The sequence below is a fragment of the Eschrichtius robustus genome, chromosome X (genome assembly GCF_028021215.1).
Source record: "Eschrichtius robustus isolate mEscRob2 chromosome X, mEscRob2.pri, whole genome shotgun sequence".
NCBI classification, from domain to species: Eukaryota; Metazoa; Chordata; class Mammalia; order Artiodactyla; family Eschrichtiidae; genus Eschrichtius; species Eschrichtius robustus.
The window spans coordinates 95686243-95830421 of record NC_090845.1 but is presented as its reverse complement, the minus strand read 5'-3'; the positions used below and the strand labels follow the sequence as shown (position 1 = coordinate 95830421).

At 47.5% G+C, this 144179-nt stretch overlaps 2 protein-coding genes across 2 annotated transcripts; both read right to left on the bottom strand.

Moving 5' to 3' along the window:
* Nucleotides 1–23700: 23700 nt before the first annotated feature.
* Nucleotides 23701–43899, bottom strand: PRPS1 (phosphoribosyl pyrophosphate synthetase 1). Its single transcript, XM_068533872.1, has 7 exons — nt 43636–43899; nt 32498–32681; nt 31243–31341; nt 29977–30101; nt 27073–27246; nt 24806–24965; nt 23701–23842 (listed from the first exon to the last, which is right to left on the bottom strand). Exons 1-7 carry the CDS (start codon nt 43755–43757, stop codon nt 23750–23752), a joined length of 957 nt encoding a protein of 318 aa, XP_068389973.1. The 5' UTR covers nt 43758–43899; the 3' UTR covers nt 23701–23749.
* A 22056-nt stretch (nt 43900–65955) lies between these two features.
* Nucleotides 65956–121978, bottom strand: FRMPD3 (FERM and PDZ domain containing 3). The gene is made up of 14 exons (XM_068534053.1): nt 121831–121978; nt 118722–118824; nt 115223–115268; nt 105624–105728; nt 102121–102228; nt 99198–99329; nt 97355–97474; nt 93791–93927; nt 93330–93456; nt 91209–91298; nt 89159–89338; nt 81325–81469; nt 70460–71281; nt 65956–68873 (listed from the first exon to the last, which is right to left on the bottom strand). Exons 1-14 carry the CDS (start codon nt 121952–121954, stop codon nt 65956–65958), a joined length of 5157 nt encoding a protein of 1718 aa, XP_068390154.1. The 5' UTR covers nt 121955–121978.
* Between the last annotated feature and the right edge of the window lie 22201 nt (nt 121979–144179).

Here is a 144179-nt window from a genome sequence, read left to right as displayed (position 1 = left end):
GGTGATTACTCCGAGAATGACGGTTTGAGAAACAGTGGTGTGAGAGACCTTCTAGATGCAGCCCTCGCTCGCTCCCCTCCCACAATCGCTGTCATGCAGACATGTGGGTCCAGAGTTGCTAGATTTCCTTTCTCAAGAGAAGCCAGAAATACGGATTTTTATGTGAAATCTTCCACTTTTTAAATGGTTGGCAACTAATTGAAATTTTTGGAAAACACTGTTTGAGCCAAACAAAACATGCCTGAGGGCTGGATTCAGCCTGTCAGCTGCCAGTTTGCAACTTCTGATGGTCACCAGGTTCTTACCTACCCACACCCAGCAAAGTCCTTGCTACTCCAGTTATCTTCCATTTCTCCTTGTTCCATGGATGTGGGAGAACAACTACTTCGTAGCTTCCTCATAAAATCCTCTGGTATCTTATTCTTCCTTTCTCCAAACCGACAGCTCTGCATTTATTGAGGACCTACTGTGTGTTTTGTGCTTTACATCTCTTGAATCCCTTAAATCTTCACAAAAAATCTTTATGGCAGATATTATGATTCCACTTTTAAAGACAAGGGAACGAGCTCAGAGAGGTTAAGTAACTTTCCTGATGTTGCACAGTAGCTAATAGTCCAACTCCTGGGCATGGGTGCCTGGGTTCTTTCCACCTCATCACGCTGCCTCTCCTTTGCTCATTTTTGCCCAGAGGTCCCATTTTTCATCTCTTTCTTCTTCTGAACCTTCTTCATTTCCCCCAGATTCTGGACATATCTCTCTGATGAAGACTAGACTGTTACTGAGCATGGTCTCAGGGAGCCTAGGACCTAGGTTTCCTGGGGAGAGAGTCTCAATTCCAAACACTGAAGCTTGTTTAGCCTAAGTACACTCATCCTTGTCAAATATGCATCCTGATCTTTGGTTTGGAAAACGGGGCCAACATAAGTGAGCCATGCTCTATTTTGAGGCTGATTCATCTTCAACTTGTGGTCAACTCCCTCCTTCACTCAGTGTTTTCTTGCTTATTTGTGTTGAGCCAAATTATGTTGTTAGGTTTTGTTGCTAATGATCCCCTTGCACTTGTCCCCACGGAATTTCATCTGGTTTCAAAGGACCTTCTTTCTCCAACCCGTCCGACCAGAAGTCCTTTCCTCATCTTTTGTGGGTTTGGCCTCCTCCCAATCGTCTTTCACTTTCAAGTCACTTCAGGCTTTGGGAGACTGTCGTCTCCACCCTCCCCAAATGTCCCATCTGTCTCCCTCCTTCCACTGCTCTGGGAACCCTAGTGAGGCCTCCTGGGGATGGTGCAGACAGGTGGAGAGAGGCAGAATCTGTTCCCCTAAATGGGTTGGGGTGTGAGGAGGGTCTGGCTGTGTCTGAGAATGTTCCCTCATGGTGGCCTCAGGCTGGAAGCTCTCCTAGGCCAGCTCCAGACCTAGTTTGGCCCAGGAGGGTGTCAGGGGTCTGAACCTCTATTCAGATCAGAGGCACCCTCAATCCCGGAAGACCCTTTGGCGGGAGGTCCCTTAACTCAGTCCTGGCCCCCTTAGGACATCCCATTGTCTGAAGGCTGTGGAATCCCAGGCCGGTTGCTAGGCACAGGGCTCTCAAACAATGTAGTGTGACAGCTCTCCAGCCCACCCCAGGGGCCTCCCCAAGCCACAAGGGTGTGGTTTGCAGTCTGGGTACATTCTGTACCCTCACTCCGGGGGCGTGTTTGTGGTTCTTGGTGCTGTGCAGCAGAGCCCCGCCCATGCCTTTCCTCTCCAGACACAAAAACAAGCTTAGACACCAAGAGGGGAGGAATTGAAACAGAGGCTGTTACTGTACAGCTGGCCCCTGGAGACTCCGAGATGGACCCGCCCCCTTCCCGTTCCCTGAAGGCATCCCAGGCGGCGGAAGGCCAGCAGTGTCACCAGCTCTCTACGGCTGGTTCTTCGCTTCCCTCCCCCACGCCTTTCCAGATGGCCTCCTGAGAGCCACCCAGCAACCGCCTAGGGGGATGCAAGGCAGTGGTCTTTGGGGACTGGCTGTCACTGTCTTCCCCGGACACCACGAACCATAGCTTTCCTCACTATGTGCAGGCACTGCTGTAAGCGCTTGACATAGCTCATTTAATCCTCACAACTGAAGAGAAGTCCCTGAGCTATCAGCAATCACATTGCACAGAGAAGGAAACTGAGGCACAGAGAGGTTGAACACTGTGCCCAAGGTCATACACTGCCAAGTGGCGGAATCAGGATTTGAACCCAAGTCTGAGAGTCTGATCTTTCCACTTGGACTGGACTGCCTCCTTTTCCCCCAGAACGATCCTGAGGACTGGCCAGGTAGCACCTCCTAGCAATCTTTTCACTGGAGGATAAACTGGCTTGGGCCTTGGAGGGGAGGACACGCTCCCTGGAGAAGCTGAGAGAAGCAGGCACGACCTTTGCCCAGTTATAGGGATTCCCCAGGACTCCCTGGGAGTCAGGCCACACCCAACGCTGCTTCTGCTGGCTTGGCAGGCAATGTCTTCTCTGCAGAGAGTAGGTGAGTGTGTGTGTGTGTGTGTGTGTGTGTGTGTGTATGTATACAGGCGCGGACTGGGGGTGGGGTGGGGGAAGGGGGTGGCTGAGGAAACGCGTCATCCCAGAGCTCTCTGGCACCCTCTTTAGGTAATGCACACTCACTGCCGCTCCTCTCTCTGACCAGCTTCTGCCATCTGAGGGAGGCTCTGTCCCTGGACCTCAAAACCCATCACCATTCCTTGTGGGCTGCAAGCTCAGTGGACCAGGCCGCTGCTGGGCCTGTTTAGTTTTTATTTTATTTTATTTCTTTATTTTGTGACCATTTTAAGTGTACAATTCAGTGGCATCAAGTACATTCACCTATTGTACAACCGTCACCACTATCCATCTCCAGACTTTTTCATCATCCCAAACTGAAATTCTGTACCCATTAAACAATAAATAACTTCCCACTCCTCCCTCTCCTCGGCCCCCAGCAACCACTATGATACCTTCTGTCGCAATGAATATGACTATTCTAGGTACCTCATATAGGTGGAATCATACAGCAGTTGTCCTTTTGTGACTGACTTCCTTCACTTAGCATAATTTCATCAGTGTTCATCCAGTTGTAGCATGTGTTGGCACTTCATTCTTTTTTAAGGCTGAGCAATATTCCGCTGGATGTATAGACCACATTTTGTTTACCCACTCATCCGTTGATAGACATTTGGGTTTCCACCTTTGGGCTATTGTGAATAATACTGTGAACATGGGTGTTCAAGAATCTGTTTGAGTCTCTGCTTTCACTTTGGGAAATCTGCCTAGGAGTGGATGTTGGGGTATTAGCCCATTCCCCGCAGCAGGCTAGTGGCCTGGCCCTCCTCGGAGGAAGCTTGCCGTCACAGATTTCTGCCCTGACTCTGCTTTGTCTCAGCGCACCTGTCAGCCCCTCTAGGAAAATCTCCTCACTTCGCTCCATCCTACTGCCACGCTGCTGCCAAAGATCCCCAGCACCAACTCTGACTGGTGAGCCTCTCTGGCTTTCATTTACTATTTCTGCCCTGTGTACTTATGGTCATATTCTCTCCCCTTGAAGACCATGTCAGTTTCGGTTGCCCTCTTTGTCAGCTCCCCAGGACCACGACCACAGCTGCCATGGCCTTTGTACAACCAGTGGGAGGCAGTGTGGTGCAATGGTAAAGGGCATGGGCTCTGGGGGCAGACTGCAGGGGTTTGAATCCTGACTCACTCCTAGTGGAATTTGGGGCAAGCTACTTGGCCTTGCCATGCCTCAGTTTCTCCATCTGTAAAATGGGGACAATAAGGATAGTGTCTATCTCAAGGGGTTATGAGGAATTAAATGATCTAATAGACACAAAGCCATCACTGCAGTGCCTGGTGCCTAGTAAACTTTAAATAAATGGGAGCTGTTATTTTGAGTCCCCTTTCTCCCCCTGAGTACCTCCCTGACTAAAAAAAAACACCCCAAAACAAAGCAAAACAAAAGCAAGCAACAGTAACAAAAAAACCATCAGGAGATGGCGGGAGCCACCTCAGTCTGTTTTCCACCATCCCCCACCCCCTTCCCTGTGGCTTCTCAGGCTGGTGCCCCTCCACCTGTGCGCAGTGCTTTTGTTAAGTTAGTGTAAATAATACACAGACTAGAGAGACTGTTCTCTTCACCCGCAGCCCAGCACATTGCGGCCATTGTGTGCTCCTCATTAACCTGGAGTTGCTGTTGGGCTCTCACACAGGCAGATATGGTTCAGGAAAGCGGCCAAGGCAGCTGGCTTGAAGAAACCTCTCTCTCCCCTCAGGAACCTGAGACAGTGGGGATAGTGTTTACGGTTTCCAGGCTGGGAGAGAAGAAACCAGGCTCCCGGGAGTTCATTCTTATCGTAAAGATAGCCCTATCTAGGTAGTCCTGTTGGCCACAGCGACATGTCTATTAATAGGGTCAAGACCATCACTTCTGTCTCCTCGGCCATTCTCCAAACCCTGATCAGGCACCTGTTACGAAGCAGACGCCGTGGTACACACAGATAAGCAGAGGAAGATGCCTGCCCTCGAGGCACCCAGGCCAAGAAGGTGCAACGCTCCGGGAGCTCTGAGACTGAAGCAGGCCACCCCCCGCAAGTCCTCCTGGAGGAGGGAGGCAAGACTTCGCAGAGGCAGTGCTGACTTTTGTGTTGACTCTTGAAAGAGAAGTTTGCCGGACTGAGGCAAAGCAGGCAAGATGGGGGACTCTCCCAGGGGACAGGACGTTTGGGCACTGAGGGCTGAAACTGCTGGGGGTGGCCCATGCAGAAGGAATGCTGGAGGGTGGCAAGACGGGCAGGGGAGCGGGACCCAGAGCGTAGAGGAGTACTTTCTTATTGCTGCTGTTGGTTTTGTTAGAGTTTGGACTTTTTATCCTGCAGATTTTCCCACTGTGTTCCGTGGAGTGCTAAGCTTCCACAGAGGGGCCTCCGTGGAGCCTCTGGGGGGTGAGAGGGAGGAAGCGACGAGGAGGACACTAGAAGAGCTCCACATTGACCTGTGTTAACAAGTTTCACTTGTTTCCGTAAAAAACTTTTTTTTTTTCAAAGTTCCACTGCTTAAAAAAAAAAACACCACCCGCACACAAGTTTGCAAACCATTGCTGTGGACAATGGGCAGATGTCAAAGGATTTGACATAGGGGACTTGATATATACGCTTTCTCACATATATACACATATGTATGATAAATCAAAGATTATGATAAATCAAATATATATGTAAGTCAAATATATCAACTTGCCTCCTCCAGATCCTTTCGTATCTGCCCATTGTCCACAGCAACAGTTTTTAAATATCAAAATTTATACAGATAGATAGGTAGAGATGGAGATAGAGGTATAGCTATATCTGCTATATGTATGGAGAATGGATTACAGGAGGACAAGAGCAGAGGCAGAGAAAACAATTACAAGTCCAAGAAAGAGAATATGGTGGCCCAGTCTGGGGTGAAAGCTATAGAGGTGTTGAGACGTGGTGGGGATAGGGCTAGGTTTAGGAAGCAGAATTGGCAGGACCTGGCAATGGATAGGGCATGGGAGGTCAGGTAGAAGATGTCAAGTGTGACTACTAGGTTTCTGCTTAGGGCCATTTCCTGAAGTGGGCAAATCTGATTTGGGCAATGACTTGAGCTCAGTTTTGACCACACTCGCTGGGGCTATGAGACCTCCGAAACGCCTTGTAAGTGCTTGGCTATATGAGTCTGGAGTTCAGAGAGGAGGTGTGGAGTGCGGCTGCAGATTCGGGGTTCATCAGTAATGAGACTGAATGAGCTCCCCGTCAGACTGAGAGCAGGGAGAGAGGAGAAGCCCTGAGGGCTGGGCTCTGGGCACCCCGATGTTTAGCAAGCACAAAGATGAGAAGCGCCTGGCAAAGCAGATCGAGAAGGAGCAACCAGTGAGGTAGGGAAACCAGGAAAGTGTGGAGGGGCCCCCAAAACGACGTGAAGAAAGAATATCAAGGAGTAAGTGATCAGTGGGACAATTGGTACCGAGAGGCCTAATAAGTTGAGGACAGACAATTGATCACTGGAGTTGGTAACTTGGAGAGAACCAGGAACCTTGAAAAGAACGGTTTTGGTGAAGTGGTAGGGGCTGGAAGCTAGATGGGAAAGGGTTGAAGAATGAATGGATTAAAAAAGAAGAGCGAATGGGAAGCAAGACATTGAACCCATGTGTGCGGACAATTCTTTCAAGAGTTGTGTTTTGTTTTAGAGAGGAGGGCGGAAATAAGTTCACCTTGAGGCACGTTGAATCGGAGGTGCCTTTAAGACACCCAGACAGAGTGCCCAGTTCAGCAGATGGAGATATAGGCCTGGAGACTGGGAGAAAAGTCTGGGCTGTATACAGTTTTGTAAGTCAGTCATTCAATGGGTAATCACTGAAGCTCTGGGGATCGGTGAAATTGGATGAAGAAAGTTAAGGTGGCGAATAAAGATACAGAGGATTTGGTAGGGGGGCAGCTTGGAAGTTGAGGAAATTCCTGGCCGGTGGCCTGATAGGAGACAGTTAGCTTGGCTCTATTGGAAGGGACATAAAGTTGGTCCATGGAAGGCTGATGGGAAGACCTCTTGAAGCCCAAGGCTGTGAGGGAATTGGGAGCTCTCTGTTAAGGCAGGTCTAGATGGGCCCTAACTCTTGACATTTTATGATCTGGAAACTGCTTGAATGAGGCCATTCACTGGAGCAAGATACAAAATTAACCACTCAAGTTTCAAAAGGAAATGTACATCATGACTCCACTTATGTAAAATAAAAAACCAGGAATCAACACTACAGAATGTTTATAGATATACACCATGTAGTAAAACTGTAAAACACAACTAGCAAAGACCCTACCTCACCAACCACCAACTTCAGAATAATGGTTGTCAATGGGGAGGGTAGAAGAGGAACAGGGTAGGGAGAATGTTAACTGTTCTGCCATGTTGTATTTCTTTTTTGTTTGCTTGTTTAAAGGATTTTAGGTAAGTATGGCAAAAAGTGAACATTTGTTAAATCTGGCTTGTGGCTACGGTACCACCTTCACTGGGTTGTTGTGAAGGATGGGTTAATGCACCAAAAGTACTTTGAGCAGGCCTAGTACATCACTGCACTCAAGTATGAACTATTCAAATCAGCTATTATTGTTTCTGTATTTTTCTGTGTGTTTGAAGGATTTCTAAATTTAATAAATATGTATTTCTACTCCATGGAAAAAGTAACGATTAACTTCTGAGCACTTTGAGCTCCGATGGGAATGATCACTGTGCTAATTAATACCATTCATTATGATCCAGACCATCTACCCGCCGCAGCGCTGCAGTGTGAAACAGACAATACTGCAGAGTGAAACGGACAATACTGCAGAGGCATGGAAAGAAAAGCACAACTAGCTAAGCAGGGGACCCATCAGACCTTCTAGCTGCATCTCCCTCGAACTTATTGCGCTTTTCAATTTGAATTCAGACTATTATGGTCTATGGGAGCATCTCTGCCAGTTTAGATGATTGGCAATTGCCGGAACCGCTTTTCTGTGGCCGAGGAGTAGAAGTGTCTCAGTAGCAAGGCCAGGACAGGCAGACCTGCCGCAGACGAGTGGGCTGAGCACACCCTCCAGCGGGAGCAGAATCAGCCAACCCGCTTAGATCTGCGGAGTGGCTAACAGAGGCTGGGAAACACCCTGGGGAAGGAGGCGTGTGTAGAGGCCCTAAAAAGAGCAGTACCAAGCATGAAACTATGAACTGTTAAAGGTGGAAGGGACCTTAGAGATCGTCTAATCTTTCCATCTTTATGAATTCAAAAACCAGGGTCCAGGGAGGAGACAGGACTTGTCCGACGTTGCCTAGCCACTCAGTGGCAGGTGTGGGAACAGAACTCAAGACTCCTAATTTTTCTGGACGGTCTTCGTGGTCTTTTCCAGAGACCACTCTGCCTTCCTGGCCTAGCAAAGCCTTTACCTGGGAAACAAGGATGCAGCGCCCTTCAAAATGAATTCTTCTCTGCTATGGAACCCTCCCTCACGCTTTGACCAAGTTGGTCCAGAGACGTAACCTGAGCCCGTGATGGCTCTGTTCTGGTAGCGCACACCACTGACATCATCCAACAGAGGCCCGGCTGCCAGGGGTACAAGCTGGAACCTGGAGTGGATGGAGAATTGCTCGGATGTGTGGCCAGGCGCCACAGTCTTCAGTCCTAGAATGATCAAGTCAAGCATGGAAAGGCTGCCCACAACGTATACGGAGGTGGGGACGATGGTGAGGGATGGGGGTGGGGGTGGGGAAACGACAAGCAAGAGAGGCTCCCCCCAAGGCCAGGTGCAATGAAAGCCAGCTTAAATAAAAGGTTGGAGGGGAGAGTAAGAGCCATGCAGGCCAGAGGGGAGCGCCAGAAGCCACTGAAAGGACATGATGGGGGTTAAGGCAGGTGTGGGGTGGGGACCGGAGTGAGTGAGTGAGCGAATAAAGCCAGGCGGTCGTTTAATTATTCCAACTTCGCCTTTTCTCAGAAAAGACTTCCAGCAGCTTACAAGGGCACACAAGATAAGTCAAGGCAGCATAAATTAAAGATGGAAAGAAAAACAAGAGTGGGCAGGACGTGGAGCCAAGAATAAGGGTAGGAATGCATACCATCAAAACCTCTGCTCCCACGAAGGGTGGGCCCGAAAGTTGGCTCTAAGCTTTCTAGCAGCCAACAGGAAAGGGGAAACCTTGTTACACAATTCACAATGTCCAGGAGATAAAAACAAAGTCGTTGCTCAGAAGGGCAACTGTTCCCAGTACTCAGATCAGACAGGAATTCCTCCCGGGGGTCCTCAGAGAGGATGTTGTGGGATACAATGAACGACATCCTTGACGACATCCTTACAACAGCGGTAGCAACAAGTTTCAAAGGGCTGTTTTTCATAAGGACCCTCAGGATCGGCCGCCTGCATCCCACTGCAGCCAGGCAATTAGATGCTAAAAATAGCGTGTGAAGGTGCAGAACAGTGCGGCTAGTATGTTCACACTGGTGGGAAAAAAGAGGGTTATATATAGGCATACATATGCATAGAGCTCCTCTGGAAGCATAAATTGGTAACAGCGGTTGCCTCTAGGGAGAGGAAGTGGAGGACTGTGGCTGGGATAGGAGAGACTTCCTTTTCATCGTATACCATTTTGTACTGCCTGGATTTTTGTTAACCACGTCTTATCTTTTCAATAAAAGCATTCGTTACTAAAATAATAATGACATTCAGAGTTCAGAGGGTCAGCTGGGTTTTATCTCTGAGCCACAGACAGGCCCAGGATGTTGGGAAGTTCTCCTTGATGTTTAAGGAAAGAAGTTAACAATATTTATTGAGCAACTCCTGGGTGCTAAGGGCTTTCATTTCCATTAGCTTGCCTAATCCACACAATAATCTTGTGAGAGAAATCTACCTCATAGACAATCAACTCGGTTTCCTTGGAGAAGAGACCTGAGTTAAACTGCTTATTTTTCTTCGGACTATTGATTTTTGTAGGAGACGTGAGCAAATTGGGAAGAAAACAAGCAGCTATGGGGAACTTAAAATAGCAGTTGCATGGGACATACTCACACTACAAAAATTATTCATTTCTGTCTGAAATTCAAATTTAGCTGGCCATCCAGTATTTTTTTAACTTTTTAAAAATGCAGATACAATTGACAGATAACATTATATTAGATTCAGGTGAGCAATATGATTCACTACATGTATATATTTCAAAATGGTCACCACAATAAATCTAGTTAACATCCATCCAGTATTCTTTTCATGTTTTTTAATCTACTGTGTAACTCTAAGACTTTTATTTGGTGTATTTAAACCATACACATCAAATGGGATTATTTGCTATATATTCTGGAGATCGAGACCACCATTTTATTGTTTGTTTCCTGTTTGTTCTGTTTTTTGTTTCTTTGTTTTCTTCTTCCTAACTTCCTGTGGGTGACTTGTACCATTTTTAGAATTCTATTTTAATTATCTATAGTGCTTTGGGGTGTCTCTCTTTGCATAACTTTTTTAGTGGTTGCTCTAAGCATTATATAATATGCACGTAACTTATCACAGCCTACTGGTATCGACATTTTTCCAGTTTGAGTGAAGTATAGAAACCTTATCTCCTTTTACACTCCATCATTTATAATATAGTGGGCTGTTTGCTTATTTTCTTACATTTTTTTCTAGCTTTATTAAAGTATAATTTATAAGCATATAGTTGTCTTAAATATCACTTCTACATACATTGAGAACCACGTCAGACAGGGTTACCAGTTTTGCTTCAACCATCAAACATAATTTAGAAAACTCAAGAGGAGAAAGCAAGCCTATTGTGTTTACCCATGTCTTTGCTTACCATGTTCTTTCCTTTTTTCTGATGTTCTATGATTCTATTCCTTCTTTAATCGATTCCTTTCTATTTAGAGAACGTCCTTTAGTCATTCCTTCTTTCAGAGTAGGTCTGCTGGTGACAAATTGTCCTTAATTTTCCTTCATCTAAGAACGTCTTGATTCTTCACCTTGATTCCTGAAGGATATTTGCTCTGGATTCTGGGTTGACATTTCTTTTCTTTCAGCACTGCCTCCTGGCCCCCATGGTTTCTGATGAGAAATCTGCTGTCATTTGAATTGTTTTCCCTCTATGGGTAAGGTGTTGTTTCTCCCTCCCTGTTTGTTTGTTTGTTTTTAATTAATTTTTATACGTATATGTATACCCCCTCTTTTTTGGATTTTCTTCCCATTTAGGTCACCACAGAGCATGGAGTAGAGCTCCTTGTGCTATACAGTAGGTTCTCATTAGTTATCTATTTTATGCATAGTTTCAATAGTGTATATATGTCAATCCCAATTCTCCCTCCCTGTCTCTAAGACTTTTTCTGTCTTTGGTTTTTAGAAGTGTGACTATGATGTGTTTGGGTGTGGATTATATTGGGGTTTATCCTGATTGGGGTTCACCCAGCTTCTTGAATCTGTGGGTTTGTGTTTTCTGCCAAATTTAGGAAGTTTACAGCCATTATTTCTTCTAGTACCTTTTTAGCCCCATCCTCTTTCTCCTTTCCTTCCAGAACTCCAATGTCATGAATGTTAGATTTTCGTTGTTATTCTAGTCGCACAAGTCCTCAAGGTTCTGTTCTTTTTATCCATTTCCATCTACTTTCTGTCTGATGTTCAGAATGGGTCATGTCTATTGTTCTAGCTTGGAGTGCGCTGACACTTTCTCTCTGGCCCCTGCACTCTGCTGTTGAGCCCATCCTTTGAGGTTTTGGTATTTTTCAGTTCTGAAATTTCCAATTGTCTCTTTATGTCTCTATTTCTTTGCTGAGACTTACTATTTTTTAATTTGTTTCGAGGGTGTTCATATTTGCTCATAGAAGCGCTTTTATGATGGCTGCTTTAAAATCTTTATCAGATAATTCTAACATCTCCATCATCCTGGTGTTGACGTCTGTTGACGATCACTTTTCAATCAGTTTGAGATCTTTCTGGCTCTTGGAAAGATGAGTCATTTTTTATTGCACTTCGCACATTTGGGGTATTATGAGATTCTGGATCTCATTTAAACCTTCTGTTTTAGTCAACCTGCTCAGACACCATGCTGCTGGGAGAAGGAGGACATGGTCTTATAAAAGCCACATGAGATGGAAGTCCAAGGTCCCCACTCAGGCTCCACTGACATCCAGAGGCCAGGTAGGAGTGGGAGGTCAGGCTCCTCACTAGGCCTGCTCTGGGAGGGGAGGGGGTATCTCCATTGGCACCATGGGGTGAAGGACCTCCTTATGGTCTGGTGGCAGTGAAAGCCCCGGCCCCATGCTAGGTCTTTTGTGAAACCACCCTGGTGTGTGTGTGGGGGGGGGGGGCGTGTTGGGACACCTCCTTATGGCCTGCAATTGTGGTGTCTCACTAGGTCTTCCCTTTTCTTTGTGGTGTTTGGTTGCTGTAGAGCAGTTTTTATCTGAAAGTTTTCTGTCTCAGGCTGTCTCTTTCCTGTTCCTTTGCCTAGAGAGAGCTGGGATTTGTAAGGGCTTTTTTTGTCTGTGCCCACTGGCACTTCTGGATTGCCTTCCTCCCCAGCACCAAGTCCAGCATATATGAGACAAAAATGAAACCCAATGAGTTGTTGGGACATAAAAGCTATTTTAAATAAACAAACAAACAAACAAAAGGAAACCCAAGGAACTCACCACTATGCTTTTCCTCAGGTCCTGGGCTCCCTAGCTGCTCTGCCTTCCTCTCTCCATCTTTCAGAGTCTTATTTAAAAAAGAAACAACGAAATGTCAAGGGTTGTTATTTGACATCCTGTATTTTTACTTTCTAAATCTGGCAACCCTACCCAGGATCCCTATTCCTAATTGAGGCCGTGAAGACAACTTGTGAATTTTGGATGAATTTTCAACCACATGGAGTGGAACATGAAGGTTCTCCTTAACCCCTATTAACTCAGAAAATCTTTTTTTTTTTTTTTTTTAAGGGCATTAAGCCAAACAGCCAATTTTCTTGCACATTTCTGTTAAAGTTTTACTGTGCTTCTAGAACCTTGGCAAACATCCCTTCCCATATATTTGTCAGTGACATTGAGTTTGTGCTAATGAGGCCCTCTGCTGTCTGCAGAGAGAAGGGCAACGCCATACATCCAGAGGCTGTAGCAAATCTCTGCACTGGAACCAGGCAGAGCAGGAGTTCATAAATTACATTCAGGTGTTACAGTAGCTGATCCCCAAACTCTGGGGACTTGTAATGCCCTACCTAGCTCTGTTCAACTTCAAGATACTCCTTCCTTCTCTCCTCACAGAAATGTGTAGTGACATAGTTTGAAAATGAAGGTTATGTCAGACTACATTTTGGTTATTTATTGACAAGCTCTCTCCTTAAGCCCCGGATTGGGGTGCTGGGAGACACCTTGGGACTTCACCGAGGCAGGCCTGGGCATGGCAGCCAGTGCCATTTGCCAGAGAAAGGAAAGGACTCACAGGGACCAAGCTATAGGACATGGAGTTGTACTGGCCCGGAACCGTCCAGGGCCTTTACTCTGCCATATTAAGAAGGAAGTACAGTAGTGTCAGAGCGGGGGGGCCAGGCAGACCTCAGCCTGTGCAGAGGGGGCTGGCTTTCCCACGAGCATTGCCTTCTTCTCCACCCAGGCCTTCACTGAGAAGAGCCCGGAGTCGGGGCATGAAGGGAGGCAGTGGGGCCTGACCTTGCTCCCAAGCAGGGGAAGGAAGTCTGTCACAAGGGAGACCGATGCATATTCCCAGGAGGCCCTGGGAAGGACATCACAGCACAGCTACTCTCCCCACGGAAGCTTTTCCCTCTCTTCCTCTGACCCATGAGAACAAAATTACAATAGGTACCAACTCCTTAGTGTTCCCCTGCAGGCAGGAAGGAGGAGAGCTAACACTTACCGAGTGTCAGGAACTGTATCGGGCACTTGACATAACTGATATCCCTTAAGATTCACACAAGTGCTAATACTAACCGTGGTAATACCTACATTGATTGAGGGTTGGCTTGTGTGTCAAGTGCTTTTCTAAGCACTTCACATGAGTTGTTTCATTTAATCCTCACAGCACCACGTAAGGGCCTACTGTTATTACCCTTTTCTGGACCACACAGCCGACAAGTGGGAGAGCTGGGATTTGGACTCAGGTTTGACTCCAATGCCCATGTTCTTAGTCACTACACTGAACTTTGGGTAAGTAATGGAACTCAAACTTGAACTCAGGTCTGTGAAGAACTTGCAAACCTAAGGTGCCTAGGCGAGGAGGTCAGATGGATAGAGTTGTGTGCAAAACCCCACCAGCCTGCACGTGAGGAGGCATACACACACACACACACACACACACACACACACACACAGGAGAGAGCTACAAGCCAGTCAGAGCGGATCTCCAGCTGTTGCTGCCCTTCTGCTAGGCTAGCCAGGTAAGAGCCACAGAGGCAGTAGCTACTCCAGTGTGGAAAGTGTGGTTGAGAAGGGCCATGAGGGGATTCATGAAGTGCCGGTAATGTTCTGTTGCTTTGATCTAGGTGCTAGGTGTGTCCAGCGTGTGAAAATTCATTGAGCTGTAAACTTATGAATTGCACACTTTCCGATATGTTATTCATCAATACAAAGTTGTGTTTTTTTCAAAAGCAAAAGGAGGTCTGGGAAAATGGTGTAGACGTACTTTTGCCGATTCCTTCTGCTAAGTACATCTGAAAACTCTGGAGAGTATGTACGAAACAACCACAGGAGACTCTGAAAGGTGGAGAAGGCAGGCAGGCTAGGGTTTTTTGGACTCAAGGAACAACATGGTGGTGAGTTCCCTGAGTTTTCTTCTTGCCTCATTTTTCCAGACTTTGGGCTGAAGAAGCTGACAACCTGGAAAGGCTAATGGTTGCAGATTAAGAAGCCCCAGTAAAAGTCGTCTCTCTCTAGGAAAGGGGCAGCCTAGGAAGAGAGAACATTTTAGATATGAATCTCTCTACTGTTGCTAAACACCACAGGAAAAACTGTGGCCCCATCGCTACCAGCAAAGGCTGAGGGGGGGAGCAGAGACTTCAGCTTCAGGCCCCCAAGCTCCCACCCGAGTCCCCTGCCAGACGGGGAGGGAGAGGAGGCAGAGGAGGGAGCTGGACTTTCATCCTCACTGGGTGGTAATGTGGTCCCTCCTCAGGCATCAGTGGAGACCACGTGGGGACCCAGGACTTCCACAGTCACAAGGCGGTAATGCGACTACCCTTCCCTTCCTGGCTGGGTGGTGTCAGAAGCTCTAGTAGGACTTCCCTGGTGACACAGTAGTTAAGAATCCGCCTGCCAACGCGGGGGACACGGGTTCGAGCCCTGGTCCGGGAAGATCCCACATGCCGCGGAGCAACTAAGCCCGTGCGCCACAACTACTGAGCCTGCGCTCTAGAGCCCGCGAGCCACAACTACTGAAGCCCGTGCGCCTAGAGCCCGGGCTCCGCAACAAGAGAAGCCACCGCAATGAGAAGCCCGCTGCACCGCAACAAAGACCCAATGCAGCCAAAAATAAATTAAAAAAAAAAAAAAGCTCTAGTAGAGAGCTAAGACTTTCTCTGTCACCCAGCAGTAATGGAGACACACCCTTCCCACCCTGTGATGTCAGTGGAGGCCATGTGGGGAGCAGTAACGAGGAACTCCTACCCCTGCCCAGCCAGGAGGTATCAGTGGAGGCTGGAACTCCCAATCCTGCCCACCAGTAACGGGGAGGCTCCCTACTTGGTTGTCAGTGGAGGCTGAGTGGCGACCTGTATTTCGACCCCCAGCTGGCAGTCCTGCGGTGGTGCCCTATCCCCCCCTTTCTGTGCTGGAGCCATGTCAGAGGGAGCCAGCTGAAACAGAAGGCTTAGAAAAGATCCAAAAAGATTTGATCAGACACTACAGCAAAGAGGATCTAAGGATGGCAAATAAGCACAAGAAAAGATGTTCAATATCATCAGCCATTAGGGAAACGCAAATGAAAACCAGGAGACATCACTACACACCTCTCAGAGGTGTGTAAACAAAAGCCAAAAACCAAACGGTGATACCACCAAAGGCTGGTGAGGATGCAGAGAAACTGGACCATTCGTACACTGCTGCTGGGAATGCGAAATGATGCAGCCACTGTGGAAACCAGTTTGGCAGTTTCTAAAAAAAACTAAACATGCAACCACCATACGACTCAGCAACTGTGTTTCTGGGCATTTATCCCAGAGAAATAAAAACTTGTGTTCACACAAAAACCTGTACATGAATGTTCATAGCAGTTTTATTCTTAACAGCCCCAAACTGGAAATACATATGTCCTTCGATGGGTGAATGGTTGAACTGTACATACATACCATGGAACAAACTATTGATAACTATCCCAAAAGGTGACATGCTGTATGATTCTATTTATATAACATTCTTGAAATGACAAAATTCTAGAAATGAAGAACAGATTAGTAGTTGCCAGGGATTAAGGAGGGGGCAGGGGTGGGAGGGAAGTGGCTGTGAGGGCTCCTGGTGGTGATGGCACTGTTTGTATCTTGCTTGTATCAATATATTGATTCTGGTTGTATATTACACTCTAGTTCTGCAAGATGTGACTATTGGGAGAAAGTGGGCAAAGGGCATATGGGATCTCTTTGAATTATTTTTCACAACTGCATGTGAATCTATAATCATCTCAAAATAGACATTTTAATTAAGAAGAAAAACATAAGGATTCCGTTCAGTGTGGACACAAGGCTCTGAAGCCCTTGCCCCCCGCTTTCAGTGAGTCCCTGATTGCCATTCCCTAGCTGGGTTGCTGATGTAGCCCTCTAAATCTGGCCTTGGACCCTGTTAAACTGTTACCATAGATTTTCTTTAGTTAACCTGCTGTTGCTGCTCTTGCTTCACTCACGCATACCTCCCAAACACACCAAAAAAATCATCACTGTCATGGGGCGGCAGATTACAGGTTAAGGCTTTTTACACACGTCTCCCTAATTGTCTATAATGCTGTTGTAAACTGTCTGTAATTTTTAAAATATCCACATTTCTTTCGTTTAGAGGCTTCTTTGTTGGCTTCTATTTATCGTTATCCTTTAGATAACCTATAATCCAGATTTTTATCTTTTTACCTTTCTTCATTGTTCCCTAGCTTTCCTCCCATTCCACAACTTCCCCCCACTTTTCCTTATCCTTTGGATTCAAACACCCAGCATACTTGAGGCTGGCCCGGTTTACAGCCCCACTGCCTCATGACTATCTGGAGAGGGCATTTGGGCAGAAATGTACTGATGACCACAACCTCTCCGCTGGCAGCAACGGCTGCCCGTTGGGCCCTCCCCCAGGCGCCTTAAACTTGGCAGTTCCTCAGCTGAACTTCAGCGTCACGCCCCATCCTCCACAGTACCAGCATCCACCAGGCACTCAAGCCAGAAAAATGGAAGTTGTCCTGGACCCCGTCCTTCTCCCTCAACCCATGCATCAAAACATCACCAAGTTCTGTTGCACTTTCCTGCCAAATATACTGCAGATTGGTCTTCTCTCTACCAGCACTTCTCTCGCCCTGGCCGCCCTCATCTCTCCCTTGGACAACTGCACGGCCCTGTAACTGATCTCCTTCCTCCACACTCACCCTCACCCGATCCATTCTTCACATGCTGCCAGTCTATTTTAACTGTGTGGATCTTATCCTGTCAGTACCCTGCTTAAAACTTTCAGTGGCTTCTCTCTGCTCCTAGGATAAAGTTCACACTCCTTAGCATGTCTTACAAGTAGGGTACCGTATGATAGGGTCCTCAGTTAACCACACCAGGACAGTGTGTAAGGGCGTGCTATTAATAAGTACCCTGGGACAGTAGGCGTCCGGTCATTCTACTTATAAGATCCTTCATGGTCTGGTCTCACCAGCCCTGTTCCTCATCGCGGCTCCCCATCTTACCCCTAAACACACACACACACACACACACACACACACACACACACACCCCAGCTGCATTCTTTTGGATGTCCAGGTAAGCACAGGCTATTCTGTTCGCCTGAAACACCCTTCTCCCCAGTCCCCCTTTGGCCAACTTGTAATCAACTGCTTTGAGTCAAAATAATTTTCACGAGGAAGCCTTCCCTGACTTCCACCACTGGCTCAGGGGCCCCTCCTGTGCTCCTAGCGCACTTTGCTCCTCCCTCATCGTAGTTCCTATCACACCAAGTTGTAACGTCCTGTTTCGCCCTCTAGACGAGTGCCTCGGGTAGAGAACCAAGTCAGTTTCCTCTGGGTTCCTAGCATCTAGCACAACACTCGGAATGCGCTTACACTGTGTGCACTTTCCTGTCTGCTGGATGAGTGGGAATTGGGCACCACGTTGTCACCCTGACTGCTGGGGACATAAAAGGGAAGAGGGGACCTGGAGTTCCGGCAGGCGCTTAGAGCCCTGAGCAGGTTTCCCTTCCCTCCAGCCCGCTTGGCTCCCCCTGGTGGCAGTCGGACAGTAGTGACAGGCCCCTTGGTTGGTGGCTGCAGGAAAACCATGGGAGGGGGAAGGGTCCTCATCCAGGCTGGGAAGGGTCCTCATCCAGGCTGCGGCAGACCTCCTCTCACTGTGCTCCTGCCCTGCCTCGCTGCAGCCCCTCCGGCACACTAAAAGTCCCCACCCACTGTGTCATCAGAGGCCCTACCCCCAGAACTCTGAGGATGAGGACCACAGTTGGGTGGAGTGGCTCCAGGCTGGCTTACATATAGAGAACCTCTGCTGTGTATTGCCCGGGTGAAATGGACAAGCCTGGCTGCCCTGTTTTGTTTCACAGTAAGTCCCCTACATACGAACCTTTAAGTTGCGAACTTTGAAAGATGCGAGTGTGCGTTCACATGTTCAGTCACGTAAGTTAGTTCACGTCTGGCGTCCACTGTCACGTGCATGCATCCTCTGCAAGTGGTTGTGCTTTTGTGTACTTTACTGTATAGTACTGTATAGAGTACAGTAGTACAGTATCTTTATTTCAAGCCCAGGATGTCCGGAAGAAGTGTAAAAGCAGCAGTGATGTAGCTGGTACAGTACTACCCAGACATCACTGGACCATTTTTTCAAGAGGGTAGATAGAATTGAATCCAGCAAGGAACCAGAACCTGTGTCATCAACGTCAGGGGTGAGTGAAATTGCAGCTTGCCCTCCGTCTCCTATTGCTGACGACCCTTCAGCTCTACCATCTCCCACCTCCTCTCCCTCCTCCAGTCAGTAACTCTTCTTGCCTGTTCACTCGAAGCCAGCCCCTGTATGCCAGCTGCTGTACTGTACTACTGTACTTTTCAAGGTACTGTCCTGTAAGATTAAAAATGTTTATTTTTTTGTTTGTTTTTTATGTATTATTTGTGTGAAAATTATTATAAACCTATTACAGTACAGTACTATATAGCCGATTGTGTTAGTTGGGTACCTAGGCTAACTTTGTTGGACTTACGGACAAATTGGACTTACAAACACGCTCTTGGAACAGAACTTGTTCGTATGTAGGGGACTTACCCTGAATCAAAACCCCAAGATGTGAGTGAGCTCATGGCAACTGTTATGGGTGAAGAAGCAACAAGACCCGGCTGCAGCGGCAAGTGGACACGCCAAGTGTGGAGGTAAACTTGGAGAATATAGAATTGAGCCATTTGAAAAAACAAAGCAGGATGGAGAGGAAGGGGAGAAAGGCCTCTTGTCACTCTGCAGGGCTTCAGACATTTTTGCTTCAAAAAGAGCCTTCCCCTCCCTGTTTTTAATTTTACAGTTGGCCACCGAGCTTTTGGAGAAACATACTGGGGAAAAGAGCTTGGAGAAAGGGAAAGATGGGGAAGAGTCCAACTCTGGTGGCGGGCTTTGGTCTCCCTCCAGACATGGGGTGGAGACAGTGAGCTGTCACCAAGGGGCGTACGACAGGTCAACAGCAAAGAGGATCACACCACGTGGACTCAGCTGGAAGAGGAGCCAGCCAGGTTTCTGAGGCTCTGGGGCGGGTAAGTTTACCAAGGGTTGGGATGGAAAAAGTTACCCTGCCGCTCTGTGTCTCCTTCCCTTTCACTCTGTAAGCTAAAAACCAAGGGAACATGCTCAAGAACAGAGGGCCTAAGGAACTTCATGGCAAGATCAATGTCCTCAGGAACTTCAAAGGCTAAGGGCATCCAGACAGGAGAGCAAGGGAGGAGGGATGAAAGGCGGTGGCCAGGCCCTCAGTGCTGAGACAGGAAAGCAGCCTCAGGAAGGGTGAGGCAGGGGGGACCTGTCCAGTCCCTGCAAACCCTTTACCTTTGCAATCTTAGAGGCCGTGTAGAGCAGCTACTCAACCATCATCACCACGGGTCTTCTGGGGCCAATTCAACTTCCTGAAAGCTTTAAGGAAAGAACCATCGCTTCTTCTTCGTATCACCCTCTGTATCCCTCACCCTCCATTTCAACGCTTCTCATTAATACACACTCATGGGAATTCCTGGCGGTCCAGTGGTTAGGACTCGGCAGTTTCAGTGCTGGGGCATGGGTTCAATCCCTGGTTGGGGAGCTAAGACCTCACAAGCCGGGTGGCGTGCTCCCCCAACCCAAAGAAACAGCTTACCCCCATCCAAATGCACCAAATGTGACCAGAGGTCGGTCTTCTGGTGATCAGACTTAAGGCAAACCCTCAGAAACTGACTTTACGCTGGAATTTCCTTGAGATTTGAAAACTAACAAACATCTGGCCTCACATTCAATCTTCTCCCTGAAATAATAGCTTTCCTAACACAGGTTTTTCTTAACAGCACAAAGGTTTTCTTCTGAGGCAGCTAACATCACCTGCCCCGGCAGAAACATCCCAGGAGAGCAACCCGAGAACCAAAGGCAAGGCCTGATGGATCCTAGCCCCGACGTGTGTTTAGTACAAGGGATCTGAATATGCCCGTTAACATCTTTGCTCCCTTGCCGCTGTCCGGCCAAGACTTTGGAAAAGGTGATTTAGAAGAAATATTTGAACCAAGCAAGATTCTACGGAACATCAAGCCTCATCTGTCATAATTTGGAGAACTTGCTTTATTCTTAAACAAGGAGTGTGAGACTCGCCAAAAAAGATCTACAAGAGAAAACAGGCTTCACAACCTGGCGAAAGAATACAGCAGCAGGGGGAGTCTTTAGCTGTAGCTCCATTGCTTTTCAACCATGACCGTCAAGACAGAACCTGTTTCAGGCAGGAGTGTCCAGGGGCCAATGACTGGTTCTGAGGGGAGGGACACCACCAAGTGTGCTTTTGGATAAGCACGTGCAAAAGGCTGAGCCTTTTAGAACAGCCTTACTGTTGCTGGCTGTTGGCAAGAGGCAGCAAATGACTAACAGGCACATGATCGGTCAAGCCTCAGCCTGGAAATGAGGTGTGAATTAACTTCAGTGTGTTCCCACCGTATGGCTGTGTGAATTCCAATCCCCCCCCTCTCCCATTTGCAGCTCCGAGAGGGGGGCAGCACAGATGACCCTGGTGACCTCAGTTACCTCGTGATCCGGGGTGGGGGGATGCTTTGGCCTCCGTAGAGGATTCCAAAGACACAGGGCCCTCCTATAATCTCTTCTGGTTCTGTAATGCACTGGTCGCAAAAGGCCTTGCCAGGGTAATGGAAGTGAATCCCTGGCAAAGGCAGGGCAAGGGAAAACCAGAAGCAGAGGAGACTGGGGCTCAGGGCTGCAGGAGCCAATCAACTGAAGAGCCAGCCATCTCAAGGCTGGAGGTGCAGACTAAGGCGAGGCTGGGGGCTGGCTCCACTTCCTGACTGAACGTAATGGCTCTTTTTGCAAACAGGGCGCTTACCCGGTCAGTGGTCTCCAGTCCGAGTGGTGGGCCCCGGGGCGGCAGTGCAGAGCTTTCTTCCCCCGTCCTCACCTTAAAAGTTGCTGGGGAGGTGCCACCAATAACCTGACTCCTTTTCGGAGGCCTCGTTCCCCCCCACCCCCACCCCAGCTGCTAGTAAGAGGGAGGTTGGTAGGAGGGCAGGTCAACAGGGGAGACAACGTTTCTCTTTTTAAAATTTCAAGTTTTCCATGATTCGAATAACCCTCAGGTTAAGGGCTACATGCTATTAATGGACAAGCTAAGTAAACTCTTGAGCAGAAAACGCTTTTATTCCAAACGTGGAAAGCCCCAACTTGAGATGAAAGAAACCTCTGATAAAGGCATTAGGTTTGAGGGTTGCCCAGCTCAGCCTTGGTCCAAGGAATTTCCTTTTCTCCAGTTCTGAGGGTAAGGGGAGGTTAGGGCATATGGGAAATCGAACCTGGTGATGCCTTTTGCTCAGAAGCAGTTACGCAGCTATTTCCTTTCAACCGTGCTCTCCCTGCAGCTCCAGCTTTTGTGCCTCCTCCCCGGCCCCTCCAGGTCTGTTCCTGCTACTGTTCCCCAGTCAAGAATCACTTGCCATCCAGCACACCTGGGTCTCTCCCACTGGAGAGAGAAAGAACGGCCTCGGTGGTACTTAGGGCACTTTACTGGGTGTCACAGGGAATTGAATCTTGACCTTCCCCCCCGGGCATAGGGATCAAAGATGGGGACTGAGGGCCTTTCTTGAGGGCCTCAAAACCTCATCCTAGGAACTGGATTGCCCAAGGGGGCCCAGAGTACAGGTCTGATGTCGAAATATTCTGACATGGCAAGCCCTGATCAACTGACCCAATACTTCAGGAAATAGCAGAATCAGCAAGTCATAGCATCAGTGCTCCGTGTCAGCTTCCCCCAGAGCAAAGACTTGAAGTGAAAGAGGGCTAGAGGGTCAAAAGAACACATTTCATAGCTCAATTCAGTCCCTTTCCAATCACTTTTTTCAAAAGATCATTGTAAATATCCCAATATTCAACATAAAGCAAAAACAAAAGCAGAACCAGGCTTCAAAGACAAGGGAGCACTCTTCACAAAGCTCCAGAAGCATTTAGCATCCCAAAAAGTCAGTGTCCTTATTTGACGACGCAGAAAGAAACTCACTTAACATTTTGGAATGCGTTATAATTAGAAGGGCTGAAATTAAATGCTAAATGTGTGTCAACTACTGATGGAAGGAAGTCTTATCACATTTGGCAAAATTGGCTCAAAATGAATAAATTGTAGAAACTACTCTCTTCCTCTGAGAAAATACCTAATTCCTATCACCAGGAATAAGAACCGGAGATCCAACAGGCATTATACAGCCTGTAATTCAGGTATAATGCACAGAATTATACTACAGCTACTTCTGAGTTAACCCCAGACAGCTTAAGGTCTTACAGTTGAATAAAACCACTGCCGTGTCTACTCAATGCAGTTAATAGCTCGGAAACAAAGAAGTAAGAGCTATCACTGGGCAGCCAAGACACCTAAACCAAAGCTTTGGCAGAGAGACCAGTACAGATACAGACCCACAATCAAACAGAAACTTTATTAGTTTCTTCTACAAGAGACAGTGACATCAATCTTTTTAACAGAAATCTCAGGTCATCTGAGAGGTCAAATAGATCCAAGGAAGAAAGATGACAGTTAAACAGTTAAATTAATCAAAAGGCACTACAACACCACCTAAAACCTACTACCGCGGTGGTAGTGGGCTAAGGAAGATTAAGCTACAGCGAAAGAATCTCATGTAAATTGTTATAGATTATATAGTAGGAAGCGAGTTTGCTTTCCAGAAGACTATGGCACAATGATCACTTGGGACCAAGTTGATATTTGGCCAGGAAAAGAAGGTCAGGCCAAATGGAAAGGAACAGGGACAAAGGAGAATCCAAGTGACAGAATCCAAGCAAAGGGTGATGGATCAGGCTTTTTCCTCCCAAGAAGCATTTGTTGCATGGTGGATTGCCTCCCCTCAGGCTCCTGCCCTAGAGCTGCTCCAGCCTTAGAGGGGCTCAGCAACCAGAGCTGGGTTCAGGCTGCCCCAGGCTCATGCTGGAATTTAATACAGACTTTAGAGAACTTGTCACAAGTTCGGGGGTTGGGGGGGGGTGGGCGCTGAAGCATTCACATGCAAAGTAGTCTGAGCTTCCCCAAACACATTCAGACACCCTTACACAACTTTTTCCAAAGTCTGACATCTTGTAGCAGCTGAGCTGTAGTTAAAGCTGCAAGGCTCACAAGATCAAAGAAGCCAGGACGAGACAATACAGGTAGGAAATCCCAGCAGTTAACCTCAATCTTTCTCTAATGTAGGAGAAACACTCATATACCTGATGTGGGATGTAGAAAGCTACACTGTAACAAGCTGGGTTTCTGCTGGATTTTTCATCAAATACCAAAGGAAAATAAGGGGCGGGACTCACTTTATTTTTTAAAAGCCTCGAAACTTATTCTGTTATAAAGGGACATGGCTGAACAGGTAGGAGACAGATTCCCCATTGTGAGTTCTCCTGATGGCTTCTGCAAGGATCATGGAGATGTCGATCACCTAGGAGGGCAAGGCAAGCATCAGGTTAGTATCATACAGACAGAGATGACTGACTGGCCAGTTTGCAGACACTGATGAGCAGCCCGATGAGGGTCCTTCCTCTTAAGACTGCTGCACTGTGCTGTTTCCCCAAGGGAGCCCACAGCCAGCTGCTCTTCATACCCACATTTTAAATATAACCAACCACTTGGGAAAGAGTCAAAATGCTTATGGAGGAAAAACTCTGACTCAGACTCACCAAGATGGTGGTTAAGCTGGCATTTAAAAATTCTTAGGAATGAAAAAAGAATATTTAAGCTGAAAAAGAAATCCTTAAGAATGGCATCAACCCTCCAATTCCACATATTTCTAGTGGATTATATTTCCATATTTCTAATGGAAAGCGAATGGATTACTGTACATATTTTTAATTAAGCAAGGCCTTGTTCTTTTAGTGCAACAGCACTCAAACTTTATTGTCTGACAATTACCTGGGGAAATTAAAGTCCCGGTCCCATGACCTCTGGTTTTGTAGGCCCTGGATAGAGCAAAGGAATCTGCATTTTAACGAGAACCCTAGGTGATTAACTTAGGTGCTTTCCAGAGCACGCTGTGAGAAACACTGAAGTTCTAAGGAGCATACCATCAGTTTAAAGGTTTCACATTATGTTTGCAGGGGCCAATAGTTAAGAGTGATACACACAAACTGTAAAGCATGGACCTGGAAACTTGAGTGTGTATCACAATCACTGGGAGAGCCTGTTAAAATGTAGAATCCTGGGCTCCATCCTCCAGAGATTCTAGGTCTAGCTGTTTGAATTTTTAGACACGTGATCTTTTTCCTTTTGGGTCACAGATCCTGATGACTAAGCCTTGAGAGCAAAGGAGGAAATCTTTAGAACCCACCCAGACACCTAATTCAACACATGTAACCACCTCCTAAATACTCAGTGGAGTCTTGTTTTGCAAGAATCTCAGCCTCACCTGTATTTTGGAGCAATGCTTCATCTTATCCTCCTGAGGTATGGTATTGGTGACAACTACTGCTTCAAAGCATGCATTATTAATGCGAGAAATGGCTGGGCCAGAAAAGATTCCATGAGTCAGGATAGCATAAACCCTGGTGGCTCCAGCTGAGAGAAGTCTAGAGGAAAAAGCAGAGTTGATTAGGAGTAATCTTACTTGTCACTATAAAATCCGAGTTAGGGAAGAAGAATGTCTTAGTCAACCTGGGCTGCCATAACAAAATACCACAGGCTGGATGGCTTAAACAGAATTTTATTTCTCACTTGTTTCTGGAGGTTGGGAAGTCTAAGATCAAGGTGTCAGCAAGGTAGGTTTCATTCTGAGACCTCTTCTCTTGGTTTGTTGGTGGCCACCATCTCGCTATATGCTTCCGTGACCTCTTTGTGTGCATAGACCAAGAGGGGGAATGGGGGGTGGGGTTGGGAGGGAGCTCCCCGGTGTCTCTTCTCATAAGGGCACCAATATCATCATGAGGTCCCCACCCTCATGACCTCACCTAAACCTAATAACCTCCCAAAGGTCCCATCTCCAAACACCATCACACTGGGGGTTAGGGCTGAATTTTAGGGTGATACAATTTAGTCGATAGCAAGGAGAGAGAAACAGACTAAGAACTTATCTGAATAGGTTTGGATTAGTGTAGAAGGACTGTGGCACAGACTGCTATGCTCAACAAAATCTGTCTCTTCTTCCTAGCACACAGCTGGACATTTCCTAGCCTCCCTTGCATAGTTAGGTGTGGCCATGTGACTTAATTCTGGCTATCTAAATGTGGACAGAGGCTTGTAAAATCTCCCATGGATGATCCTCCATGCTCCTTTCCCTTTCTGGCTGGCCAAAATGGAAATGTTAAAGATGCAGCGCCCCAAGACTGAAAGGGGAATACTCGCGTTGGAGCATACCATGAACAAGAAAGAAACTTTACCGTGTTCAGGGAGTTGATCTGTTAAGAGCAATTAGGGTTAACTTACTAACACGATAAGAGGAGTTTTATAAATGTATACTCCAGGATCCAAACCAGGAGAGCACGCAAGTCTTTTTTTTTAAGCATCTATTATATATATATATGCTAGGCACCGTGCAAGGTACGGATACCTGGAGATTTAAAGAACAAATTATGAAAAACAATGCTGTCCATACCGGCTTGGATTATAAGCAGTGGGGAGCCACTTAAGGTTTTAAAGGAGGCATGAGGGGAATCTAGTCTTAGTTTTAGGAAGATAAGCGAGTAGGGTGGCAATGTGAAAGATGGACTGGGGAGGTAAGAGACTGGTGACTGTCAGCAGAGAACAGAGGGACGGCAATTCAGAACGGTGCAGGCAAACGATGAGAAGGAATACGAATGAAGGTAGTAGCAGCGAAAATGAACAGTCAAAAGGTAAGGCCAGGGATTCTAGCTTAGGTAAAATATAAATATGAGAATCTATTTCTGTCTCCTCAGGCATATGGAGTTCTTACCTTAACTTGTTTTAAAAAACTATCAAGGGACATCCCTGGTGGTCCAGTGGTAAAGAATCCCCCTTACAATGCAGGGGACATGGGTTCAACCCCTGGTCAGGGAACTAAGATCCCACATGCCACGGGGCAACTAAGCCCGTGTGCCACAACTACTGAGCTCGCGCACCTCAACTAGAGCCCGCATGCCACAAACTACAGAGCCCACGCGCTCTGGACCCCACGCGCCACAACTAGAGAAGAGAAAACCCGCACGCCACAACTAGAGAGAAGCCCATGCACCACAATGAAGGGCCCGTGCGCTACAACAAAAGATCCCGTGTGCCTCAACGAAGATCTCGCGTGCCGCAACTAAGACCCGACGCAGCCAAAAATAAATAAAATAAATAATAAATAAATCTTTTTTAAAAAACTATCAAAAGTAGAGTACTTAGAGTGATGAGATAATTTTGGAAATACGGTGGTGACAGTTGCATAACGTTGTGAATGCAACTAATGCCACTGAATTGCACACTTAAAAATGGGTAAAACAGCAAATTTCATGTGACATAAACTTTAGCACAATAACAAGGAAAAATAAAACTAAGAAAATCTAGAGAAAAAAATAATACTTATCAATTTACATGCATTGCAATTTTAGCCTAGGGTGACAAAAGAAAGCTAGTTACCATCTCCTCAATTCAGTTCCAAAGAGAATCAGCAGGCTTAGGGCATTCAGAGAGCAGTTAGCTTTTTACTTCTAACCCCCAGCCCCACCACTAGGCACTCACTTGTCAGCTGCGTGGCAGATTGTACCACAGGTGTCAGCCATGTCATCCACGAGGATGGCCACCCGGTCCTTCACATCTCCCACTAGCACCATGCGGTCCACTTCATTAGCTTTCTTCCGTTCTTTGTGAATCAAGGCAAAGTCCACATTCAACCGGTCTGCGATGGAGGTCACTCTGCAACACAGGGTATTCACAGTTAAAACGTGTGCGTGTGCCTGTGTGTGTGTGTGTGTGTGTGTGTGTGTGTGTGTCTTAGGACAAAGAAAGGAACTAAAGGATGGGCTTGTTTTCTGGGGGAGAATACTCCTTGAAACCCAACAGTTCCCAGGGTTGAAAGAAAGCTACCGGAATTGATTGGCATCACAAACTGGGTTTCATAGACTAATGCCTCCATACCCTGAGAGCAGTTTATGAATGTATTAGTCAAACTTAGATTACAATTCATTCTGGGTTACCGTAGGGGAAGACGGACACCCTCACCAGTCCCAGGAGGCGGTATAATGAATGCTAGCGCATGTTCGTTTACTAGACTGGCAGCGAAAGGGGAGAGAGAGATGACTTGGTTAACTAATGCCGGGAGTGTAGATCACCCCAATTTGACATGCGGATGTGGTGAGAAGTGAACCTGAACTTGGTGGGAGAGGAGCGGTACCCAGCCCGTTCCAATGCCCACGCCCTCATCACACTCCCCTCAGTGATCCACCAACTGTCAATGTCAACTGTACCTGGACACCAAGCTTGGGAATTCCTTTAAGGACTGCTAGAAAAAAAGTTTTACCAATTAACTGGGCAAACCAGGCATCTTGCTGTACAGCTCAAAGCACCTCCAGATCAAAACAGAATTCCTTTTTTTAAAATTACAAGGCAATACAAACCAGACTAGAAGGTGGGATAGAAAACAAATCTTTCTGGTGACAAAGTACCATGTAATCACTCAAACAGCAATCCATTCAGTGTATATGACTGTGGTGCCCCAGTGACACGTATGGCCACGCTCCACCATGCCATCCTTCTTATGCGTGAAGAGGCCTGTGCTTTGCGTTTTGTTTTTTAATGTAATACTGATCCAACCAGAGCATTATGTCCTATTTCCCTTGTGACTATGGTCACATATCTCGAGTTTGTGCTGAATAAGGGAGAACCTGTGACCATATAATAAAGGACAAACAAGATTTGGACCACAACCTAGGCAACATTTACACCTGATCTAAACAACCCATACCCTGTGCTCTCCTTTCCTACTGCGTGGGCACATAACAACATGAGTTACCAATCTGGGACTTCCCTGGTGGTCCAGTGGTTAAGACTCTGCGCTCCCAAAGTGGGGAGCACAGGTTCGATCCCTGGTCGGGGAACTAGGATCCCACATGCCGCACGGCGCAGCCAAAAAAAAAAAAAAGTTATCAATCTGCTTGGAAAGATTACTTAGCCAAGGCAAATGCATGATCACTTAGTTCAAGCATCCCAAACCGTCCACACTCAATGGCCAACAAACTCAGTGACTGACAAAGTGTAAAGGGCTCAAAAAAGTCACTCCCTATATCCTTGACGGGAGAACTACGTGCAAGTCACAATCACACAGGAATCTCTACCTAGTCCAAAAGCCCTGCCGAGACAGACGCGATAGCCATTCACTTTGAAAATATTTCATCACAAAAAGAAAATTATAAACAAACAAACAAAATCATTTAGCAATAAACCATCTACTGAAGGCAGTTTTTCTGTACCCAACTTTGGAAAGAAAATCGTGCTTGATTACTTATTTCAAATGTGACTGTTTTCTAAGTCTCTGTGGAAGATGATTTTCACAAGTATGACAAGCACCGTGAGGGGGATGTGTTTTAGGTTCCATCTCTAGTATTACAGATGGTAACTAGCGACAAGGGACTCACAAAGCCATACATCTGGCTGGAGAACAGAACTCAAGCTCTCAGCTTATCAGTTCTGTTGAAGTTCCTGAAATAAAGAGGTTGTTGAGAAACAGCCATTGAAGATTTGAATGGCTGTTGCAAAGATCTGAATTCGTGTTTCCTAATCATCTGTGTTTTGTAGCTCTTCATTCTATTTCCACAACAAGAAGAACATGTGTCACGCTTTTGAATGCATTACTAACGAGTGAGCCGCTAAAGAAATGAAAAGCTCTTAGTCTGCACCACGTGAGCTGAAGCCCTGCAACTGGCAATCCCTGGCAATCAGTTTGTTTAGAATGGTCAGAGCTTGGCTTAAATAAAATCACCACACTTTCTTTTCCTTCCTGATTAATATTTTAATCTAAAGGATCAAAACGGTTTAACCAAGCGTTTGGAGGTATGTAAAAGCTTACTTGTTCACTATTATCATGGGCTTCGATAGCAGGTGCCATTCATTAGAAAACCAAATTCCTCCCCCTCCTGATGGGTCACAGCGCTGTTGCTAGCCCTGCAGCGCTGAGTCACTGTTGGGTTATGGTCAAGCCCACGATGCCAGACTATTTCGTGCACCTCTGCTGTCTTTCAGGTAGTGACTCAGGCCAGTAGAAGAGGAGTGAGTAAAACCATATCCAGCCCATGCCCTAGCTACCGGCACATCCAAGTACTTAAAAACTGTCACTTCTCAACATCTTGTAATAACCTATAATAGAAAAGAATCTGAAAAAGACTATATATATATATATATATATATATACATACGTATATATATATATACATATACATATATATATATGTATATACATATATGTATGTGTATATATATATAGTCTTTTTCAGATCACTTTGCTGTACCCCTGATGCTAACACAACATAGTAAATCAACTATACTTCAAGAAGAGAAAAACTCACTTCAGCAGAGAAACATCGTTTTCTGACACAACTGTCTGAAAGCTTTTCCCCAGTACGTTGGGAATAACATGACTTTCAACCATACCTCTTAGCTCCCCCAGCATCGGGTGAGACAATCGTGCAGTTCCTCCATTCCGAGATGTTCTCCCTTATCCACTTGAGGACAGCTGGCTCTGCATACAAATTGTCCACTGGGATATCAAAAAAGCCCTATAGAAAGAAAGAAGCTGGGTCAGTTTTGCTTGTTTCCCTTCTCTTCCATTTACAAATAATGAACACAAAGAGAATAGTAACTTGCCCACAGAATACTTTACTGCAACATTCAAACTGATCAGAAGGCATGCCCGGCATGGCAGACTGTAAAAGCAGCCTCCTCGAATCTGGGCTGTGCAAGAGAGCCCAGCCACGACGGGCAAAGCCAGGCCTCGGCTACACCACAACTGACCACAGGCACATGAGCGAGCTCTTGGGAAAAACGGCCAAGTCCAGCCAAGACCAGAACTACCCAGCCAGCGTGCAGACCCACGAGGCAATAAATGCTTACTACCTTATGCCACTAAATGTTGGGCTGGTTTGTTAAGGAGCAAAAACTAACTGGTAAACCAGTTAGAGATGCTATGGTATATAAACTTAATGGAAGCCATTTACAATAAATGGTCACAGTAACTAGAAGTCAGGAGATCTGCGTTCTAACACTAGTTGCTACAGATTAGTTGTATTTCACAACCAATCTGTTCCTCTTCTATGAAATGGGTATAATCACCTGTCCTATATCTCACTGAATTCCCAGAAGCCTCCAATGATAATGATTTCAAAGTCTCTTTAAAAAGTATAAACTATAAGGTGGTATTCTGCTCCCCTAACTCTGTTTAGGATAGAAAGTAGGTTCCAATATCTATGGCTCTAAGTTTAATGATGACAATAACAGCTCCCATTTATTTCGTATCTTTCATGAGCCAGGCGTTATACTATGAATTTAATATCTTATTTGATACTCACAATAACAAAGCAGTGTGTGTTCAGAGAAGTTAAATAACCTGCCCAAGGTTACAAAGCTAGTTAGTGTCAGAGCCAGTATGCAAACTGTCAGAGCCAGTGTTCAAACTAAGTCTGATGCCAAAGCCTACATGCTTCCCAGAATCCCAGACGGCCTCCCTGTGCAACCACCCCACGTGACTAAGATCATGATCTATGCTTAAGGGGAGGATGTTGAAAATGTCATCAATGTCTAGTTTATTTGAGCTGTACTTGGGCAGTTTTTGCTTCCCTACGGTTTTCAGCATTCAGTCCTCTCCTACCCCCTTTCTAATCCCTAATAATCCCTAAGCTAATACTCAGCTTCCACTGATACCTGAATTTGAGAAGCATGCAGGTCCATGGTGATAATATGATCCGCGCCTGCTACAGAGAGCATATTTGCGACAAGCTTGGCTGAGATTGGAGCCCGGCTCTAAATGGAGGGGAGGAAAGAAAAAAAAAAAAAGCCAATTTGAGAAACAATTCATCTGCTCAAGAAGCACTGATTTACTGTGCACCTACTGTGTTTAAGGTATTGTGCTACCAGGAAATTCATAAAAAGTGACATAGCCACTGACTTTGAGTAGATCACAATCTGGCACAAATATGAAGTGGATTATCATTTTTCCAAATCAAGATACATATTTCAGCAAAGAAAATACCTTCCCTACCTTTCTTTTTCTTCATGTACATATTTTCTGCCTATTCAAGTGTTTCCAATGCTCCATTATTTAAATTAGGCAGACTTTACAAATCTTTTTTGAAAGAATTTTATTAAAATCTCTTTTAACACATACATACTCAAACCTGTGTAACATCTAACGTATCAACATTTAAAGACACATCACAGGATGGAAATTATAGTTTTATTTTATAAATTACACCACTCCCTTACTCATCCGGAGGCCAACGTTCCAGTAACCTCAACCCCCTTTAATAACAGGTAAACACACCTGGCTGTACCATAAAATAGCAAGGCCCATGTCCTTTACTCTACTCTGTAGGAGCACTGTATTTTACTGAAATAAAAATATCTGGCCTTCTCCCAGGCATTGTATGTAAAATTTGGGCATCAATTACAACAGACCTGCAAAGTTTTACATATATGCTTTATCCTCTAATACTCCAAATAAGGTGAGATGTGTGTGTGTGTGTGTGTGTGTGTGTGTGTGTGTGTGTGCGCGCGTGTGTAATGAGACCAAGTATTCATGTAACTGACTTCAAGTTATATGAAGAGGTCACAACTAGAACCAAGAGGGTCCCAGAGGAGTTACCATAGTTTAAAAAAATATTCTACTCCATGGGAGCTGGTGCTTAGTCTTGCTGATACAATGAAAAAATAGCAGTGAGTTAGCCAAGAGTCACATACATATGACTGGAATAAAACAGACAGACTGCAAATGTGTTGCTTTATACAAACCAATCACGCCAATTGTTTTGAAAATCAGGTAATGCCTAAGATAAAAAAAATAATATCCTCTAAATATACATTTGATAATTAAGGAAGTTTTTTGACTTTGGGCAAGTGCTCCTGCTTCCCCTGATTTTAAAAAAAGAATTAAAGAAAAAAACAGAGATTCCGCTCCTACCTTATCCTTCTTATCCTGCCGGGCATAAGGGAAGCATGGGATGACTGCAGTAACCCGACTGGCTGAAGCAATCTTGCAGGCATTAATCATGATCAAAAGTTCCATTAGATTGTCGTTGATTTCACCGCAGCCACTCTGAACAATGTAGACATCCTCTCCACGCACACTTTCGCCAATTTCCACACTACAGGAAAAGGAAGGACAACAAAAACAATAGATTTTAAAGCACTATACTGTACATCTACAGACAGTAAGGTCTAAAAAACACAGCTTCCCCACTAGTATGCTATGAGTGGGTTACAGCTGCATGTGGACTTGATCCCCTCAGACTTCAGGAGATTCCCCAGAGGAGTCCCTCTAACAGAAACAGCTTACTGCCTCAGTTTACTCCAGTGTACTATACAGATATTACCTGCTTTTATAGGTGACATGACATGAAAAAGATTGGCTAAGGCACTTAGAAGTAACTGGACTATAATTTCAGTAGGCAGGCTGTATCTCATTTCATATATATATATATATATTTTTTTTTTTTTGCTGTGTTGGGTCTTCGTTTCTGTGCGAGGGCTTTCTCTAGTTGCGGCAAGTGGGGGCCACTCTTCATCACGGTGCGCGGGGCTCTCACTATCTTGGCCTCTCCCGCTGCGGAGCACAGGCTCCAGACGCGCAGGCTCAGTTGTCGTGGCTCACGGGCCCAATCGCTCCACGGCATGTGGGATCTTCCCAGACCAGGGCTCGAACCCGTGTCCCCTGCACTGGCAGGCAGACTCTCAACCACTGCGCCACCAGGGAAGCCCTCATTTCATATATTGAATGCAAATCTGATATAGCATCTATGACCGTCACAATCCATATATAACAAAAGAAGTAGAAAGCTCATACAAGGAATGAATCACTACCATTCTATAATGATGCCTTCTACAGAAGATAGTACTACATCTACCACTTTGGCAGTTCACTGAACAAATATTAAATGTTCATCGCCAATCACTTTGCTTGGTGCCAGGGACATGATGGAGAACAGATGTGGTCCCTGCCTTCATTCTATGCTAACTGTACTCTGGTCCAATTAGTAATTCTTATTTTAAAAAATTCCACAGGAAGTTACTCTAATTATGGAGTAAGGCTATATTTTACCATAAAATGAAAGTTTTAATATTCATACTTGGATCCTTACCAAGAATAACTTATTAAAAAATAATAACCTCAGTGACACCTCAAAGCAACACCATTTCCCCAATTAATCCTCTAGGTGAGGTGGGGGGTGTATGTGGGTGTACGGGCATGCATGCGTGTGTAGCGTGTGTAGGCAAGTAGACCAGAACAGTTGATAACCTGTACTGATGAAGAGAAAAACTTCTTCAACAGGAAGTAATTCCATTGCCAGAAGCTGATATAAGAGCTAATTATTATTTAAAATTTATTCCTTTCCAATCCAAGTAACAATTGTTACTTAGTTCCCCGACTAGGGATTGAACCCATGCCCTCGGCAGTGAAAGCACCGAGTCTCCAATCCCAGGATCCTACTTTTTAAAAAATGGGGTTAGCTTATATTTTAAAGCAAGAAAAATAAAAGCAAATGGAAAAAATCAAACCAGAAACCAATTAGAACAGGGAAGTTGAGATTCCTGGCAGCCAGAACAAAGAGGAAAACACATTTGTTCGGGATGTTTGGAGGTAAACCTTCAGGCACTGAAAAATGGGCGGGCGTCCCTGGTGGCGCAGTGGTTGAGAATCTGCCTGCCAATGCAGGGGACACGGGTTCGAGCCCTGGTCTGGGAAGATCCCACATGCCGCAGAGCAACTGGGCCCACAACTACTGAGCCTGTGCGTCTGGAGCCTGTGCTCCGCAACAAGAGAGGCCGCGACAGTGAGAGGCCTGCGCACCACGATGAAGAGTGGCCCCCGCTCGCCGCGACTAGAGAAAGCCCTCGCGCAGAAACGAAGACCCAACACAGACAAAAATAAATTAATTAATTAATTAGTTTAATAAATAAATAAATAAATTTTTTAAAAAAATGGGCAAAATAAACCCAAAGTAAGCAGAAGAAAATATAAACATAAGAGCAAAAACCAATGAAGTTAAAGACAGTAAAACAATACAGAAAAACCACTGAAACAAAAAGCTAGCTCTTGGGGCCTCCCCTCGTGGTCCAGCGGTTAAGAATATGCCTTCCAACGCAGGGGAAGCGGGTTCGATCCCTGGTCAGGGAACTAAGATCCCACATGCTGCGGGGCAACTAAGCCCGTGCACTCTAGAGCCTGCGTGCCACAACTAGAGAGCCCGCGCGCACCACAACTACTGAGCCCTTGCACTCTGAAGCCCACGCACCACAACTAGAGAGAAGCCCGTGTGCCGCAATGAAGAGCCCATGCACTGCAACGAAAGATCTCGCATGCTGCAATGAAGATCCCACATGCTGCAACTAAGGCCCAATGCAGCCAAATAAATAAATAAATTCTGAGAGGGACTTCCCTGGTGGCGCAGTGGTTAAGAATCCGCCTGCCAATGCAGGGGACACGGGTTCGAGCCCTGGTCCGGGAAGATCCCACATGCCGCAGAGCAACTAAGCCCGTGCACCACAACTACCGAGCCTGCGCTCTAGAGCCTGCAAGCCACAACTACTGAGCCCACGTGCCACAACTACTGAAGCCTGCACGCCTAGAGCCCGTGCTCCGCAACAAAAGAAGCCACCGCAATGAGAAGCCCGCGACGAGTAGCCCCCGCTCACTGCAATGAGAAGCCCGCAACGAGTAGCCCCCGCTCACCGCAACTAGAGAAAGCCCGCGTGCAGCAACGAAGACCCAATGCAGCCAAATAAATAAATAAATACATTAAAAAAAAAAATCAACCAATTGCACTGTATGGACCTTATTTGCATACCAATTCAAGCAAATTGTTTAAAAAACCCACATTTATGAGACAAATGTGAATACTGGCTAATTATTTGATATTAAGAGATTACCGTTGATTTGTTTCAGGCAAGAAAATGGTATTGTGGTTAATGAAATATATATGGGTGATATGATATAATACCAAGGTTTGCTTCAAAATAATCCAGTTGCGGGGGGGGGGGGGCGGGGGGAGGGGGAATAATAAATGAAACAAGATTAGCCGTGAATTGATAACTGCTGAACTGGGTGATGGGTGCATGGCAGGGAAATCATTTACTATTCTCTCTACTTCTGTATATGTTTGAAATGTTTTATAACAGGAAGAATGAATGAATGAATACCACTCAGGATTAGGCTGCCTCTTGCATCTGCTCACTTATGAACCTTCTGCAGGCCTGCTATTGTGAAAATTTAGAAGACTGAGGTTTATCGTACCTCACAAAGTAACTCACCTCACACTACAGGTAAGTGGGTCCAACGTGTTTCTTCAAAAGGTTTTGACAGATCTGCTCATACCCTTTTACAGATACCCAGCTGACAGATATTTAATTTTGGGTGGAAGTACAACTTGATGGGTCCACCAGGATGCAATGGCTACAAAGAATTTTACGGCGGGATCCTGAAATAGTGATGCTGAGCAACATGATGAACCGAACAGCAATTTTGTGGACCCCAAGACACAGCTGAACAGACATCTATTAATCACCAAGATCAGCCTTAGGAAACAAGTGAGTCTGTCAGCAATGTCAACTATGCTAATGCCAAAATTGCTTTCTGGAGACATTGTTTTAAATTCAAATGGACAGGCACGAGAGGGCCAGGGAGGGCTTCCTGGAAGAGCAACTTGCATGCTATCCAAAGTGTAGGCCCTAGAGCGTCACTGTCCAATAAGGGAGTCAGTGGCCTCAAGTGGTTGTTGAGCACTTGAAATGCAGCTAGCGTGACTGAGGGGGTGAACTGAGATGCGCAGTAAGTGTGAAATACCACACCTTACCGTGACGCTGGTATAAACAAAATAAAAAAGATATCGATTTTTTTATATTGATTACATGTTAAATTTTTTAAAAAACCACTCAAATGGACAGGACTAAATAACACCTTGTGGAGGTGAGCCTGCTCTGCAAGTTCCCCACTGTGGTGGGCCCGAACAAGAGGCTGCAGGAGTTTCCAGGGACTTCCAGATCTCCTTTACTAACGCTGCCTGCCCTTTGAGAGGTTCCAGGCTGAGTCTCTTCTGTGTTTTTTGTTTTTGTTTTGTTTTTTAATAAATTTATTTATTTTATTTATTTATTTTTGGCTGTGTTGAGTCTTCATCGCTGCGCACGAGCTTTCTTTTTAGTCGCAGTGAGCGAAGCTACGCTTCATTGCGGTGCTCAGGCCTCTCACTGCGGTGACTTCTCTTGTTGCGGAGCACAGGCTCTAAGAGCGCGGGCTTTAGTAGTTGTGGCACGTGGGCTCAGTAGTTGTGGCTTGCGGGCTCTAGAGCGCAGGCTCAGTAATTGTGGCACACGGGCCTAGTTGCTCCACGCATGTGGGATCTTCCCGGACCAGGGCTCGAACCCGTGTCCCCTGCATTGGCAGGCGGATTCTCAACCACTGCGCCACCAGGGAAGCCCCCTTCTGTGTTTTATGGCGCACAACTCTAGGGCCCTGACTGAGTACTCCAAATATCCAGCAACTTCAAAACTGAAGAAATTTTATTTTATTTTTCAAGAAAATTTTATTTTATTTTATTTTATTTTATTTTTCACTCCCTGCCCACCCCCCGCCACCTCACCTCCTTGACCAAGCTCTCCACTTCTCTGGGGGAGAACGAAAGTCAGGCATATTGATTGCCAATAAAAAGCCAATCGTGCCCTCTACACCTGGTGTGGGAAACCTATGGCTCTTGTCCCAGTCAAGAACACAGAATATCATCTGTGCTCCAGACATTCACTCACCAGTCAGACTGTTTGATTAGGAGCCAGGGAAGAGCAGTTTGATAATTGATCCAAGACAGTATAAGGGATGGGCTAATTATCTACTCTAAAGCTGTCTTATTATCAAGTAAGACCAGAAAACAACATATTTAAGACCATGGGGGCTTATCTCTTTTTACAAATGCCTCAACTACCAAAGTCAATATAAAAAATATTCACAAAATTGCTTACATTGTTCATTCTGTTACTCGGTATCATTATTTAAGGATCCCACCCATAAAATTCATAGAATTTTGTGCCTGGAAGTATCTAAAGAGTTTTATGAAAATGAAAACTACATAATCCATTGCATATGCCTTTATCCCTTTGGCTGCCGGGAAGCCAAGGGATACACTTAAAGTAACACTAAATCAACTTCAGTAATCACTTTATGCCAAATTCTTGGCACAATTACTATAGTCCTTTGTTCCAACAGGCTTCTGGTGTATCTACTTAAACTTTTTGTACCTGTGACTATCATGAAACACTTTAAATCGTTTCTTGAAAGCAGGTAAGGTATTAATTACAAAATTAAATTTTCACTGCCAACTTAAACATCAGAGAGCATTTGCTAAATACATAACTTTAGTAGAAGTGATTTTTTTAAAAAGTATATTCTAACATCACATAAGGTTTGAAAAGTAATTCTTAAAAAAAGTCACCAGCTCACCACCTAACAATCACCAGTACCATTTTTGTATTATATCACCTAATAAGCAACCAACAGTGCAGCCGTTTCCCAAAGCCACACTTAGGACTAGCACATACCCTCAAGCACAGAAGGATGTTATGACCAGACATGCATCTAATAACTTAAAAAAGTTATTTAACTATATTAAAAATAAAGTGGTACACATAAACTAGGACACTGCCTTGTTTTACTGTACATAATTCTAATCTCACTAATCAAGACCAATCTTTCCCTCCAGTTAGTACTACGACGTACAGACTTGCATAAAGCCTTTAAAAAAGCCCATGAAGTACACTTTAGATTATACAGCTCGGTCAATAAACAGTTCAGTGAATCCAAAAAAAACCTTAATATTATTCTTATGGTTTCCTCTAAGAGATGATAAGTTAGGCAGTGATGGATGGTAGAAGAATTGATGGTGTGCCTGAAACCTGTTTGCTCTTAATATCATCTACCACCGCAACGAAGAGTAGCGCCAGCCAGCACGCAGCAACGAAGACCCAACACAGCCATAAATACATAAATAAATAAATATATATATATATTAAAAAAAATCATCTACCAGGTGGAAAGACCTGGTTTAGCAATTGAAAGGGTAACAATCCTTGTTCTTTCCCTCTAGCTAATGGTATGTCCTCCAAATGGCTTTGGGCCAATGATTCTCCCAGCTGTTCTGGGCAGGCCAGATGACTGGCTATGTCCATCCAGTGAGAAAAACTGGCTTCTCCTTTACCCTTTCCTTTAGCATCAGACATAATTGCATCTGACAAGCACAAAGTGTTAAACATAAAAAGGAAATAAACTGAATCTAAAAGTGCCTTTTGATTGGTGGTATTCTTAAGAAAATCTCAAGAATTTAGATGGATGTTGGCACATGCAAAATACATGGGATTAACTAACAAAGGTTATAGTTCTTAGGAAAATCCTAGGCAACCAAGGTTAAAGTCATCCCCCTCTCAGCCTATCCAGAGTAACCAAATAAACCAAAGTTATTTAACAATATTGAAGAGAATTGAGTCCAAAAATTTAGTACATATAACAAGAAAGAAACAGACTCACAGATATAGAGAACAAACCAGAGGTTACCAGTGGGGAGAGGGAAGGGGGAAGGGGAAGATAAGGGTAGGGGATTTAAGAGGTACAAACTACCGTGTATAAAATAAATAAGTTATAAGGATATGTTGTACAACACAGGGAGTATAGCCAATATTTTATAATAACTATAAACGGAATATAACCTTTAAAAATTGTGAACCACTTTGTTGTACACATGAAACTTATATAATATTGTACATCAACTATACCTCAATAAAAAAAAAATTTAGTACATTCAGAAGTTTCAAAAGCCAGATGAATACTGTAACAGCAAAAAATTTAAAGAAGATACTCAGAGTTGGGCAAGTTACTTAACCTCTGAATCTTAGTTCCTTCATCCATAAAATGGGGATAGTAAGAGTAACCCCTCAGAGCAGTGTTGAGGGGATTAAATATTAGATGTGTATAAAGTGCACAGCATAGGAACTAGCACATTTTAAGCATTCACTATTTATTAATTATTATTAATATCATCATTGCTGATAGCAGAACTCGTTCAACTTTTCTTGAAAGCAAATTTGGCAATAAGTATTAAAAAGCCTGAGAGGGACTTCCCTGGTGGCACAGGGGTTAAGAATCCGCCTGCCAATGCAGGGGACACGGGTTCGAGCCCTGGTCCAGGAAGATCCCACATGCCGCAGAGCAACTAAGCCCGTGCACCACAACACCGAGCCTGCGCTCTAGAGCCCGTGAGCCACAACTACTGAGCCCACGTGCCACAACTACTGAAGCCCGCACGCCTAGAGCACGTGCTCCGCAACAAGAGAAGCCACCGCAGTGAGAAGCCCGTGCACTGCAACGAGTAGCCCCCGCTCACCGCAACTAGAGAAAGCCCACACGCAGCAAGGAAGACCCAACTCAGCCAAAAATTTAAAAAAAAAAAAAAAAAAAAGCCTGAGAAGTGGTGTATACCCTTTAACCTAGTAATTCCCCTTCTAGATATTTAACCTAAGGGAATAATCAGAAACAGTCAAAAGATTTACATTCAAGAGTTTTCATATAAAAGAATCAGATCAAAACTTTTAAATATCTAATAGAGACTTGGTTATCTAAAATTATAGTAAAACCATGACAAGACTATACAGCTATTTAAAACCATGTAGACTAGATATTAAGAGGAGAAACTACTCAAAATATATTGCTGAGTGAAGAAAGCTATAAACAACCTATCTTACTTTTTTGAAAAAGTACATAAAAACAAACATCTGGAAGTTCATAAATCAAAATGTTAAGTTTATCTTGGGTGGTGGAATTATTGGGGATGTCTTTTCTCCCCTCTGTCCTCTTCTATATTTTCCACATTTTCTGCAGTACCATCACCACCCCTTACCAACACTGTGAATTTGTTAGACAATTTTCTAAGAACTTTACTCCTATCTCATTTAATTGTCACAATAGACTCTGGGTAGATACTACTTTAGAGATGAGATTACTGAGGCAAAGAAAGGCTTAGGATTCAAAACCAGCTTCTCTGATTCCAGAGCCTGAGCCTTTAACCTCTCATAGCTATTTGTGTGTGTCATACACCCACATATATGCATGTATGTTTCCTCAAAAACAGGACAGCAGGGGCTTCCCTGGTGGCACAGTGGTTAAGAATCTGCCTGCCGGGCTTCCCTGGTGGCGCAGTGGTTGAGAATCTGCCTGCCAATGCAGGGGACACGGGTTCGAGCCCTGGTCTGGGAATATCCCACATGCCGCGGAGCAACTGGGCCCGTGAGCCACAACTACTGAGCCTGCGCGTCTGGAGCCTGTGCTCCACAACAAGAGAGGCCTCGATAGTGAGAGGCCCGCGCACCGCGATGAAGAGTGGCCCCCGCTTGCCACAACTAGAGGAAGCCCTTGCACAGAAACGAAGACCCAACACAGCCATAAATAAATAAATAAATAAATAAATAAATAATTTTTTTAAAAAAGTACTTATAAAAAAAAAAAAAAGAATCTGCCTGCCAATGCAGGGGACACGGGTTCGAGCCCTGGTCCGAGCCCTGGTCCAAGCCCTGGTCCGGGAAGATCCCACATGCCTCAGAGCAACTGAGCCCGTGCGCCACAACTACTGAGCCTGTGCTCTAGAGCCTGCGAGCCACAACTACTGAAGCCTGCGCGCCTAGACCCTGTGCTCTGCAACAAGAGAAGCCACCGCAATGAGAAGCCCTCGCACCGCAACGAAGAGTAGCCCCCGCTGGCGGCAACTAGAGAAAGCCTGCGCACAGCAAAGGAAGACCCAACGCAGCCAATAAATACATAAATTAATTAATTAAATCTATCTATATATATATAAAAACAAAAACCAAAAAACTGGACAGCAAAGGATGATCCTGACTTCAGAAGAAAGCTACTCAAGAGAGCATCAACCCCTGAGATCCTGCCAAATTGCTGCAAAACCGTCTCATTTGAGGATGGGCTCTGCAGTTCCCCATCTGATGACCCAAAGCACCCACTGAGCTGCCCTGTCCATGACCTTTAGATCCCAAGAGTCACACAGGGCAGCAGTTACCACTTATGCAGTGCAGAAAAGCCAAAGGTTGGGGGAGGGAGGTGAGGGAAAGCTCCATAAGCAACATATTCGATTATGTTCAATGAAGATTTCAGAACATCTAAGGAACCAAAAAGCTAATGATTAAGCCAGAAACAAGGCAACCTAACCAGTCAGCAATTTTCCACATTGGGCTTAAGCTTATCCAATGTCTCCAAGCATGTTACTGTCCAGTTGTTTAAAAATGAATTCAGCCTTTTATCTCAGGGAAGTAGATTGGGACTCCTGCTAAATTCAGATAAGTCAATCAGTAGAACACTAAACTGTTCTCCCCCTCCCCACTCCCAATATAGCCTCAGGTCCTGATGTGTTGCACTAGGCAGAGGGTCCACAAAGAAAAAAAAGTCTTTGTATTTTTTCATGAAGCACAGGAAAAGGACTTAATAGTCACAGTTCTCTAAGGGGAACCAAAAAAACCTCTAAATGAAAATCATTCTTGCCCCCTAGCTGTAGTGCCACTTGCAAAGTCTGGTCCTGTTTTGTTTTATTACAGCCCATGAGTCATAATGCTGTGGTTAAAGCTAAAGACAGCAGCTCGGCTAGCCTTTCCACTAAGGTACTGCCTGGTTACAGATGGCATCAGTGTTTTCACTATCATTTGCATCACAACCAATGGTACAATGATCAAGCATCCAGAAGGAAGCTGTCCACTACAGATGAATGCTTTTATCAGCAGGGTCTACAAAGGATAGGGGGAGTTACACTTTGGTAAACAGTTTAAAGAAAGAAAAAAGGGAACAAAAGCATTTAGGAAAAAATGTTCAAAGCAATCTTCACTAATTTAACTGATTCATTAGGTTTGGTGTAAACTTCCCCTTAGAGGACTGACTGTAAGACTGTGGGCACTGCTCTGATTTGATCAACAGGGTACCAACGAAACACAAAAAAACACCTAACAGAACCAGAAGATGCTATGTTTAGGTGGAAGGGGTATTGAAAGGATCAGGTGACCAATCTATCTCTAAGATGGCCCCAAGGTGCAGGAGCACGGTGGAAGTGGGGGGAAGGTGCAAATTTAATTAGCAAAGCAATGAAAACAATTCATTGCAATGCTCTATGCATTCCCGGCCTTCCACTCCATGACCTTTTCTCGATTACCTTAATATTCAGGGATAAAACTGTCTCCTAAATCCCCCGCACAACGTTAGAAGTGGGCAAGTTCAGGATAGACTTTGGTACTGAAAAATATGCTTTTGTACTGTCTGTACCAGTAGCTACACTTGGGAAGGTCAAGGATTCCAGAATTAAGGTTCCCTAAGATTTTCTGGATGGCTCAAACTGAGATGCTGGCAATCAGGATGAAGTTAATGCATCATTTTATCCGAGCGACTAGATTTAACTTAAGTATGGCTCCGAGTCTAAAGATGTGAAAAGCCAGCGCTTGCCAATCGAAGGGAAGTCCTCAGTATTAATTTTGGCGCCCTCAGTACATAATGTCAAATTCCCTCAACAGGAAATCCGACCGACACCGTTTCGAATTGAAAAGCTACTTCTTAGACTCTAGGAGAAGCACTACGAGGGCTCAGTACGCAGTAGGATCTCCCAGGCAAGCTGGTCTAAGAGCTGAAGAGAACCCGATCTGGTCTGGATGGCTCAAAAGCGAAGCGACAAAGCCACGTGTCCCCACTGCCGAGCCTAGGCGTCTTTTCCCTCTAGCCGCTCTAGGCAGCCACCATCCCCGCGTTGGGTCCTCCAGCCCTTGCCTTCAAACCCAGTAGCTTCGCCTCCTGCTCCATCTTGACTCCACCCAACCGCACGGTGAGAATGAACGTGACCCTCCCGCGAGAGGTAAGATAACGGAAACAGCCCGTGGGGCACGCTTGCCACAGAGCTGCCCCTTATGCCCCCAAAGCCGGCCCTTCGGAACTCACGCGGTGGCCCCATCCCCCTACCCTCTGCTGCCCAAGTGTCGCCTGGCCGCCCCGGCAGGTGAGGCCGATCGGGGTCCCAACTTCATCCTCACCAGGTCTCCTGATTGCTGAATTTCTTAGTCACCACCTTGCCCAGCTCCAGGCCCAGGCGGTCGGCAATCTTCTGGGATAGGTCCTGGTGGGAGCTGCCGCTGAAGATTTTGATATTCGGCATCTTGGCCAACTACCCTAGGCACTCTTTGCTTAGTGATCGCTGCTGCTGCCGAGACCCGAACCGAGTCGGCCCAGAGACTCAGTACTAAGCACTTCGCATTGCTACTCCGCCATCTTACATGCCCGCCGGCGCGCGGCTCTAGATTGCCCAGCGCGGGTAGGCGGAGTCAGCGGGGAAATTTACACCCCGCCCTTTCCGATTAGCTGAGCGCCGGCGAGGGGCGGGTGCTTGTTGTAGTTCCGCCTACCCCCGGCTGTCTCAGGGATTGACTGGAGGCCCTGAAGGGGGCGAGGCTAAGGAATCGCCCCGCCCCCTGTAGCGAGGCAGTCTGAGAGGGCTGACTAAAAAACGCTGAGATACCCGCGCTTGGCTGGGGGTGGAGGGATGCTGGTGACGCGTAGGGCCAGATCTTTCCCGCAAGTCACGCTTTTTTTTTTTTTTTTTCTTCAGCACCTGAAAGCAAGCCTGGCTCTGGTTTACAGTTTCTTTTAAAAATATCTGTTTATCAGGATGGCAGCCACAGTTCGTCTGAATGAAGGGGAGATTTCTGAACGTGATTGAGTTTGCATGTTTCTGAACATGATTTTTATCTTTTTGTAAGGATGGGGCTGAATTAAAGCACGTTTGCATCACAGACAGACGCCCATAGCACAGGCTCATCCAAAGGGCAAACAAGCAATTTCAGTGCCGCCTTTGCCTGGCAGACAAGTCCCAAGGGGAAAGTGACTGAGGGCAGGCTACCTGAGTCATCCAGGGACACTGCAAGAGAAGTCTCATTTTGTTTTCAGCGCTGGGACCAAGTACGTTCAAACAAGTGATGAAGTATGGATTTTCCACAATATCTGGGCAATAAAGGTCTGATTTATCTGACCCTTGGAAAAGAGAGAAAATTCAGAATACTTATGGGACTTCAGATAAAGAACCCCGGAGGAATCAGAAAACCTGGTTTTGGGTCCTGTCTGCCTCATGTTATCCTCAGCATCATATTCTGCGTGTTGCTCATGTGTCCTTTTACACCACTATTTTATTATTTTTATGATGATAACTGCTAATTGGACCAAAGAGGGCCTTTATTCTCACCACATTTTCATTAAGCATATTCCAACCATGGGTTAGAAGTAAGAGAAAAATCATACAATTTTAGAATCATACAATTTTAGTTCTGAGTGCCATAATGCTCATAACTACAAGCTGTAAAAATAAAAGGGACTTCAAAAATCATCTAGTCTACTGGCTTCATTTTACATATGGTTGAAACTGAGACCAGAGATGGGAAGGAATTTGTCCAAGTGGCAAAGGCAGAAAATATTTAAAGCAGCATCCTAGCTTTCCCTTCCTGCCATTTTCAGCAGTGTCCGCAGAGGACCTCTCCTTCTGACCTTTTGTCATAATTTTACGACTTCAGAAATGTAACATAGGCCCAGGTGTATAGGAATACTTGAAGAAGGAAGTAGACTGCAAGGCAAAATATTAGTAGCCTTCCATCACATTTCATTCGTCAAATATTTACTGAGTGCTTCATTGCATACAAGGCAGTACACTAGGCACTGAGGGGACTATAAAGTATTTGCCTCCAAGGAATTTGTTCTTTCAATATTTATTGAAATATTTATTGAATACTTCTAATGCACCGGGCCATGTTCTGGGCACTGAGACTACAGCAGTAAACAATCAGAAACCCCTGCTCTCATAGAGTTTATATTCTCAAACCATAAACATGTAAATGAAGAAATTGTATAATATATCAAGTGGTGATAAGCGATGTGGAGAAAAATCAAGCAAGGAAGTAGGAAAATGCGCCGTGATGGTGGTGGAGGGGAGGAGGAGTCTAATTTTAAGTAGGGTAGTCAGAGAAGGCCTATCCGGGAAGGTGACATTTGAGCAAAGACCTCAAGGAGTTAAAGGAATGAGCCATGTTGATATCTGGGACAAGCGGAGGGCACAGCAAAAACCCTAGGACAGGAGTGCATCTAACTTGTTTGAGGAATAGTAAGGAGGTTGATGTGTCTGGTGCAGAGTGAGTGTTGGGGCCGAAGGGGTAGAGCACACCAGTAAGAAAAAATAAGATCTGTGAACTAAGAGCAATTGGTGGGAAGGTGCCAACCATGTAGGACCTTGTAGGTCATTTTAAGGATTTTTGCTATTACTGAGTAAGGGTATTTACCAAAGAATGACATGATCTGACTGCTCTCTTAAAAGGAATAGAGCGTAAGCAGCAAGATAAGAAGCAGAGAGACCAATCAGGAGATGGCTTCCTAGTAGAGATGAGACATTTATACAAATATTTGTAAGACATGGCACAATTTAATACACTACCATAGAGAACCCTGTGTTTGGGTAAAGGGTAAGCTGCTGTAACACAGACCTTAACACACAGTGGCTCAGATAACACAGATTATTTCTCTCTTGCATAACATGCTCCCAGGCCAATGGGACAATTCTGCTCCATGCTAGGTCATGAGCACATTCATGTTCCAGCCCATGGGAAGGAGGAAAGAGAAGAGGCAAGGGATTTCTTTTTAAACAAGTCACGTGGAATTTGCTCATTTCATTTTCCGTCACATCCCTTTGGAATGAGCTTAGTCACGTGGCAAGAGCTTAGTTGCAAATCACACCTACCTGCAGGAAAGACTAAGAAATGTCTTGTTAGGTGGGCCTGTACTCAGAATGCAGAGGAAAAAGGGATTTTGGAGGTACAACTAGACATCCGACCCAAACAAAGTCATATGCAGACTCAGCAGTAAAAAATATCACCTCTGCCTGGGACATCCTGGCAGTATTGGACATCCTGTCCAGACATCCTGGAGGTACTTCTGGCAGTGGAAGCACATGAGCTAGGCCTTGAAGGATGGGCAGGGTTTTGACAGTGATGAAATAAAATTTATATATTGTGGCAATACAAAATGTTTCTCTGCCCGTTTGGGCCTCCTCCCTCCCCTTTAGTGTGTATTGTGTATCTGCACTAACCAGACCTCCCTAGGAAATAACCTTCCTTCTCAATCTTGTAAGGGGTCACCATGACCCACTACTCACTCTGTATGCACAGATCAGGATTATGTAAACTGTCAATATATGATTTGATGTATAACCCTATGTCTCAAAAACTTATGTATAACTGTGCTTTGACCTTTAACGGGCCGAACAGTCCTCACAGCTTTCTGAAATATTGTCTCCCACATTATAATCCTCAGGTTGGCTTGAATAAAATTGTCCATTTCTTTCTTAGATCGATTAATTTTTTTTGACAACAGGCAATGATTGGGAGGAGGTGGTTCTCCCCTGGCAGGAAGCAAAGGTGAAGAAGTAGAGGTTTTGAGGAAAGGGAAGTAGTCTGCTTTGGCTGGAGTATCAGGTACCATGCTGAGATTTTATTCTGCAGGTGGTGGGAAGCCACTGACTATTCTGGAATAAGGGAATGACATGATCATAATTTTGCTTTTGGTAAATTTAACTGTGTGAATTAATAATAGGGAAGAGATTGGAGGCAGGAAAATCAGGTTGGGAGGGTAAGTCAGTAATGTCCTTAATTGGGCCAGTAGCTGTAGGGTTTAAGAAGAGGGATGAGAGACGTGAATCTCAACCTTTTGGAAATCATGGACCCCTTTGAGAACTTTATGAACACAAGGGACCTTCTCTCCAGATAAATGATCAAAGAGCCCTGCGCTCATTAGATTAATACTAATAATCCCATTAGGGCAAAAACTAAGTAATCTAATCAGAGAATTCCAGAATATAAATGTATGTGGGAAAAATGCTGTTGTCTTTGTTCCTTTTGTCTCTGTCTAGAAAGGTAAACAATGTTAGGGCATGGGGGATGGGTGTCTTAGTCCATATCTAAGGTAAGGTAGTCCTGAGGAGAAAGTTTAAAGGAGACTTGAGTTAAAGTCATCTAGGAAAAAAACGTCCTCAGACCTTTAGGGATGGATGAACGTGGACAAATTAGGCCATCAGAATAGGAACAATGTGTGTGAGGCTGGCATAAGGATCCTAAGATGTGAGGTTTTGAAAAGAGTATGCTGAGTTATATGTAAATGGTGATGGGTTCTGTAAGTTTGATATCATTCAAAAGAAATGTGCTGTGGGGCTTCCCTGGTGAAGCAGTGGTTAAGAACCCGCCTGCCAATGCAGGGGATATGGGTTCGAGCCCTGGTCCGGAAGATCCCACATGCCGCGGAGCAACTAAGCCCGTGCACCACAACTACTGAGCCTGCGCTCTAGAGCCCGCGTGTCACAACTACTGAAGCCCGCGCGCCTAGAGCCCGTGCTCCGCAACGAGAGGCCACCGCAATGAGAAGCCCGCGCACCGCAAGGAAGAGTAGCCCCTGCTCGCCGCAACTAGAGAAAGCCTGCGTGCATCAACAAAGACCCAATGCAGCCAAAAATAAATAAATTAAATAAATAAATTTATTAAAAAAAAGAAATGTGCTGAGATCCTTCTATATGCCAGGGCCTCTGGAGGATGGGTATACAGAGAATGAACAGTACACAATCTTTTCCCCCTAGCAGGCAAGACAGATAGTTACAGAAATAAGGTTAAGTATGGGGGGTGGGGCGTGAGAAATGCAATCAAATTGAGAGGATGTGCGAAGGGTCTTGCAGGAAATGGGCCTCCTAAGACCAAGGATTGCAACCTGGAGAAGAGGGTTGTTGCAGAGAAAGAAGGGGCGCAAAAGGATGGTCATGTCCCAGGTCTCAGGTGAATCCCTGGGACGAGCTGCCCAGTGTGGGTTCTTGGCTTTGCGCAGGAAAGAATTCAAGCCATAGTAAAGTGAAAGCAGGTTTATTTAGAGAGATACGCGTTGCATTGACAGACTGCAGCCCGTCTCAGAAGGTGAGAGCGGCCTTGGAAGAAACATACTTGACAGACAGAGTGTGGGCCCTGAAATATGGGGTGGTTAGTTTTATGGGCTGGGTAATTTCTAGGCTAATGAGTGGTAGGATTATTCCAACTATTTTGGGGAAGGGGTGGAGATTTCCAGGAATTGGGTCACCGCCCACTTTTTGGTCTTTTATGGTTAGCCCCGGAACTGTCATGGCGCTGGTGGGTGTGTCTTTTTTTTTTTTTTTTTTTTTTTTTTTGGCCGCGCTGCACGGCATGAGGGATCACGCAGGATCTTACTTCCCCAACCAGGTATTGAACCGTGCCCCCTGCAATGGAAACGTGGAGTCCTAAACACTGGACCGCCAGGGAATTCCTGGGTGTGTCATTTAGCTTGCTGACGTATTACAATGAGCATATAATGAGGCTCAACTTCTAGTGGAAGTCGAATCTTCCACCATCTTGGGCCTAGCTGGTTCTAACCAGTTTATGTTGTGTCCTCAACGGCTATGTCGTTCTTTTAAAGGTTGTGCCCTGCCCCCTTCCTGACTCAGGTTTATCAAAGGCCCTGGGGCAGGCGAATGCACAAGTTGGGTGAGGTGAGGTGAGGGAAGGTGTGTTGGGAGCTGAGGCAAGAAAGGCAACTAGAAGCCTATGATGGTCAGTTTTATGTATCAACTTATCTCGGCTGTGGTCCCAGTTCCTGAATCAAACACTAATCTGGGGGTTGCTGTGAAGGTACTTTTTTAAAAATTTTGTCTGCGCTGGGTCTTCATTGTGGCTTCTGTAGTTGAGGCACATGGGCTCTACAGCACACTCAGTAGTTGAGGTGCGTGGACTTATATTTGCCCCGAGGCATGTGGGATCTTAGTTCCCCGACCAGGGATCGAACCTGCGTTGGAAGGTGGATTTCTAACCACTGGACCACCGGGGAAGTCCCGGTATCTTGTAGCTGTGATTAATATTCCTAATGGTTGTCTTTAAGTAGAGGAGATTTTCCTAGACAATTTGGGTGGGTCTGATTCAATCAGTTGAAAGGTCTTAAGAGCAGAACTGCAGTTTTTCTGAGGAAAAAGGAATTGCAGCCTGCCCTTCCTGATGGCCTGCCCACAGATTTCAGACCTGCTGAGCCAGCCCCACAAAGGTATAAGCCAATTGCTTACAAGAAATCCCTTAATATACACTTCCTCCTGGGTCTTTTTCTCTGGTTGACCCTGACCTATACAAAACCAGATTGTGGAGAGCTTTGAATACCAGTTTCGGGGTGCTGAAGGTAAAGGGCTGGAATTCTGATCCCCAAATTGGAGAGGAAGGGAGGAGGAGGAGCACAGACTATTTTGTTCTAGAAAAGGCTGAGGAATAACCTCTTGTCCATATTTCACATTTCCAACTAACTCCAAAGCTCAGACCACTGGGAGAGTTTTGTAAACACCCACCTCCTTGGAAGGGCCCCCTCCCTTCCCCTCCCCACATAGGGCAGGTATGGCTTTGCTTCCTTCTGAGATTCTAGGCATTATAGGAGGGTCTAAATTCATCCATTTATTCAATCAGTCACTTCTTCGGCAGCAACTATGGACAAAATAACAGTGCTCAGCCTTTGGATTACAGGAATGAATAAAACACGACCTTTTCCTTGAGAAGCTTTACAGACTCATAAATGACTACTTTAATAGCAGGCAGAGAGAAAGAAGTCCCCTTGTAGGTCTAGAACGAAGGAGTTGCAGCAGAATCTCTCTTTCCTGGGCCTGTCACTTCAATCCCAGCGCACAGGCCTTTTTTTTTTTTTTTTTTTTTTGGCTGCACCGCGCGGGCTTGTGGGATCTTCCCCCACCAGGGACCGAACCCTCGCCCCCTGCAGTGGAAGCGGAGAGTCTTAACCACCGGACCGAAGTTCACGCAAGGCTCCTTCTAGCGTCACCTTTGACTAGCTGGACCTCCTTGTCATCTTCAAGCAACCTTTCCTGCTCCTTCTGGGTATTAGCATTTCTTTCAAGACATTTTCTCTTTTCTGTCTACTGCCTACGTTCAGATTTTTCCCTCTCGAGGCCAGTGTGGCCTGTCATTGCTCATATCCTCACCTTTGAATTTTCAGCCAACTCCTAATTCAATGCCAAATTGATGGCAGGTGGGCGTCTCTCTTTTGTAAGCACATCAGAGGGCTTTCAGGCCACCAGAAAGCACATCACATCTGTAGAGACAGCCCAGTGTGCTGCAGCCCACGCTGAGCGCACCAGCCCTCAGGAGTCAGCCCTTCCATTAGGCCCTGAACTCCCAAACTTATGTTCTCTGTGTCTTCAGCAAGCATGCAAGCTCTTTGAGGCCAGAGACCCTGCATTTCCCACAGCCTCTAGCACAGACCCTCAGAGTAGATGCATTTTATTATAATTTTTTTAACTTGTGGGAGTTTTTTTAAAGGTTTTTTTTGATGTGGACCATTTTTAAAGTCTTTATTGAATTCATTACAATATTGCTTCTGTTTTATGTTTTGTTTTTTTGGCCACAAGGCATGTGGGACCTTAGCTCCCTGACCAGGTATCGAACCCACACCCCTTGCATTGGAAGGTGAAGTCTTAACCACTGGACTGCCAGGGAAGTCCCTGGATACTTTTTATTTTATTTATTTTATTTTATTTTTAAAAAATATTTATTTATTTATTTTTGGTTGTGCTGGGTCTTAGTTGCGGCATGTGGGCTCCTTAGCTGTGGCATGCAAACTCTTAGTTGCGGCATGCGTGTGCGATCTAGTTCCCTGACCAGGGATCGAACCCTGGCCCCCTGAACTGGGAGCTCGGAGTCTTAATCGCTGTGCCACCAGGGAAGTCCTCTTGGATGCATTTTAAACGCTTAAGGATTTGAACTGAAAAACTGGATTGACACCGAAGATATATTAGGAGGTATTAATGGCTTTTCAAAAGGATTCACTTTAGGAGTCCTTTGAAAGAGCAAAGGGCATGCGTGTAAATCATGGTTTTATTAACAAACGTGTATCTTTTTTGTGTGTGTGCTGCGTGGCGTGGCTTGTGGGATTTTTAGTTCCCTGACCAAGGCCCTTGGCAGGGCCTTGGTCTGCCCTTGCAGAGTCCTAACCACTGGACCACCAGGGAATTCCCAACAAAAGTCTATCTTGAAAGCAGCCCTGTTCCAGAAGATTTATCTCATAAAACAAAGTTTGCTGTTTTACCTTAGGATTTGCCTGGACCCTTTAGATGCATTGCACTCTCCTAGGGTTCCTGTGAGTTGGTTTCCTGTGAATATAGGCTTTATTGTACAAGTTCAGTATCCCAGTGAGTTAGAATCATCTGTGGATTTAAAAGAGATGGGAGATTTCAGCGCCCCTTGACAGAAGGGAGTTAGATGAAAGCAGCAGAGCCAAGCAGGCTCTGTGGTCTGTTCTGGTGCTTAACTTTTATGAGTTGGGGAGTTCTCCCAGTTTAATTACTGATCTGAGGAGTGTTTGGGTGACGCTAGAAGTACTTGCCTTTGTCTAAAAAATGTTTAATGTAGAGAAAATGTGCTTTTTCAAAGCTAAAAGGCCCTCTAGCTCAACCCACTCCTTTTATATGGCAAGACACTGATACTCAGAGAAGGGAAGTGAATGCCCAAGGTCACACAGCTAGTTCTTGGAAGAGCTGCAAGTAGAACCAAAATCTCCTGGCACCTAATGCAGCTCTGTTAACAGAGCCAAGCTAGCGTGGGCTCAGGGCTGCAGAAACTGCAAGTCAGATCAAAGCCTCTTCCATTGTTCAGCAGGGAGAACATCTGTCCGTTTTCGACTTGGCTCTTTGAATTTTTCCAGGTCCCTGGAGGCATACATGCCTGCTGTACCAGGTTAGAAAAGGGGCAGGAATGCTTGTCTTTGCCTCGCTTTCCTAGCAATTCCCCTGTCCTTGGGGGCCAAGAGTCATGCCATTGCCATATACCCTTTTTTCCCCTTTTTTCCTGTAAACTGTACTAGGAAGCAGGAATTGTAGTTACCTCCAAGAAACTGCAAACAGCTTGCCCATACTGCAGATTTATCTTCAAATTTAAATGAGGGGACTTCCCTGGCGGTCCAGTGATTAGGACTCTGCACTTCCACAGCAGGGGGCACGGGTTCGATCCCTGGTTGGGGAACTGAGATCCCGTATGCTTTGTGGCTTGGCCAAAAAAAAATTATTTTTTATATGAGATAGGGAGAGACAGGTGGGCTTCTGAGTTTACAAGTGGGCAGGCTGAGGGACTGAGTGATTAGGGTTCTAGAGGAGGCAAAGAGAACACTGTTTACCTTGATGGCTTAGACCCTCCCCACTGGCATAATCCCATAACTGAGAGAAGGGGTTTCCAGCAGCCACGTTACCAAGGTCACAGGCATGCATACCAATTAAAATATCAGATTCATTGCGTCCTGCATTGGATATGACTAAATCTAACTTTGTAGGAAGCCCTGAGGCACAGCATAAATTGCTCTGTGTGTTAATCAGATGGCTCAAAACCAAACATATGCCCATAATACCAGTTTTTACTTGGGGAGAGGAAGAGGAGGAAGAGGTCATTTTGAAGGGAGAGCAGGCCTAGAGGGTTATTACCATGTAGGGCATTGAGAAGCCAGAAGAATGCTTGAGGGCCCAGGACATCCTGGCGAGAACAGGGGGTAGGGAAGGAACCAGGAGGTGGGAATCAAAGCCAGCTTTGCCTTCTAAGCCATCTTGCCATGATCTGAGAACTAAACTACCCCTGCCCCCCACCATGGGTCTTCAAAAATCGTTTCTCCTGCTGCCCTTGGCATGCTGCCATAGGTTGGCAAACCGCTAGGGTGGGAGTGGGATGTACGGGAGCTAAACACTGGGCACAGTAGCTAGAACTCGAAGCTGTCACCGGGAAGCTGGCTAAGAGTTTGGAGTTGAAAGCCATTTCCTGTGAGCTAAGCCTAAACGATGGGAAAAAACGAGAAGTTCAAGCCTCCCTGATTTATAGCTGCTTCTAGCGAAGAGGATGAGAATGAAGAGAGGAGAGGAGGGTGTCAGAGAAACAAGCTGGGATATTGGCCAAAGGCCAAGAAGAGCCTTGGATCTGCCTGACTGTGTCCACCCCAGGACGTGGGTCTCTACTGAGGTAGCAGGTGGGCTTCCCAATTTCAAAAGAAAGGCCCAAGAGGGAGGAGGCCTCATATATGCCTTTTTTAGGGGAAGGTGGCTTTGACGGAAAATAATGGATGTTTGAAGGAAACAGACACCCAGTTTTCTAGTGCTAGGCTCTTGGTGCAAGCTTAATTAGTTTCTGTGGACCAGCTACAAACGGGGCAGTTCGATTTGTACTTGTTAAGCTCATACGGCTAAGATTTGGGATTTTTATAGATGTTTTATTCAGCACCACCTCATTAATCCTCCGAGCCCCAGAGGGAGGCTGAAGACTCAGTCATCTTCATTTTAGAGAAGAGACCCAAACAGGCGAAATGACTTGTATCCCATCATACGGCAAGTCAGCGGCTGGGCTGAAGATAGAACCAAGCCCTGACTCTAGGGGGAACCGCTCACCTTAGCCCACATGGCCTCCCTGCTTTGCCTGCTCATTACAGATGCGGAAATCTCGGCTGGCACAGAATCTGGCTCCCCTCAGTCTGTGCCTGGAGCTGACCCTGTGCTAAAGTGTATAAGGTAACACTGCGACTGAGAAGGAGGCTTTCATAACGCTGCCCCATCTCCTTCCTGGCACCCTGTCATGCCAGGTCTCTCATCCCCAAAGAAGTGCCTGACCCCCACCTGTGCCCAGATTCGTGGAAATAGGCCAGTCCTAGATGTCCTCCCCTCGGGGCCCACACCACTAGTTAGTTCATCTGATGGACCCTGAGTGTGCCCAGCATTTCCACCAAAGCCTCTCTGGGGTAGAGGAGAGTGAATCTGGACGCTGGGAAGGTGGACATGGGAATGAAGCCAGAAGTATCAGGCACAAGTCTCAAGTGTCTTTGAAATGATATGTTTTCTTTACAGGGTGTGCAACGTCTGCACTCCTCTCCATATTTTTACATAAAAACATTGAAGATATCATTTGTGTGATGTTTGCCTCCAAAATCTTTGAGAAAAATGCAAATGCATAAGGAGTATGGGTCACAACCTTGGGAGCTCAGACCCCAATTTGAGGAACACGGGGGGGGGTCCCCTCATTTTGATGGTGCCCTTTTTGGACACAGCTGCTCTACCCACAAATTTTCATGCACAGGTACCACTCCACCCCCTGGTTCCGAGAGGCATGTGGCACTAGGGCCGCCTGGCGAAGAGGGTCAGGTGGGCTTGCAGTATCCCGCACCCCACACCCCAACGTTACCAATGTCTGGTTACCCACACGCTGCCTGTACCCTGAGCAACTGTTACAGGTTATCCTCTGATGAGTGTGGCTGCATCCATGCCTCTGTTTTCAGGGGAAGGGCTTCAGAGGTGGTGCTGGGCTGAGTACTGCAAGGTAGCAGGTGAAAGCTTGGGCTGGGCTTGAAAACCAACTGGCTTACCGCTTACCCGCTGTGTGACCTCAGGATAGCGATTTAACCTCTCTAGGCTTCAGCTTTCTCCTAAGAAATGTGGATATGCTCATAGTATCTCTCTCAAAGGATTGTTAAGGAGATTAAATGAGATCGTGGGGAATTCCCTGGCGATCCAGTGGTTAGGACTCTGTTTTTATTGCCGAGGGCACAGGTTAAATCCCTGGTCGGGGAACTAAGATCCTGCAAGCCTCTCGGCTCGGCCAAAAAAAAAAGAAGAAATAAAAGTTTTTAAAAAATGAGATTGAGGGGCTTCCCTGGTGGCGCAATGGTTAAGAATCCGCCTGCCAACGCAGGGGACACGGGTTTGAGCCCTGGTCCGGGAAGATCCCACATGCTGCGGAGCAACTAAGCCCGTGCACCACAACTACTGAGCCTGCGCTCTAGAGTCCGCAAGCCACAACTACTGAGCCCGCATGCCACAACTACTGAAGCCCGCGTGCCTAGAGCCCATGCTCTGCAACGAGAAGCCACTGCAGTGAAAAGCCCGCGCTCCGCAACAAAGAGTAGCCCCTGCTCACTGCAACTAAAGAAAACCCACACGCAGCAACAAAGACCCAACTCAGCCAAAAATAAAAATAAATAAAATAAATTTTTAAAAATGAGATTGTGCATGTAAAGTACTTAACACAGTGCCTGGCATAGGGTAAGCGCTCGTGCACAGTTGTTTGTGCACATTTAAGGGCAGCAGTCAAGTTTTCTGTGTTGTGGAAGGTTCCCAACCTACTACAGCTGCATATTCCTTTCAGCCAAAGCAGTGAACATAGGAATGAGGAGTCAACATGCAGAAGGACAGACATCACAGACAGGAGGGCAGGGAAGCTCAAGCTGAGCGCATTGCTAAGTGGTAGGTCCAGAACCTGCAGCTGGAAACGTCAGCGAGGGTGCCAGAGGATGTCCCTGTGATGCTGGGAGCGTGGGCAGCACTTGATGTGTGGGCGCGTGGTCATGAGTGGGAAGCAGTTGCTAGAAACCCAAAGTGAAACAAGCAGTTCTGTACTTGTGAGAAGGCAGGCCTCCATAATTTCCACCTAACGGTGGCCTCCAGCAGGTCAGGGCATTGAAACCAAGAGACTCGCCTGGAATCTGGAATCCAGGACATTTTGCCCGGGCCCGAGACTGAACCCTCAGAGGCCATTTCCTCCCACTCCATGGAGGACCTCCTCCTTGCTCCAGACACACACCCACACTCTGGCTTCCAGCCTACAGGATGGGGCATGGGGTGGAGCTATTAACTGCCATCCTAGTGGCTGTTTGGAGGAATTTGATCCTAAGACATTATGCTAAATTCATGCTTCTTCCCAGTGCTGGCAGCTGATCCTTCCCCGCCCCTTTGGCAGTAAAGCTCTGCCTGAGGCAGGTCCTTTCAAATCATTGTTGATGAAATTGCCTATTATCCGCAGTGCCTTAACAACAGCTTGGAAAAAATGTGACTGTTCCAGCACCACAGGCATCCTGGGCCCACACCAATAGCATGAACCCATTTTCCTTGAATGGACTGAAGTTGGAAAGGCAGGAGTCAGGCTCTGGGGACTTGTGTCAGGTACGGGATGGCTGGAGAGCATCAGCTTCAGGCTCCGGCTCAGGCCAAAGCTGGTGAGCAAGATGTCCCTGCCAGCCCCCACTCAGGGCTCCCAGCTCTGCAGAGAAAGGCCCTGGGACCACAGGAAAGGAGCCCATCGATCACCTCAGGGGAGCTGGCAAAGCTTTTGGAAAGTAGTTGGTGAAACTCAGCTGAGTCCGTGGGACGCCGAGTGATGGACCTGACTCCTCATCTTTGATAGGAGGATGCCAGGCTGCCTGGCCTCGTCCAACTGCACTGACCTGGATTAGTCATTCCCAGAGGAGAGAGGACCCTTTTCACGAGGTACAGAGGTCTGGGAGGATTCACTCACGGCAGTCATCTCATTCAACACTCATGCATTCAACAAATACTTATTGAAGAACTACTATGTGCCGGGTGGGTGGGTACCCAGAGTATAGAACCGAATAAGAATGCTTTCTGACTATAAGGAGTTACCAGTGTAGTTCAGGAGCCCAAGATTCTGGACTGTCCAGTCAGGTCGTTTTGAGTGGTGGCAGGCCTCACTTTACACTGGCACCAACTTCCTGAGTCCCAACGTGATGTTGTGGGACAGTATCCCTGGCAGGCAGCATCCCTGATGGGCAGCTCCCAGTCTGACTGTGTTGTCTCCGGCTCCTCCTCCATGCTTGACTTCCAAACCACTATATTTCATTTTTTATTTTTAAATTTATTTATTTATTCATTCATTAATTTTTAATTTTTTTATTTTTTGAATTTTTGAATTTTATTCATTTTTTTATATAGCAGGTTCTTATTAATTATCCATTTTATACATATTAGTGTATATATGTCAATCCCAATCTACCAATTCATCCCCCCCCCCCCACCAACACCTCCCTGCTACTTTCCCCCCTTGGTGTCCATACGTTTGTTCTCTGCATCTGTGTCTCTATTTCGGCCCTGCAAACCGGTTCATCTGTACCATTTTTCTAGGTTCCACATATATGCGTTAATATACGATATTTGTTTTTCTCTTTCTGACTTACTTCACTCTGTATGACAGTCTCTAGATCCATCCACGTCTCTACAAATGACCCAATTTCGTTCCTTTTTATGGCTGAGTAATATTCCATTGTATATATATGTACCACATCTTCTTTACCCAATTGTCTGTCGACGGACACTTAGGTTGCTTCCATGTCCTGGCTATTGTAAATAGAGCTGCAATGAACACTGTGGTACATGTCTCTTTTTGAATTATGGTTTTCTCAGGGTATATGCCCAGTAGTGGGATTGCTGGGTCATATGGTAATTCTATTTTCAGTTTTTTTTTTAATTAATTAATTTATTTATTTATTTAATTTTGGCTGTGTTGGGTCTCCGTTTCTGTGCGAGGGCTTCCTCTAGTTGTGGCAAGTGGGGGGCCACTCTTCATCACGGTGCGTGGGCCTCTCACTGTCGCAGCCTCTCTTGTTGCGGAGCACAGGCTCCAGACGCGCAGGCTCAGTAGTTGTGGCTCACGGGCCTAGTTGCTCCGTGGCATGTGGGATCTTCCCAGACCAGGGCTCGAACTCGCATCCCCTGCATTGGCAGGCAGATTCTCAACCACTGCGCCACCAGGAAAAGCCCAATTTTCAGTTTTTTAAGGAAACTTCAAACTGTTCTCCATAGTTGCTGTATCAATTTACATTCCCACCAACAGTGCAAGAGGGTTCTCTTTTCTCCACACCCTCTCCAGCACTAGTTGTTTGCAGATTTTCTGATGATGCCCATTCTAACTGGTGTGAGGTGATACCTCATTGTAGTTTTGATTTGCATTTCTCTAATAATAGTGATGTTGAGCATCTTTTCATGTGTTTGTTAGTCATCTGTATGTCTTCTTTGGAGAAATGTCTATTTCAGTCTTCTGCCCATTTTTTGATTGGGTTGTTTGCTTTTTTAATATTGAACTGCATGCGCTGTTTATATATTTTGGAGATTAATCCTTTGTCCATTGATTCTTTTGCAAATATTTTCTCCCATTCTGAGGGTTGTCTTTTCACCTTGTTTGTAGTTTCCTTTGCTTTGCAAAAGTTTTAAGTTTCATTAGGTCCCATTTGTTTATTTTTGTTTTTATTTCCATTACTCTACGAAGTGGATCAAAAAAGATCTTGCTGTGATTTATGTCAAAGAGTGCTCTTCCTATGTTTTCCTCTAAGAGTTTTATAGTGTCCAGTCTTACATTTAGGTCTCTAATCCATTTTCAGTCTATTCTTGTGTATGGTGTTAGGGAGTGTTCTAATTTCATTCTTTTACATGTAGCTTTCCAGTTTCCCCAGCACCACTTACTGAAGAGACTGTCTTTTCTCCATTGTATATCCTTGCCTCCTTTGTCATAGATTAGTTGACTATAGGTGCATGGGTTTATCTCTGGGCTTTCTATCCTGTTCCATTGATCTATATTTCTGTTTCTGTGCCAGTACCATAGTGTCTTGATTACTGTAGCTTTGTAGTATAGTCTGAAGTCAGGGAGTCTGATTCCTCCAGCTCCGTGTTTTTCCCCTCAAGATTGCTTTGGCTACTTGGGGTCTTTTGTGTCTCCATACAGATTTTAAGATTTTTAGTTCTAGTTCTGTAAAAAATGTCACTGGTAATTTGATAGGGATTACATTGAATCTGTAGATTGCTTTGGGTTTTATATTCATTTTCACAATATTGATTCTTCCAATCCAAGAACATGGTATATCTCTCCATCTGTTTGTGTCATCTTTGATTTCTTTCATCAGTGTCATAGTTTTCTGAGTACAGGTCTTTTACCTCCTTAGGTAGGTTTATTCCTAGGTATTTTATACTTTTTGTTGCCGTGGTGAATGGGATTGTTTCCTTAATTTCTCTTTCTGATCTTTCATTGTTAGTGTATAGGAATGCAAGAGATTTCTGTGCATTAATTTTGTATCCTGCAACTTTACCAAATTCATTGATCAGCTCTAATAGTTTTCTGGTGGCATCTTTAGGATTCTCTATGTATAGTATCATGTCATCTGCAAACAGTGACAGTTTTACTTCTTCTTTTCCAATTTGTATTCCTTTTATTTCTTTTTCTTCTCTGATTGCCGTGGCTAGGACTTCCAAAACTATGTTGAATAATAGTGGTGAGAGTGGACATCCTTTTCTTGCTCCTGATCTTAGAGGAAATGCTTTCAGTTTTTCACCATTGAGAATGATGTTTGCTGTGGGTTTGTGATATATGGCCTTTATTATGTTGAGGTAGGTTCCCTCTATGCCCACTTTCTGGAGAGTTTTTATCATAAATGGGTGTTGAATTTTGTCAAAAGCTTTTTCTGCATCTATTGAGATGATCATATGGTTTTTATTCTTCAATTTAATATAGTGCATCACATTGATTGATTTGCGTATATTGAAGAATCCTTGCATCCCTGGGATCAATCCCACTTGATCACGGTGTATGAGCCTTTTAATATGTTGTTGGACTCTGTTTGCTAGCATTTTGTTGAGGATTTTTGCATCTATATTCATCAGTGATATTGGTCTGTAATTTTCTTTTTTTGTAGTATCTTCATCTGGTTTTGGTATCAGGGTGATGGTGGCCTCATAGAATGAGTTTGGGGGTGTTCCTTCCTCTGCAATTTTTTGGAAGAGTTTGAGAAGGATGGGTGTTAGCTCTTCTCCAAATGTTTGATAGAATTCACCTGTGAAGCCATCTGGTCCTGGACTTTTGTTTGTTGGAACATTTTTAATCACAGTTTCAATTTCATTACTTGTGATTGGTCTGTTCATATTTTCTATTTCTTCCTGGTTCAGTCTTGGAAGCTTGTACCTTTCTAAGAATTTGTCTATATCTTCCAGGTTGTCCGTTTTATTGGCATAGAGTTGCTTGTAGTAGTCTCTTAGGATGTTTTTTATTTCTGTGGTGTCCGTTGTAACTTCCTTTTCATTTCTAATTTTATTGATTTGAGTCCTCTCCCTCTTTCTTGATGAGTCTGGCTAAAGTTTTATCAATTTTGTTTATCTTCTCAAATAACCATCTTTTAGTTTTATTGATCTTTACTATTGTTTTCTTTGTTTCTATTTCATTTATTTCTGCTCTGATCTTTATGATTTCTTTCCTTCTACTAACTTTGGGTTTTGCTTGTTCTTTGTTCTCTAGTTCCTTTAGGTGTAAGGTTAGATTGTTTATTTGAGATATTCCTTGTTTCTTGAGTTAGGCTTTTATTGCTATAAACTTCCCTCTTAGAACTGCTTTTGCTGCATCCCATAGGTTTTGGATCTTCATGTTTTCACTGTCCTTTGTCTCTAGGTATTTTTGATTTCCTGTTTGACTTCTTCAGTGATCTCTTGGTTATTTAGTAACGTATTTTTTAGCCTCCATATGTTTTTGTTTTTTACATTTTTTTCTCCTGTAATTGATTTCTAGTCTCATAGCGTTGTGGTTGGAAAAGATGCTTGATATGATTTCAATTTTCTTAAATTTCCCGAGGCTTGATTTGTGGCCCAAGATGTGATCTATCCTGCAGAATGTTCCACGTGCACTTGAGAAGAAAGTGTAATCTGCTGTTTTTAGATGGCACGTCCTATAAATATCAATTAAATCTATCTGGTCTGTTGTGTCATTTAAAGCTTGTGTTTCCTTATTAATTTTCTTCCTGGATGATCTGTCCATTGGTGTAAGTGAGGTGTTAAAGTCCCCCACTATTACTGTCTTACTGTCGATTTCCTCTTTTATAGCTGTTAGCTGTTGCCTTATGTATTGAGGTGCTCCTATGTTGGGTGCATATATATTTATAATTGTTATGTCTTCTTCTTGGATTGATCCCTTGATCATTATGTAGTGTCCTTCCTTGTCTCTTGTAACATTATTTATTTTAAAGTCTATTTTATCTGATATGAGTATAGCTACTCCAGCTTTCTTTTGATTTCCATTTGCATGGAATATCTTTTTCCATCCCCTCACTTTCAGTCTGTATGTGTCCCTAGGTCTGAAGTGGGTCTCTTGTAGACAACATATATATGGGTCTTGTTTTTGTATCCATTCAGCAAGCCTGTGCCTTTTGGTTGGAGCATTTAATCCATTCACGTTTAAGGTAATTATCAATATGTACGTCCCTATTACCATTTTCTTAATTGTTATGGGTTTGTTTTTGTAGGTCCTTTTCTTCTCTTGTGTTTCCTACTTAGAGAAGTTCCTTTAGCATTTGTTTTAGAGCTGGTTTGGTGGTGCTGAATTCTCCTAGCTTTTGCTAGTCTGTAAAGCTTTTGATTTCTCTGTCGAATCTGAATGAGATCCTTGCCGGGTAGAGTAATCTTGGTTGTAGGTCCTTCCCTTTCATCACTTTAAGTATATCATGCCACTCCTTTCTGTCTTGGAGAGTTTCTTCTGAGAAATCAGCTGTTAACCTTATGGGAGTTCCCTTGTATGTTGTCATTTTTCCCTTGTTGCTTTCAACAATTTGTCTTTGTCGTTAATTTTTGTCAATTTGATTAGTATGTGTCTTGGCATGTTTCTCCTTGGGTTTATCCTGCCTGGGACTCTCTGCGCTTCCTGGACTTGGGTGCCTATTTCCTTTCCCATGTTAGGGAAGTTTTCAACTATAATCTCTTCAAATATTTTCTTGGGTCCTTTCTCTCTCTCTTCTCCTTCTGGGACCCCTATAATGCGAATGTTGGTGCGCTTAATGTTGCCCCAGAGGTCTCTTAGGCTGTCTTCATTTCTTTTCATTCTTTTTTCTTTATTCAGTTCTGTGGCAGTGAATTCCACCATTCTGTCTTCCAGGTCACTTATCCGTTCTTCTGCCTCAGTTATTCTGCTATTGATTCCTTCTAAGTGTATTTTTCATTTCAGTTATTGTATTGTTCCTCTCTGTTTGTTTGTTCTTTAATTCTTCTAGGTGTTTGATCTTTAATTATTCTAGGTCTTTGTTAAACATTTCTTTCATCTTCTTGATCTTTGCCTCCATTCTTTTTCTGAGGTCCTGGATCATCTTCACTATCATTATTCTGAATTCCTTTTCTGGAAGGTTGCCAATCTCCATTTAGTTGTTTAAAAAAATTTTTTTTTATAAATGTATGTATTTTAGTTTATTTTTGGCTGCATTGGGTCTTCGTTGCTGCGTGCGGGCTTTCTCTAGTTGTGGTGAGCAGGAGCTACTCTTCGTTGTGGTGCATGGGTTTCTCATTGAGGTGGCTTCTCTTGTTGCGGAGCACAGGTTTTAGGCACGTGGGCTTCAGTAGTTGTGGCTTGCGGGCTCTAGAGCGCAGGCTCAGTAGTTGTGGCACATGGTCTTAGTTGCTCCGCGGCATGTGGGATCTTCCCAGACCAGGGATCAAACCCGTGTCCCCTACACTGGCAGGCAGATTCTTAACCACTGTGCCACCAGGGAAGCCCCATTTCATTGTTTTTCTGGGGTTTTACTTGTTCCTTCATCTGGTACAAAGTCCTCTGCCTTTTCATTCTGTGTATCTTTCTGTGAATGTGGTTTTCCTTCCACAGGCTGCAGAACTGTAGCTCTTCTTGCTTCTGCTGTCTGCCCTCTCCCAAACCACTTTAGCCACGACTTTTGCAAACGTGAGAAAAAGCATCTGTGCCCAAGCTTTGGAAGGAAGTGACTCATCAGGGCTACTGCAAATGGTTGTATAGTTTGTACAACCGGCCATCAAAGTAAGTGGGGCTGAAATTACCAAGACGTGTGCCCACAGGTCTAGCATCACCCAGAGGACTGGTTTTTTTGTTGCTATTGTTTTCTAATTCATCATGGTGGGTAGGTGCAGCAGGGAGAATCTTTTTCTAGTTGGCACAAAGGCATCTCATAGGCTACAGGGGACCTGTGATTACCAGAAGGACCTAGAACAGGAGAAACAGAATCATCACCCACCATTAGGTAACTCTCTGAAAAGCCAGAGAAGTCAGCTCTGCTTAGGTTCCTGCTGCTTCTATTGTATGGAAATACCCCTCTCCCAAGAAACCGCCAGAGGCCATTGCAAGGGATTGGATAGCCTGAGCTACAAGGCAGTCAAGCTACGTTCTGAGGTGACTGGGCACGTTTCAGAGGGAGAGGCCCCATTTCCCAAAGCAACTTGAGAGCTGACCTGAATCCCTATCTCCCAATTCCCAGGCTGTCCGGTGCTGAGGAGCACATTGTTCTCATGTGCCCAGCCCGCCCCATCAGCTCTGAGGTCACAGCCATGGTGGCCAGGTGAGCCAAAGGACCCAAGGTCAAGAGAAAGGAGTAGACAGTATCCAACTCCCGTGACCAACAGCAGACTTCTAAGAGGGGCAAAGGGGAGGCAGGAGGAGCAGGGTCCTCATCTCTCCTCAACAACCAGGGCCCAGGAAGATGGGCGCGGAGGCCCGGGGGAGCACCCAGCAACCAACAATTCAAGGACACAAGGACACCCACACAGAGGCACTGCAAAGACTTATTGGGATAGTAAGATGAATAGATTTAATCATTCTTGTTTGAAAAACAAGACATAAATTAGTATATATATATAGAATTTATATATTTTATGTAGTATATATACTATATACAGACATTAGAAAATGTGTTCTCTCCATGAGGCCGAGGGAGAGGTGAAGGATGGCGGTGGAATGAATGACACAGGTGGGGCCTGAGTGGTGAAGGGGCAGGATCAAGAAGTTGGGAGAAGAGGCAGACCACGTCAGCACGCAGGCTTGCGGTGGTCGCAGGGGGCAACGGTTCCCCACTGGCTGCATCTCTGGCCCATTAAACAACTTGGTCCTGTGGGAGGAGAGGCAAGGAAGAGGGGGGCTGGCTTTTGCAGAAGGAGCTCCCCTAATCCTTGCCGGGAGGAATCGCCACTCAGGGGGTCCTTTATCGCACTCGGGGATAACAAGGATGGGCGGGGGTTAAGCACAGTGTACATCTTTATAAAACTCACATAAGAATGGGAGGTTTCACGTGAGCCTCTCACGGAATGATGAAAGAGAGTTAGACACAGGGCACGAGCTTGTGGGAAATGGGGTGTATGGAGAGGTGGATGAGAAGCAATCTATACAGAAGAAACATTGGCTTTCTTTGTTCCCTACAATGGGCAATTAGTAGGGACTCCGTGTCTTCACTCCCAGGAACGTTGTAGTGGGGGCGGTGACGGCAGCAGATGTGTGTCAAGGAGGATGCTAAACAGTGTGGATTCCCTTCCAGATGACTCGGAGGAGTGGGGAGAGACAGAGAGATAGAGATAGATGAGAGAGGGGGGGGGAGAGAGAGAGAGAGAGAGAGAGAGAGAGAGGGAGAGAGAGAGAGAGGGAGAGAGAGGTGCTGGACTGCACCAGGTAAGGCGCTCAGCTTCTTTTCTTAGAGACAAATCCACAGGGTCAATACACAGCCAAAAGCATATACTCAGGATTAACATATCACGCTAGCTTCCAGAAGTTTAAGATATAGTCATCAACACCCCCCCGACCCCTCCCCCCCACCCCCCATCCCCCATCTGTAGCTAAGTCGGACTCCTAAGGACAGTCTGTCTGGTAGAGAGATGTTGAGAGGAGCCGCACGCTGGCAGCGACAGCCCCTGCGCTGGGCCGGGCCAGGCGGGCTCTGAGGCCTGCGCCGGGTCTCCCCAGGGCAGACGTGTTCACCAGGTTCCTTACCCAGAACGAGCGGGGTGATCCCAGATGCTTGCTCCCTAGTGGACTGAGCTGCCCTGCCCGTCAGCGAGGGGCAGGGCACTTTGGGGATGGCTGGTGTGGAGCTACTGGGCCTGGGGTCGAGCGCTCCCCGAGGCTGCCAGCCTGCTGGGCCGGCCACAGACAGCTGAGTGCGGCTGTTTTCTGCAGACCCGCTACCCGGGCACAGGCCCTCCGGGGTGGCTCCTGCCGAGTGAGCGTGAGCCCAGGGTGGGCGGGCACGTCTGGACTGGGTGCCCGAGCCTCTCCGCTCGCTCGGCGCTGTGGCCTGCTGCTACTGCCACTGCTCCCCAGAGGGGCACAGGAGTCAAGAGGAGCTCAAGGCCCACGGGCCTCCTGCTTCAGGGCCGCCTCCCTCCGGCTCCCACGATGGAGCAGGAAGTGGGCCTGACGTCACGTCTCAGCCCTAGAGAAGAGAGGCAATACAGCTCTGCGGCGGGCGTAGTGACGGGGGTGGGGGGGGCTTGGCCCTAACAGTGACGCCCAGAGGCCAGGGAAGGGGTGAGGATACCCAGGGTGGCAGCTGCCGGGAGCCCTCGGGAACAGCCTCAACGCAGGGAGCTGTCACTCCCTGGAGACTGAGGGCTCTGGGACCCTGACTGGCCCAGCAGACACCTATACTCACCACAAGATGCAAAGACCACAAAGCTCAAACCTGGGGCCACGGTTGGGGAAGGGGGGCAGGCCCGGGCAGATGGCCTACTTAATAAGGGTTTTTAAGGAGCGGGTGAATGTGCTCGTAACAGTCGCTGAAGCAGGGGAGCCCGGTGTGTGCCCCGCGGCCGCTGCCTGCTGCTGCTGCTTGAGGCTCCGGGCGGTGGACTCCTCGGCTGCACGCAGCAGGAAGGTGTAGTTCCTCACCACCTCTTCCACCTTGGCCAGCAGCTCTTGGCGCTGGGCCTCGGAGCGCACAATGAACACCAGCCGCACGAAGGTCTCAATGAGGCTGCTCAGCACCTGGAAGCTGCCCGTGATGGCTGCCAGCATGTGAGTGGGGCTCTTGTCCACGTTGGCCACGCGGCGGCAGGAGGCCCGGAGCTCCTTGAACTTGAGAGCCAGCTCGAGCTTGTATTCAGAGATCTGGGCGACGTAGGGCTTGGGGGCGCGGGCCTCGGGGCTGGCCACGCACTGCCGCAGGACCGTCAGCAGCTCGTTGGTGTCCAGCCGTGCGGCCAGGAAGCCGTCAGGCAGGCCGTAGGCATGGGCCCGCAGGGCGTTGATCTTGGCCAGGCTCCCCTCGAAGGTGGACACCCGCAGGTCGATCTCCTGGGTGCGGGAGGCCTCCGGGCTGCTGCAGGTGGCGGCATCCAGCACCTGCAGGGTCCTGCTCACCACGGGCACCACCTGCTCGTCCAGCTTCATGCCGGGCAGGATCTTCATGGGGATGGAGTAGGAGAGCTCGTCCTTGCCGTCGCTGGTGTCATCTGCCATGTCGCACTTGCGGTAGTAGAAGCAGTAGCGAATGGAGCAGCACTTGCCGCTCTCGCTGTCCTCGTCCAGCTCCGCGGGCTTCCGGTACACCTCTTCCGGCAGTGAGAACACGGCCATCTGTCTGGGGCCTTTGGTCTCAGGGGCAACGTGGACGTAGGAGGGGTCTCCCAGGGTCGGGGATTCCAGGGACTTGCTTTTGGGACCCATGCCTAGGGGGAGGCCTGCCTCTACCTCCTTGGCCTCTCTGGGCAGCATGCCCAGTGGTGGGTGCGGGTAGACGTCCGAGGTCAGCGAGGCCCTGTCGCCCTGGTCCAGCTCACTGACGCTGTAGCGGCGCATCAGTTTCCTGTAGTTGGGAGCTCCTAGACACTCGCCCCCCGAGGCACATGTGGTCAGGCATGAAACGCCGCTCTCAGGGTCCGATCGGCACTCTCGGGATTCCAGGCTGGTGGAGCGGATGCGCCGGACACTGGTGGGGCTGCCGAGGCTCAAGCCTGGGCCGGCCTCTGGCTGCCTCTGGGTAGGGGGGACCCTGTCCCTCTCCCTGCCCCGGAGGCTGGGCACCGGCGTCTGGGGGGCCTGAGGCCGGGCCCCCCGGCACATGCGCTTGCAATCACAGCTGCGCCTCTGCTCTCGGGACATGCCGGGCCCCTGCTGCACGGGGCTGCTGCGGAGCTGGCAGCTGCAGCGGCCTGGAGCTGGGGGTTGCAGGTACTCGGTGCCCGACAGCTCCCCCTGGCTTGGTGGCTTGAGAAGTTCCTCAAGGAACTCCAGCTCATACTGCTTTACCTTCTGCAGCTGGGCCTGCCGCTCATCGGTCTCCTTCTTCTGGCGGGTTGGGAAGGTGGCAGAGAACAAGTTGCGGAGCCGGAAAGGACCCCGGGACGATTTGGGCTTGGTGGGGCCTTCGGAGGCCAAGTGGGCTCCGTCCAGGGTCGTTTCGATCTTTCTGGAGGGCATGGTGCTCACCTGCCGGCTGGCAGCCTGAGGCCTCAGCGGGCTCTGGCCTCGCGGCAGGCAGCTGGGGCTCTGCAGAACCATGGGGTAGCCGGCTCGGGGGACCAGGCTGGTGTCTTCAAGCTTGCTGCTTTGGGGGGTGCTCTCCAGCTGCCCCTTCTCCCCCTGGCCGGAGACAGTGCCCTGCTTGTGCAGGGAAGGCTTAGCACCCTCAGGCCCGCCCTTGCCCGCCACCTCCCCGCCACCTTGCTTGCCCACTGACTCTCGACTCGCTCGAGAAAGATAGCTTTTGGGAGGGAAACTTTGAATAGGCAGCCTGTCCTCTTGTGAGGAGAGGTGCAGGCTATCAGCTCGGCTGCCTGCAGGTGCTCGGGACCCGGAAGAGACCTCTGGGCTCAGCTGCGGCTGCGAATTCCGTGAAGCCTCTGGAGCACTGGGACTCATTTTGAACTTGAGATTCTTATTGGCACTGCCGCTCATCACGCTAACTTCTGGCCTTCCCATGCTGACCTCTGACCTCCCCATGCTGGCCTCTAACCTCTCCCCACTGTTGGGGGGGTTCCCCAAGGCCCCACCAGGGGCAGATAGACTCTTAGTATGAACCACCTGCTGTAGGGCGGCCGAGATGATGGCTGGGGTCACACTGCCCTTTGGGTCCAGGATAAGCTTGGGGCTCAACCTGACCTCCTTGGGCAGGCTCTCCCTTAGCTCAGAGACCTGCTCTTCACTGAGGGACGGTGTGGCCGCCCTCAGTGACATCTCTAGGCCCGCCCGAGTGTGGCCAGGCCCTTTGTCCTCAGGAACTGGGGATAGCAGGCTCAGATTCTTCTGCTCACTCAGCTGAGGGGACAGCGCTGGGTGCACAGCCAGGGCATACGTTCGCTCGCGCTGTGGCTGGGCCTCTGACGGGGGCACCTTCCTCCGAGCACCAGGGGCGCCAGGACTCTGGCCCGTGACAGCTGGCTGGAGGGACAGGTTGGGATCTGGGCGCCCGAGAGAGTAAGGGGCCGTGAGAACGGCCTGGGCTGCACAGCTCTGGATCCGGAAGGGCAGGTCCTTGCGGGCCAGGAGGCTGTCCTTGTTGAGATGCTGGGCCAGGAAGTAGGTGGTATTCTGGTGTTGCTTCATGGCTGACATCATCTCCGACATGTCCGTGAGCTCCGAAGAGTTGGTTTCGTGGCCCGAGTCCAACGACGATTCAGGGGTGATTGTGGCCAGCACAATCAGACCTGGAGGGACAGGGATAGGGTCTGCAGCATTTACTCGCGTCAAGTCCTTTCCAACCATATGTAGAGAGTCTATGAGGGTCAAGGTTAGTCAGCAGGGTTTCAAGCTGGAAAAAACCAGTCAGGCCTGGGGGGCCTGCAGGGCTGAGGGTGGGAGGAGGGGAGGGGAGGGGACAAAGAAAGGCAAGCTGGGAGAGGGGTGATGAAGGGCTGGAATCCGAAAGAGAAACAAAAGAGGCCTAGAGAAGATCTGGGCAGTTTGATGGCAAATTAACATGCAAATCACAGGCAAAACAACATGCTAATCATCACTATTTTTAGATTCAACAGCTAGGAAATTTTTGTTAATTGTCCTGAAGAGAGCCAGCAAAGAGAGCTCCCTCTCTCTCCGGCCCTCCTCATGTGGCCAGGCCTGCCTACAGTCCCTGCAGCTGAGGCCATTTAGCTGAGCTTGGCCTCTCTCTGGCTATCACATGGGCCTCTAGCCTGGGAGCAGCCAGTGCTTGGAGCTCCAGACTCTGAGCAAAGAGAAATGCCAGGCCTGGGGGCCGAACACATGGGGGCCGCCCGACACCAAGGATGCGCTCACATACAGAAAAGGCAGGTACTCGCCCTGGTCAGCGAGGCTCCCTCTGACCCCAATTGCTTCACCCTCTCTGTCCACACTTGCCCTCGCCTCACAGGCTTTCTCATATGCCTTATTCCTCCCTATTTCCTTCCTGTCACTGTATCACTGACCTCTTTGTTTGAAGGCGTATGTGTGTGGAAGGATGTATGTGTGACTATGGGTGCATGTCTGACATCCGTGTTTGTCTACAAGATGGATGTATGTGGGTCTATAGCAGGGAATAGCATGCATGCTGTATAGTTTGCCCACCAAATAATAATAATAATAATAGTGGCTACCACTTACTGAGTCCTTACTATGTGCTAGGAAGTGTTTATGTACTTTGCATGAACGATCTCATTTAATCCTCACAACAACCCTATGTGATAGGACTATTGTTCTCAAATCCATTTAAGATGACAAAAGTGAGGCTCAGAGAGGGTTAAGTGCCTTGCCAAAGCAAAGGTGACACTGAAAGTGGTGAAGAAGCCAGGACTTGGATGCGTCTGACTGAGAGCCAAAGCTCTTAGGTGGATAAAGGCCTCAGCCCTGAGCGGTGAGGGCTCCTGGCTCCCCTGATCCCAGGTCCCTAGGTGGTTAGTTGGTCATTTTGTTTTTCTTCCAGTCATATGCATGCTGGCTGTTCTTTGCCTGTCTTCTATATCTCTCACAATCTTGCTCTGATCCTCCATCCTGGCCTGGCTCCGTAGCTGTCATGGCCCCAATCCCTGGGGTCCATCGGCAAGACATTTCCAAAGCGATGGAATGGTGAGAGCCAGAGCTCTAGCGGGGGCTGAGCAGCAGATCCCTGCCACAGCTTCGTCGCTCCCCCGACCCTATCTGAACTGCCTCTGGCCCATCCACTGCCCTGACACACCACGCTGACTTTGACCTCTGCTTGGGAAGAAGAAACGTCACCTGCTGGGCCTGCCTGGCCAGGAGAAGGAAAGGGAGGCAAGAGGGAGGAGGAACGCGCTGTTACCTGCAGTCTGAGGGGCTGGGGGGTGTGGTCCATCCTCTGAGGCTGCCAGGGCTTCCAGAGCCTGCAGAGTGGACACCAGGGCATCATCTAGCTCCTGGGCATGATCTCGGACTGTCCGGGTCTGCACGCTGTCAATCAGTGTCACCGGAATCTCATCGTACAGGAGCCCACGCAGGTGGCGTCCTTGCTCCTGGCTCTGGACGGCCCGGCGCTTGGGGTCATCTTCATCAGAACTGTTGTCTCGGAAACCAGGAGGTGGGGCAGCAATGGCAGGCAACAGCGAAGTGCTCTCATCTTCCTCCTCTTCCTCCTCCTCACTCCCGGGGGGTGGGAGGGACATCAGGTCTACCATATTGTCACGAGAGGAGCCAGACCTCCCACCTTTGCGAGGGCCCAGCTGCTCCTGGAGTTTGGCTTTGCAAGAGTCACAGTAGAAATTCAGGGCTTCAGCCCCAAGGGAATTGTCCAAAGTGTAGGACCGGGCCCTGCTGGCACAAGGCTCGTGGTCTAGGCTAGCTGCATCAAAGTCATCAGGGATCACATCATAACCTTGGCCAGAACTCTTAGACGTGGGGTCAGACTTGGTCCGGGGCCTGGTCTCCTCAAAGAAGATTAAGTTCTCATTGACATCTGTCCGGCTTTCCTGATCCTTCCTTTGTTCCCGCATGTGGAGGTAGCAAAAGCTGACAAGCTCAGAGTCGGCAGGCGGGGGCGTGCAGCGGCTCGACTTCCTGGGGCTGGTGCCCATGCTGCCCACATAACTACTCTCCTTTTTCCCCAGGTGGCCCCCAGTGACAGGGCGGTGGGCGCTGTGCATGTAATCTAAACCCAGAAAGAGAATCAACACATGAGCCCTGGTGCTGAGGACTGTGGCCGAGTTTCCTTGGCGTCTCGGGCCTGGGTCTCTGGTGCCCGGTTGGGTGGTAGGTACTGAGAGGGAGTGTTATCTGGCTGCTAGAGAGGAGGGGAAGGGGCAGCCATGCTGCTGCTGCCCCTGAAAGTAGAGTGAGTCGAATCAAATGGCCTGGGCTGCTAATAGCCCCATCACCTCTGAAATGGGAAAAGGCATGGGCTGGGGCGGGGGTGAACACCTTGGTATCTGGGCACAGCTGGACTCTTACATGGGTATGTCTGGTCTGAGAGTCAGCTGTAGGGTGAGGTTTGTTTTATGTCCCCCCTGGAACTGTCCCTGTCTCAAACCCCACTCTATTCAGGGTCTGTCCCACCCCCAGTGCTCTGTTACACTCGTGTTATGCTGGAGCTCTTGTAGCAGAAGGAAATGAATCTGACAGGTTAGTAGTGGTTCAGTGGGCAAGTGTAAAATAGGCTAGTACAATCCCAAGAGTGTGTATTTCAAAGAGGATTTTCAATGGAGGGACCCTAAAAGAATAGAGCTCTACTAGTAAAATTCAGGGCATCTGAATGTGTAAAGCATATGAGAGATACGCTGGGATGTGGGAGGAGGGTGGGGGGAGCATTTTTGTCAATTCCTCAAATCATAGCACTTCTCTGTATTCATACAGGGCTAGCCTGCCTGCTCTACATACATGTGGTAAAATGTTCTAGTCAACAGTTTTTAACGATGGTAAGTGTGTGCATCTGAGAATTATCCATAGCAAATGCTTTCTTTCTGGTTTCTCTCTTTTAGTCTGTTCTGGGGACCCCGTCCCATGTTATCTGTGAGAATATACTCAGACAATGCCAATTCCCTTTGTTATCAGCAGACAGACAGACAGATGGCAGGCATTAACTTAGGCTAAGGTCATACACATGATCCTATTTAATCCTCACAACAACCCAATGAGGTAGGTGCTATCATTATCCCCATTTTACAGACAAAGAAACTGATCCATTCGTTTTGTGACTTACACAAGGTCACATGAGTTGTAAATGGCAGTGTGGATTCTTTTTTATTTTTATTTTTGGCCTTGCCACGTGGCTTGTGAGGTCTTAGCTTCCCGACCAGGGATTGAATCTGGGCCCTTGGCAGTGAAAGCAGAGTCTTAATCACTGGACCACCAGGGAATGCCCTGGCAGTCTGGATTTGAGCCCAGGTTTGAGGGTCTACAAAGCCCATGTTTTTTTTTTTTAAACATCTTTATTGGAGTATAATTGCTTTACAATGGTGTGTTAGTTTCTGCTGCATAACAAAGTGAATCAGCTATACATATACATATGTCCCCATATCTCTTCCCTCTTGTGTCTCCCTCCCTCCCACCCTCCCTATCCCACCCCTCTAGGTGGTCACAAAGCACCAAGCTCATCTCCCTGTGCTATGCGGCCGCTTCCCACTAGCTATCTATTTTACATTTGGTAGTGTATATAAGTCCATGCCACTCTCTCAGTTTGTCCCAGCTTACCCTTCCCCCTCCCCATATCCTCAAGTCCATTCTCTAGTAGGTCTGAGTCTTTATTCCCGTCTTGCCACTAGGTTCTTCATGACCTTTTTTTTTTTTCCCCTTAGATTCCATATATATGTGTTAGCATAGGTATTTGTTTTTCTCTTTCTGACTTACTTCACTCTGTATGACAGACTCTAGGTCCATCCACCTCACTACAAATAACTCAATTTCGTTCTTTTTATGCAAAGCCCATGTTTTTTAACCATTACCTTATAGTTCATCATGGTTCTCAAGATGCTGGGAAAAAAACCTCTCAAATGCCCTTCAAATTCCAGCTGGACAGGGTCAACGTGTCAGTGTTGCTTTTTATTAGTGCTTACAGCCATCACAAAAGCATGGTGCTGTCACTTAACAATGGAGCCCCGAAATACATGAAGCAAAACCTGACTGAATTGAAAGGAGAAATACACAAGTCAACTGCAATAGTTGGAGACTTCAATACCCTACTTTCAATAATGGATAGAACAACTAGGCACAAGATCAACAAGGAACTAGAGGACCTGAACTGCACTATAAACCAACTAGACCTAATAGAAATCTATAGAATATGTCACCTAACAGTAGCAGAATATACATTCTGCTTAAGTACACCTGGAGCATTCTCCAAGACAGACCATATGTTAGGTCATAAAATAGACCTCAATGAACTTAAAAGGAATGAAATCATATAAAGTTTGTTTTTTGAGCACAACAGAATTAAATTAGAAATTAATGACAGAAGGAAATTTGGGAAATTCACATATGCATGGAAATTAAATAAAACATTCCTAAATAACCAATGGGTCAAAAGAGGAATCAAAGGAAATTCGAAAATACTTGGACATGAATGAAAATGAAGACACAGTATATGAAAACTTATGAGATCTAACTAATGTAGGGTTTAGAGGGAAATTTATAAACACCTACATTTAAAAAAGAAGAAGGATTTCACATCAATTACCTGACCTTCCACCTTACAAAACTTGAAAAAGAAGCGCGAACTATGGGAGCTCCCTGGTGGTCCAGTGCTTAGGACTCGACGCTCTGAGTGCCGTGGCTCAGGTGTAATCCCTGGTCAGGGAACTAAGATCCTGCAAGCCACACAGCGCAGCCAAAAACAAAACAAAACAAAACAAAGCAAACAAAAAAACAAACTAAACCTAAAACAAAACAAGCGGAAGGAAAGAAATAATAAAGTATAGAGGATACAAAAATTGAGAAAAATCAATGAAACTAAAAGTTGGTTCTTTGAAAGATCAATAATAATAACAAACCTTTAGCTGTACAGACCAGGCAAAAAAGAGAGAAGATTCAAATTACTAAAATCAGGAATGAAAGAAGGGACATCACTGCTGACTCTACAGGTATGGAATCATTTATAAGGTGAATATTTTGAATAAGCTTATGCCAACAAATTAGATAACCTGAGATAAAATGGACAAATTCCTAGAAATACACAAATTACCAAAACTGACTTAAGAAGACAGAAAATCTGAATAGGCCAATAACAGGAAGATAAACTGAATTAGTAATTAACTCTCCCCAAATCAATCAAGTCAGTCAGTCAGTCAGTCAGTCAGTCCAGGCCCAAATGGCTTCACTGGTGAATATTGTCAAATGCTCAAAGAAGCATTTACAGTAATTTTTCAAAAACCCTTCCAAGAAATAGAAAAGGAAGGGATACTTCTCAACTCATTTTGTGATGCCAGTATTACCTTGCTACCATAACCAGACAAAGACATCACAAGAAAACTACAGACCAATATTTCTTATGAATTTAGATACAAAATATAATATAGATCTCAACAAAATACTAGCAATCTGAATCCAGAAACATATACCAAGAATTATACACCATGACCAAGTGGGATTTACTGCAGGAATGCAAGGTTGATTTAACATCCAAAAATCAATTAATATAATACACCATGTTAATAGAACAGAGGACAAAAGCCACATGATCATCTCAATAGACACAGAAAAATCACTTGACAAAGTCCAACACCTTTCATGATAAAACTCGACAAAATAAAAGGGAACTTCCTCAACACGATAAAGGTTAACTATAAAAAACCAAAGCTGGGCTTCCCTGGTGGCGCGGTGGTTAAGAATCCGCCGGCCAATGCAGGGGACATGGGTTTGAGCCCTGGTCTGGGAAGATTCCACATGCTGCAGAGCAACTAAGACCGTGTGCCACAACTACTGAGCCTGAGCTCTAGAGCCTGCAAGCCACAACTATTGAACCCGTGTGCCACAACTACTGAAGCCCATGCACCTAGAGACCGTGCTCCGCAACAAGAGAAGCCACCGCAGTGAGAAGCCCGCGCACCACAATGAAGAGTAGCCCCCGCTCGCCGCAACTAGAGAAAGCCCGCGCGCAGCAACAAAGACCCAACATAGCCATTAATAAATAAATAAATAAATTTTAAAAAACAAAACAAAACAAAGCTAACATCATACTTGATGGTGAAAGACTGAAAGCTTTCCCCCTAAAATAAGGAAAAGTCCAGGATTTCCATTTTCACCACTTCTATTCAACACCATACTTGGATTTCTAGCCAGGACAATTAGACAGTAAAATGAAATACAGTCATCCAGACTGGAAAGGAAGAAGTAAAACTATCTCTATTTGTAGATGACATGATCTTATATAAAGAAAAACCCCAAGGAATCCACTAATAAGCTATTAGAACTAATAATCTCAGCAAGGTTACAGGATAAAAGCTTAGTATGCAAAAGTCAATTGTATTTTTATGCACTAGCAATAAACAATCTAATAGTAAAATTAGGAAGCAATTCTATTTATAATAGCATCAAAAAGAATAAAATACTTAGGTATAAATTTAATAAAAGAAGTACAAGACTTGTATGCTGGAAACTACAAAACATTTGTGAAAGAAATTTGAAGAAGATTTAAATAAATGGAAAGACACTCTATGTTCAGGGACTGGAAGACTTAATATGGCTAAGATGGCAATACTTCCCAAACTGATCTATAGATTCAACACAGTCCCTATCAGAATCCCAGCTGACTTTGTAGAAACTGATAAGCTAATTCAAAAATTCACATGGAATCACAAGAGACCCAGAATAATCAAAACAATCTTAAAAAGAGGAACAAAGTAGGAGGACTCATACTTCCTAATTTTAAAACTTAACTACGAAGCAATGGTAATCAAAACTGTTGTACTGGCATAAGGCATTATAGGTTATATGGAATAGAACTGAGAGTCCAGAAATAAACTCTCCTTTATGGTCAAATAGCCCAATTTAAAAATGAGCAAAGGATTTGAATAGATATTTCACCAAAAAAGATATGCAAATAGCCTATAAGCACACGAAAAGATGCTCAACATCAGTAATTATTATGGAAATGCAAATCAAAACTACAGTGAAATACCACTTCACATCCGCTACAATGGATATAATAAAAAAGATGAACAATACAAGTGTTGGCGAGGATATGTTGAAACTGTAACCCTCCAACATTTCTGATGGGAATGTAAAATGATGCAGTCACTTTGGAAAACAGTTTGGCAGTTTCTCAAAATTAAACATAGAACAGCAATCTTACTCCTAGATATAAATACCCAATAGGAACGAAAAAATGTGTCCCTACAAAAACTTGTACATCAATGTTTATAACATCATTATTCATAATAGCCAAAAGGTGGAAACAACCCAAATGTCCATCAGCTGATGAATGGATAAACAAAATGTGGTCTATCCATACAAAGGAATATTATTAGTTAATAAAAAGAAATGAAGTACTGATACATGCTACAACATGGATGACCCTTGAAAACATTATGCTAAGTGAAAAAACCAAGCTACAAAAAGACCATATATTATATGATTCCATTTATACAAAATGTCCAGAATAGGCAAAGCTATAGAGACAGAAAAGTCAATTAGTGGTTGCTTAGGGCTGGGTGGTGATTTGGGGGGTGGAGGAATGGGGAATGAGTGCTAATGGGTACAGAGTTTGTTTTAGAAGGGGTGAAAACATTCTAAAACTAAATTGTGGCAAGGGGCTTCCCTGGTGGCGCAGCGGCTGAGAATCTGCCTGCCAATGCAGGGGACATGGGTTCGAGACCTGGTCCGGGAAGATCCCACATGCCGCGGAGCAACTAAGCCCGTGCGACACAACTACTGAGCCTGCGCTCTGGAGCCAGCGAGCCACAACTACTGAAGCCCGCGCACCTAGAGCCCGCGCACTGCAAAAAGAGAAGCCACCGCAATGAGAAGCCTGCGCACTGCAACGAAGAGTAGCCCCCGCTCGCCGCAACTAGAGAAAGCCTGCGACCCAACGCAGCCAAAAATAAATAAATTTATTTAAAAAAAACTGTGGCAAGGATTGTACAACCCTGTGAATATATTAAATATACTCAAAAACACTGAGTTGTGAACTTTAAATGGGTGAATTTTATGGCTTAGAAATTATGTCTAAATAAAGTTTATTTTTTAAAAAAAAGCACAGCACTGGGTACATGATGAACTCCCAAACATTATAAAAAGAGCAAAAATGTGCTCTGTACTTGAAAGGACCTTATGGGGTTTATCTCACATGATCCTGTCAATCCCTCATGAGGTAGGTACTATTATTATCCTCATGATCACACAGCTGGGATATGGCAGAGCAGGGACTGGAACCCAAGTCTTTCTGACTTCAGATCCCAACCCCTGCTGTTTTCCATGAACCATGTTGCCTCTCTATACAGTCAATGTAACCACATTGAGTGGGTTCAATTTAGATCATAGTGGCTGTATCTAGGGAACTCTGGGTCAGCTGGGGGAGTAGTATGTAATGACCTCTGTGCCTTAGGTAAGAAGTGCTCTAGGGGAGCACTGAGCCAGGAGCACAAGCTATCAGTTCAGGAAGTCTCTACCCGCAGGCACTGTCCACGGGTCCTGGCCATGCACCCGTGCTAACTCCCTGTGACACAGCTGAACAATCAGCATAGCCAGCCTGGCAATAAGCTGCCATCAGAGGTGGCTCCCAGGGGCATGTCCAATAAGCAGGTGGTGACTTCTCTCAGACAAGATCTGGAAGTCCAAAGGTGGCTTCCCTCCCTGCAAGATGGAAACATCTCCCAACACCAGGTTGTCAAGGCCAGGTGATGCACAGCCTGCCACTCGGTACTGTGATTTGCAGATCCAAGGAGCAGCATGGGGCTGTGTGGAGGAGAAAATGTGCCTGGAAAAGCCCAAATCTCCTCCGGACAGAAGGTTAGAAATGCCAGTAAAGCCAGGTGCAGTAGGCTGATGGCTGGGACAGCGTGCCTCTCAGATTGTGAATCTGCTGTAAATTGCTCATCAGCTTTCCCCAAGAGGGATGCCCTAGTCTATCGCTCCGTACTCAGCCACTCGGAAGGCTGACTTTAAAGAAATGCTTGCAAAGAAACAGGACGGTGATCCAAGTAGATCAGCATATATATATGCTCAAATAGATATCTCACACACACACATACACAGCACCATGTTGACCCAACCAGCTTTCTATTGCTTGGCCTTGCTGTATTCTATAGTCCGATGATCATTACTGGTTATAATGACCTAGAAGACTTGGAATACGTTCATGTTCTTTCTGAATCGTCATTAAAAAAAAGAGTCTGCTATGTTCAGTCTAGCTTTAGCACTCTCCATGTTGTGGAGTTTTAACTTCATGAAAATCAGTAAGCCATGCATGGGCTATGTAGTAGCCTTTAACTAGAATATTTGATTCACTAGACCAAACTGTTTTCTAACCATGGGAGAAAATGTAGAGTGAGTTCCTCCAACTGCGGTCCCAGTTGGGGCCCCCAAAGCCTTATTTTCCTGCATTTCCCCAGGACACAAGCGAATTCAAGGCTGGAGAGATGGTAGCTGCCTCTGGATTTCCCACCAGCGGTACAGCTGGAGAACTGGTATTTGTCTGAGCCTTTCTCAAGCCCAGGTGTTGTTCTGTTGTGTCAGCTGAATTTCCCCTAAATAAACGCAAATGTACTTACTGCATTGACATTATCCCTTTAATCATGTCCGTATTCCCCCACTAGATTGTAAGCTCGGTGAGGGCAAGGACCACGTCTGTTACTCATGGCTCTATCCGCAGTGCCTGGCACATAATGAATACTCGAGAAATAGTTGTTGGGTGAATAAACGAAATACCTACTGTGGGTAAACTACTGATAAAGCCTAAGAGGTAATCCCTTCCCTCCCACTTCCCCATTTTCCTTTGTTTTCTCGGTCTCAAAGGAGAGGTGATGCTTTCCCTTTTCCAGTTGTGGGTTTAACAGCATCCTTTTGGCCCAACCGGCTGAGCATTGAGTCGGGCTAGCTGGCAGCCAGCAGCTGCAGAGCAACGAGAATAGAGGGCCGGCCAGAGAGACGAGGCCCTGAGTAGGCTGGAGTTTTGGCCCCCGAGGGAAAAGCCCAGCTGAGGTTGGCAGGATTCCTGTTCCCTATAGGCCTTTGCTAAACAACAGTTAGCACTGGGGCTTCTGTTCTGAAATGAAAGTGCGGGCCAATGGAGGAAACCCATCTCAGCTTTGTACCAGGGACTGATGGCCCCTCACTGTAACCTGGGCAGAGGTCTCCTCAGTGGTGCCGCTTGCTGTCCCGCTTGCCCGTCCTTGGGGCCATGGGATAAGATGTGCATACCAGCCCCCGACAAGCGGCGCTGTGAGGCTCACGCTGTCCCACTGGCCAAGAGCACTGAGTGGCTGCTGTTGAACCCAGCATCTAACAGTCCCAAATGCCACACATGTGGGCCGCAGCGTGGACTCAGGGCCTTGGGGAAGTGAAGCACTGCAAACAGCAGGGACACCACCGTGGTCCATGTGGCTCCTGTATGGACAGAGAGGCCTTGTGCTAGAGGCAGCCTGAGCCCCCGTCACTCTGCAGGCCCAAGGGGGCTCTCAGGAATCAGGGAGGGGCTCTAAAGCCATGCCCAGCGTTTCTAGAAGTCTCCTTTCCAGTCTGCAACACCTCCAAGAGCAGTCGATTTGCCTTTGGAACAGCTTCCCTTTTCCCTTTCTCCCTCTCTATCCTGCTCAGTAAGAGGCATCATTGGGTGCGATGACAGAGAGGAAGACCACAGGCGACAATGACAAAGCTAACGCTGGCCTTGCCTTCCTTTGGCCATCAGAGGTTTGGTAGTACAGATGGCCACCCGCTTCAGAGCTATTCACCTGGAGGCGTGCGGCAGCTCAGCCCCTGGGCTCCTTCTATTCTAAGTCAGCTCCTTTGCTTCTCTATGTGGAGCCTCCTTCATATGCTTTGAGGCCACCTATCCTTTCCCACATCTGTGTTTGGTGGATTGCCTTCTAATTCCTGTGGACGTGATGAGATGTAAACGTGGGCCTGTCACGACGTTCGTGATGAAGAGATCATGAGGTGAGAGGGGGGCGTAGGTACACGGCCCACGGGGTGCTGGTCATCCATCAGCAGTGTGTTTCTAGGGGCTTCCCCGGTGGTCCAGTGGTTAGGACTCCACGCTTCCACTGCAGGGGGCCCTGGTTCGATCCCTGGTCGGCGAACTAAGATCTTGAAAGCTGCGCAGCGTGGCCCCCCACCACCAAAAAACAAAAAAAAAAGGAGTGTTCCTACTCTCAAACTCCTCACTCTAGATCACATGTGACCACGCCGTAAACCAAGACAGCCTTGAAGAGAGAAGAAAGAGTCAAGCGGCAAGGCAAGTGGATTGAGCCATCAGCATGTGAGGAGGGTGACTCCTGGGTGGTCAGTCTCAGCTTCCGCCCGCGATGTTTGGGTGCTGGGATGGCGAAAGCCTCGGGTCTAATACGTAGAGTACCTGTTCTTTGGGTCTCCCCCTTCTCCTCCTACTCTGGTTCGGGGCAGCAGCATGTGGACTGGGCCGATTTGTCCTGAGGCCCCTGTTTGTGTCGGCACCAGGACAGCCCCGAGGGGAGGCTGTACTGAGTTGCCTAACTGGGAAGCCTTCTGTTTGGGGGCAGCACTCGACCCTGTTTGTTCTTAGTGATCGTCCCCTCCTAGCTCCAAGCCTCCTGCTGGACTGCATTCTGGGCCTGCACAGCCTTTCCTACCCCAGCCTTCCATGGCCTCTTACAACAGGCAGCTCTGTCAATGCCGACTCTGATGGACAAAGAAAGGGTTTAGCTTCATTTTCCACCTCCACTTTCAGCTAAGCCAGAACACCCGTGCATCTCTCTTAGCTCACTGTAGCTCTAAAGCTTTGCCTTAGATCCAATGCAATTCTCGAATTGGCTCATGTATTGCTCGTTCGCTATTTTTATCTTATGTTCCTTGATCAACTCAGACACAAGGTATTGTCACAGGCATCCTTTGCGGGACAGGCCCACCTGAAGGCCAGCTGTCTTTTCCACTGGCTTGTGCCACGTAGGACGCAGTGGTACAGCACGGGCTCCTGGTAAACCAGGCGCTGGCAGAATGGGGTGAGCATTCCTCCATGTCTCCAGGGTCCAAAGGGCCTCTGTTACACTGAAAACCGAGACTGAGCCCTACCTGCCTTGATCATTGGAGGTGGAAGAGGCTGGCTAGCGGGCCTGGAGAAGACCATCTTCCTGGAATCCAGCAGGAGGCGGCAGTACCCCGCAATCAGGCAGGCAAAGTTGGTGGCTTCGGGCCACTCCATCAACAGCACCAGAGGCTGGGGGAGACATGGGAGGAAATGTGAGGACACAGGAAGGAGCGGAGCAGGTGCGTGTCCAGGAGAACAACAGCAAAGGCAAGATGACTTGCATAGTTATGAGAACATACTTTCTGAACCCCAAATTAAGGCACATAGCCTGACAAATAATTTCTTCTGATTTGAGAATTTATTTATAGTAAACTCTTACCCAGGTATCAAAACTAAATCAACCTTTAATTACACATTTACTGAACCACTTTTACTGAAAAAGACTAAAATTATATAACATCACATGACTGCTGTGTGGGGTTTTGGGGGCTCAGCAGATGTGCAGGCCTGCCGGGAGAGCAGGGCTGAACCTGGGAGTCTAGGCTAGGTTGGGGAACATCCTTGACAGGAAGTTCCTCAAGTGCACAAACTCTCTCTTGCTCATTCCTATAACCCGCTATGGTACCCAGAACAGCTCCCCGGATATGGACACTCTGTGCAATCCGGTTCTCACTGTGTCTTCTGGGCCACAAAGTCTTTACGGTCTGCAGTCCTGCTCAGACCTTCATGCTCTCCCCCCGTTTTCCTCTGTTTCCCAAAGTGCTTTCACGATGTTAACTGGTGCTCCTTAAAAGAGTTCCTTGGTCAAATATGTGTGTGAAACGCTGAGTTAACCAAAGCTATGCAGATAGTTATACTTACGGGAATTCTCAGATCCTTTAATGTATTAACGTGCACTGTGAAACTTCAAGAGGGCTTTAGTATTCCAACTTTTTCCAATTATTTGATCGGAAAATCTATTTTCATAGAACATCTCATGGTAGTAGGCTTGCTTTTTCTGTTTTGTTTTGTTTAACCCACGTTGGAAAATACTAGCATAGCCTGTTGACTTCTGTTCCTGACCCTAAATCAGTCAAATTAATCTTGGCGTTAGCTAGTTGACTGCTTCAGAGACCTGGCAATGATATACCAAAAAAATCAGCACCTTTTGAAGAAACCTTCCCAATGTCTGCATTGTAATTTTATGGTTTGAAAATAAATCTGGGTCAGACTGAAGTCAGCCATGAGAGTATTCTCCCTGCCATAGGGCAGTGGCCTCCAGATAAAGACCACTGAAGACTGGCTGAAGAGGGAGCGATGGGGTCGTGGGGCATCTCATCTTTTGAGGGTTCCCGGACCAGGCATTAAGAGCTAAAAGAATTAAGAGCAGGGAATGAGTCTCTTCTCTGACTAGTGAGGGGTGAGGAGTGAGGTGAGGGGTGATTAGGGCCCCCACTAGGGTACTGGCAGTAAAAAGGGACATAATGAAGACTTGATGGAACTTGGTCACCAACTAGACTAGCCTTCTTTGGCTGGATCACCACCTTGGGAACAATTCTGAATCCAAACCAGCTCAGCTTTTAGCTAAAGTTGTACCAGTTTTCTTTGCTATCTCTCAGGATCCTGACACATAGCTTGAGTTGAATATTTTCAGTTCATATAGACCAGGGGTTGGCAAACTTTTCCTGCAAAGGGCTAGATCGTAAATATTTTAGGCCTTGTGGGCCACACAGGCTGTGTTGCAAGACCTCTGCTACTGTAGTGTGAGAAAAGCCATAGATCATCTGTAAGCTAAACAAATGGATGTGGCGGTATTCTAAGAAAACTGTTTCCAGAAATGAGCGGTGGCGGGTCAGGTTTGGTTCATGGGCCATAGTTTGCCACCTGATCTAAGAGAAAAGCTTCTTTCCAGTTAAATACAATTGTCTGTATTCATTTTCACACCTCTCAGCTTGTTTCATTTGGCAACAGTGATCTCCTTGTCCACTGGAAATTCTTCTCTTGGCTTCTGTTTCTGTGAGGTGACACTGTGCTCTGGTTCTGTAATCTCTGACCACCTCCGTCTCTGTCTCTCTCTGCTTGTGCAACCTCCCCACCCGATGTCCCAGGCTCAGTGTTCAGCCCTCAGTTCTACACGAGGGCATCAACTTTCACTTTTGAGCTGGGGATCCCAAAGTCACCATCTTTAGTCTATCTCCCCCTTGAACTCTTCCTATCTCAGCGCTCGTACAGTGCTGGGTCTGTATCATACAATCTTGTGCTGGATCGAATCCTATCTTGAGTTGTTTAATAGTTACTGTTCATCCAATTATACAGCACGCCACGGTAAGGCATTCGGATTCTGCCCCACAGGCAATGAGTTAGTGATTCTCCTATGGAACTCATTCAATACCATCAGGAAAAAAAAAAGGAACCATCCATACTCGGAAGAGCAATGGCTCCTTTCTCCAGTGAGAAAGGGACCAGGGATGAGATGCAACCTTTGGGTCATTATTTGGAAGGGGCAGAGGGGATGTTTGTACCTCCAGTTAATGCATGCTTCTCAATCACAACAGAATGGTCAACTCTGGGTACAACAAAGTAGAGACAGAAGGGGAATAGAATGGGGGTGGGGGGGGGAGAATAAGATGCCCTTCCTTTCCGCCTTACCCCCTACCACCAGTGACAGAGGTTTGGGTGTGGATAGCTGCTACCGCCATTACTATGAGGTCCCAAGACCTGCTAAGCTGGCCTCCAGAGCATTCACAGACATGGCCGTCCCCGCTGCTACTGCTTTATTTCGGACCCTCAACGTCTTCCTCCAAGGCCAAAACTTCTCAAGGTGTATGTGAATGGGTCACAAGTGTGCTGAGATCCTGAGCCCCTCAGCCTCTGGGTCCTGTTGCCTCTGGCCACAAGGTGCCTCATCTGTTTATTCCAATGGCCGTACAAATTGTGGTATTTTCATGATATGGAAAAGGTGGGGACACACTAACCTCAAGACCTTCAATAGCCTCCTGATCGGCCTCTCTGCTTCTAAGCTCTACCCACTTCACCTCCATATTGCTGCCTGAGTGTCTTCCTAAAACACAACTCTCACTTAAAATCTTTAATAGCACATCACCTAAAACCCACTGCCTTCCAACGTCACACAAAGCCTCTTGTGACCCAACCTATAGCTCCAAGCATATCTCCCACTAACTCTGGCCTCCTCCCGCCACTGTCCCTCACCGTATGCTCCAGCAACACCACATCATTTACAGGGTGCTAGAGAGGCCTTGTTGTTTTACCCATTCATACCTTAACCTATGTTGTTCCCTGACTGAAATGCTCCCGTGCCCCACTCTGTCCACCCAGCAAGCTGCTACGCACTGGCTAGATGGCTCATGGACCACGCGACCCGTTGAGAGATGCAGCTGTGCATCCCAGAACGGGGCCAACGCAGGTCCTGCCCTCGTGGAGTTTATAAACCATCAGGAAATAAGACATAAATGAAGGGAATTTCCTGGCGGTCCAGTGGTTAGGACTCAGCGCTTTCACTGTGGTGGCCTGGGTTCAATCCCTGGTCAGGGAACTAAGATCCCACAAGCCTCGTGGTGTGGCCAAAAAAAAAAAAAAAAGACATAAATGAAATAATCACACAGAGGAATATGATTGCAAGGTATGATAAGCACTATGAAGGAAAAGTAGAGAGACCTACCAGAACACAGAATATCCTGGACTGGGGTATGGGTGGATGGGTGGGTGTGAATGTGTGCATGTGTGACTACTTTGGTTTCAGAAGCTGGAGGGAGCTTCTTCGAGGAAATGGCATTGGCTGACAAACAGAATGAGAGACCACTGGACCAAAGCACAGGCTGGCTGACTGACTGATGGACAGACTGACAGACTAGCTGGCTGCAGAGTAGCCTGACTCACTGATGTCCTGGCTGACGAGCTGGCTGCAGGACAGGCAGAATGCCTACCAGCCTGACATCCTGACTCGTTAGCTGCCTGGCTGGCTGGTCTGCTGGCCGATGGACAGATCAGAGGCTGAGTGCCTAACTGGCTGATTGACTTAACTGTCTGCCTTCAATTTCCCCTCTTCTCTCTTACCCCAAATACAGCCCAATGTCGGTAATAAAACAGCACGAAGGCAAAACCTTGCGCCCAGAGAGGGCCGAACACAGCCCGAACTGGTTCAGCACGGCACATCAGCAGCCTCTCGTCTGCATCCACCCACAGCCCACTGGGCCCCAGCACCGGCCAAATGCAGCTGGCAAAAGGGACACAGAAGCAATTTTTGCCAGCAGCGGGGAAAATCAAATCAAAGGCAGGCAAGCAAAGAGACTGGATAGGTTTTCTTAGAAACCTTCAAAAACAACATTTTATTTTAAATAGAATTTTAATGATCATGACGTCTAATGTAATGCTTGTCCCGACAGAAAGCACGAGAGCAATAAGGCTCAAACACGAGAAGAGGAGACACACTGGACCGCAAGAGATCCCTTGGGACTTTCCTTTGATGGTTTCTTTTCCCCCCTTACGGGTTTCTGTGGTAATGGGGTATGGTAATGGGCCAGAACTGTCTCAGTCCCAGACTGTGCTGTCTCCTGAAGAAAGATATTTGCGTACTACCTCACGTTTGCTCCACTAACAGCAAGTAAGCTGAGTGAAAACTGTAACTAAATATGCCCAGGCCATCTTCAAATGGAAAAGGAGAAAAGGAGAATGGAGTTGGAGGCATGGCCAGCCCTGAGAAGGTACAGCAGGCATTAATTTGACATGCTCTAGCCCCATCTCCTTCCTGGGGTGCCCTGGGAGCTCAAAGGCAGCCAGCACTTCGGGATGCCAGCTAGGGAGGGGACTGGCTTTGGGGTAGCCTTACCTCATGCTAGCATCCCTGAAAACAGGAAAAAAAAATCGGAATCCAGGGGCCTGGAGGAGTAAGGGTACAAGATGATGGTCCTTGAGTCCCAGGGGACCGGTACCTTTGAGTTCTTGCCTCCACAGCACTCACTCAGTAAAGTGCAACCTTCTCATAGCCCCCTCCATGCACCAACACGATGTCCTGTTTATCCTGCGATGTAGGCTCTCACTGTTATTCAGTGCACTCAGGATACAGGCAGCAGGCAGTAAGGGTTAGTTAGGTATGACTTGTGTTTTGTGTGTGCAAGACAGGAATGTGTAAGGGGATACGCATGCACTCTTAGTGATTCTCTGTTTCATCCTCACTCTTTCTTTTCCATTACCACTGCTATTCCTCCAGCTCAGGCCCTGCCCTTGTCACTTCACTCCTGCACTAGCACTACGATCCCCTCCCCGCCTCCCTGGCTTGGCACTAGCCTTGCAAACACCCATCTGGTACACTGGTCCCAGTCAGCTTTCATCCTGTCACTCCTCTCTTCAAGGGCCTACAGTGGATTCCCACTATTCTATCACATTGAATCTCAGTTCCTCGGACTGGCCTTCGAAGATTTTCACCAGCTTGTTCTGCCCACTGCCAATCTCTCTCCAATCTCTTTTCTCATTATTCTCCTCGCCAGCCAAGCAACTATGCTTATCGACCTGCACATATGGCTTACTTATTTCTGTGCTTACTCTCTTCCTGTGAACACATCCCACTTCTCCCTGCTAATCCATGCCTATCACTTCAAGATCCAGCTTCAAATACCCTCTTGTGGGAAGCCAGTTCTGGTTAACCCCTTCCTCTTCTTTTGTTCCATGTTCCACACCACACTTACCTACAAAATTTTACTTCATATGAACTTCTCCTCATTGCTGTTTTGCTTTGGCAAAAATAACAGGTCTCGTTTGTTGACTACTTACTCTGTGTCAGGCAGTGTCCTAAGACATTTTACCTACATTTTCTCATTTAATTCTGAACGACAACCTTTGGAGGAAGGCACTCCATTTTGCAGTTGAGGAAATCAGGGTTCAGAGACGTCAAGACACCTTTTCAAGGTCACACAGCTAGGAAGTGGTAGAGCTGGGATTTGAACCTGGTCTGATTCCAGAACTCCATACATGTTCCAATGTGGTGTGATTAAGGCAGGTCATGTGCCTTTGTGAGTCTCCCCAATAAGAGCGAGACTCCTCCTGGGCAGCATTCACGCCCACAACTGTGGCCAGATCACTCCTAGAAATGAGAATAGTGTTCCTCACTCAGGCAACATCCACTGACCCTGCTTGGGCTGGTTCCGCCCAGAGCTTTGGACCCACCAGAGGTCAGTGGTTCTCAAACCTGGCTGTACTACAGAATCACCTGGGAACTGAAAAAGAAATAAATCCTGACGCTCAGGCTGCACCCTGACCAATTAAATCACAATCTCTCGGAGTAGGGTTCAGTCATCTGTATTTTTTTTAAATATATATTTATTTATTATTTATTTTTGGCTGCGGAGGGTCTTTGTTGCTGTGCGCGGGCTTTCTCTAGTTGCGACGAGCGGGGGCCCCTCTTCGTTGTGGTGCGTGGGCTTCTCATTGCAGTGGCTTCTCTTGTTGCGGAGCACGGGCTCTAGGCGCACCGGCTTCAGTAGTTGTGTCACTCAGGCTCAGGAGTTGTGGCTCACGGGCTCTAGAGCGCAGGCTCAGTAGTTGTGGCGCACGGGCTTAGTTGTTCCGTGGCATGTGGGATCTTCCCGGACCAGGGCTCGAACCCGTGTCCCCTGCATTGGCAGGCAGATTCTCAACCACTGCGCCACCAGGGAAGCCCCCCATCTGTATTTTTTAAAAGCTCTCAAGGAAATTCTATTGTGTAGCCAACGTTGAGAATCACTCGTAGAACATAGGAGACTTGGTTGGAAAGCTATTTCTCAGTTTTAAACCCCTTTTATTTCTCAGGAAGCCATATCTCCCCTGCATGTCTTGTCTTTCCTCCCACGCTTCCCTACCTGTCCGTTTGGCTTTTTACCCAGCAACATCTGAGGAGGGCAGCAATCATTGGTTGAGGAAGTGGCCACAAGCCAATTAAATACCAGCTCTGAGCAGGTTCCTAAACCAATGGAAAGCCAGTGAATCACAGGTGGAAAAATTAACATATTAAAGCTTACTGGGTTTCACAAAGACAAAAATAAATAATTTGCTCTTTTAGAAACAGCAAACATTCCACCTGTTAATCTGCTAACGATATCTCCCCCTGGGAAATCCTTTAAGAAAGGAAACTTGCACCTCCTCTAACAGCTTCCGCCAGCTGGCAGGCAGGCCTTCCGCCACCCACACTGGTCACTGGGTGTTCAAACAGGAGAGCCACGGAGGAGGCGGCTGACCACGGCTGTCAGACTCTGCACAGGCGACAGCTGCTTGCCAGTCTGAACGAGCTGATCTATGGGAAAGGTTCTAAGATTCGAGAAGAGCTGGACTCTGGGAGGTGAAATGGGGACGAGGCTCTGCCTGGCTCCCTGTCTCCCCAGGCCCCCTTGGTTCTGTCCACATACTCAGACACCCTCTCCTCCATGGATCCAAGTGTGCACGCCTACGGCAGGGCTCCCTAACTGGCGTGCACACATCCCTTCAGCCTCGGGGGCAGCCAGGCGGGGCCTGGGGTGGCCAGAGTCCCCGGGGCTGGTCCATTTAACCCAGTGTCCCGCATGAATGTAATTTTCTCTGTGTGCTGTGACACGAGAAAGATTGGGAAGCAATGGCCTGGGGGGTAGCTCCAAGTTCCCCAATCCCCCTGCCCATTGCTGAAAACCTGTCACAGGTTGATCAGACACTTTCTAGCCTTCCCTAGCACCGCCTGACCTTAACATGGGGTCAAGGCAGTGTCCCAGAGGGTTGAGAACAGAAAGAAAGATGAGCCCCCAAAGGCCCAGGGTCTGAAGCACTTCAGAATCACTGAACCTCACCTAATGGGTTGACACTCTGTTTCTCAAGTTTACTTCTTCCTCTGTTCCCAAGGCCTGTTTCTGGGAAGAAGTAGCCCCTCGAAGCCGTGCTTACCTTGGCATCCATGATGCTGGTCTCCACCCGGGCCACGCCCTGGTTCTCCCGGAACAGCTGGATCTTGCTGATCTTGCTGAACTCGGACAGCACAGTGGTGAGGTTGGTTTTGAGGTCAATAACATGGCTGATGCCGTGACGGGGTCCCACTAGGAGGGTGGTGGCCGACTGCTTCTCATCCTGGTGCCCCAGCGTGGCGGGCAGCATTCAAAGAAAGAAGGGCAGAGGAAGTGAGGAGAGGAGGCGGCAGGAGGAAATAGAAAACAGGCGTTGGACCGGTTCTGCTGGAAGGTCTGGAAACATCTGGAGCTCAGTGCCAGGGCCACAGGACAACCTCGAGGGGAAAATGGTCTGGGACGCCCCTGTTCTCAGGCCAGGGCCCCAGATCATCGGTCCAAATGGACACATTAGCCTCAGCAGAAGGAAGAGTGAAGAGGGCAGCAGCAGGGCTGGTTCTAGCAAAATCGTCAAATAGGTGAGGTTTATTTTGGTGCCTTTGAAGCACCCTCTTCCTACCAAGCCCCAGAGATTTTCCATTTGTTGCCTCGGGCCACTCAAGGCTCCCACCCGGTGCTCTGTCTGAACAGGTGGCAGCCTGTGTCTGGTCTTTACCCTCCCTCACCAACAGCCACTTGAACTTGCACTTCTCACTTGGTGCTAAAAGCTAAAGTGACAAAGTAACTCTGCCCAAGGTGTTAAAGGTTGACTGGGCGCTTAATGACTGGAGGGGTGGAGGGGGACCTCCCTCCCTAAGAAGATATTTGCCCTTTAATAGGCACTACAGCAGTCTTACCCCAGAGCAATGACCTATAAGAATTTCAGCAGTGGGCTTTCCGTGATCCTCAAATCCCAGTATGTAAATGGCCACCTCTGCGCCTGATGGACTGGATTCCCTTAAGTGGTCCTGACAGGCTCCTTGGCGCCATCAAGCCTGAGCCCTCTGCCGGCCCATTCCCTGGCATTAGTATCATCCCGAGGAACCTATTCCATCTGCTCTAGACACTTCGATAAACGGCTTTCCATCAGTTGCCCCTCGAGCATGACAGCGCGTTCCACAGAGCATGACAAGCACCTGGATCCAGTCAGCAAGATGATTTGAATTTCCTTTCACCGAGGCTCACTAGGGTAAACTAGCCTGGGGCACAGTCTTAGGGGGACCACTTGTGCCCCGCTGGAGAGGAGCGTTGCTGTAGTGAAGGCCCTGGCATGGAGGGGGGACGTCTGGGCTAGGGGATTGAGGGAATATGGGTAAGAGCAATGAAACAGGGCAGGGGTCGGCAAACTCCGGCCCACAGGCCAAATCCAGCCCTCTGCCAGTTTTTGTCCGGCTCACGGACTAAGAATGGTTTTATACATTTTTAAATGCTTGGAAAAAATTCAAAAGAACCGTATTTTGTGACATGTGAAACTCACATGAAATTCACATTTCAGTGTCCGTAAACAAAGAGATACTGGAACACAGCCAGGCCCATTTGTCTATGCGTTGTCGACGGCTGCTTTCACGCTGCAATGGCAGGGCTGAGTAGTTGTGACAGGGACCTTCATGGCCTGCCGGCCAAGCCTAAACTATTCACTTATCTGGCCCTTTATAAAAAAAGTTTGCTGACCTCTGAATTTGAGAAAAGGGGGCACAGAAGAGCCTAGAGGAATACTGTAAACAAATATAGCCTCCTACTTTACATTTTATCTTTTCTTTCTGTCCGCATCGCGCGGCTTGCGGGATCTTAATTCCCCAACCAGGGATCGAACCCAGACCCTGGGCAGTAACAGTGCGGAGTCCTAGTCACTGGACCGCCGGGGAGTTCCTGAAATTTTTTACATTTTATTTTATTTTATTTTTTTGCCTCCTACTTTAACCATTTTACCAGAGGCGGGACCAGAGCACCACGGGAGGGAAGAGGGAGAAGAAGGAGGAAGAGGAGGGGAGGCCTTTCGAAATATCTGCTGACAGAGCATGCCACCTGAAAGATCTAATGGAGTCCCCTCCTGTCCCCCCAGCCAAGGACAAGCGCCCCCGAAGGGTTCCCTCCCCCTCACTGCCCTCACTGACCAGGCCCACAGTGTTGAACAAAACGCCCGTGAACGTCGGAAGTTCATTCAGAATTCGAAGATACTGGAGTTTGGCCTGAATTGCAGAGCCCTGTGGAAACAACCGACTCAGAGATATGAGAAACTTGAGGTGCACGGGAAAAGCAAACCCATGTTCGCAGGAAGGAGGGTCAACAGCTTAGGACAGGCACTAGTGAGACCAGTCAGCAAGCCCCACTGTGGGACGCTCGGGAGAACCACAGGAAGGTTCCAGTTTGGACAGCTCTTGCCAGACTCTAGCAGCCCATCTCGCTTCCTAAACCCTCCTCCTATGCCCTGATCCTCATTCCTGAAGAATCCAGCTTACTCATTTTGTTCCTTGGTTAATTTCAACGCCTTTCCCCAACTCCAACACCCCACGACATCTATACCTCTCTCCTGAGATCCCTGATGGCCACTAGGTAGTGGCCCCCCCCAACTGGGGGTCGCACTCAATACCTTTATCCTGAGCACCTCTAAGTCCCGAGCCTGCTCTTCCTCTGGCAGAAAAGTCTCCATCAGTGGTACCCGCATCCCCCAGGCACTTGAGCCAGAAACCTGTGAGTCACACTGGACTCCTCCCTCAGCCTCTCACCTGAGGGCCACCAGTCACCAGATCATCTTGATCCTACCTCCTAACTCCCTCTCCACCCTACCCATCCCTCTTCTCTAGCCCCACGGTCATTGCCTGGATGTCCCCCACTTGCATCACGGTGGCAGCCGGGTTACCTTCAGTACTAACACTCCTTTCCCTCCACCCCTCCGCATTTGCACGTAGAGGGAGCAGCCTAAAACATAATCACACCACTGGCCGCTTAAACCCTTCAGTGTCTCCGTGCTGCCTACAGGGTGAAGGATAACCCCTTTCCACGGCACACGAGGCCCTCCGTGAACAGGTTCCCGCCAACCTCTTCGGCCTCCTCTTTTGCCCGCACCCCACTCAGGCAGATTCCTTGAACCCTCCGCACTGGTTTATGCTGATCTCTTTGGATCTCCCTGCCTGGGAAAGTCTTCCTCCCCGCAACTCATCTAGACAAGCTTCTATCTGTCCTTTAAGACCCAACTCTGGCATCAAATGCACCGATTCCTGGCCTTTTCCATCTCCTTCAGGCTGGGCTGGCTCCTCCTCCGCGCTTCCAGGGCACCTGCACTGGTCGCACTGCGCTGTGACTGCCTCTTGTTTCCCCACCAGCCTGTGCCTGACTTGAGGGCAGAGACCGGGCCTTCTTCATCTTTGTATCTCCAGCCCAAGCACTGGGGGTGGGGGGCGCTCAGAAAAAGTGTTTGCTGAGGAGATGGTTGGGAGCCCTGAAGCTCTCAGCTGGGAAGAAAACAATCTGATTAAATACGCACAGCAAGGTAGGAATGGCTTAACTCTCCGGGGAAATCTGCATCTTAAAAGAGAAGCTAGTTGGTAATGCAGGGAGTCTGGAATGGGTGGAATATAAGGGGGCAACTGTGTCCAGTGTCTCCATCGGCATGTGGATTCTGGTGCCCCCTCACCACCCGCCTGCCTCCTGGGCAAGCCGACTGAGCCTTGCAGGCCTGAGAAGGGCCTGCGGGGCTGGGAAGGCAGGGAGTGGGAAAGTGCAGGAGAGCACAGCAGGGACCTGAGTCTTCCACCTGCCACCCGGCGACCCATTCTCCAGGTCAGGCCTTGTCCCATGGGGCTGGGCTTTTATCTCCCAGAATTCCCTGTACCAGGGCTGATGAATTAGAAAGCTGATGAGGGACAGAGCAGTCGTTTCCATGGGAAACATGTCTCCCCAGGGTCCAGTGCTGTCCACACGACAGGTGCTTCATCAGCACTGACTAAATGGGTGGAACGACCCAAGAATATTCTCCTCCTGCACCTTGGTCCCTTTGCTTTGAGGACCCTGGGCTCTCCCAGTGACTTGCCACTGAGCAGTCTCTGGGGGTGGCTCAGGCTTGGGGAAAACCCCTCTCCACAATCATGCCCCATATCTGGCCAAGCTAGATGTGTATCCAAGTCAAAAACAGTGGGGAGGGTTCCCCAGAAGACCACACCTGCTGGGAAACCACACAGGAGTCCCCCATGGCCACTAGTGCCCGAGCAGGGTGCCCGGTGGCCTACTCTGGATACCTTGGTGCTGCTGGAAGGATGTGTTTGGTGCGCCTTCAGCTGCTGAGAGAGAGATTTCCGGAGGTTCTTCTCTTTGATGCCCTGTAGGAGGGAGGGAGGAAGAAAGGGTTCCAGGCCCCACTCCTTCCTAAAAGCAGAAGGAAAGTAAGAAATTAGAGAGACAAGGTGAGACAGAGAAAGCAAAATGGTAAGACAGAAACTAGCTGAAATCTGAGACAGAGATGGAGGAATGGAGATTAGGAGAGAGAGACAGAGAGGGGCTGGAGGCAGGCGAGTAACATTGGCCACAGTTCTCTAGTAGAAGTTGTAGCTCAAGGGCATCCTGGTCTAGGTGTGAGGAATTCCAATTCTCACTCCCATCCCAGGCCCACATTCCTAAAAAGTAGAGCACAGCTCAACCACTGCACCTTCTCCCTACACAGCTATTTGCCCCCATCCTGAAGGGCCCTGGAGCAACTCACTCCACATTCTTGAGTGAGATCTTCTGACTAGGTCGAGTAGCTGAGACAGTGATATAGATGTGGAGGGCAGCAAGGCCCAAAAGCATCTCTGGCTTGGGGTCCATTCCAAAGCGTTCTCGGATGACATCGTTCCGACTCTGTGAGAGAGGGCAGTCCAAACCCGTCAGTTAAAGGAGACGTTCCCTCCCCACCCTCCCACCCCGCCACGGACTCCCTTATATCCTAGAAAAAACTCGTGGTGTAAGTAAGCATCCTAGATCAAGCGGAAGAGGAAGATTCTGCCCTTGGGGAAGAGGTAACAGAGGAACCTCAGGTCTCAGAGACACTATTTGCTTCATTCAGCGGACATTGGACAGCCCCCTTCTCAGTGACAGGTACACACAGTGGCAAGGCACAAATGGTCAGAACATCTAGGGCGCTGCAAAAGTGAGACATGGCACCACTCCCTTTCTTTCCTCCTGTTACAAGAGACCTTTCTGCCTTTTCTCTGGGGCCTATACTCACCGCCCCCCAGCCCCAGCCATCGGAGGCTCCTCTACCAGCTCAGATGGGAACAAAGGAAGAGAGACACTGGGAGGGATTCTCTACAGGGCTCTGGCCCAGAAGCCCACAGTGAGAGATGGATTGCAGGGATGGGGCAGATATTCTTTCCTTGGGGTCTGAAGATCAAAGCAGTGATAAGTCAGTCTTCCCTATGCTATCCTAAAAAGGGTCTCCTGGAACTACTGGCCAGAGGTATGACAACCCCCAAACCCTGAAGGTCAGAATCCCAGCTATCAAGGATTCAGCCTTGGTTAGGCCAGTTGCCCATTGTGCTGAGGTGAAACCAGGATGAGCTAAGAGACTAGAGAGCCACAGTGGTATCACTACAGCATAGGAGAGAGTGTAAAAGGAATGCTCCATCAGTGATCATCTATGCAGAAAATCCAATGGAATCTACAAAAAAAAACCTACTAGAACTAATGAGTTAGCAAGGTTGCAGGATATAAGATCAATATACAAAACCAACTGTATTTCTACATGCTTGCAACAATCAGAAATTAAAGTTAAAATCAAAACCATTTACAATAGCATCAAAAAAATGAAATAATTAAGGATAAATCTGTCAAAACATGTGAAAGACCTGTACATTGAAAAGTAGAAAACACTGCTGAGAAAAATTAGAGAAGACCTAAATAGATATATATTGTGTTCATGGGTTGGAAGACTCAAACCAATGTATAGATTCAACACAATCCCAATCAGAATCACGGCAGGTTTTTGGTAGAAACTAACAAACTAATTCTAACATCCACATAGAAATGCAAAGGACCTAGAATGGCCAAAACAACTTTGAAAAAGAACAAAGTTGGAGAACAAACACTACCTGATGTCAAGACTTATTATAAAGCTACAGTAATCAAAAGAGTGTGATGTTGGCATAAAGACAGACAAATAGATCAATGGAATAGAATGGAGAGTTCAGTAATGACCCACACATATACAGACAACTGATTTTTCACAAAGGCGCAAAGGCAACTAAATGCAGAAAGGATGGTCTTTTCAATAAATGGTGCTGGAACAATTGGATATCCATATGGAAAAAAGAAGAACTTTGGTCAATACCTTGTACCACATATAAAAGTTAACTCAAAATGGGCCACAGACCTAAATGTAGAACCTAAAATGATAACACTTCTAGAAAAAAATAAGAGCAAAATCTTTGTGACCTTGGGTTAGGCAAAGACTTCTTAGATATGACATCATAAGCAAAATCCATAGAAGAACAAATTGACAAATTGGACTTCATCAGAATTCAAACTTCTGCTCTGTGAAAGACACTGTTTGGAGACTGAAAAGACAAGTTAGAGACTGGGAGAAAATAATTGCAAATAACATACAAATGACTTGTATCCAGAATACACAAATAACTCTCAAAACTCCATAATAAGTAAACAAACAACCCCAATTTAAAAAGTGGGCAAAAAAAGATTTGAATAGACACTTCACCAAAAAAGCTGCATGATGACAAGGAGGCACATGAAAAGGTGTTCAACATCATCAGTTATTAGGGAAATGCAAATGAAAACCAGAATGAGATACCCCTGCATGCTATCAGAATGACGGAAATTTAAAAAATCCTGCTAACACCAAGTGCTGATGAGGATGTGGAGAAACTGAGACTCTAACACACGGCTGGTGCTTATATAAAATGGTACAGCCACCTTGGAAAACAGTATTGGAGTTTCTTCAAGAAATTAAAGAAAGATAGATCTACCGTATGATCAAGCCATTCCATTCTTAGGTATTTACCCAAGAGAAAAGAAAGCCTATGTCATACAAAGACTTGTACGTGAATGTTCATAGAAGTTTTATTTGTAGTAGCCGAGACAGGGAGACAACCCAAATGTCCATCAGCAGGTGAACTGGTAAATTTTTATACATCCATACCATAGAACACTACTCAACAATTAAAAGGAATGAACTGCTGATACACACAACAACATGGGTGGACCTCAAAATCATTATGCTGAGTGAAAGAAGTGAGATCAAGATAAGTGTTCATACCGTATGATTTCATTTGTATAAAACTCTAGAAAACGCAAACTAATCTACAGTGACAGAAAGCAGGTCAGTGGCTGCCTGGAGATGGGAGTATGAATTACAAAGGAGCCTGAGGAGGCTTTTGAGGGTGTTGGATGTGTTTAATATCTTGAGTGTGGTGATGGTTTCATGGATATAAACATATGTCAAAACTTATCAAATTGCCATTTGAAATATGTGCAGTTTGCCGTGTGTCAATTAGACTTCACTAAAGCTGTTCAGTATAAAAGAGGAATACAGCTGAACACATCATCACAAAGGGGAGAGAGAGGGTGGACAAGGTCTTGTCACCAAATTCCAAACCATCTGAACTAAACATCCATCTCTGCACCCAGCAAACATCCACTCATCTTTCAAGGCTAAGAGCATGCATGTATCACCTCCTCTGTGAAGCCTGCATTGTGCCCCTCCCGGGGAGAGTTGGCAAATTGCTTCCTGAGTGCCCCTACTGACATTGTACCCTGCCAGCCTCATAGTGCCTGTCACACTGTCTTTATTTGTGCACATATCTGTCTATGAGCTCTAGCGATCTAGGATAGTTCTTTGACCACCTTGACTGCCAGCACCTAGCACAGGGCCTGGCCCAGAGTAAGTGCTCAGCAAATGTTTCTGGATGAACTGAATTGGGAACCATCTCCTTAGTGGAGCTCGGGATGGGGGATTGGGACCTCCTGTTACTCAAATGCACTTGTTAAACCAGGGTATGCTGTGAAGATGCCAGAGTTACTGGGGTTGCTTCCTCCCGCAAACTGATAAGATCTGTCTAGACAAACAGACGGGACTTGGAGCCAGAGCCAGCTCAGGTTGCCAGGCCAACCAACTTGACCATGGCCTACAGTGGTAGCAGAAAATGAGAGAGCCTTCAGAGCTACCTGAAGGTTGGAAAAACTTACATAGCGACTTCATTGTGATGGCAGAACAGCCTGCCAGCTTGTTTGTCCATTGGTCTGTCTGTCTGTGTATCCCCAAGCCAGACTCTACCTGGATGTACAGGTACTCGAAAGCAGCAGGATCCCGACGCAGCAGCTCCACCGGGTCTTTGGGAAAGAAACTTATCCGGAAGAGGCATTTCATTCCATGATAGTGTGTCCGCTGCACTACCTGAATCCCAGGGGTGAGAGGTGGGAGGAAAAGAGAGCTGGGATCAACGGCTGGGTGCCAGGAGCCAGCTCGGCGGCTCTTCAAGGCAGGGCCTGAGGCAGAGCTAGGGTGCTGTTTCCTATTCTGTCTTCCGCCTGGCTGATTCCAATTACCATTGGGGAAAGTGATGAGGAGACAAGTCTTTTCTGCCCTTCTGACCCAAAGTGACTAGAATTTTCGAACCACTTATCCACGACTTGGCCTTTATCAACAACCTAAGGCCCAGGACATGAGGTAGGAAGCAAGGGCTCCTGGCAACTTCTCTGACTCTTCTTGCTGTGGGGCTAATGCCTTTGCCTTGCAGAGGGGCTCAGCCTCAAGCAAAGGAAGTTGCTTATGAGAAACCAAATCAAAGACTTAAAATCCCATTTGGAGGTGTAGCTGAAACAAGCTGGCAATATACCAGTAACTGCTGAAGCTGGGATGGGTAATGAGGGTTCATTATCCAATTCCTTCTACTTTGGTGTATATTTGAGATTTTTTTGTAATAAAAATGCTTAAAAATCCCATTTGGAACAAGAGGCCAGTTGGATCCACAAGGCCCCTTGAGGGGCGGGGAGGCGCTTAGGCCTCCCTCCAGGCAGGACACCCACCTTTCCTTCACAGGTGGGAACCTGTGAGTCTCTGGACCACATCTGGCTGAGAGCTAAACTTGAAGAATTCTTCTTTCCTAAATCCTTTCATTTTTGTGTGTCTGATTTCAGCTTTTGTTTCGCTTCCTTTAGACATTTCTTCCCAGCCGTCCCTCTCCAACTCCTTCCCTCCCTCCCTGGGAATATTGTTTTTAAAGCAACTGAGAAATTATTTATTTATTTGGCCGCGCCATGCGGCATGTGGGATCTTAGTTCCCTGACCGGGGACTGAACCCCCGTCCCCTGTATTGGAAGCACGGAGTCGCAACGACTGGACCACCAGGGAAGTAAGTCCCCACTCCCTGGGGACATTGATTGGCCCTGGTTGCCTCTCTTACTCTTCATGTGCATCACCACTGGTGAAATACTATCCAGCAATCCTGGATTTCCTTGGCCTTTTTCCAGAGGCTGGGAAGATAAGACACTTTCTCCTACTCTACTTTGGAACTTGACACGGGTGACATGCTGTCCGTGCTTGGTCCCACTCAGCCCGTTCCCAGCCCACATGTGTCCTAGCCTAAGGGGTCTCACTAGACTCCACTCGCTGACCCTTCCATATTACAGCCTTCACCTGAAGGTAAAGTCTCCCCTCGCAGGTGGAAAAGTCTAGCAGGGCCTCCAGGAGACAGTGGAGTTGACACTGCTCAATTCAGTCTTGCACGCAGTAAATCACCACCCCATGCTTTCCCCACTAGTGACCGCCAAGACTAACAACTGTCATGCCTTTCTTAGGTCACAAGAGACATTTTACAGAGTTTTTTTTGGCTGTGCTGTGTGGCTTGTGGGATCTTAGTTCCCCGACCAGGGATTGAACCCGGGCCCTTGGCAGTGAAAGCACAGAGTCCTAACCACTGGACCGCCAGGGAATTCCCAAGAGACATTTTAAAAAGCCTCTGTGGGTGGGTCATAAAGATCTTGATTTGAGAATTGGGACTTCTGGGAGCTGGCTGAGCATATCATGATGAATTTTCCAGAAAGAGAGTACCTGGTAGCCTCTTCTCTACTAAAGGCCATCTGCAAAGCTATCAGGCCGGGACAAAGGAGTTACTTACATAAGCCAGGGGCTGCTTGTCCTGGAGAAGCAGGAACTTGTGGTTCTGTTCTGGCCCGGCATACTCAAGGACAAGGGCAAAGTGCTCAATGTACCTCAGGGAAAGCCGGTCCTGTAATGTCACCATGACATCCTGTGGAAGACAAAAGAGCCTTGAGAGAGAGATCCCTTCCAGCTCTAAGATACTCTAAGCACCCAAAATGGGAGAAGGGGACTGAACATCAAGAAAGATAGTCCTGGGGAGAAGCCTGAGGCTGGGAAAGTGGGCCAGACAGAGACACTGGCCTTTACGGTAGCCCAGGCATGGTGCTCCAGGATGAGGAGAATGACCCAGGAGTGCTGTTCAGAGGCCTGGGCCCTGGGGAACACCACAGGTGCAGGGGGTGGAGGGAAGTGTTTCTGAACTTGGCCGGGCCAGGCATATGGCAAAAGAAGGTCATGGTCCTCCCTCCCCCTCTCTCTCCTTTCATTCAACAAATTGTCTCCTGAGTGTGTCCTAAGTGCCAGGCACTGTGTTGGTTCTTCCCTCAGCTTCTCACATAAGTCAGAATGTTCACTCTGGTTTGTCCGGCAACTCTTTACTTAGGAATTAACAAAAGCCAAAGCCACAATTACATGATTAAAAAGTAGACGATTTCTGGATTCATAACCTAAATTGAATGACGGGAGTTACTGCCAAAATGTTCATCTTTGATTTAGCTGGCTTTTAGAGACGATCATTTAGCAACTTGAAAAATGCATCCACGCAGAGGAACAATGTCATGTGTTTTATGTACAGTCATGAATTTGACTACTTCTGCACTCTGTCTGCTCTGCTGCCCTACTTTTAATATTAGGGTGTCTGGAAGCAGATCCGTGGGGGCTGCCCACATGTCAGTTCTGAGACTTCTACCATCTATTTGCTGTGACTTCAGCATACACCGGCCTCCAGCGTGTGTGTTCGTAGAATCGGCATCGCTGAGCCCATCGCTGAGCCCCCGAAGGCTGGAAAGAAGCAGGCTTGGGAATGCGAAGCTCCCTTCCAGCCAGGGTTGCCAAACAAGCCCCTCAGTGAACAATGACAGCCGTTTAGCTATTCAAATGTTAGGCTGGAAATTGGTGGGTACTTGAGAATATCTCTTTGTATTATCCAAGTAGTCACAGAGGCGCCAGTGTTGCTGAAGTGCTGGCAGGGAGAGATGAGATTTTCTCTGCAGTTCGGCTGCTTTGGGACTGTGGACGGCCAAGCTGGTGATTGCCAACCGGTGTTACAAGTCTAACAGCTCCCAAGCCAGGCTGTCAATTCACCCAGGTACCTCTCTGGGACAAGCGGCCTGGCAGCCTGTCCAAGTTCCAATGAACAGCCAGTGCACCCTCCCTGAAGTCATGGTAAGGTCACAAGCCAGGGGACGCTGCTGTCCTGGAAGGCTGGGGCTACCTGGAAGCACTAACGGCGGTGACATTGTGAGGTGGGAGGACACTCAGAGGAGCCTCCACGGGGAAAGACAGGAGTAAATGCTCCAGCGTGGAGACAGATCGACAATGGACATACTGGTCCATGATTTAACACAAAGGAGGATTCTGACACAGAGAGATACCCACATCTGGAGGAGGGGCACTTGGACACCCCTGGGTGGCCTAGTTTCAGTGTCCCTCCCATAGACGGAAACCTTCAATAGTCAAGAGACCATCCTGGGGCACCCTAAGGAGTGTTTTTTGGGCCTAAGTCCCCTGGGGGACCCACCCAGGCCTAAGCCTTCCAAAGAAAGTCTCGGTTCAATCAACACGGGTTAGGCCCAGGCTTTTGCAACTCGGGCGCTACTGGCACTTTGGACAGGACAATTCATCATTCGGGGACTGTCCCATTCCTTGCAGGACATTTAGCATCTCTGACCCTGAGACACTAAATGCCAGTAGCATGCCAAACCATGGGGATGACCCCAAATACCCTCAGACATTCCCAAAAACTACCTGGGAGGGGGCAGTGCCAACCCCGGCTGAGAACCGCTGGCAAGGCCAATTCTGAACACCTGATAACTCCTCTTAGGGAAAGTTTCCCGGCCCAGGGCTTGCTTTATTTATAGGCTTGTCTTAGCCCCAGCAGGGGCACCTCAGGACATTCGTGGGCCAAGGTGGGTTTTCTGGGCAGACAGCACTGATTGCATGGAAACATTCGTTCTGGGGATGGCATTCTCTTTCTGGAGAGAATCCAGAAGAAGCAGGAGCAGATATTTCCATCCCAGAGCAGAGCTGAACCTGGGGGTTAATGGTACATCGCCTCTCCTCCTCAGGACTAAGGGAATAACTACAACTTCTAGATGCCCGGCTGAGCCGTTAAGAATCAGAGCTCATTAACTGCTCTTCCTGTGAAAGGAATAGCCAAAGGGACTGTTGGTGGACTTTCCAAATCTTGGTTCAGTGCTTAAGAGCTGGTTGGTATTTAAAAAGCAAGCCATGGCTAAGCTAATCTCCTGAGAGATGGTTTGTTGATTTCTGTGTGTAAACTTGCGTAGGTGTTATTGTATCAATTTAAATCACTTTTGCTTTATAAATGGTTTAATAATCTTCACACTCCTTAGCTCCTAAGAGTCTTGAAGGACGCAGTGTAACACAGACACGAAACAAGTTTGTTAGCAGATGTGTGCACACACGCATGCGTACACACATGCATGCACATGTACATGCGTACACACACACACAAACAGTCGCTAGCACACAGTTGGGCATTCGACTTGCCCTCACCACAGTCATCCGAGGACTGTATGTTTTTGCAACAGGATGCTCCCAGAAGCAGGAGTTCAAAGACCAAGACCACCTTGCTCTGGTAGCGAGCGGCTTGGTGCAGACTCAGGGGAACCCAAGGACCAGCAGCGGTGTGTGCTCCAGAGGAGAGCACCTCCTAGGAGAGGACAACACCAATCCAGGAGAGGAGACCCTGTGGGTACCTTAACAGTGGTCCGGCCATCAAACGTGAACGACTTGATCTGCCCATTTTCTAAGAAAACCTTCAGGACGTTGGGGATGAGGAGAAGAGCTTCTTTCTTCATCATCTTCTGTGAACAGGCAGGGAAAGGACAAGGAGGGGGACTCATTTAGAAGGAGGAGGGAAGCCAGAGGAGGGGCGTGGAAAGGAAGAGAAAGGAGTGAGCGAAGGAGACAGGGAGCCAAAGGTATGGAAGGACAGAGATACAGAGGAAAGAACCCATCAATGATAATGTTACGTGGAGACCAGAACCGAATTCTCCAAGAAGACACTGGGCCATATCCAAAGCCCACCCTTCATTCGATGTCACAGCACATCCACAGTCTACTGTGGCTCAAAGCTCCACAGCTCAGAGGGGGCTTGGCCCATAGAGACCACCACACTCTGAAGGGCTGATGGAAGGCCTTAGGAGCCTGCCTCACTCACCTGCTCCTATCTCCTGACTCCTGCCTTTCCACCCAGCCCTTCACACATCGAGATCACTTCCACGTCCATGCCTTTGCTCTGCCAGTCTCCCTCCCTCAAGGCATCCTAGGTCTTCTGCGACCTGGCCCCTGCCTACTTCTCCAGAGTCATATCTTACCATTCCCGGTACCCGCAGTGCTCTTTTATGCCTGCATACCTCTAACAACTCATCATTCAGGGACTGCCACACTCCCTGCAGGACATTTAGCATCTCTGACTCTGAGACAATAAATGTCAATAACACGCCAAATCGTTGGGATGACCCCAAACACCCTCAGATGTTCCGAAAAGCTTTCTGAGAGTGGGCGGTACTGACCCTGATTGAGAACCACTGGCAAAGCCCATTAAAAAAATATATATTTACTTAATTTATTTATTTGGCTGCACTGGGTCTTAGTCGCAGCACACAGGATCTTCATTGCCGCGTGCGGGATCTTCATTGCGGCATGCGGGACCATTTAGTTACGGCACGCGGGATCATTTAGTTACGGCATGCGGGATCTACTTCCCCGACCAGGGATCGAACCCAGGCCCCCTGGATTGGGAGCGCAGAGTCTTAGCCACCGGACCACCAGGGAAGCCCCCAAAGCCCATTTTTGAATACCTGGGGCTACAGCAAGCGCAGAGGACCGGGGTCTAGCCTTACACTAGTAGTGACCTGGCACACATACACAAATCCACTAGAGAACAACACTAACACCAAATCAAACCAACAGGTATAAGATAGCTAAGGTTTCCTAGATGAGGTGAATTGGATTTTGATTTTAAAGGAGGTGGCAGGTGTGGACTATTAGAGAGGCCGGACAAGAACAGTCCAGATCTAGGGACTGTCACGGACAAAGTATGAAAACATAAGCAAGTCCTCCTGGGTCAGGGTGTGGTAGGAGGAGGTGGGGTGGTGCTATCGTGACATCAGATAATTTCGTGATGGAGTCAAGCCACAGTGGGGAGTGATGGGATCTAAAGTTGGAAAAGCGACTCCCCGGTTCTCTCCCTGATCCCGAGACGCCTCGCTCCCGCCCAGCCCAGAGGCCCCGGGTTCCCAGGCTGACGACGCTCAGCGGCGGCTGGTTTTATTTAGCACGCTGGGTTGGACTCAGATAATTACTTAATTGATTTTGCTTAAAAATAGACTTGGCAAGGAACACCCACAGGATTTATTTTTGCTCTGGCTGCTTAATAAAGCCCTGGAACACCAAGAGAAAGGGATGATAGGGTAGCTGGGAGTCACCTGGGCCTGGACTCCCCCGGGACCCGACCAGTGGTCAAGCTGCTACGGTCCACACTGGGATGGTGGGGGGCTGTATTGTGACATCGAGTCATTTCCTGAGCACAGCGAGAGTGAGAAGGTTGATCCCTGTGTCTCTCCCAGACAAGAGCCTCCACCATGCTTGGTGGCCTGTCCGGGAGCGACAGAGTAACCCTGGGGGGCTTCTAGCTACTCTGGGGCATTTATGTGCAGATTGGTCTGCAGTGGGGGCCGGCTTCTGCCTGTGTCTAGATGTGACATGTGGAGAGGGGAATCATGGTGGAGGAAGGGGGAGTGGGGAAGGGAGAGGAAGAGAGAGGAGGAAAAAGGAGGGAAAGAAGGGGAGGGGGAGGAGGGGAGGGATTCTTCACTGGGTGGCCTGGTCTTGGTGGGTTACTCGGTGATGCCGAGATGGGATAGGTTGTACCTATCTGTACTCTCCAAATTCAAGCCTCACTTCCTCTGGGTGTTCAAGGGCTCAGGACACAAATGTCCCCTTAGTGACTTGGACCTCAGGATCTGATTTACTCTGATCCACAAGGACTCCACACTGCTCCCTTTCCTCTCTGCTCACTGGCCCCGGCTTCTCTTCAACCTCTTCTTCTGTGACTGACAGGGAGCCCAACCACCAATTATTCCGACGGCTTAGCCAATAGGGCCCAGTTGTCACTTGGGCTTCACAGCCTTCCTTGAGCAGGGATGGAGGAGGGCCTAGGTGAAGTTTGGGTATGAGAGTCAGGGAAATGGAGATGGAAGACACCTCTGTCCTCTATCCATCCCTTCGTCTGGGTGGCTCTGCCTCAGAGAATTATAGGGGTGCCTGGCGCCCCACTGATTTCTCCACTCAGGCTGGGCCTCCTAGCTTGTCTCAGCTGCAGCTGTTCCTCACGACAGAAATGCCACGGGCCTCCCGAGAGCCCAGCCCAGGACAGCCTGTAAAAGCACGCAGTGCCCGTTAGCTCCGGCTGTCCTTCCCTCTCACCCACCCCCATGGGATATCACCATGGCCGCCTAATACACATCTTTCTGTGCTCCACCCACCTCTTCTCATTTGCTTATCTGGAACAGATGGCTCAGTTCATGTTAACCCCACAAAGCAGTGAGAAAGAGTGGGCTGGCCATGACCCCCCAGATTGGCCGCTGCATGGCATGGGCCGTCAAGCATCACCTGCTCCTCGAAATCATACCACCCTGCGGTGGATTCTATACTGTCTCAGTCTGAGCCACTTGTACTCCCAACATCACTGAGAGGTATCCAGAGGCAGGGAACAGGCATTTATTTTGCATCCCCTGTAACGCTGGGAACACAGCCGGTGCCTAGTAAAAGCTCTGTGACTTAATGAGTCTATATCATTTCCCCCAGGCTGCTTCACCCTTCATTGCACAGTCTTCTCCAACTGAGACCTGGAGTTGTGGGATCACTTCAACGTGAAGAGAGCTCAGTGTCACCGCATCTTCAGAAAACCACTATTTCCTTCCTTCAAGTAGCCAAACGAAGTTTATGGAACACTGTGCTAGAGATGGAAATTTCTTGAAGCACCGTGAGGATTCTGAGCGTACTGATACTTCTCTGGATGCCACACACCCTTCACTCAATACCCACCCAGAGCCCCGAGGTCCCCCCCTCCAACCCCTTCACAATGCTGTCCATTCTGAGGAGCAGCAGATGAGCAACTGGCCCAGAGCGAGACCTCGACGGCCAGGCCGACTCTGGCCAAGGGCCGAGGGGAGGGGGCTGAAGCTGCACTTACTGCATCTGTTTCTCCAGTTGCCACCTGCTCAGAAAATCGGACCTTCACGGGATTGGATCTCAGCTTGGCCTTCTTCGCAGCACTGATGAAGGCAGATTTGGGGGACTGGAAAAAGAACAGAGAGGGCTGGTGAGTTCTCCATCCCTGGGAAAAACCTGACCTTTGCTGCATGGGACTTAAGATGTCTCCGTATGGGTACCCTTTGCCTTGCTGATCAATAAGCCAATAAATAAGTATTGATTCCCTAGTAGGTGGCAAGGCAATGTGCTAAGTGCTTCCTTAGGTGATTGGTATGTTCTGTGTAAGCTGGGCATGAATCGAATTTGAGTAAGTTGAATCCCATTATTAATGCTCTAGGCCTAGGGGAGTTTGCAAAAATTCTTTGTAATAACATGCACTGAAGTTTTATATATTTGATTTCCTTAATGTGAGATATATCTAAATGGTGGTCCTTATTACATCTGAATAGGAACATCGCAAAGGATTTACAGAAATAATCTTATTCATTTCAAAAACATGCCCTGCCCCTAGGATGGAGGCTCATAGAAAATATTATTTTAGATGTGGAAGAAAGGAGGCCTAGCCCTCCAAAAGGATTTCTCCACAATTTCTACACTATTTGGGAGTAGAGACATTAGGGATTTTACCCAGGTGTCCTGGCTTCCTAGTTCTGGGCTCTCCACTACTTTGTTCATCCAATTCTGTAAGAAATGCTCAATCAGCTAGGCCCTCCAGTTTTCGAAAACTCCCACAAATTCAGCAGGACGCATGGTTAGCAAATGCTGGAAACTAAGTCTTTCCTGGGTGGGCCGTGGATTTGAGGAAATGCAGGAGTCCTGGTGAGGGGCACCCTCATGTCTTTGGGGGCATTTATTCATCCGTGTGACAAATCTAGGGAGGGCCCACTCTGTGCCAGGCACAGTTCTAGGTGATGAGGGATCCAGCAGTGAACAAGATGGGCAAAACTCCCTGGCCTCAAGGAGCGCCCACCCTAGCAGGGACAGACAGACAGACAATAAACACAGAAATATCTCTTAGGTAGCAAATAAGGACACGAGGACAAATCGAGCAGAGTGAGGGACTACAGCAGAGACTGAGGCCGTGAGGGTGGGGAGTGGCCGGGGTGTTATTTTAGACGGGACGGTCAGGGAAGACCTCTTCCAGGAGGTGACATTTAAGCAGAGGCCTGAAGGAAGTGAGCTTGAGACTGCCATGAGGATACCTGGAGCAAGAGCCTTCCAGGAAGAAAGAACAAGAAAGTCTCTGAGGTGGGAGGAGGACTGGGGTGTGGGGGTAGCAGCCAGGAAGCCCAGCGGAACAACTGAGCGGGGAGCTGGAGAGGAGTCTGGGGGCTGGATCACGTGTCAGGAACTTTGGATTTTGCTCCACCGGAGGGTTTTGAGCAGACAGGGTCTGACTTGCATTTAAAACGGATGCCTCTGTCTGCTGTGTGGAAGATAGCACAGGAGGGTGGCAGCCAGAGGAGGGAGACCCGTTCGGAGTCTACTGCAGGAATACAGTTTAAAATATGATGGAGGCTTGGGCCAGGATGGTAATAATGGCGCTATGATCCCAAGTGAGTGGATTCTGGCTAGATTCTGAAGATAGAACCAAGATGCTATGTTGACGGATTGGTTGTGGGAGGTGAGAAAGAGGAGTCAACTGGAAGAATGGAGATGCCATTTACTGAGATGAGGAAGGGGGAAATCAGGTTTGGGGCTCCTTCAAACCGCCTCCCCTACCAGCCTTGCCATGGAGCCTGCGAGCCCTACAATCAAGCATTCCTTTGTGTTAAGGCCCTGAAGGGTCCCCACCAGCTGGGAAGGCAATACATTAAGCTATTTTCTGCCATTAACGCTGCGGTTGGAATTCATTTACTAGATCAGCCACAGGAGGGCAGGGCCCTAAGATAAAGACACACCAGAAACAAACGTCCTCGTTAGCTCTTGGGCCCTGGTCCCAGCTGTGTTCTCTTCCAGAGCCAACAAGCTCACTCCCCACAGAGGGCAGACTGCAGAAAGCCACTGAGTCCAGCAGAACGTCAGGCAGTGGGTCTCAGTGCTAGCTAGAGGGCAGAAACACCGGAGGGAGGAGCTTTAAAAAAAAAAAACCCGGGGTTTTTAAAAAATTTTTAAATTCCTGGGGATGGGGCCCAGGTATTGGTATCTTTTTAAGCTTCTGATGATTTCAAAATGCAGCTAAGGTTGGGAACCACTGAGCTAAAGGAACCTTAGACTTCTCATCCTGAGCCACAGAGACAATTTGTTGGCAGCAGACAATGTAGCACAAGGAAATCCAGGGCTGGAGATCGTTGCAGAAAGTGATTACAGTTATTGATTGTTCATGGAAGTCGAGAAATGCCTTTGTGTTGCACAGCTTGGTGCTCAAATCTTGGGTGGAGGCCGTGGGCTGAGGCAGGAGCAAAGGGAGGGGGCAAGACAGAAGGATCTGTACTTCTGTTCAGGCAGCTCTGCTTGACTCCGTCTCCACAGTAGTCACATTTCCACCGGAGGTGCCAGACACAAGGTAGGTGAACTCTGTTCTACCTGACGGCCACCCTCTCTTTTCGCTGTGATCATCTGTCATCGAATGCCCTCATGCACAGTGTGGAATGAGGCATCTCTAGAGACCTGAATGGGCCATTTTAGTCCACCCTTCATTTTTACATAAGAAACGGAGGCCAGGGAAGAGGATACGGTTTACTCAATGCATCCAAATAACTGAGTAGTGGAGCAAAAACCAGAACCCAGATTTTCTGAGTCTTGGATTAGCCATCATTCCCCACAGCGGACTGAAGCTGCAAGTCCATTCCTGGTCTTTCGTTCACTGGTCTGGTTCTACCTTGCTCCTAGTGAATGGATTTGAACAAATGAAGACCCCTAACTGGTACCCTCTCCTCTTATGTATCATGTATGGAGAGGGGACAGCCTCCTTGCTATCCTCAAGGATTATAGTCATTTCCAGTGTCTGTTGTACAGCTGTTTTCAGCTTGTTTGTGCCTCATTCCTCATTGACCCTTGTCCTGTTGGTTTCTAAGACTCCATCCTATTCTCTGTCTTCAGCCTCGATCACTGATGGTGAGTCACTCGTTGCCAGCTGGTCTCTGCTACATGTCACAGAGTCATGTCTAGCTTTATGCTTCGACACAGGTGACGCCTACCTTGCAGTGTGACTTGAGGGGCTCTCAAAGATCGCCCTGTCCCAAAGCATCTTCTAAGTGCAAATATGGGGCCTGAAGTTCTTGATACTAGAGTTGCTCACTTGAATTAAAGTATTGAGAATTGGGAAGGCCCTGGTCAACATTCAAATGTGGTACCTAGAAGGAGTAAGGAACCCACTTCAGGGGCCAGCAGACTATGGGCCTGTGTGGGCCAGCTCCTGCCCACCACATATTTTAGTAAATAAAGCTTTACTGGAACACAGCCATTCTCTTCATTTATGCATTGCCTATGGCTGCTTTTGTGCTACCACGTATGGCCTACAAAGCCTAAAGTATTTACTATATGGCCCTTTACAGAAGAAATTCACAGAGTCCTGCACTAACTCATTAGCATGCACTCACCCACTATGTCTGTCTAAAACTTACCTGATGATAAGAATCACTGGGAAATGCTCGTTAGAACACAGATTTCTAGGCCTACACCAGACTTCAAAAGTCAGAATCTCTGAGAGGGTAGTGCCCAGGAATTGTTGGAAATGTCCTAACGCACTAAGCATAGACTGAGTACCTTAAAGCTGGGACATCTGAGCTCTTGACTGACCCCATTTTTCCTCCAAGCAGCTGGGAGTCTCATTTTGCAATGGGCACCCTTTCTGGCTGAAATGAATTTTGGCCTGAAACACGGGCCTAGAATTGCTAAGTACCTCCGGGGCCATTGCAAGCCCCTTGAAGTAAATGTGAAGCCAGCGGCTCCGTGGAATAAGCAACAGGAGAGGCTGCCTCTTCCCTCAGGACTGAATTAAACAGCTGGTGATTCTTTGACCATTTTTTAATTTGGTGGCTCTATTAGTACAGATTTCAGGGTTGTGTTCACTTATACCTTGGCCAAAGACAGGTATACGGCCAAACGTTTTAGTGTATGATAGGGCTGCACTTCGATAATCGTGAAAGGATTTTAAGAACATGGAGCTCAGGTTCCTGAAGCTTTGACAGCCTCCTGATTTCCCTTTCTGCTGCCTCATTTTCTTTGACATCTGAGCCTACTTATAAGCAATTCCCATAGCAACCACTGTGGGAGCCGGAGACAATGGAGGGCCATCCTGGTGTCAGGGGCCCACTGATAAGGGACCCAGGGGTCTTTTGTTCCTGCATTCAGGACTGCCTAGAGGGGAACATGTCCTCTCCCCGGCTTCCAAGGTCCCCCACAAACCACACATAACCCTCACTCCCCATCTATCGCCTAGTTGCGTGTTCTGCCCACAGCTCCCTGGACACATGGGGCTTCTTCCCACTTCTGTGCCTACCTCATGCTATCTCTTCACCATCCCCACCCTTCAGGGCCCCCAGCATCCCTTTTGCTCAGCTAAATGCCACCTCTAAAACCCAGCTCAAATCCTACCTTGGTCCTGAACCCTTCCCCAACCTTGCCATTCCCCTCCCTGGATTTCCTGTAATACTCCTTGTGAATCCACACCACCATTGCTCATCTCCCCAACCAGGCTGTAAAAGAAGAGATGACATTTTATATTGCTGTGTCTTCCCCTAGCACCAAGCGCAGAGTAGGCACAGAATAGAAGGCAGTAGTTGATTGCTAGGGTTAATATCAAATTACTTCATCAATTCAGCAGATAGGGTTTGAGCACCTACTCTCTGCCAAGCAGTATACTGAAGAAGCTCTGTGGAAACTAATTCTTCTGCGGTGGTTCCCATTATTTTGGCTCTTTTTCTGGACAGGTGGTTCCAAGCAGAGGGGACAGAGACTCTTTGGGTACAGGCTAAGTTTTCAAAACCAGAAAACTAGGGTTTCATTTGAAGGGACTGTCTGCTTGCTTTGCCAGGGCTATTCTAGGTCACAAGCCAGTACTTTATTTTAAAATATTTATTGAGGGCATACGATGTGACAAGGTCTAAGGGTACCAAAATGAATACATATTCAGTCAATCACGGGGAATAGTTGGTCACTCAAAGATTAAAGAACACTCTTCTTAAATACATATAGACTTAATAAGTGGCTATCTATGCAGTATGGTTTGAGGGTCCCTGGGAAAGGATCCCTGTGACTGCCCAAAATACTCCCCAATGATCTGCCATGGTAACAGTCACTCCTTTAAAAGGAAAATGCCATCAGAAAGAGACTATACATTAGACCGTGTACCCTGGCTACATATCAGAATCATTTGGGGAGAGTTTTCAAAAGATCAATACCTGGGCTCCATCCCCAGAGCTTCTAATTCAATTGGTCCGAGGCTAGAGCCCAAGGATCAATATGTTTAAGAGCTTCTCAGGAGGTTCAAATGTATAACCAGTAGAGGACCACTGTATTAGACCATTATCAGCCACAGAACGTAGGAGTGGCAGGGGCCTTAAGGATTGTCTGGTTCAATGTTTCCCAAATTCTACTGAGCATCAGAATTACTTGTGGCTCTTATTAAAAGTACAGATTCTTGGGCCACAACCTGGACCTATCAGGAGATTTTCTTCTGGAGACTGTCAAGCTTGAACATGAGAGTCTGGTAAGAGGCACCCATGAGATACCAAGTGCTACCATGTTCTGTGATGTAGGAGCTGTAACAGTGAACACATGCTGGGGGTCTTCAAGAAGCTTTCACTTTAGCGCGAGAGAAGATTCTCTCGGTTGATTTCTGCTGTTCATAGTTGTGTGAGCACTGAACTAATGAATACTGAACAGTTGTTCCTGGGGGAAATGTGTGTGTGTGTGTGTGTGTGTGTGTGTGTGTGTATCTCACATAGATTATAATCTTAAATTCTAAAAACAACTCACCCTGGTAGATTCGATTTTCTTTATTTCACCAGGAGAAAATGAGGTTCTGAAGTGTTGTGACTTGCCTGAAGCTGCCCAACTGTCCCCAGAGCTGGAGCTTCCTGCACTACACTGCACTGCCCCCTACCATCTCCATCCTCGTCTTGTTTGACCTCAGCTGGGAATGCGCATTGGGAGACTCAAAATTTTCACGCTGTGCGCATGTCAGCAAATGACCAGGAAACTGCCGTGAGTATGGATTTCGGAGTCACAAATAAATTTTAGGCAGTGGACGAATTTGCAAATACGGAATCTGTGAATACGGAGGATCGACTGTACGTGTATGCAAGGCTGACATTTGGTTGGGATGCACTGGTATGGCCATACCTGTTGTAAAATATTGAGGGATTCTCTCCCACTGATTGGTAAGTAGTCAGTGCCCTAAGCTTCCTGGGTGCCACCTGACCTCTCCCCTGGGACCTCTTTATAAAAGATCAACTAAAGGGTTAACACCTGGCACAGTTAGGCGGCCTGCAAGACTATGCTCCAGTGCCCGTGGCTGGCTTACATTTTGATTGGAAGGCCCCTCCCGTACAGGTTGCTAATTGTTTTACCTATCACTCCTGTGTATATGTGCTCACCCACTTTTCAATGTTTCTAGGGTTTAGAGAGCACAAGGCCAAGAAGTAGAATGTAAGCTCTCTGAGAGTAGGAACCATGTCTGTCCTGTGCACTGCCATATTCCCAGCCTGGAAGAGCGCCTAGAATAGTAAGCATTCAGTAAATGTTTGGTGAACAAATGAATGAACTAGAAACTCTCATTGAGGTTAGTCAGGCAAAGGTGTTTGGAAGACATGAGTCTCAAGCCAGGTCTTCAAGGAAACAGCCATGTGTTAGAAGAGATGTGGACAGAAGTCTGCAGGGCAGTGAGAACTAAGAAATGTACAAAGGAGAGAAGGAAAGCAGCCTGTCCACGGCAAAGAGGCCATGGGATGGGCAGTGGGGGCATAAGAACTGGGGGACAAAGGGGTGTTGGGGGCACTGGGATGAGAGTTGGGACAGAGATACAGGGGGGTGTTAGGCTCTTCATTCTGCACCTAAGTCTGGACACTTGAGTTTAGTTTAGTTTTAGTTTAGGTTGCCGTGCTGGCTGGAAGTTGGATTTCCTTCGTTCCTCCAACAAATACTTATTGAGTGCCTATTCTATGCCAGGTGCTGTTCCAGGTGCTGGGGATACAGCAGTGAACCACAGCCTCTACCCTCATGGAGCTGACATTCTATTGAGGGAGACAGACAATAAATACCTACAAGTATAATATTTCATGGGAATGTAAAATGATACAGCCACTCTCGAAAGTAGCCTGGCAGTTTCTTAATAAATTAAACATACATCTAATATATGACTGAACAATCACACTTTTGGGCATTTGTCCCAGAGAAATGAAAACTTAATGCTCACACACAAAAAAGCCTGTACATGAATGTTTATAGCAGCTTTAACTGGGCTAGCCAAAGTCTGGAAGCAACCCCAATGTCCTTCAATGGGTGGATGACCAAACAGTGGTACATCCATACCATGGAATACTATTCAGCAATAAAAAGGAGCAAACTATTAATACAAGCAATGGCTTGGATGAATCTCAAGGGCATTGTGCTGAGTGAAAAAAGCCAACCACCAAAGGTTACATACTCTATGATTCCATTTATATAATATTCTTGAAATGATGAAATTACAGAAATGGAAAACAGACTAGTGGTTGACAGGGATTGAGGGTGGTGAGTAGGGGCACCATAAAAGGGCAACATGAGGGATCCTTTCAGTGATAGAACTGTCCAGTATCTTGACTGTGTTGATACATGAAGCCACACATGTGATAGAGTGACACTGAAACTTACGCACACATTGTACTGACATCAGTGCCCCAGTTCTGATATGGTACCGTAGGTATGTAACACGTAACCACTGGGAAAAACATGGTAAAGGATGTCACTGTACTAGCTTTGCAACTTCCTGTGAATCTACAATGATTTCAAAACAAAAAGTTAAAAAGTATAATATTTCAGCTCTGCTCGGAAAATTAAGCAGTATCAGGAGATAGTGGCAGGTAGATTCTATCTTAGAACGGATAGTCCAGGAAGGCTTCTACAAGGAAGTGACATTTGAGGAGACCTGACTAACAAAGTAACCCACAACGGGTCTCTGATCAGAGAGGTAAATTCCAACCACGCCACAAGCATCATTTTTTGGGGGAACTGGTAGCCATTTTCATGGCAGGTGATTGGGGAGTGAGGGCTGACTGCCCACTGCCCACTAGGCAACTAATCATGTGCAGTAAGGTGGGGAGGGAGGGGCCTATTGGTAACACCCACTGAGGGGTGGAGCTTGCAAGCCCTGAGACAGGAGAATTGTAATTGAGAAAGGCCTAAATACCAGGAAGCACGTGTGTGTGTGTGTGTGTGTGTGTGTGTGTGTGTGTGCGTGCGCACGCACGCGTGTGTGTGTATGTTTGTGTGTGTGGTTCACATTGACACAGAAGATGGCTGGGGGCCATGAGGAGAGGCAGTAAATGCCAGAGTTTGATTTGAACCCCGTCTTCCAGGCTCGTGAGCCCATGCCTTGCATCTATGCACTGCCCCTCGCTTTGCACAGAAATGTCATCTCTCTCTGGATAAGCTTTCCCTCCATCTGTGCCTGGGAAATCCTGCCCCATCTCTCAAGGTAGAGCTCAGGTGCAGCCTCCTCTGTGAAGTCTCCCCTGATTTCATGTCTCCCATCCCCAACAGATGTGACCTCCCCTGTGGCTATGGGATGGGGTTGGGACATAAGTGCTGGGGTGCAGGGTAGAGTTGGGGACAATGGAAAGGGACAACTAGGCTGGAGGTGGAAGGAGGGCTCTGAGTTTTGCATGCAGAAGTTTTGCACCTGGGTTTGTGAACTTGAGTTAAGATGACTATAAGGATGTGACCTAGTAATGGACACTGTGCCTTCTGATTTCAGCTTTTGAGAAGAAGGGTCTGGGGACTTTCACTTTTAATAAACAGTCCTGGTGACTATTATGATCAGGCAAGTTCAGGGAACACTGTTCTAGTCTAAATCCCTCAATTTACAGATGACGAAACAGGTTCAGAAAAGGGAACTAACTCACGCAAGGTCACATAGCCAGTTAGTGACTGAACCTGGACAAAGGTGAACCTGTTTGTCCAACTGTACCTCCCCAGCAACTTTACAGTAAATCCCCCAAAACAGTGCTGTGTCTCACATATCGTAGGCCATTTAGTACACACCTGTGTGAATGAATAAATAAGATTAGCACCCACCGTCTGCAAGGATTAAGGGAATCGGACACTGGACAGGGAAATTTTGATGGGGCACAGCAAAAAGGAGGTAGAAAATATGTCTGGAACTGGGGCAGGGGTGGGGCAGCTTAAGTGGGGCAAAGCAGAGAGCACAAGGCAGAACAGAGCACTGTGTAGCCCTTCAAAATCCTCAAGTCTGGGACATGAGCGTAGACAAGATGTTCAGAAAGTACGCTTTTAAGTTCACTCCTAAATCCTTGGCTCACAACAATGCTGGTCTTCGTCTCCCTCCTCCCCTTCTCCCATGGCTATAACTTTCCAATATGGGGATACTCTTGCCTCAGTCAGGAGGAAGGGCGGATGGCAAAGAGGCTCACTCACCTGATGAGTGTGCAGAACTGTAAGAACGATGAATTCCTTAGCGCTCCTACAGAGAGAAGAGGGAACAGGAGAGTAGTGTATCATGCACTGGGTACTCATCTAGCACAAGAAGCAACACCAGAATTCTCCCCTGGGCTGCATTCAGGCATATGGATTAGGACAGAGGGCAATCTAAATATGCGCATGGCTGCCTCGCCTGCCATCATTTGTGGCGGCTGACATACACCATACATATAGGTTCGCACAGGCGTCTGAAGATGGTATTACCATTATCTCTGGGGTTGTCATTTTTCGGTCTTTTTTAATATTCCTTCTCACATTCTCTCTGTAGAAATCCTCAAACCCTAGGAGCAATTTTATCTATAGGCTAAAAAGTTCTCAAGGAAAACTAAAGACCTGAATTATGGAACTCAAAGGGAGCACAGTCAGAGTCCTGGGAAACGTGTACCATGATTATTGGCAATCTGGTATTTAAGCAAGAGGAGAAACTGAAAGGAAAAACCCAAAGGAGGTCATTTGGTCATCATGACTCATACTCAGCAGATTTGTTTTAATTGAAGGACCAAAAAAATGAGAGCCAGGAAGCAACAGATGGAAGGCAAGACTCTCCAGATAGCAAATATTCAAAAGGATGAAGAATTTGAAACTCTTCAGACAAGAATTATGCCAATGATCCAACAAGCTGTGAGATATGAAAATTCTCTTCCAGGAATACATAATCCTTTAAAAGAACTAAAGGAATGGAAAGCGTTCGCCTTGAAGGAGCTTCCCCTCTCTTTGTTGGCCTTTTCCAAATGTTTCTGGGAACAAAGGTGTTCAGGAAGCAGAGTCAAGATGCCCTTGATTCTGGGTATTCAAGGAAGGCCAAGGCTCCCTGCTCAAGGACTTGGACCATTTCCCATATTCAATGAGGCAGAGTCCAGAGATGAATCAGCTGCAGGGTCTGGGAAGCTCCCAGGGGAAGGAAGGAGTTGTATTCCAGGGAAAACACCATGGAAAATCCTGTCTCTTGACCAGGGCAGGTGCCTAGTGTAAATCGGATTATGTGACTCCTGTGCTCCGGCCCCTGCCACGTCTCCCCATTTCATGTAGAACAAAGCCAAAGTCCTTGCAGTAGCTACGACTCTCCCCCTTCTTTACCCAACTCCACATGCTGGCTTCTCCCCTGTTCGCCAAACACACCAGACACACTCCTGCTTTAGGGCCTTTACACTGGGTTCTTCTTGCCTTCTCTAACATCCTCATTTCCTTCAAGTCTTTTTTTTTTTTTTTTTTTTTTTGGCGACGCTACGCGGCATGCAGGATCTTAGGATCAAACTTGTGCAGTGGAAGCATGGAGTCCTAACCACTGGACCGCCAGGAAAGTCCCCAAGTCTTTCTTTAAATGTCACCTCCTCACTGAGGCCGACACTGGCCGTGCTATTTAAAGTTGCACTCTGCACCCCTGTGCCCAGCATTCCTGATCTTCTTTATCCTGATCTCCTTTCTAGTCTTCAATAACATTCATCAACTTCTAGTACACTGTACAATACTTATTTATCCTGTTTATTGCTTATGGTGTGTCTCCTTCCACTAGAATGTAAACTCCAATGGGCAAGGATTTTCATCTAGCTTATTCACTGCTGTATATTCAGTGCCTAGAACAATGCCTGATGCACAGTAAACGCTCATTATAAGAAATATTTACTGAATGAATGAATGATCTGCTAGCCCCTGAGGTTATCAAATGAGTGAGCTCTGTCTTGACCCAGAAAATGCTCTGGGCTCCCTCACAAAATCAGGCTACCTTGTTCTGGGGTGCAAAGATATCCACTAGAAGCAAAGCAAAGACTTCCGAGGGGTCAGCCTGAAAGAACGCCAGCATACCCTGATGGGATTGAAAGAACTCACCCCATATTGGTGTGGTGGTGGAGTGTGAAGGGTGAAGGGTGGAGAGTGGGGGAATGCAATGGACAAACTGAACTTGGAGAAGAGACAAACTAAGGGTCATTAGGGACCAGACACATTCCAAGATATTAAGCTGGAGGGGGAGCATGTCAAGGAAGACCTGCTCTGGACTTCAGGAGGGAGCACTGCAAACCCCTCCAGAGCTAGCAAGGGGGTACCGCTCCTCTGCCTTTGAAGGGGAGGGAGGGGGTCTGGAGGCAGGTGGGCTTTGGGAGAACAAGAAAGACAAGTGGGATGGAAACACTCCAGATCAAGAAGGGTTGAGGAGATGGATGCAGAGATGGAACAGACTACACCAGGCAGAGAGGGAGAGTGGGAGAGCGGGCACAGGGTTCCATTTGAGGGGAGACAGCCCAGGTCCTCCAAACTGAGGTCAGCCCGTGGAATCTAGAGCCATCGCTTCTACCATCTCATTCCTCATCAACACGTCTATGCAAGGCGGCGGTGTGCATGTGGTGGGCATGTGGGAGTGCCTATGGTACGTGTGTGTGTGTGTGTGTGAGCAGGCATGTTTGTAGTGCATGGTGTGTGTGTGTTTGTGTGTGTGTGTATGGTGTGCATGTGGGTGTGTGTGTAGTATGTGGTATGCATGGTGTGTATGTATGTGGTGTGTGGTGGCATGGTGTGGTGTGGGGAGGTATGTAGTGGCATGGGGTGTGTGTGTGTGTGTGTGGTGCCATGTTTTGTGTCTGGGTGTGTATGGTGTGCATGTGGGTGTGTGTGGTATGTGGTATGCATGGTGTGTATGTATGTGGTATGTGGTGGCATGGTGTGTGTAGGGAGGTATGTAGTGGCATGGTGTGTGTGTGTGTGTGTGTGTGTGTGTGTGTGTGTGTGTGTGTGTGTGTGGTATGTGGCTTGGTGTGTAGAGAGGTAAAGGAGAGGAAAAGTCAATGTGATTACTCCACGGACAGAGGGTGGTGGTCCTGCTAACACCCCTTTCTCTCTCTCACCTGCCCCCATCTGGGGAGGGCACTAAGGGGTCACACACACTGTGAGCAAAATCCACAATGGCAGGTTCCCTCCTTCAACCCACTGGCCAGGGATTTGGATTTTCTTCTTGTGTGTTTTTTTGGGGGGGGATGGGAAACAGTGACTTGCTCACATTGTGCTTATCTCAGAATGTCCTTTGAATGGCTGGTTTGGTTCTCACTGCTCACTTGGTCTGTCTCATTGGTCACTCATTGTTCTCACTGGTCACTCGTTCTCATTGGTCACTCACTTGTTCTCATTGGTCACTTACTGCACAGCAAGTCGAAAACCAAAGGGTGTGGGTAAGGGGAGCAGCTGGGTGCAGGGAGGTGAGGTGAGCTATGGCAGGAGGCCGTCCAGTGATGTGGGCGGGGGTGCCTGCTCACATCACTGGACGAGGCTAAGCCAGAGTGTGTGAGGGCCCTTGGGCCCCAGATGTCCTGGGTAGCCAGGAACCCTGGCTCGGGCTGCCCTCCCTGGGAGGGCTCCTCTCTCAGGGCCAGGGAGAGCTGTGGCAGCCACAGCTACGCCACTGGTGGGAGGGGAGGGCCGTACTCAGCTCCGGCCAAGGCCCTATTACCTGATGAGCTCTATGAACCTCTCCCTGGGGGCTTCGCTCACGTCCTCCTCATTAATAGCCACAATCTGGTCACCAGCCAGGAGCTTGTCCTCAGAGGGGCCTCCTGCAGAGGAGAGGAGACAGGCGTGAGGGCTGGGAAAGCGCAGGCCTGGGTGGGAGGGGGTTGCCACTGCCTGAGGGAGCGGGAGCTGACGTGGGTGCAGGCGACGCTGCGGGCCGAGTGGTGCCAGTGGCAGGGCCGCTGTTTGCGCCCCGGGCCACTGCTGCCTGTGGCGGATGGAGGGCAGAGGACTGGAGAAAGAGAGGAGCGGCCCTCCTTTGGCTGGGAGTGGTGTGGCGGCAAAGGCCTGGTGCTCAGACGACGTTCATGAGTGCTTCCTGGCTCGGGTCCAGAGAGGAGCACAAACTTCCGTTTCACCAGGAGGGATCTGCTTGGGCACAGAGAATGGCTTCCAGACTACTGGAGGGGCTACAGGTGATGGGAGGGGGCGAGGAATCTTCTTACTTGAACAATATCCAAACTCACTGGTCTGGAAGGATGTAGGCACTCACTTGCCTGGAGACAGGGGGATGGACTAAAAGATCTGAAGGGTTTATTTTCTTTCACCTCTGAGACATGCTACTCTCCAAGAAATGAGGGGAACAAGGCATAGACCCTAAATCACGGGCACTTGGAAATTTCCTTTCCCTCCTTCCCATCTCTACTGTCGAGGTTTAGAAAGCAGACCTGCCTGAGGGCCTTACCTTCCTGGTTGGGGTGAAGGGTGGGTTTGAGGGGTGCCCCGGGCTATGCTGCTTCTGGTGTTTAGCAAAGACCTTCTTGGAGGAAAGCTTTTTAGAGATTCAGGGAGAATGAGAAGTTGGACCCAGCTTAACTCAAACCTGAAAGAGATGTTTAACGACATGCCTCTCTCAAACCAGCCTGGACGCTTATTGGGATCCACTCAAAAGGGCCAGATCCCAACTATTCCTCTCTCTACAAAGAAGTGTGCTGTGCAAATTCCACAAACATGAACAATAACAAGGCCACTGTGTCACTTGAGCACAGCTCAGTGGCTCTGGAGAGTGAGGCCTGCGTGCTAAGCGGATTCACCACTCCAACTGCAATGGCCCTCAACCCACTCGGCCCAGTCTCCCGACAGCACAGTGACTTCAGAAGTGGGCAGCATGGTGGTGAAGAGTCCACTCTTTGCAGCCAGCCAGCCAGGCCCAGACTCTAACCTCATTATCTGCAATTCACTAGTTGTGGATGAAACATTTAACCTCTCTGAATCTTTCTTTCTTCATCTGTGAAATGGAAAAATAACATCATAAGAATGTTGGGAGGAGAAATGGGATGATGAATGTATAGCACTTAAAACAGCTGATTGATGTTGGTAAGAATTCAATAAATGGTAGTTATCATATCCTCCAAGGGACAATTCCTTCAACTCATTTCATTCCTCCTATCTACTTCTGCCAATTATGCCAATCTTGTAGGTAGAGGCCACTCTACCTATTCCCTCCCTCCCTTCTTTCCTTCCTCCCTTCCTTCCATCCATCCATCCCTCCTTCCTTCCTTTTAATGGAGGAGGTCCTCATGGAACTCAATCTCCATCACAAGCCTTGGCTCTCTGATGGCAGTAGTAAGCTCAGTTTACTACTATTTTCACGGAATGGTTTGTTGGCTTGTTCAACCATAACTGTTCCTCTATAGGATGCGTCTTATCTTTTCTTGCGCTCTCAAAAACAAGTTCTCTGCAATCAGCCTGCCAGCCCTGTGGCCTCCTGTGGTCTCCCCTGTGGCTTTCCTTCTCTCCACTTCTCCAACCCCTTATTCTACATTCTCATACCACCTGCAGCAACCCTATGAATTCTGTCTCCTCTGAAGTTAAAGCAGGGGCTCCTGGTGGTCTGTTACTAAGTTTTATCTGGGTCCCTCTTTCCCAGGACAAATTTGATTTCTGATCAGAGAGACTCAAAAACCTTTCGCCAAACTGCATGACTGACTCGGGAGCCTTAGGTCAGCCGTGAACTCTTGTACTGAATTGTTTTTTTACTTTATGCCCTCTAGTTGAAGAGCGAGCTTACAAAAATCTTTTTCTTTTCCTTGGAGGATTGCAAAATTCATCAAATTTCTGCTAGACCAGTTTGTACTCTGGCTGCTCCTCTTGACTGAGCGAGAAACTGTTGTAAACATCTAAAGCCTCAGGCCCAGCAAGTCAGGAATAGAGCTCCTTTCCGTCTGTCTTTTCTGTCAATGCCTAGCAAGATTCAGAACAAAACAGTGCTCAGGCCCTTTCCTATTTCATTCATGACAGCAGGCTTTTACAGTTCCGGTGGGGTTCTCACCTGGTCCACCCCGCATGGTCCCATTCAAGCCCTGCTCCCCCCGCATGGCATCACACAGGCTTAAGTGCAAATCCTAGCTCTGCTGCTTCCTAGCAGAGTGACCCTGGACAAGCCATTTCTCTTCGTCTATGCCTCAGTTTTCTCATTTGTAAAATAGGAATGGTATTACTTACCTTGTGGGCGCAGCTGTGAGGACTGAACAAGATGATGTAAAGCACACAGTAGTACCTACATCAATGGTAGGTGTTGTAATGCCACTGTGGCATTCGGAGATTTCACTCTCCTCTCCCACCTATGGTCTATATCCTGACTCCAGTCTTTAATGGATGACCTATTTCATGAACGTGTACTAGTCTCCAGAGCCTGATGGTTAGATTCTTGGGGACAGAAACTCTGTCTTGTATTTCCCTATAACCTTGCTGGGCTTAGAGTAGGCGATCAATACATATTTGTTGAATCGAATTGGATGAGTATTCCTCATCCAAGGCAGTATGGCTCTTCTATGAAGGTTCTGTGCAAAGGGAAGTTTTATTAAGACCCAGACCCTACTAAACCATCAACTACAGCCTCTGTCTAGAGCCCCAGCAGCCTCGGTGGTGTGTGTGGCTAAGTCTTAGAAGCCCAGCTCCCTCACACAGCTACTGGTTGGCAAGTCTTCACCCACTCTTCATGAGTTCCTCGGCAACACAGTATACTCGGGTGCTCTGCTCTTTGGGGCGATGTGTGGGTGTTGGGGGGTAGGAGCCAGGGCCACGGGGACACTCTGAGGGACACCTACCTGGCCTCACAGATCGCACCACCACAGGCCTCTCACTGCCGGCCACGAAGCCAAAGCCATATATAGGGTCCCGGTGAATGGTCACTTGTCGCAGCGTCTCTGCTGGCAGCTGCTCACATTCCATATCATTTGCGCTCTCTTCCTGTATCACATGACTGAGGGGAAGGGGAAGATGGGAGCAAAACAAGACGCAAAGGCAACTAAGCCTCAGAAGCAGCTGGGAGGGACGCCGACAAGGGTGCTGGCCACGGCACCAGGGAGTTCACGCACATCGCTTCCTACCTCCTCTGGCACCAGCAGAGGGGATGACTGCCTCATATTTCAGACTGGAGAAAGAAGAGTCTAGAAAGGAGAAGTCACTTGTCTACAGGGCCAGGGCCAACAGAGGAAATTGGTGTCATGGAGCCTGACATTAGAGTCAGTCCTAAAAAGGACTAACAGCTGGTTAGTTCAAAAGGTTATCACCCATTGAACTGGCTATTAACTCCCTAAGAGAAACCAGAACCTTGAGGGAAGGGACCACAAAACAGGCAAGGAAGTGGGGAAGGAATGTGAAGTCATTTCAGAATGTGGAGCACCTCCATGAAGTCCTTGTGTAATTTTAAACTTTCATGTCCCTTAGGTTATATATAAAAATAAACTATTGAGATGCCATATGTAAACAAACGGGCTCATGTGCAGGACCAGCACCTACACAACCGTGCATAACGCCAGCTTATTTCAGTTAATGGGATAGCTGGAGAGCGGCTCCCGTGGGCAAGAAGGAGAGCTGCCTCCTGTGGCTGCCGGAAGACCCGAACCCAGACGAGCTGGGAGAAGAGAAATCATTGTCTCAGTACTCGGGAGAGATTATAGATAGCACTCCTGACGCTGACAGCGCAACTTACTGAAGCTTAGGTATTACACTAGGACTTTATAGAGGGTATACAGTAAGGGCCAGGGTGAAGCATCCTGCAGGCAAGGATGGGTCTGAGCTCACTATTTGAATGAAGAGCCCTAAGGGGTGAGGGCGTGGGGGACCCTGGGCTTTGTGAAGGCACTGTGTGCAGGGACAAGGGAAGAGGCAAAAGGGGGGGAATCAATGGCCGGCAGGCAGGATAGGGCAGGTGGAGGTAGAAGAGAGCGGACCACAGCCAAGAGGCCCAGAGCCTCAGCCCCCTGAATTGGCCTACTAAAAGGGACTGAGTTTCCTAGCCTAGGTGTGTGTATTCTCAAAAATTAAGGTTCCAGGCAGTGCCCTTCTGAACAAGATACAGAGGGCCAGAAGCTAATTAATCAAACTAAGGTTTGGAAAAGAAGTGGGGGGTTCTGACACTATGAGAGTGATTGTTGACTAGCGAAGAATACCAAATTCCTCGGGAGCAAATGGTTGTAAGCAATTAGGTTGTTTATCAGGACACAGATTCGGTAGGTTTAGAGTAATCGTATAAAAGAGAAATTCAGAGTCCCGGGCTTGTCTCTCTCACAGAAGAGCTCAGGCAGGAAGACGGACTGTGGCTGATTTGAATCCAACCACATCAACTCTGGCTGCACTCATGCTGGCTTGGGCTCTGTCTGGTGCCCCTGAGGGAGGTGGAAGGAGCTGCTAAGATGAGGTCAAGCCTGCTGAAGATGAATTCAGAAACTGCCTCCTTCCCTCTCATGCTGGTAAGACAAATGGTCACTCTTCAACAGAAAGTCACTTGGAAGCTGGAACTTGGCTGGCCGGTGTTCTGGATAGGGACCCTCCCAGGACAGGGGCTCAGTGAGGGTGGCCTCAGGCTGGCACCTCTCTCATTTCTGCTCCTGGTGGCAGGCAGGCACTTGGCCTTGAAGGGAGCCAGAGAACATCTTCCTGTAGCCGCTATCTTGCCTCATCCCTACAGCTGCTTCCCAAACGAGCCCTTTGCCTCCTGTCATCCGACCTCATCTCACTGGCACTAAAGGGGCCTCCTCTTGGAATGACACCAGCTCACTTCCGCCATGGGCACCAGCCAGGGCAACCTGGACGGTGAGAGCCTGTCGGGCTGCACAGCCTGGGGCATGGGGAGCAGGGACACTGCAAAGAAGATCCAGGCACCCGTGGGAGCGCTTGATACCCTGTCCTGCATATGCAGGGCCCCCTGGCCACTGCAGCCTCGGTTTTGCTGCCTTTTTCTTTTTCCAAAGCTGGGGACATGCCAGTCTCCACTGGGCCTTGAGGCACCACCAATCCTCATGAAAACAGACACTCCTGGTGCCAGGGGACCCAACAAGCTAAGAGCCTTTTGTGACCCAAGTGTTCTGCTTTCCTGTTTTGACTATGTTAATCCATCAACAAGTATTTATCGAGGGCCTACTCACACAGTTGGAGCTTTGGGGGGGCCCAAGAAGTTACAGATCTCTGCCTTCAAAGATCTCCCAGTCTAGCAGGGGGTGCGGGGGAGGAGGGGGCAGGTCAGAGAGACAAGTGTACACTGAACAAGAGAATTAGAGCGGTAACTGAGAATAGTATATGAAGTCCATGATTAAGGCCCAAATTGCGTGTTCAGAGAAGGGGGTGGAGGACCAGAGAGGGCTCCCAGGAGGAGACGGGAGCCGTGCTGGATGGCCAGGAAAGGGCAGTGATGGGAAGAGTGACAAGAGGCTAAGCTCTGTGTGTGGGTGGCCCCCATCTCCCCACAAGGGACCCGGCTATTTCTCCCACAGTCACAGGCATGTCTGCAGGTGCGACCGGAGCACATTCGTCCCCGGCTTGTCCCTAACAGAGCTGGACTACTTGTCCCTAATTAGATCCTCCCCCAATTCTGCAAGCAGCCATTTTTTCCCACCGTCTGGGCCTTCCCTGCATCTGTGGTCAGGGAAGAAGTACCTCCTTTAACTGACCAGAAGGCCATTTTGCAATGCAAATGGAAGCTGTCCCTGCCCTCCTGGGGTTTGCATCTTTCAGTGTCTGCGGCTCAGTCCCTCTGAAATTTGCTAAGTGCCTAGAGACTTGGGAGTGACACTGAAGTCAAGCGGTGACGGGTGACGGGAGCTCAGCTGTCCACGGGTCACGTGACTGCCATCCTGGGGGAAATACGCACTTTGAAAGATGCTTGGCTTCTGGCTTCTGGTCCCTTCAGACAGGGCAACCCTGAACAAAATTATGAAGCAGCCAAAGCTTATGGTCCTCTCTCCCTACGCTCTGCCCAGCTTTGTTTCCGGGATCTGCTATTCTCTTCTGTTTGCCCCAAAGCACGCAGTGCCTTCAATCTGTCCCTTTCCTACCCAAGGCCCCCAAAGGTGTCCCTTCACCCTGCGCCAGGCTTGCCCTCTCTAGTCAGTGACCCGGGTAAAGGTCTAGCCTTTTACCTTCTGCCAAATGATAACAACACTTTATAGCCATGTGTTTTTTTTCATTTTTACACCCATTACCTCATCAGAAAAAAGGTGCTTTCACATCCATTATCGCCTCACAGTCGCTAACTGTCCTGCCAAATAGGCTAGGTCTCTGCTCCTCCTCCAGCTCAGACTCCAAGGTGGAGGCCAATGAGGGCCTCAGCTAGAGCCAAATTTCTTGGACAGGGCCCACAATCCCAGCACCCACACCCACACCCACTCAGGGTCCTGGACCCTCTGGCTATTCAGTCGCCATCGCAGGGTTGGCCCAAACCTGCAGTCAAAGCTCTCCACATCCTGGCTGAGTCTGGCCGGCCGGCCCACATCTTAATTCATCTGTCTCTGATCCCACTCACTCAGTGTCGTTGGGAGAATGCAATGACATCACGGTTACAGAAACACTTTGGAAGGCTAAATGTATCACGTAAATGTAGAGGTGGCAATGTAACTGGTAGCATCATTCAGGGTGGCTGGAGGGGCAGAGGATGGGAGCTGAAGATAAACTTCACCCGCTTCCTACAATCCAGGCCCTTCCCCCATCAACTCCTTGCCTCTAAGTGGCAGCCCCATGATATGCTCTGCCCCCTCGTTTTCCAGGGAACTGTCCCAACGATTAGACGACCTGCCTCCCTGTGGACACCCTGACTCCAGTTCCTCTCAGGGCTAACTTCATCTCCCCATCACTGTCCAAAGAGGGACTGGTGGCTGGAGCTCATGCTGACAACTGTTGCCAGGCAGGATGTGACTGAAGGACAGGTGAACTGAGAAGAAGATGGATGGATTCTCAGCTGCTGCTCTCTCCCCTGCACTTTTCGGCAGGAAGCTGTTACATTTCTAACAGCTCAACTCCCAGGCATCAGCTTTTAGTTCCTCATCCCTCCTTGCCTTTGGCTCCTTTTTCTTTACATTTGGTTGGCTCCTTGGGGAGTCTTGTCACTCCCCTTGCAACTGGCAGGCTATGGAGCCACATGGGGCCAATTAGCTCTCTGATTCCAATCACAGGAGTCTGACTCTCCTGGAAGATCCAGAGATCCCAAATGGCAGCTGGGACCCCAGGAGATGCCATATTCTCCTTGTGGAAGGGATGGGAGCTCCTTCCCTGGGACTGTGAGGGAGCTTCTCTGGGTGTCCCCTTATTAGGACCTTGAACACTAACCCTTCTTCTGCTAAAGGAGCCCTCACTTGGGCTCCTTACTCTAGCAGGGCAGCTCAGCCTTGAGTGTGTATATGCACCACCTGGGGGTATTGCTAGAATAATTCTGATGCAGTAGGTCTGGAGTTAGGTCTAAGTTCCTAGCAACTTCCAGGGTGGTGCCCAGGCTGCTTGTTCATGGACCACACTTTACAATGCTATTCTCAGACGATGAGAGGGCCACAATTACGTGGGAAGGATGAGGTGCTTTCATTCTGTTGGATTATAGCATTGAAGTTAAAACACAAATGCTGAGAGGGTAGACAGCAGAAGCAAAAAGAACTACAATCCTGCAGCCTGTGGAACGAAAACCACATTCACAAAAAGATAGACAAAATTAAAAGGCAGAGGACTATGTACCAGATGAAGGAACAAGATAAAACCCAAAATAACAACTAAATGAAGTGGAGATAGGCAACCTTCCAGAAAAAGAATTCACAATAATGATAGTGAAGATGATCGAGGACCTCGGAAAAAGAATGGAGGCAAAGATCGAGAAAATGCAAGAAATGTTTAACAAAGACCTAGAAGAATTAAAGAACACACAAACAGAGATGAACAATACAATAACTGAAATGAAAACTACACTAGAAGGAATCAATAGCAGAATAACTGAGGCAGAAGAACGGATAAGTGACCTGGAAAACAGAATGGGGGAAATCACTGCCGTGGAACAGAATAAAGAAAAAAGAATGAAAAGAAATGAAGACAGCTTAAGAGACCTCTGGGACAACATTAAGCTCGCATTATAGGCGTCCCGGAAGGAGAAGAGAGAGAGAAAGGACCAGAGAAAATATTTGAAGAGATTATAGTTGAAAACTTCCCTAACATGGGAAAGGAAATAGCCACCCAAGTCCAGGAAGCACAGAGAGTTCCAGGCAGGATAAACCCAAGGAGAAACACACCAAGACACATAATAATCAAATTGACAAAAATTAAAGACAAAGAAAAATTACGAAAAGCAACAAGGGGAAAATGACAAATAACATAAAAGGGAACTCCCATAAGGTTAACAGCTGATTTCTCAGCAGAAACTCTACAAGTCAGAAGGGAGTGGCACGATATATTTAAAGTGATGAAAGGGAAGAACCTACAACCAAGATTACTCTACACGGCAAGGATCTCATTCAGATTCGACAGAGAAATCAAAAGCTTTACAAACAAGCAAAAGCTAAGAGAATTCAGCACCATCAAACCACCCCTACAACAAATGCTAAAGGAACTTCTCTAAGTGGGAAACACAATAGAAGAAAAGGACCTACAAAAACAAACCCAAAACAATTAAGAAAATGGTAATAGGGACATACATATTGATAATTACCTTAAATGTGAAAGGATTAAACACTCCAACCAAAAGACACAGACTGGCTGAATGGATACAAAAACAAGACCCATATATATGCTGTCTACAAGAGACCCACTTCAGACCTAGGGACACATACAGACTGAAAGTGAGGGGATGGAAAAAGATATGCCATGCAAATGGAAATCAAAAGAAAGCTGGAGTAGCAATCCTCATATCAGATAAAATAGACTTTAAAATAAAGAATGTTACAAGAGACAAGGAAAGACACTATGTAATGATCAAGGGATTGATCCAAGAAGAAGAAGATATAACATTTATAAATATATATGCACCCAACATAGGAGCACCTCAATACACAAGGCAACAGCTAACAGCTATAAAAGAGGAAATCTACAGTAACACAGTAATAGTGGGGGACTTTAACACCTCACTTACACCAATGGACACATCATCCAGAGAGAAAATTAATAAGGAAACACAAGCTTTAAATGACACAATAGATCAGATAGATTTAATTGATATTTATAGGACATTCCATCCGAAAACAGCAGATTACACTTTCTTCTCAAGTGCACATGGAACATTCTCCAGGATAGATCACATCTGGGTCACAAATCAAGCCTCGGTAAATTTAAGAAAATTGAAATCATAGCAAGCATCTTTTCTGACCACAATACTATGAGATTAGAAATTACAGGGGAAAAAAACCCGTAAAAACACAAACACATGGAGGCTAAACAATACGTTACTACATAACCAAGAGATCACTGAAGAAATCAAAGAGGAAATCAAAAAATACCTAGAAGCAAATGACAATGAAACCACGACGACCCAAACTCTATGGGATGCAGCAAAAGCAGTTCTAAGAGGGAAGTTTCTAGCAATACAATCCCACCTCAAGAAACAAGAAACATCTCAAACAATCTAACCTTACACCTAAAGGAAAAAGAGAAAGAAGAACAAACAAAACCCAAAGTTAGTAGAAGGAAAGAAATCATAAAGATCAGAGCAGAAATAAATGAAATAGAAACAGAAAACAATAGCAAAGACCAATAAAACGAAAAGCTGGGTCTTTGAGAAGATAAACAAAATTGATAAACCTTTAGCCAGATTCATCAAGAAAAAGAGGGAGAGTACTCAAATCAATAAAATTAGAAATGAAAAAGGAGAAGTTACAACAGACACCGCAGAAATACAAAGCATTCTAAGAGACTACTACAAACAACTCTATGCCAATAAAACGGAGAACCTGGAAGAAATGGACAAATTCTTAGAAAGGTATAACCTTCCAAGACTGAACCAGGAAGAAATAGAAAATATGAACAGACCAGTAACAAGTAATGAAATTGAAACTGTGATTAAAAATCTTCCAACAGCAACAACAACAAAAAATCTTCCAACAAACAAAAGTCCAGGACCAGATGGCTTCACAGGTGAATTCTATCAAACATTTGGAGACGACCTAACACCCATCCTTCTCAAACTCTTCCAAAAAATTGCAGAGGAAGGAATACTCCCAAACTCATTGTACGAGGCCACCATCACCCTGATACCAAAACCAGGCAAAGATACTACAAAAAAAGAAAATTACAGACCAATATCACTGCTTAATATAGATGCAACAATCCTCAGCAAAATACTAGCAAACAGAATCCAACAGCACATTAAAAGGATCAGACACCATGATCAAGTGGGATTGATCCCAGGGACGCAAGGGTTCTTCAATATACGCAAATCAATCAATGTGATACACCATATTAACAAATTGAAGACTAAAAACCATATGATCATCTCAATAGATGCAGAAAAAGCTTTTGACAAAATTCAACACCCATTTCTGATAAAAACTCTTCAGAAAGTGGGCATAGAGGGAACCTCCCTCAACATAATAAAGCCCATATACGACAAACCTAAAGCAAACATCATTCTCAATGGTGATAAACTGAAAGCACTTCCTCTAAGCTCAGGAACAAGACAAGGATGTCCACTCGTGCCACTATTATTCAACATAGTTTTGGAAGTCCTAGCCACGGCAACCAGAGAAGAAAAAGAAATAAAAGGAATACAAATTGGAAAAGAAGAAGTAAAACTGTCACTGTTTGCAGATGACATGATACTATACATAGAGAATCCTAAAGATGCCACCAGAAAACTACTAGAGCTAATCAATGAATTTGGTAAAGTTGCAGGATACAAAATTAATGCACAGAAATCTCTTGCATTCCTATACACTAACAACGAAAGATCAGAAAGAGAAATTAAGGAAACAATCCCATTCACCACTGCAACAAAAAGAATAAAATATCTAGGAATAAACCTACCTAAGGAAGTAAAAGACCTGTACTCAGAAAACTATAAGACACTGATGAAAGAAATCAAAGATGACACAAACAGATGGAGAGATATACCATGTTCTTGGATTGGAAGAATCAATATTGTGAAAACGACTATACTACCCAAAGCAATCTACAGATTCATTGCAATCCCTATCAAATTACCAAGGGCATTTTTTATAGAACTAGAACAAAAATCTTAAAATTTGTGTGGAGACACAAAAGACCCCGTATAGCCAAAGCAATCTTGAGGGGAAAAACACGGAGCTGGAGGAATCAGACTCTCTGACTTCAGACTATACTACAAAGCTACAGTAATCAAGACAATATGGTACTGGCACAAAAACAGAAATATAGATCAATGGAACAGGATAGAAAGCTCAGAGATAAACCCACGCACCTATGGTCAACTAATCTATGACAAAGGAGGCAAGGATATACAATGGAGAAAAGACAGTCTCTTCCATAAGTGGTGCTGGGAAAACTGGACAGCTACATGTAAAAGAATGAAATTAGAACGCTCCCTAACACCATACACAAAAATAAACTCAAAATGGATTCGAGACCCAAATGTAAGACCGGGCACTATAAAAGTCTTAGAGGAAAACATAGGCAGAACACTCTATGACATAAATCAGAGCAAGATCCTTTTTTGACCCACCTCCTAGAGTAAGGGAAAGAAAAACAAAAATAAACAAATGGAACCTAATGAAACTTAAAACTTTTGCACAGCAAAGGAAACTATAAACAAGATGCAAAGACAACCCTCAGAATGGGAGAAAATATTTGCAAAGAATCAACGGACAAAAGATAAATCTCCCAAATATATAAACAGCTCATGCAGCTCAATATTAAAAAAAACAACCCAATCAAAATATGGGCTGAAGCCCTAAATAGACATTTCTCCAAAGAAGACATACAGATGGCCAAGAGGCACATGAAAAGCTGCTCAACACCACTAATTATTAGGGAAATGCAAATCAAAACTACAAGAGGTATCATCTCACACCAGTTAGAATGGGCATCATCAGAAAATCTACAAACAACAAATGCTGGAGAGGGTGTGGAGAAAAGGGAACCCTCTTGCAGTGTTGGTGGGAATGTAAATTGATACAGCCACTATGGAGACCAGTATGGAGGTTCCTTAAGAAACCAAAAATAGAACTACCGTATGACCCAGCAATCCCACTACTGGGCATATACCCAGAGAAAACCATAATTCAAAAAGACACATGCACCCCAATGTTCATTGCAGCACTATTTACAATAGCCAGGACATGGAAGCAACCTAAATGCCCATCGACAGACGACTGGATAAAGAAGATGTGGTACATATATACAATACAATATTAATCAGCCATAGAAAGGAACGAAATTGGGTCATTTGTAGAGACGTGGATGGACCTAGAGACTGTCATACAGAGTGAAGTAAGTCAGAAAGAGAAAAACAAATATCGTATATTAACGCATATATGTGGAATCTAGAATAATGGTACAGATGAACTGGTTTGCAAGCCAGAAATAGAGACACAGATGTAGAGAACAAATGTATGGACACCAAGGGGAGAAAGAGGGGGGGGCGGGTGGTGGCGGTGGGATGAATTGGGAGATTGGGATTGACATATATACACTAATATGTATAAAATAGATAAATAATAAGTACCTGCTGTATAAAAAATTAAATTAAATTAAAAAAAAAGAAAAAACAGAAAAAAAAAAGAAAACACAAATGCTGTCTTGGAGAAAGAATACATAAAGCCATGCAAACAAAGAACTCACTGCCTGCATCAGAAAAGGAAAGAACAGGGAGGGCTCTAAAAGTATATGAAATAAGACAGGTAAGGTTGCATTAGGGGAAAGGAGAGACAGATCTGGAGAGATGGGGCACCGTTTAGCCTTACTGAAGAGTTTGGTCAGCAAAAGAACAGCCTGAGGACTCACAATATCTGGGAGTAAGTTGAGGAAGATGCTGACAGAGCTCGGTACTGAAAACAACAGCTGCCATTTACTGAGGACTCGCAATGCGCCAGGTACGGCGCACATATTGCCTCGATCCAGTCTCACGACAACCCCCCAAGTAGGAGATATTATCGCCATTTTACAGATGTGGAAACTGAGAATTTGTGAAGAGAGATTAAGTTAAACTTGCTCTGGAACACCCAGCTGTATACGCTGTGGTGGAGCTACAATGTCACCCCAGGTCCGTCCAACTCCAGAGCCAATTTTCCCACACGATTTTGGCCAAGAACCCGTGGGCTAAGCAGCAATGAGTAGACGCGGGGGGAGAGTCAGCAGACCGCTCGCTCCTCTGCCAGTGAACGGAGGGCCACGCCAGTGCTCTCTGTCAGAGCAGCCTGCCTTGAAGCCACCACAGTAGAAGGGACATATCAGAGACTCCAGCTGCAGAACTGACTTGCTACCTGCCTGTAAGTCCACCTTCCCATATGGGAGACTCAGCCCAGCGGGCCTCACATGCCTGTTAACTTCGGGCAACACCAAAGAGAAGTCCACTCAACTCTGGTCATCCCTCAGAACCCAGGGATTCTCATCCCCGTAGGGGTCTGTTCATCCCCTAATGCTACACTTCTCTTCCCTTCAAACCCTTCCGCTGTGCCCTCAGGAACTCTTGGTCAACAGCAAACTCCTCTGTATCTTTCATTTACTCTCTGAAAGTGCCCTTTCACCTTCTTTCTCAATGGAAGCCTGGTCTATTCCTTGAGGACATCGTTTGCCCGCCAGCCCTCTCAAGTGGAAGCTGGATTACTTTCCCTCTCAAATCTCAAGACCTTCAGGGCCTGTGGCGGGCGGGGGTAGGTGCAGGTGCCTCCTTGTTTGCCAGTGCCATTCCTCCTCCTTCCTCTGCCAAAAATCCTGCTCCCTTGAGGAACATGCCTGCCGCCCACCTCTACCACTCTATCTCCCTCCCCACTGCTGTCTATGACATCCTGGTGGTCCCCACAACTCACTGAGGACTTCAGTTCCGAGTCACATGGGATCTTCCCCTCTGCTCTAACTTTTTATTTTTGGCCGCACTGTGCCGCTAGCAGATCTTAGTTCCCTGACCAGGGATCGAACCTGCGCCCCCAGCACTGAAAGCGCCGAGTCCTAACCACTGGACCGCCAGGGACTCCCCTAACTTTCTATTTCATTGTGGGAAAATGTACACAACATAAAATTTACCATTTTCATCATTTTTTAAGCACACATTTAAGTGGCATCAAGTACATTCACATTGTTGCACAACCACCACCACCATCTGTCTCTGGAACTTTGTCATCCTCCCAAACTGAAATTCTGTATCCATCAAACACTGATGCCCAATTCCGCTCTCCCCACTGTCGCTGGCAACCACCATTCTATCTTTCTCGCTCCATGAATTTGACTACTCTAGGAACCTCGTAGAAGTGGAACCATACATTAGTCCTTTCCTAACTGGTTGATTTCACTTAGACTAGTGTCATCAATGTTCATGCATGTTGTAGCATGAATCAGAATTCCCTTCCCTTTTAAGTTTGAATAATATTCCGTTGTATATATGTACCACATTTTAGTCATCTGTCAATGGACACGGGTTGTTTCCAACTTTTGGCTATTGTGAATAATGCTGCCGTGAACATGGGTGTACAAATATCTGAGTCCCTGCTTTCGCTTCTTTTGGGTATATACCCAGAAGGGAAATTGTTGGATCATATGGTAATTCTATGTTTAATTTTTTGAGGAATTGACATACAGTTTTCTACAGTGACTGTACCGCTTACATTCTTTAATAAATTTATTTATTTATTTTTGGCTGCGTTGGGTCTTTGTTGCTGTGCGCGGGCTTTCTCTAGTTGTGGTGAGCGGGGGCTACTCTTCGTTGACGTGTGCGGGCTTCTCATTGCGGTGGCTTCTCTTGTTGCGGAGCACGGGCTCTAGGCGCGAGGGCTCAGCAGTTGTGGCACGCGGGGTTAGTGGTTGTGGCGCACGGGCTTAGTTGCATGTGGGATCTTCCCGGACCAGGGCTCGAACCCGTGTCCCCTGCATTGGCAGGCGGATTCTTAACCACTGCGTCACCAGGGAAGCCCCCCATTTCACGTTCTTAACAGCAATGCCCAAGGATTCCAATTTCTTCACATCCCTGACAATACTTCTTATTTTCTATCTTTTTAATATTAAGCATTTTTTTGATAATAGCCACCCTAATGGGTGTGCCCACTCCAACTCTTGATACCACCATTGGTGAATTCAACATCCACAGGGTGATGAAGAGGCCTCCAAAAACTGCTTCCTCTACCTTCACTCAGTCACTCACTCCCTCATTACACCTAGATTTTGGGTCATCATCAGATACTCGACCACCTCCCCAATCTCCCTTGCCAACATCCCACTCTGTATTCCCCATCTATCCTGCCAGTGTACCTCCGCAAGGACTCCCACTGCAGGACTAATCGAGATCACCTATTCACTTGTTTATTCCCTTCCTTGGAAATCTGTTCCTCCATTCTTTGCAGAGCCAACTCTTCATTCACCCTTCAGGTCTCAGCTTAAATGTCACCTCCTCAGAGAGGCCTCCCTAAGCACTTGCCCCTAGTTATTCACTTTCTGCTCTCCTTCAAGCTCCTTCTTAATGTCACTTCCCTTCATGTTCACATCATTCTTTTGCAAACACCTTCAACTTCCTTACTTCCTCTTCCTCTGCTATTCTTCCCTTGCAAACCCCACTCCTCGATAAACTCCACCGTATGCATTATCCATGCCTGTATCCAAGTAGCTAAAGGCAGCTGGAGAAAAACCACACGCTTGAGTAGATGGCTTTCACTTTGTACCCATGGTCTCAAACCTGGTATGGGCTCTCAATGCTATCTGGCCACCATTTTCTCACTCTCTCAGATGACTCTTTCATAGCTCCTCCTCTCTCCTAGATCTTCCTTCCCCACCTCCCCATTTGTCCCAACAAGTCTCAGCTGATGACCTTATTCCATATGTTGCTGAGAAAACAGAAGCCATCAAATGAGAGCTCCTTTATCTTACCACCACCAAATCTACACACCACCCTGTCTGCACCTGTCCCTGTGTTTTCTTTTTCCCCTTCTACTAAAATGGAGGATCTTTCTTTTCTTCTATCAATGGCAGATCTCTTCAGTTATGCTCTGGTACCATAGAGGGTACTCTTAACTTCTCAAGGATTTTACTCCTTTGGGCATTCACTCTCTTCCCTAAGTCATCAATCTCTTCACCTCTCCAGAATCGTGCTAGCACACTGATGGAAACCATCCATCCTTAAGAAAACTAACAGAAACCACCTGGCTCCACTCCACAATCCCCTTACACTGCCCCACTTCCTGCCCCCCTTCATGGCAAAATTGCTCAAGAGTTTTCTACACATATTTTCTCCACGTCTTCGTCTCCCACTTGCTCCTCAAGCCACTCTAATCTGGCTCCCACATCTTTCATTTCCACCGAGTCACTCTTGTTAAGGTCACCAGTGGCCTTCATGGTTATCTCTCAGTCCTCAGCTTACTCAGCCTCTAACCAGCTTTGGACACAGTTGACCACTCCCTCCTTCTTGGGACACTCTCCTCCCTTGGCTTCTGTGATTGCTTCCTGACACCCAACTACCTTTCTGCCCACTTTTTCTTAGTCTCCTTTGTGGGTTTCTCCTCCTCCACTTAATCACTGGACCCTGCGGTTCTTCTCAACTCAGTCGCAGGCCTTCTCTTCTCTCTCTATTCTCTTTCCCAGGTGACCTCATCGGTCCCCTAGCTTGAAATACAATCTATGTGCAGACAACTCCCAAATTTCCAATTCTACCCACACCTCTTCTGTGAGCTCCCAAACTCCTACATTCCAATGATCTACTCTGACATCTCTGCTGCCATGTCTCACCGGAATCACAAACTTAACATGTCCAAAACTGAACTCTTGATTTTTTTTCCCCCTCAAGCCCAGGCCTCCCTCAGCCCTCCTCATCTTAGTACATGGCACCATCACCTCTTCAATGACTCGAGCCAGAAACCTCAGAGTCATTCTTGAGTTCTGTCTCTCCCTTTCCCTCACCCCCCAGGGAAGGGTTCCCTCTAACCCTTCAGTAAGTCCTTGCAGCTGTTCTTTCAGAATCTGACCAACTCTCTCCATCTCCATGGCTGTCACCCAGTTCAAGCCACCATCGTCTCTCCCTGGATTGCTGCAGTAGTCTCCTTCCTGGTCTCCCTCTGTAGCCACTGCTGCCCCCTTTTAAGCCTGGTCGCTACAGATACTGCAAAAGCCCCAATCAGATCCCGTCACTCCCCTGCCTAACACCCTGTAGACGTTTCCCACTGCAAGTGAAGAACATCCAGAGTCCTTTGCCGTGGCCTCCGAGGCCCTGTTGTGCTCTCCTCCTTGCCAAACTTCTCTTATGCTTCTCTTACTCTTGCCTAGAACAATCTGGCCCCACTGGCCTCCTTTCAGTTTCTGAACACATCAAGTTCTATGCTACCTCGAGGCCTTCCCACTTCATGCTCCTTTCTCCTGGAAAGCTCTTTCCCCGTTCTTCACGTGGCTGATCTTTCATCCTTCAGGTCTCTATGTAAATATCACCTCCTCACAGCGGTCTTCCCTGAGAACTCTGCCCCTTGATATTCCTAACACTGCAACCCGATCTGTTTCCTTCGTGAGACTCATCAGGCTCTGTAATTATAGATTCATTTCTGTGATTATTTGGCTGTAAACCCCGTAAGGGTATTGACTATGTCTCTTTTGTTCAACAGTGCATCTCTGCCACCTATTATGTACCTGGCACATAGTAGGTGCTACAATAAATATTTTCTTTTTCCTTTTTTTTCTTTTTTTGGCCGTGCCGCACGGCATGCGGGATCTTAGTTCCCCCATGCCCGCTGCATTGGAAGAGTGGAGTCTTAACCACTGGACGGCCAGGGAAGTTCCAATTTTTTTTTTTTTTTTGGCCGTACCGCACGGCATGTGGAACTTTCCAGACCAGGGATCGAACCTATGCCCCCTGCAATGGAAGCATGGAGTCTTAACCACTGGACCACCGGGGAAGTCCCATATTTTCTAAATGGCTTGATGGATGCACGGGTAGGAGTGATTTTGAGGTATATGGATTAGAATCCTCTGGCCATTCCACGCAATCCATTATCAAATGCCTACTGGTTCTGCCTCAGCCTGTGAAAGATAGGTTTCTAGATGGGGAGTCTGGTCCACAGGAGAAACCCTTCAACATCTCTGTCCAAAGACAAAAATAGGGAGAGAATGGAGTAAAAGGAAGAGTACAGGAGGGCTACAGTCTAAGAAGAAGTGGGAGCCAGAATGCCTCCAGTCCTTTTAGGAGTACCAGGGTGGGAAATCTAATGGCTACTCCTTCCCAGGGAAGGAATGTTTCTTTAAAGAGCAAACAACTCTTCTTTCGGAATGGCCAGAGGCCCAGGGGGTGGGCAGGATGACTTTGGATAGTCTTTTCCCTTCCTGAGAGCCTCTGGGTAGACAATTCGATTACTTTCCCAGGGCTGCCTGCTGGGCTTTTCTCCTTCATTCCCTCCAGGTCTTCATGGCCCTGCAACTTCCTCCTTAGCTGAGCCTGGACAGGGATCTTCTGGAAAACCTGCTGGCGTCTGGATTCGTTTTCTGGTTGTCCAAGCAGCTGCTTTTCCCTTGAGGGCTGGAATGGAGACACCTGTCACCTGTTCTACCAGGTCACAAGGGAGCAGGTAGAGAGACCAAAGCCATTTGTCCTTCCACAAATACCTGGGAGACTAGAGTCACCTCACAAAAGACCGACCCCATGAGGCTTCTGAGAGGATGCTGCAGACGACCCTCTTGACAGCCGACCCCTCCCCTCCCTACTTCTCCCCCTCAGGGGCTTCACATCCAATAGACTCACACGTGTTGTCTAATAGGCCCAGACACGCTCCTAAATCCTCTTGTGCTGGGGCTGCCAGCCCAGTGACAGATGTGAGGGCTGTGCCAGATGTGAGGCTCACCGTGGGTCACCAGGTCTGAAGCTGCTGACACAGCTGTGGCGGAGTTAGTGGGGCGATGCCTGCATTATAGACCCCACCCACCTGTCACTGGCAGAGGCAGTGAGGGGGAACTGGAGCAACGAAATACTCACAGGAGCTTGAAGGAGTTATCGTGTCACTCCAAGGGGCTCTGGGAACCCCGCCTCCACCCTCCACGTACCACACCAAGTATTTCTAAAGTAGGCAGAGACAGAGATTGACCGAGCCAGATGGGGAGAGGTGAGGACAGGAGGGGAAGACGGCTGAGCAGGAGAGGGGGCCAGACAGAGCCAGGAGGGAGGGGAGAGGCGAGGTGAAGCAGAGAAACCCAGACAGAAGTGCAGAAATGAGACAAGAGGAGGGCCTTGGAGACAGTGAAGGAGAAAGGGCAGGCCTGGAGAAGGCAAGCCTGGCAGAGAAACTGTGCCCGCCGACTCTCATTTGCCTTAGCTTTTTTTGGCGGCCCAGTCCTGTGCCTCGCCTGCTCTCGAAATGCCCTCGAGCTGTCCCCAGCTCTGCCCTCAGGCCTCGGCAGCGGGCCACGCAGTAATGAGAGCCTTCTGGTATAGGACTCTGGGCGATCAAGCTCTTTGGGGAAGGGTACTGCTATTCTGCCACACTGACAGCAGGACGGCACCCGCCCCATTTCACGGCTGGGGATGTGGCGAGCGAGGGGCAAATCTGAAATAGCCCGAGGAAGAGGACCCAGGACACCGTCTCAACTTGCGCCAATTCCCCAGCCACCAGAGGCTGTGTTTTTCTTGCGAAAGAGAATGAGATCAAGAGGAGAGAATGGGAAGGGGAGAGAATTCCAGAAGGTGAGAGGGAATGGTCATGATGGGAAAAGTGGAGTTGGCAGGGAAGGGAGCAGTAGGCCTGAATTCTTCCCCTCAGTGAGCACATCTCTCCGAGGCCAGGCTGGGCTGCAGAGCTCTGGCACAGAACGCTAAGCCGGCAGAGGGTCCCTGGCCACCCAGATCTTTCTCTCTTTTCGGATCCTAGCCTCTAGTCTGCCCAGGGCTGAACTGTAAACAAGGTTTGGAGGCCAGACAGGGGGAGCAGGTGTGGACAGGAGCTGCTGCGAACACCCCAACAAGTAGCTGCCCCCAGCAGCCAAAGACCCAGGGCTCAAACAGCGGCCCTCTGGGGGCTGCTTGGCAGGCGCCGGCTGCACAGGGTTCCAGGCAAAGCCTCCTGAAGCCAAACGAGGGCCTCCTCAGTGGGCTGGCTGTGCCATCTCCCTCCTCTCTGTGAGGCTGCCATGCAGCGATGGGCCGGGCCGCCAGCCTGGGAGGCCCCAACCCCTGACTCTGGTCAAACAGCTGGAGAATCTCAGAGTTGCCGGGGACTTGGGAAGTTATTTATTGTGCCCTTATCCACTCTCTGCGGATTTCCAGAAGCAGCAGGCCAAGGCTTTCTGGAGAAGGACTGCAGCTGGGGACTACAGGAGGGGCCAGATTTGGGCCCGTAGAGAGGGAGGGCACGGAGAACTGGCCCAGAGACAGACGGGGCGGGGCGTTGGCTGGAGGCACGAAGAGGACAGCCCGAGTGGGAGAGGGGTGCTGGGGAGGCAAGTAGCTGGAGCTGACACAGGGAGACAGCGAGCGAGTAAACTTCTCCTCGCGCCCTCTCTCAGGTCTGGCTCTGCTGGGGCATAAGGTCCTCTCCCCAGTGCCCCCTCGGGGCAAGCCAGTCTAGTCGTAGCTGGACAGAGAAAGGTACATGCTTCCCGCTGCTTTGCCTAGATGGCCCATCTGCCCCCTCCTTGCCTGAGATGATGCGGGTGGTATGTGAAGCCCAGGCACCATGCCCAGCAGGCACCAGGCAAACCTCTTGTGAGGGAGCAAACCGAGCAAGGCCCGCCTTCCACCCTGTGCACCAGCTTCAAGCTCTGTCCATCGAGTACATGGGGGGAGGGGGGACAGGGCAGAAATCAGGCCAAGAAGCAACTCAACAAAAGAGGCTATGTGAGCAGAGGCCTGGTAAACTCATGTCACCCCGTTTGGAGACGTCCAGAGATGCCAACTACAGCCTCAGGGCAACGAGACAACTTTTATTCTGCCTAATTGCATCTTCCGGCTGAGAGGGAGGAAGGAATTCGAAGGTCTTTCCTAAAGCACAGGGAAGATCCTATGGTGTCAGAAAAGGGGGAGCAAGGTTGGTGAACCCTCCACCTAAGGATAAAAGTGAAGGGCAAGAGCAGGTGCTGACTTTCTATCTCAGAGGGCGTGAGCTAGCATCACACACTCTGCGCCTCTTTCATGTTGTTCGTTGGGCCCCCCTGTCAGTTTCCAGGATGTGAGTAGCAGTAAAACTGCAAACCTCAAAGAGCCTGTAGGCTTGTCTTTGGGTGAAGGTGGTAAGGTGATTACGCCCTATTCTGCAACCAGGCTTGGGGGAGATAGAATCCTAGGGAATCCCAAGAACCCACAGGCTACCTACTTGGCAACACAGATTCAATGACGGACCCCAGACTCAATTCACTAATTCTGGTTTTCACTAGAAAACCAGACCCAGACATTGTAGAAAGACCCAAAAAGTGTAAAGAAAAATACCTACTTTTTTTCGCCTAACCCTCAGTTACCCAGAACGTGCTATTAACCAGAAAAGCCCTTCCCCAAGCATTCAGGTTTTGGCATTACGGTGTATCTGTATTTTTTCAGTGATTAAAATCCACAGAACTGGGACTCTCTGTTACAGAATAATGCCAGCTCTGCTCCCACCACCTGCCTTCTTGTAAGGGGAATAATAGCAGAGTCCCTTGCTGTGAGTCAGGGGCCCCCTCCACCGCCTCTTAGATAGCATTCATTCATATACACAACAAAAATTTACTGAGCACCTACTATGTGCCAGGTACAGTACCAGGCACTGAAGAGAAACTAGGGCCAGTCTCTCCCCTCAGGGAGGTTGCAGTCTGAGGTGGGGGCAGGTATGTCAACAGACAGATAAAAAATCATGTGTCACCTGGAACCACAGGGGGCAGCAGAGGATGTTATGGGAGTACAGAGGAGGGCCGTTCCCCCCTCCCCATGACTCCCACCAGACCCCAGCCCCACCCCAAGCTGAGTGGTGAAGGTGAACAGGAGTCCAGCAGATGGACAAGGCAGTAAAGGGCATTCCAGGAAAGGAGAAGATTCAGTAAAGAGGGAAACCTCTAGGTATTTAAGCCACTGTAATTAAAAGAAGTCATTGAAAAAATGCAGGCAAAACTGAAGTGAATCTGTAATTTCTAGCCACAGGAATGAGGGCAGAGGACTAGTGCTACCCAGCGGCCCCTTTCATGCGGCCTTCTGACATGATGCACTGAACTCAGGAGAGGCCACAGAGACAACCAGGGACACAGCCCAGCACTGGATTACCAGCCACACATCCTATGCACCACCCAAAAGCTACACGTGGAAGACCCCCCTCTCATGGGAGGGGGGCAGGAGGGGTGGACCGCTAGCAGATGCACTGAAATTCAGCCATAGTAATGGAGACCAAAGCCACGAAGCTCACACGCTGTTATGTCCACACCGAAGAGGGTCTGTGGAAGCCAGCTCTGTGAATGGGTCAGGGCTAATGGTGGGAAATTACAAACATCCCCACTGCAGGACCAGACGTGCCCCAGGAAGAGCCCCTCAGAACCTGGCCACATTCTGTTCAGTTCACAGGGGCCATCCTGGGGGAAGGAGGGACAAAAATCAATAGGAATAGCAATACTTCTACACAAGTGTCTTCTGCAGTCTCTGCTACTGAAGTCCTGGCCGAAAGAGAAGCCCCCTCTCCCTCCCCAGGAGGTGGGAAGATGGCTTTGCTCAGCATTGCAAATAAGGTTCTAAAAACTTTTTAGAAAATAATTCCTAACAGTGGTACTCAGATAGAGCCATAATGTTGGATTAACAGCTCCAAGCCAGCAGACCAGACACTTGTCCAATTAATAAAACTTATAAAGCAGAACAACTTATTGACGTTATAGACACAGCACTTAGTGCAACGACAAAACCCAAATCCATGCAGAACACTCCATGTTCTTTAGGAAGCCCTTTCTCCACCAACCTGTACAATCCTTTCTTCAATGCAAACAGGGGGCTGGGGAATGGAGGGAACAGTGCAGGGCTCTGGACAACTGGCGTAGGAGGAGATGGCTCAAGGAGTTGCCACAAATCTGCCAAAGGTCAGATCTAATCTGGACTTTGGAGGCAGAGGATCTGGGCTGGAATCCCAACTCTGTGGCAAGTTACTTAACCTCTTGAGCCTCAGTTCCCTCAGCTATAAAATGGGGTTCATGACAGTACCTATTTCAAAGTACCTACATGAAGATTAAATGTACGAAGTTAAGTGTTCAATCACTAGTGGCTATTAGCAATCACGATGATCATTGTTATGTTTAGATACTAATAGGATCTGCTGTCCTGTGTTACAGTCCACTTGGTTTGCCTCTCTCCACAGAATGTAATGAGGATGATTTGAAAATTGGTTCCATTCTCTTTGGACCTTGGGCCCTGACTTCAGATCTACAGAATAAATAAGCTTTGCTGTGGGGAAAACAAAGCCTGTGTTATTACTTCATTAAAGTCAAATTCTCATCCTATTTCTAGTGGTTAACAGTCGGGGTGCGGAAGTAAGAAGTGGGGCGTGGAACACGGGGTGGGGGGGGGAAAGCCCAGCTCTGCTTCTCACCAGCTGTGGGACCTTGGGCTTGTCCACCCCTCAGTTTCCACCACCTCAATCTCCTCATCTGTAAAATGGGGAAAATATCAGGCTCTACCTCACAGAGTTGTTGTGAAGATTAAACACACGTAAAGCACTTAACAACAACCGTGCCCTGGACACAGAAAGCACCGAGTGAATGCCAGCTACAGTTCTGATTGTACACGAATTCTCATTACTACCTAAAGAGGTCAGCACGATGCTTGGCACATAGTAACAGTAGCTACTATGATCATCAGGACTCTTGGTACAGATGAGAATCTGGGGGCGGGGGTGGGCAGCAGAAGGGAGATCTGGGTCTTCTCTAAGAATGGGACTCTGTGACTTCGGATAAACTCACCTTTGTGATCTCAGACACCACCGCCACCCCCCCCACCCCGACCCTAGAATTTTACACAGCTCAGGAAAAGAAAGTGACAGGTACGGGCCTGCATATTCCCACCTGCCAAGCTTTCTACAAGTAATGCATCACCTTGTCGGGCGGGCGGTCTTGTTTCTCAGCGCCGATATTCTTCGTGAACGCTGAGGCCACGCGAGGGCAGGCCAGCCAGGGTGCGCCGGCCCTGGGGAAACTGCGCCTGGAAGCCCCCGCACTTCGGGACGTCGGGCTCCCGCGGGGGGGCGGAGCTTCGGGAAAGGGCTGCTGCGGGGAGGGCGGGGCCCGAGTCCCCCAGGGGTCGCCCCTGCCCCCGCCGGCGTGTGCCTCGCGGCTTCTAGCTCTCCTTCCCCCTCGCCACCGCCACTTCCAGAGGAAAACTTCCCGCTCACGCCGCCACTTTTCCACGGGCGTCCAAACCCTCGGCCCCGCGCATCTTGTCTTCCAATCTCCTCGCGGGTGGCGCCGCGAAGGGGCACGCGGGTGGCCTGTCAACCCGAACGGCTCCTTGGGGACTGGGGGTGGGGGGCTGGCGGATGGTGGGGAGGAGGGATGTCGGCTCCGGACGCGCCAACTCCGTCCACGGTCCATCGACTGCGGGAGCCCAGCAGGCCCGCGCCTAGGACCAGGGACCCATGCCAGCGCCGCCCGGAGTCGCTGTGTGGGGCCGGTGAGGACCCCAGCACCCGGCTGCCGACTCCCCCCCCCCCACCCCGCCAACCCCACACACCCCGGCCTCATCAGCTGGGCGCCCTGCTTTCTGGTCCTTTCCCAGGCGATCCCAAACCCGGCTGCGCGGAGCGCGGTACTTACTGTCGAGGCCCGCTGCGGGCCGGGGCTGGGCGGCTGCCCTGCCCGGGGAACCCTCTGGCCACCCTCTGGCCGTCTCCCCCTCGCGCTGCCCCGGGCTGTGCCCAGTGCCGACGGTAGCGGCAGCGGCGTCTGTAGAAAGAGAGAGATCACGCCTGCCTTAGAAACCCAGCCCCTGCTGTGACCAGAATCTTAAAGAAGGAGGCGACTGGCTCGGCCCCAGAGCCGCGGCTGAGCTGAGGTGGCGAACTAGCGAGGCAGCTGGTAAACACAGCGTCTGCTGCCTCTCGCCCGCCCGCCCGCAATCCGCCGCGGAGGAGCTCCC

What these genes read in the sequence shown, in the direction of transcription:
- PRPS1 (XM_068533872.1), bottom strand. Translation starts at nt 43,757, where the DNA reads ATGCCGAATATCAAAATCTTCAGCGGCAGCTCCCACCAGGACCTATCC. An exon ending in TTCAGCAATCAGGAGACCTG is followed by an intron (nt 32,682 to 43,635) that starts GTGAGGATGAAG and finishes CTTTTCCTGTAG; the next exon opens with TGTGGAAATTGGCGAAAGTG. An exon ending in TGCATGCTTCTCAAATTCAG is followed by an intron (nt 30,102 to 31,242) that starts GTATCAGTGGAA and finishes TTCTTTCTATAG; the next exon opens with GGCTTTTTTGATATCCCAGT.
- FRMPD3 (XM_068534053.1), bottom strand. Translation starts at nt 121,954, where the DNA reads ATGGAATGTGAGCAGCTGCCAGCAGAGACGCTGCGACAAGTGACCATT. An exon ending in ATCCTTCCAGCAGCACCAAG is followed by an intron (nt 91,299 to 93,329) that starts GTATCCAGAGTA and finishes TTGTTTCCACAG; the next exon opens with GGCTCTGCAATTCAGGCCAA. An exon ending in ACCTCCAATGATCAAGGCAG is followed by an intron (nt 71,282 to 81,324) that starts GTAGGGCTCAGT and finishes TTCTGGGTTTAG; the next exon opens with ATTACATGCACAGCGCCCAC.